Source organism: Symsagittifera roscoffensis, chromosome 10 (assembly GCF_963678635.1).
Source record: "Symsagittifera roscoffensis chromosome 10, txSymRosc1.1, whole genome shotgun sequence".
In the NCBI taxonomy this organism is placed as follows: domain Eukaryota; kingdom Metazoa; phylum Xenacoelomorpha; order Acoela; family Convolutidae; genus Symsagittifera; species Symsagittifera roscoffensis.
In genome coordinates, this window is record NC_087071.1 from 37,806,475 (window position 1) to 37,950,653 (window position 144,179).

Here is a 144,179-nt window from a genome sequence, read left to right on the forward strand (position 1 = left end):
TTCACCAACGCCTTTTAACTTAAATTTCCCAAATAACCTCGACGCTAGATATCGAGAACAATCATCAACAAATATTCCTTTAAGATTAGACTGGAATACATTCACAGCACCTCCACCATTATTTGGACAACACCCAGAAAGTAACCGACTCCACAACTGGGCACTCAATAGACTACAATATAGACAAGACATCCACGAAGACATTCGTGATCATAACATCCAAATACTCCAAAAATAGACAATAAAATAGTCTACAATTAAAATTTGAAATCACGGTTAAACTAAACAACATTGCTCAACATCCCTACCCATTAAACCCACCAAATATAACAGCTCAATCACTACCACCACCATTTATAACAACTGAAGTAATATACAAATACGACAGATATACCAAAAAGACAATTGGTTACATCACATTTTATAACCCATACTCAGGATTATCATACACATGTATATTCTAAAAATATTAATTTTTCTCCAACTCTTTTTTCTAGTAATCTCCAACCAGAACATAAATCCTTCCCCCCGCACAGGACCCCAAGATTTATTAGTAACACATTACGATTGTGAAGAAAATGAACAAAAAAACACTACACAAATATGCAATAAATCAAGTATCACAATGCGAAACAGAACCACGAGCTATAGAAACTACAAATGTAATAGCAATACTTGATTCAAAAGCCCGAGCAACAACAGTTATAGGATATAAATTCACAGCAACATTTTCTGAAAAGAAAGTACATTGTTCACAAGTCTCAAATGGAAATAAAAACCGACTTGACCACGAATCATTCTACCAGAGTAATATCGAACGTCTTTTACATCTCAATCCCGAAGATTGTAAATACGAGTTACTCAGACTAAATATCACAAGAAATAAAAACACAGATAGAAAGTTAGTATATTTCCAAGTTTTTGCAGATTCTGTACATCAAGCAGAACTTGAAAGATATCAAGGACATATAAAACTAGATGAAAAGTACCCATACAACGGCGCACACGGAAGATTAACTTATGACATACACTATAAACACTGGATACCACACATTGGTATAAATAACCCATCAAACTGCAAAGCAGACTAAAAAAATAAAGGATATCAAGAAATATTGTTTTTCGATTGGAAAATACAACTCGAAAAATACAGCTCACACGCGATTTATCTGACAACACAATGATCTATCAAGGAATTAGATTAACTTGTAAAAACGATCAAGGCTATTGTGACCCTACAACACGAACACAAGCAACAATTGTTTGGTTCCCCGAAGACACACGTACAACATTTCAAGTAGCAAAAATACACGCTCGAATGATAAAATTTCACGAAAAATATTTTATACAATCAATTCCATATGAACAAGTAAATCCATCACGAAAACAAAGTTCTAATTTTAGAAACATTCACAATATAGAAAATAAATTGACACGTTTTCAAATATATCAAGAAACAGAACTTGCATGTAAATACAGAAACCCACTTCACAAAACACAATACTCCGAAATATTAGTTGAATACGAAAAAGGATTCGACATGACCACTGGAAAAATAAAAATCGACCCATATGCCACAAGTCATCCTATAAACGAAGGAACATCATATATACCAGTTAATTTTCAAAAAAGTAAAGCTCAACCTGGTGGACATCTAAAGCCCCATGACAATAGAAGCACACTTTTACAAGAATTATCACTAATGAATAGTACATATTTCGGTAATATCCACTACGATATTCACTTAGATATGAAATTAGACTACACAATTAGCCGAATTTTTCAAGAAATGTCACTCTCTGAATAAGAAACACTTCACCAACTATGCGAATTAGAAAGAACACAAATCTAACAATCACTAGCACTAGCAGTACTAAAAATACCCTACGCAGGATATTTACTATCAGGAAATAGATCAAATTTTTTAGACTACGAAGGAAACATTTTATGGTTTTATACCTGTACCAAAAAAGTATCACCACTATATGTTTTTGAAGATAAACGATGTTATAAAAGTATCCCTACCTTTTATAAGAATAAAGTACATTTCATTGACACACTTTCAAGACGAACCTATTTCTGGGATACCGCAGTTCCATGTGGATCAGAAAATAGCCACAATGTAGTACAACTGAACCCTGATGAAGATAAATATTACCTTCTTACCCCATACCCCACATTAATGCAATCACTCAAAAAATTTTCACCAGAAAGCATTAGAGCTATCGCTCGAAACCCAAATATCGACTTACAATCAATTGGAATATATTCAAAATCCGATATCCAACATCACATTAGAACACAACAATTTCAAGTATTATTAACACAAATGGACACTATACAAAGACAATCAATTGACCAAAACTTACGCAAACTTGCAGAAACCGCAGGATTTGCAGATATTTATACACAAGATTATAGTGCATATTTTAAAGACATTAAAGACTATATATATCTAAACGGTGAAAAATACCGACCACAAGATATCTCACCTATAAATATTTTTAGCTTTGTTACACTAAAAAATGAAATTCTTGATTTCCTAGGATGGCCCTATTAGATCTTAGAAAAGTTGACTATTCTATACGCAATGTTTAACTTTATAGGATTTCTTTTTTCACTTTTAAAAGGAATCTATAACACATGTGCTATACACACACAAGTCAATAGACAAGCAAGTGTAGCACGCATACTATTTGCAGGATTCTTTGGAACTTTTTCATCATCAATAAACAAAATTCTTTTAGACGCACAAATAAAAGAATACAACACAAAAATAGCAACAAGACAGAACACATACGACGAAGAACATAACAATGTAGAAATAACGCCTACAGCACCACAGTTACCACCCCTACCACATAACCATCCATTATCCCTAGTCCCACAAAATTTTCGAAATTTAGCAATAACACATAATCCAAATTTCAGACCAACCATATCACAAAGTCCCATTCAACATATAATGACACATCATTCACAAGATGAAAATACATATGAACAAATTATAGAACAACCCCATACCACCGCTTTTCAGTCTCAAAATAATAATTTTTTTAGCCCACGATGAGCCGACAACTTGGATCCCTACACCGCTCAAATTCCCACCCAACCAACCTCAACACTCCAATTACAATAATTCCACTTTTTGCTTTACCGCCACCCGGTTTCCCAACCAGTAATATAACATCAGGCATGAATTCAGACACTAATTCACATATTTCAGTTTTATACTCCATTTCACAACTCAATAACCCTAATATTGAAACCCCTGATAAATTTGCAGACTCTGAACCATCTCCATCCAATAATTTTCAAACCAACTCCTCAATTTTTTCAACACCCCCTTTTCAACCAATCCCACCAAATAACCCACTCCCATACATTTCTACACCCTCTTACGCTTCCCAAGTCACCCCAACCTACTCTTCATTTCATTCAGACCGATCATCCAATTCTCCAGATACTCCCCAAATCTCCCAAGAACTAGATAATTTTATCACCCTACAACAACAACCCTTCCACCTTGACACCCCCACTATAAATCAGATTTCATCCACAATAGAATCATCAAACCCACCTACCCCTACACTCTCTTCAGCTTATACCGCATCATTAGCACCATCATCCACACCCACCGAATCATCAAATAGGACTAATAGAGCTTATCGCACTTTCAAAATAAAATTCCCAAACCATCCATTTCCAACAAAACCAGGAACAGCCCGTGAATATATTAATCATCCAAATCACACTAACACGAAAGATTTTTTAACAATCACCCTACCTTCATTTCCACAGTATACTTTAAACACCCCTCATGATACTAACGACACACGTAGCTTTGTAGACGAACATGTTTTAATGCCTACACTTCATTGGACATCATATTATCATTTTACTAATCCCCTTTGCCTACCATTATCTAATGCTCACATCGATATAGAAAGAAATCAAGATATGCTATACCGACTCACCACACCACTAACACATAGACAATTTACTTATATAGGATATAAAAAGTCACTAAAAACATACACTGCACCCCGAGCTAACGAATATACGCTAGAATATTACGATCATAACATCATCCGAGCTAACCAAGACCAATTTTTAGATGATGATTGCTTGGCTAACCCACAAATCACAGAATAATTCTTCATCAAAACACCATATGTATTTACACTCATTATATTTGATCGCAAATTCGACCACGTCATTTCTGAAGCACTAACCGACATGCAAGCTTACGAAAGTTTTAAAGAAAGATTTCAATTATTTTCACTAACCTTTAATTTCCTTGCACCACATGAACGCGATTTGCACTGCTCACACGACATTATGTTACGCACTAAACAAACCCACACATATACATACTATCGCTTCATACAAAATCATTTTGACCTGCACACTCCATCAAGACAACCACACCACCGTTTTCAGTTTATTAACTCTAAATACACTTCACCATTTTTTCTTAACTTCACATATTGCATCAAAGATACTAACCTTCACGGTATTCTTCGCAATTATGATCCCATAACCCAAATATATATTTTTTGTCCCATCACGAATACCCTTAACGCAGAAGAATCCAGACCCTTCCTTATCCCACATGAATTTATTCAACCTATAGAAATCCCAATATTAGAATTCATCCACAACACTAAATACAATCACAAATTATATAATCTCATCCAAAACACACCTTATGAGTTTGCAGTTGGCACTGAAGAACTAAAAACTATTAAATCACTTCAATTGCTTTGGCCACTGCTTCAAACTAAAAACATCATTCGCATACTAGCAAAATTACTAACAAATTCCGACATAATACACGACAACTTCCCCCACGGTTTTTTCCCCGACGACTAACAGGTAAGTATAATTTATACATATTCTTCACTAATAAATTCAAATTAAAAACTAACCATTCTTTATCCATGTCTCATTTAGATTTTTAGTTTTCATCCCACGATCATCTGCAAAATACACAAAAGAAAAATAAAAAATAGAAAACTTCTTCAAATTCTTCAAAACTCCATTAATATTTTGCACTAGATAATTTCAATAAAATTCATACCAATGTAGTAAATTAATTTATAAATTGTTTCCCCACAAGCAGTAAATTTAGTAGTGATGAAAATTTGTAACTTAATTTTTCCCCAAAACTAGCAGTAAAATTGAAATTCTATGTAGTAAATTGATAAGACGAAAATGCAGTACTAAGCTTTTGATATTTTCATTTACTCGCACAAGAATTCTATCCAAACTCGCACAGCTCGCCCACGAAGAATTGTTTAAATAATGAATTTCAGTTTCAAGTTTTCACACTCAACAACTCTAACACACGATAACAAGTTTCAAACTTTCCTTTAACCCGGTTGGAAAGGAATTATATACTAAACAAAACTAACCAACGCAGCTTACTAAACACCACAACACATAGAATAACAGCATGACTAAGAAAAGGAAACCAACGGTACCCAAACCGGATTAACCCAGTTTAAAATTGGATAATTTATTCTTTTGAAGACTATTATAAAGTCTAAGAAAGAAATAATAAAACACAAAAAATTCGAAAGACAAACCCATACCAAAAACAATTTGATTTTTGAAAAAAGGACACAACCAACGAAACATAAGAAAAATCACCACAAACCCGACATAAAACGTTATCACATAACAGGACCTCTCACAGAAACCGCACGAAATCATACTCCCACTCCTGGCCTAACCAACCAGAGAGGACGTCCTGAGCATGCTCTATAGCCGGCCTAACCCACCGCGCTACATCCACGCTTTGTGACCACACTTCTATTTTTAATAAGAGGTACTCAAGGGTGAGTAACTCTTCAAAATAACCGAACTAAAACAAAAAGCTTTTGTGAAAACAAATAACCAAAACCATAATTAAAACACTGAACTAATAAAAATTTTATAAAATGTAAATTATACCTTGCAGTATATAGATCAGCATACAACACCAAAGACGAACATCCAAAGACAAAATGACCCCACTACACTCGAAAAAGAATGGCCAACCACAATCAATATGCCGTCCACAATCACAACTCAAAGGATTTAGAGTACGACTTGACTTCGCAGAAAAGGACTTCATTGAACTAGACCAATGACCACCTCGATGTTCAAGTATACGTACAGATCCGAGTAACCAGGCATCCCCTCCACGCACCATCTCCACGCCATTCCCAGACAAGGTCAAACACAAAAGAAGTTCTCTACATGAAACAGAAAAACCTGTCATAGCCAACCATTCTGAAATCAGATTTGAGTTTGTTGAGAAAACCCAGTCGTTGTCATAAGAAGACACAACGATTGATCCTGGAACTTCTCTAACAAGAGAACCCAGAAGAAATATGATGTTCGCCAAACACCAACGTCCATCATCCATCCTTTGAATTGCAGAAAGACACTTCTAAAAAACTCTTCTAAACCCGGATGGGTGGAACCTGATCTAAACTACATTTTATGATTGGATAAATTAGATATTTTACCACTGTAAAGTATTTAATATTAACCAATCATGATCCATCTAACTAACAACCCACTTATTTGTAAGTGCTGAAATTACTTGTAATTTCAGCACCAGAGAGATTTGAATTTAACTTAGAAATTAGTTGCCTCTCCAAGAGAACTTCAGCAGCCGCAATAAACCAGTATACCCTAGATCTATTGAGCCTAGCAGAGACTAGTTAAACAACCTGAGACTAGATAGTATAAGAGTAAGATTAGGATCGGTATTAGACTAAGAAGTTGCACGAATCTATCCGGCCGAAAATCAGATAGCGTGACGAGCAGACGGTGTACCCTATCCGAAATTACTCTATGAGCTAACCACATCGGACCTAGCTCAGTAACAATACAAGGTATTAAGAAGAAATTTGTTCTCAATCCCTAATTTGTGTCACGTAAGCGTGTGCTAACTAATACACTTAATTTTGTATACGAAAACTTTTCGTATACAACTTTTTTTCGTTAGTTTTCAGCAAAAAAAACCTTTCCAAACCTAATTTAGCAGTAGCTTCGGTTTTTAAGCAAACATTTTTAGTAGCCAATTTCTTAGAGTTTTTTTTTATTCAGTCAATTTCTAACGTGTGTTTAGATTGATACCCCGATTTGATGAAATGATTCTCACTAAATTGTTGAAATTGTTCAAATGCCTACGAAATTGAGTTTGTGAAATAACAATGGATATCTGAAAAGAATTGAAAATCCCAAATTTATGGGTTAAAATTCACTAAGTCTTCTTATATCTAGTACCGCGACTCGTGAATCAAAATGCCGGCAAATTTTCATGAGGATAAAAAACTCCAGAGAGCCAGCAAATCTTTCAGTTGCGAGTTATGACTTTTTTATTTCAATTTTTCTTCAGTACTCATATACATATCTGCGTAACAACGTCTGTGAGCTGGAGAATAACATTGGGAGATGACAACAGTCCCATCAAATCGAATGGTTTTGCACCAAAGTTAGCTCAAATTGCCGCAAAAACAAGCTTCGACTTTTCCCATTCTCAAATGTGTTGCATGACATTTTTGCTTATTTCCATTGTTCAAGGTCAAGAGACGTCTCAAGACAGAAGTAGTTATCACGAAAACCAGATTGTGAGTTCGCACAAAGCCCTCGGCAATTAGATTGCGTCGAAGCCGACCCCAATCTCTAAACTTGGCTCTTTTTCCTTTTCCCCCCCACCTCACACGAGCTTCAATATATTAGTGTAACGAGTAGTTTAACGAGGTTGAGTATGAGGACCAAATATGTTTGTCGTGGCCTTTTTAGTCTGCATGTAAATTTTCATTACAATCGGTCAATGTCGTAAACAAATTTACATGGAAAAAATTGCAGGTGGGGGGGAAAAGGAAAAAGAGCCCTAAACTTTTGTTACTCTTACTTGATCAAAATTACCAAAAACCTAGAAAAAAACGCTAAAAGATTTTTACAATTAGTTTTTCAAAATTAAAATAAATTTTTTTGAAAACTCCCGAAAAAATTAAATCCTGAGATTGATTTTTTTTTGCCATTAACAAAATAAAACAACAGCAGTTTGAGTTTTCTTGTTGTCAAGATTTATAACAATTGCGTCCGCTCCGTCGCTTTTTTTTGTTGAGCGAACCAACTTGAGTGCATTTCTTATCTCAAGAAAGATCTCAGAGGTTATCTGGTGCTCAATTGTTGTTTGGCTTTTTGAATCAAGTTTTCAACCCGAAAAACGTGTCTCATACGAAGTCGTACCCCGACATCCTTATTGAGTTTTCTGCTTTGAGTTAATTTCTTTTTTCGGGAGTTCTTGCAGGGGTTGTCTGATACTCGAGTGAAAATATTCAAACCAATCATTTGCCGTTGCGATCCTTATTTTTCAAATAAGTAGCAGAAGGACTCCCTTTTAGCTCCATTTTGTTATTAACATACTTAAGTGTTGCTTTTCCTTGTCAAAATTTCCTTCAAGTCCGCTATATCTTGATTGTTTTTTTTCTTCACTCCATTACATCATGACGTATATCTAATAATTTTTCGAGGAAGGGTCCTAAGAGTCCTAAGTTTAGGAAGGGTCTTAATTTTTTTTTGCTTTAAGGTTACCTTTAAGTTTTGGTTTTCTAATTAATATTGAGCTTTTTGTTTCATGCTATAAAGTTTCATGCTACACAACCCCATAAAGTACAATAACGTTTACACACAGCTAAGTAGAAAAAAAAAATTAAGTTTTCAGCGCAAGGAAGACCATAAAATGGTTCAGTTGAAATTACCAATTCTCCTCATAACGTTTCTAACTGATGTAATTTTAAGGCACGGCTGGGTCAATTTCTTAAGAAATCGTCAATCAATTAAATAAAAAATATCAATATCTCTGTTCATCACAGTTATCTCGATGACTAAATAATTACCGGTACAAGAGTAAAACATTTATATGTTTTCAGAGTTAGGTAACTGACAAAGTTTTAAAACCTTTAACTAAGCCTTTAACAATCTCAAAAAAAAACAAGTTATATCGAAACTATTTTGCGAGGAAAGTATAATCGATTTCATCAAAAGCATGCACTCGTTGAAACTCAATCTTTATTGACAAATTTAGGTCATAATTAAACCTCAATAAAATTTTCATGCAAGCAATTGAAACAAAGTTTTTGGAAAAGCAAAGAAAACATTTCTGAACAAAATGATTCAAGAGAAATGTACACTAGCATTAAAACTAACCTCTCATTTTGATGCTGATTTTCTGCTTCAGCACTGAGTTTGAGGTTTCATTTTTGTCTCTCTAACCCAGCTTAAAAGTGATTTTTTTTTGTCATCCCGTATCGTAGTATTTTTTGCTTAGACCTTTATTTATGTCAATAAATTAATTTTTTTTTGCATTCCCCGTTTTTCGTAGTTTAATGTTGTTCTGTTAGGTTAAACGGAACTAATTATTTGGGAATGGATTAGCCTCTCCAGTGCTCTTTCATCAGTTTTCTTCTTTCTGAGACTTTGAAACAACGAACTGAGTTGTTTTCTTAACTCGGGAGATATCGCTCAGGGTTGTTTGACTCTCAGTTTCTTTGTCTGCGCCTAACTGGATTCCGCCTGAGCTCAAAACCAATCTTTTCCATCCTCAAGTGACAGGTTATTTTACCGAAAAAAAGTCGTCTCTGAATGACAAAAGCAAACTAAAGAAAGCATTCTAAGTCTTTCATGAGTGCATCCTTGAGGCTAAAAATCGATAAACAGATACAGGACTGCAAGCAATTTTTTCGAAGGGCCGTCTCGCAAAACGGAGAAAACTCTTAACTCAAAGATGAAGATCGTTTGAGTCTTTCCGCATGTGAGCACTGGCTCTAAGGAAATAAAAAAGAAGATTAAAAAAAATTGTCTAGGCACATTTAGACCCCGATGAAAAAAAAAGAAGCCGATGGAACAAATTTTGGACAATTAAAAGACCGATTGCAAGTTACATCGAATCTGATAGTCAACCCAGAAGTTTGTCAGCTCGAAATGTCTTCAATTACCAAGAGTTGAAAAATTCTAGACCTCAAAAAAACGAAGCTCTGCTGAGGAGAGTTAGGAAGTGTCAATTGAAGCAACAAAAACACCAGTTAGTGCTTCATTAACATCAATTAGAGCTAGAAAAATTCTTACAAGAAACCAGAGAGAAAATTACTCAAGCCACTCTACAAAAAAATGGGCTTTTGTTGACAATATTGATACTAAAGCGAACTTCTAAAAATCAAGTTTGTGCGATCTTGCTGTTGCTTGAAATAAAACTTTCTGTCTTAAACAGAGACTTGGGTAATGGAAACCACCAAAAAACATTTCAATACCAATATTCGGACTTTCTACGAATACTAATGTTTCGAACCGTACCGTCTTGACCCGATTTAAGTTTTGAGCATGGCAGGGTAAGGGTCAAAATATGTTCGTGTTTGAGCTATTATGGTCTGACGCCCTAGCGCAAACATTCCGTTCATAACTGTTGCTACCGTTCAGAATTGCGCATATGACGCTGCGCCAATGCAAGATTTAGCCAATCCTGTCGTATCTGCAACAACTAGCAAGCACACCATGGTTTCAGTCTAACCCTCCTTCCAATTCGTCCTGTACAAAAAACTTACAGTTTCCATGTTAGCCGCATATACCTTTCATAGTCATAATCGTCTTCAATCACCGCATGAAACATCAAGACCATGATAAAACACGTCCAAAACAATCTCCAACTGACCTTATTGTTTTATACTATGAACAACCACTTGAAGATAAAGAGGTTTCCTTCCAAAATGTGACTGAGCTACCGAACCTTAGTCGTGAGGACCAACACCGGCTCGCAGTGATGACGTTGAGGTAACGTATCTAATGACAATCGTTACCGGCAGAATTGAGTCAGCTATATCTGAGTTTGCCTTCATTGTGAGGATGTACAAAATGCACTGAACACCGTGAAGAGGAATTTGGTCAGCCTCGGCTTGTTTTAGTGCACATATGGACAAACTTGGTAACTTTCCGCTACTTAAGATGCATAAACCCGAAAGCATCATCAGCTTTACATCAACAGTTTCAAACAAGTAGGTGTTTACAAGACGTTGTCCTAATCTGCTGATCTTATAGATGTATTTTTGATAATCCAAGCTCTCTCTAAGCCACCTCCGATTGTGAAGGATTCTGGGATGATGCACATAATCAAAATAAGTTCTATCACACTCTTCTACTACGATCGAGCGGTTGGTTGAGCAAAAAGGCAGTTGCCAGGATCTTTTGCGTATAAGGGCCCCTAAAACTGCCAAACATAAAGATTCCCCGCTTTCCAATGGAAGAAAACGAAAAATCAGGTTTCAGACAGCAACACATCGATGAAGAAGCAAACAGCTCAATATCGTCCTTGTCAGCTTTGCATTTGGAATTGTATTTTTCTCTAGAAAAAAACAGCCTGCTAAGTTGGCAGCCTAACAGAAGTTGTGCCTTTCTTGCTTGAAACTTGATCAACCATTTGGAAAAATCCCTATAGCTATAAAAACAACAAAATTGAAATGATAGCATTGATAACGTTTCGCTGCACAAAGAGTGTCAAATTCAATGCACAATCAAATTCGATGCACGAATTCACCAATACGTATCAAATTCGATGCACGAACACACCAAAGCGTTTTCAAATCTACCAGCAAAAAATCTAATCGGATTCTTTTATAAACGTAAAAGAACTACTTCACCACTCAAATTAAGCGTTCCGATTGATACCATCAACGCAAACTGTCTAGTTTGCTTAGCGCATGTATTCAATCATGTTGTCTTCAAAACCCTCGTATCAGCTTCGTTTGTCTGAATAAGTGCTTGAGTTGACAGTGAAAGGAAATAACTCTCAGCAGACAATCACCACACGTAAGTCAAAGTAACGGTTATTTCACTATTGGAGAAATAATTGTTTAAATCACATTTATTTTTTGTTAAAGAAGATATCAATATGGGATTGGATGTTGTAATTTCAAATCGCTTCAACATTTGTACCCAATTTTTAAACATCTTGACCCAGTTGGCCAAAAAATACCGAGTTAGAATTGAAAAAGGTTATGTCTGCTTTCAAGCTAGAACTGCACTCGATTGTTTTTGAGGAAGAACGCAAATCGCTATTTTTGCAAAGATTGGGTGCTAAGTGGGCCTCTAGCAGCTTCCATCGAACTTGTTTTCTGGTAAATTTAAGTACTGTGTAGAGGACTCATCAGTGGTGTGACTTTGATTTGTACGGAACATAAAATTGGCCAATCCTCGCTCCATTGCAGATAAAGTTTGCTTCGATCAATCGAGTCGTCGACATATCAGGATAAAAGATCAATTTTTTGTAGGTATGCTCGGGCTGACGACGATACGCATCTGCAGTACAACTACAATTTGGCTCTCATTCAGTTAAAGCCATTCGAGAAAAGATTCAAGGAATGCGTAAATTTGAAACAGTGCTGTATTCAGACCATCAAAGGTGCTCTCAATCACTTTTTGCTTGTTCCTGTTGGTTCGAATGGTCCATTTAACTGCGCTGCTCGATGATGGTTTTTACCACATTATCCCGATACATCCCAACAAGCCTGAACAAAACGATACGGGTGTCAGTTAATGCATCACGAGGGTCAAGGAACGTCTTTGAGACTGTCATTTTTGGTGAGTCCTGATCAGCTAAAAAAAATTCTCTTCCATTTTTGACAGTATAAATATTTTGTTTAAGTTGAATTGGCAAAAGTGTTCTTGAAGGCGGGTGTGTTGCCACCCCATCAAGTTTTTTTGCTATTCTCTTTTTCCGGGAGAGCCCCAAATTGAAGATAAGCGTTCTTCAGTTCACAAGGCGCAATTTTGGTGTTCGAGGTTCTCAAATATGTGCCATTTTGCAACCCAGAAAAACCAACCGAGATGATCGTGAAACTTATTCCGCAGTCTCAAACGCTCACTATGAAAACTTTTTTGAAATGACTTCCTGGGTTCAGCCGACTCTAAGGATGCTAATTAGCTGAGTTCCGTCCTTGTGAAATTTTGAGTCTTCAGGAGGATTTGGAAATTTAAGAGCCTTTGGAGGATTTAAACTAACAAGCCTCGTCAGCACGGCTCCAGGATTAAAAGCTAGAAATAACTCCAATACCAGAACTAGTTAAAGAGAAGCGGCTAATCTTGAAAACCCTTTAAAACAGATATCGAGATTTCCTCGGTATCAAAAATTGATTCTACTTTCACCTGGACGGACAACACGATCGTTCTTCCATGGTTGAGATCAACAACCAAATCTCCAAATTTTGTTGCAAAACTCGTCTTCAAAGTTCTTAGAGCTACAAGTGTTGACGAGCAGTTTCATGAATCGTGCAATGATAACCCAGCTGATATTGCTACACCTGGTATTGCTGGGGAAGCATCTAAAGATAGCAACTGGGTCACAACCTTCCCAACCAGACTTATAGATTAACCTGAAAATTCGTCTAAGTAGAATTAATTACGATCTCAACGAATAATTGGAACACTCTTTAAATATCTCTTCGGCTACAAAAAGTAACAAGCCGGTATTCATTTGGCGAATTTATAGCTCCTTTCTAAAACTTCAGCGTGTAGCCGCCTATATGATGAGGTTGCTCCCGTGTCATGAAAATTTCGATACGATAGTGTAAAAGCCGATCCACTTGCATTACAAATTGCTCAGGAAAAGCTGTTGAGACCAGCTCAATCAGAGTAGTTTCCAGCCCAAAGCAAAGTTCTTAATAGCAACATGTCATTCGAGAAGTCTAGCCGATTAGATTTTCTCACGCCACTTATTGGCCCAGTTGGATCATACGTTGAACTGGCTGTAACCTCCGCATTCCCCTCTTCAACTTCGTATCGAATCATCTAATAACTTGAACAGTCGCCTTTTACTTGTCTTTTAATTTTTAACATTCCTTTAAATTCTGTATAATGGTTTAGGTATTGAATATCTTCAGTCATTTATACAAGTTTTTGTATGCTGTCTTTGGGCTCCGTGCTGCACTCCTTTCCATCGAACAACGTTGCGCGAAGTGTCAAAAACGGAATGTACAAGTAGCCTAGCCAAGCATACTTGATTTGAAATATGAACGTTTTAGCTATCGGCAACTTCCCTTCGCCTACTGTGGAGTGATTTGATTGGTTTAATTTTTTGTAAAGATCCTGCGAAGCTCGGAAAACCGTGGGGTTTTTTTTCTGTTTTTATGGATTACATTCCTCGCAGTCCATATCGACTTCGTTCTGTCTATGGACACTAGTTCCACCGTCATGGAGATTGAACGCTTTAATGAAAGAAGCGGAACGACTGCGGTTTTCTGGACCGATAACTGAAGTACTTTTGTCGGCTCGTCAATTAAACTTTTTTGTGCATCGAGAACTGGAATAAGCATGCACCAGCCTAACTAGTTCACAAAAGAAAAACAAGGAAGTTCAGTCCACTCAGTGCTCCACTTCACGCTGGCGTTTGGGAGAGATTAGTCCGTGGTGCAAAGAAAGTTGACTAATCAGTTTTAAGCTGTAGAAAACTAACAAACGAGGTCCGCCAAACCGCGTCATGCCATCTAGAGCAATCGCAGAACGCTAACCCGTTGAAACCTAAGTTCCGACGCTAACGATCCCCAAGTGTTGACACCGAACCATTCAACATGCTCTACATATCATAACTTTACGCATTTTTAGCGATAATAACAGGAAAAAATTGTGAATAAAAAATTTGAGATAGGGTTAAGAGCTGGGAAAAAAGAAAGCCCTTAATATTTTGCTCTAAAGCGAACGCTCCTAAATTTTGAACGCTTCGACTGATTAGAATTGAAAACGACCCTGAGTTCTCCCGAAAAATAATCACTGGAACTTTCCAAGTCTTGATTTTGACAGAAATCTGATTTCATAAGTTCTACTTAAAATATTCTTTGCTTTATTAAATTATAACAGCAAATTAATTTGAGCAATCCGATATCAGTATAATTTAAAAGAGAGGAAATCATACGGATTTTCTACTGTTTCTCTCTATTAAGAAAGACTTCGACGAGTAACCGTTGAATTTGTTATGTTTTCTTGGTCGCTGAAAACAAACTTGTAATTTGGTACCCGTACTTAGCATCGGTTCTTTTTCTATTAGATTATATAGAATATAGATTATTTCCACAGATATTCTCTTATTTTCAGTACAGAATTGATCTTTTTTGGAATTTACAATTTATTGAGTAGTAGTTCTAAGGGTTAAAAGAGTTCAAAAAATTCAGTTTGGTTTCTGTTAGGTAGGATAGTGTTGTTTTGTTCAGTTTCTTGGTATCTTTCTTTGTGATCATTTGAGGTCGATTCCAGGGACTTCTCGGATGAAGTCGTTGTGAGCAGCTGGTCCGACTGAAATGTAGTCCCACTCGCATTTGCCCTGATATGTTTCTCTGTCAAATTCAGTTTTCATTGGTTTGGTTTCCCAGTTTTTTACACATTTATACACTTATTTTTATACATTTTTTAAATCTTATGATTATTTTTGAATTGTAAATTAAAATGATTTAGTTTAGAGTTTCATAATCAACATGTATTGTACATTTCTTAATATTATACATTATTTAGAATAGAATTAAACCATTTCTATTCTGAAAAACGAAAAAAAAATCAAATTTTTGAGGTGAATTTCAAGTTTTATCATGTGTTCTTTTTGAATACGTTCTAGTGGCGAGCGAAGAAGCCCCCCCCCCCCCCCTAGGAGACTAGCCAAAATTACGCCCTGAGTAAAATGGTAATAGCTAGCTAGTTTATCGTACAAGCGAACTTGTTTTTTGTTTATCGTGCAAGCAAAAATATGTTATTTATTTCCGGTGAAACGCTCGAATAGTCAGTTTCTAGAAAAACATTAGGTCGTACAAAAAACTCGAATAGATCTTGTGAGGGGGGGGGGGGGTTGTAAAATTATAAGAAAAAGAAAAAAAACAAGAAAAAGTTCAGATTATCCCCGCATCTTGAAATCTCTTGTAACTTTCAAAGTTTTTGATGAACTCAGATTCTCTCGGTGAATTAGGTTCAGCCAATATTGTAGTTTGTTTTGATATACATGACGCAACCCGGAATAGATTGGTTGCAGATGGCAGGCATGTTTTTTGAAAACGAAGAAGACTTTGAGAATTTTTAAAAACAAACCAAATCGATTCCCCCAGTTATGGAAAATTGAATTACAGTGATTACAAAAATTCTTCTTTGTGGTTGACGCACATGCTGACAACTTGCCACCAATTAAACCCAAATAAAATGAAATAATTTTTTTCGAGAAATTAGTTTCATACTTCAGATAAAATAGTTTAACAAACCAAAATTAGTAATTTTACAATGAAATTTTTTAAATAATTTTGTTGCATATTTTTGAGCGCAAAAATTGATTTATATCGACCAATTTCTTGACTCGTAAGAGATATATTTGCGCAATTGCTGATTGACAATAATGACTTTTTAGCTATTGTCTTTTTCATTGCCTTTTTCGAGCTTAAAATTTTATGTTTGTGACCTTTTTTTTTTAAAATTCTATAACATCAATCCTTTTTTAATAAAAAATCGAAACATAAACTTTTCCTCATAGTTATCTCAGGATTTTTGTTTTGCAATAAAAACGAATTTAATTTCCAGATGTGACTATTTTTAGTTCTGTTGAATCCGACAACAATTTTTCCATGCACGGATTTCAATTAACATTTTTTTGATTTCAGAAGTGTGACAGACCTGTTGTTGAAGTGGTCTCCGAGTCTCCGACCATCCCTGGTTCACCCTCCAAAATAGAAATAGAGATCGTCGGCGACTTCGGTGCCCGTACCCAACGGAAGCTGTTTTTCTAGATAGAAATTCTATGTAGATTATCTATCCTAGTTTTCTCGTATTTTCCGTGCAGAATTGATCTATTTCTTTTCTAGTTTAGAAACAAACAGTTTCTGAAAAGAAATAACCAGAAATGAGTTCACTGCTCAACCGCAACGAGATAAACATGCTTCGAGTATAGAAAATAGCAGTAGCGAATACAATGCAAACTTACATTTGTTATGACATTGTTATTCTCCTAAGAAGGTCGGGGGTTCGAAACCCTCCAGTTTACGTTTTTCTAGCTAGAAATAGCCTAGGTTTAGCTAATTTCTGATCATTATTAGCATTAGAAATTAAGTATTCAAAGAAAATCCATGCTTTATCTAAACATTTCAAAAATAATTTCTGACCAGAAATTAGATTAGGTACAAAGCATTTCAGGTCAGAAATAAACAATTTTCTCTGTACGGGTGATCAACGCGAATAAGTACAAAACAATGCAGTGCAGAAATTATTGTGACTCGACAGTGAACATTCTTACTGGAAAACTTTAATATTTTTTGGTTATTCAAAATATTTCAGCCATTTTCAAATTGAATATATAAAAATCAATTGTTTTCAAGAGCCTAGATTTAAAAAATTTCTGAACAAATATTGGATGAAAAGAAAAATTTTTCTGATTAGAAATAATCCAGTTTTAGAAATATTTTGACCAGAATTTAGATAGGAAGAAAGCTTTTTCTGATTAGAAATAGCCTAGATTTATAAATTTGTGACCAGAAATGGGATTAGAACTTTTTTTTGTAGAAAATCCATGCTTTATTTAAACATTTCGCAATGAATTCCTGACCATAATTTGAGATCGGAAATTAAGTATTTTATGGCGGAATTAACGATTTTCTTAGGTACGGGTAAACAGGTTAACGGTAAATATCCTGACAATTGTGCCATAATAACAAAGATTGATCTTTTCCTGTTCCTAGCACACTCAACTTTGAAAAACTATTTTGTCGTTATTACAGTGCTAATTTGAATTTAAAAGAACAAAACAAGATATTAAAACAAATTTAATCAAATTGGGTGAAAATAAGACAAAAAAGCTCTGAGACAAAAGTTGCTTCAAACATCACTAGAAGCAGTATGATGCATTTTTCTTGCAAAAATTGCAAGAGAACTTTACCCAAAAAATGGATCTTTTTAGCGTTTTTTAGTTTATCAAGATTTACGTCTAAACTTCAAACTCAATTAATAAAAAAGTTATATCTGAAGAAGTCTCTTAAGCAGCACATCAATTTTTTAAAAGGGTTAAATCTCGAAAAATTTGCGAAAAGCGTTGGAAAATTTTTCTAAGCAAAGATTTTGTTTTAAATAGTAAAAAAAAAATTTTTTGTTTATACAGATTTTCGAAAACTTTACTCTGCTAGAAATTTGTTGGGTCATATTTGAGGCTTCTTGCCATGAATTTTTTTAATTAATTAACTAGAGTGTTTAAGCGTTACGCTTGATAAACTTAGAAAAGACAAATTGACAGATTGTTGAGGTGAAATTTTTATTGCGAGTTTCTTAAAATAGATTGATTCATAACAATTCCGGTGAATTTTGAGCAATTTTTTTTGTTTATGGAAAAATGCTACTCATACAATTTTTAAAAACGAAAAAATGTTACCATGGATATTTCATACAATTTTCTGTACATATGAAATTAAATGGTAAAAAGTTTTTCATATATGGAAATTGGATGATAAAAAAAAAATTTGGTCTAATTTTGGTCTAACCCGGTTTTTCAAATTCTTGGATCGATTTAAGTGTCTAAAAACTCGATTTATTTTGAATGGATTTTCTTTTTCCGCTAAAATCTATCCGATTTTTGCCAAAATCCATTTGAATGCATTTTGAAAGATTCCTGAGCAGATCAATTATAGTGTATAAATCATTTTAAGCAAAAAATACTTTAAAACAGTTTAAGCAAAAATCTATGTAAATTCAGGAAAACGGTCATTATAAATTAAATTTTGATCTCAAAATCATGCAATCAAATTGTAGAAATTCATCAGTCAAAAAAAATTTTGATTGAAAACCTATCTAACGAATCGAGGAAGTTGTCGATACAAATCAGATTTTAAGTTATCGTCTACAAAATTATCGAAAAAATCAATGTTAACTCAATCAATGTGCTGGTCGCTTCTTGACCTGTAAAGTCCGAAATGCAAAATTTTGTTTGCGGTGAGGTACAAAAACTTATTAAATAAATTCAAAATCTTTTACAACACTTTCTTAAATACTTTTAAACATTTACAACTCAACTGTTGTACAGATCAAGCATACTTTTAAAAATGTTGAGGAGCAAGTTTTTGCATCAAAAAATCATTAGAAAAAACTTTTGTTCCTAAATTTCGTTTGTCATAAGCACCTGTAATCGGTCTATTCAATTCTGCTTAACCTGTTCATATTCCTCACAAACGCAGTCTCCGTATCCACAAAATGTAGGTTCTCTGGTATTTCCACTGAATTCTGTTTCTAGTCAAGTCTTAAAAATCATTTCCAACATGATGCAAATAAGCCTTGAAATAATAAAATTTTGCTACGTATAGGCTTCGAATGTGCGACGTCCAGAAATGGAATCTCACGCCCTGCCCTCTCGGTCACGAACACTTAACATTCGACGATTACTAGTCACAAATAAGGCAGCTACATATGCCGATAAACTGCCAATGCGATGCAGCAAAAGTGGGATCATATACAATGAGACGCAGTTCTGCAAGTAATAATTTGGAATATCACATATTGAAGGCATTCACACGAGCTTTGCATGTAATAATTTGGAAAGCATAAAGTCACATTAAGTTTAGTTTTTTTATTTCGAAAAATTGCGAAACATCTTGAGTTAGAACCTTTCAGAAATAGAGTTTTTGTTGTTGTTATATTGTTTGGCTAGTGAAATTTTACAAAAACTTCTAATTTAATTGCTTGATAAGTGATTTACTAAAGATTCTATGCAAAAAAGATTGGCATTTTTCTTCTATGGACGCGAATCCGATTAATCTTATGTGAGAGAATGAGTCGTGTCTGTAGTTTCAAGGCACCTGTCAAAATTGGTACACATGATGATCAATTTTTTTTCTTTGTAGGGTTCTGAATGAGACCACAATTAGGAAATGCAACCTCCAAAATTTAAATCACTGACAAAGGGAGCTGAATCGTCAATTTTTTTTTTGCAAATGTAGGCATAATTTTTTCCCCCTTTTTCCAGTATGGGGCTGAATGAGCCCATTTTTCAAAAAAAGATAAATATGCTCAATGTTTTTCAAAATGAGTTTCATGAGCCCATTTTTCATCAAAATTAGCACAATTTTCGATCTCCGTTTTTCCAGTGTTAAGACCGTGTAAAATAGGAAAAAACTATCAGCAGGTGTGACCAGATATGATGTTTCGGCTCTCCAACTTGAGGTGATAGTATACCCGATGATTATATCCTCGCGAAAGACTGAATGAGCTTTTGGGAGGACTCATCAATCTCCTGGAATGTTAGGCAAACATTCTATGGATCCAATTGGATCTTTCATTTTTCTAAATTGGTTTCTTATGTTGAGTGATTTAGGAAATCAACTCAGGTAATTGAAGGATCTAACTGAATCTATAGATTGTTTTCCTGGCATCCCAGTAGATTGATGAGTGTCCAGGAGGTCCTTCAGTCTTTCGCGAGGATAAAATCATCGATTAAATCAAGCTCCTCAGATTGCTTAGATGTGTCAAGATTGAAATGGACCCAACGCCGTTGCAGATGGAACGAATCAAACCGCATTTTGCCTTTTTCTTTTCCATCCTGAAAAAAAAATTCAATTTTTGTCGAATATCTCCATCTCGATCATTTTTTTCGAATGCGGCAACTTCATCAGCTTCTTTCCAGTCCTCCTCCGTATTTGAACCGAACTTTGACACAATGGGCTTTAATTTTTTCTCATCCATGCTCTAGCGCACGTTTTTTTTGCGCTTGCCTCCTCTGTTACTTGGCAGAAAGGATCGGACATATACTTATCAAATTCTGCAAGTCCAGCTTTTCCAGAAAATAATTTTTTTCCGAGTTATTGTTTGTTTTTTTCCTCTGAGTTCAGTGCTGATTTAAATTATGCGGACGAAACGCATGTAAAAAAAATCAAACACATTTTTCTCAAATTGGTTTGATTATAGGTGACAACTGATGTACACAAAACGTGCTTAAAATGTTAGCAGATTTGATTTGCGTATTTTGTTTGGCGATATTCGAGTACAAATTTTTCTCCCAAAAACTAATATTTTTGGCTTTATTATGGTCAATAAAAACCTATGACAATTATATTTGTTCAATTCCTGACAGATCAATTTCAAGTTGAGCCACTCACATAGCTCAACAAAATTTAAGAAAGGTGTAATCTCAAAAACATAAAACTATTCATTTTTTCAAATTGAATTAGTTTTGTTTGATAACCAAGGAATGTCCTTTTCACTTTATATAACGCCAATTTTTATTAAACATTTCTTTAAACGTTTTGCGCCAATAATTGGAGATTAACCCTCCTCAATTTTTTTGAGCTGCAAAAGAGACTCATTTTGAAACTTTTCAGCATTTGACCCAGTAGTTTTGGCGTATTTTTGTTTGTATAAAAAAAGTTAAAAAAATGACACTTTTTGGTGGTAAAATTTTGTTCAAAGACCACGGTTACTCAGGGCTAGAGTCACCAAAAGTAGCCGTAACAGTTTTTCATGTACAATGCTTTGTAAGTGAAACAAAGCAGATGTTTTACAAAAAGGTTATAATGAAAGTAACTAATTTCTAAGTTTTAGCAAAACGTTTCAAAAACGTTTCATTAATTATGCATTGCCGTAAGCACACAAAATCACGCAATACAAAATAAATCTTTGAGAGTTTTTGAAAAATTTTATGAAGAGAAACGGAGAAGTAATTAAATTTTGTGTATCCAAGCCTAAGTTAAGCACAAACAAATTGACTTTTGCAATAAGAAAAAATTCAAAAAAAAGTTTTGTTTGAGTAAAAAAAATCGTTTTGCTCTAGAAAAGTACAAATAAAATTTTCGGGGAGTTTTTGTAATTTCGGTTTGTCGCCATCAAACAAATGCTTCCATTTGTGTAAATTGTATGACCAGAAACTTTTTGTCGAACATTTTTTTTTTCATATGTGACGAAACGCCATTTTTTTGCCAATCAAGAAAAAAATTCTTCTGACTTCGGTTGCAACATTTTTGCAAAAATGTATGGAATTTTAATGACTAGCATTTTTCTTTAGACTTAGTTTATGGATTTTTATGATTAGCTTTTTCCGTCTATGGAGGTCAATTCAGAAGCACTGTACCAGGTCTTAGATCAAAATCACAGATATAAGATGCAATTTTTCTCTTTAATGAAATAACATAAAATTATCATAACATAAAATTAACATAAAATTTTTTAACATAAAATAATAATAATTGATACTGCTAATGAAAAAAGAAACTTCAATGTAGATATAGGCCTGACTGGTACCAAATTTACCCCATTTATTCTGAACGAATTTCGGATGGCATATTCAACTAATCGGGAGCAGATAAAGCTTCTCGGTTGAATTGTTTCCTTCTTTCATCGTGAACTGTTTGTCAGAAAAACTATGAATTCGCCTCTGCCATTTTAATCTCCTTTATATTACAGTGTTGTCTTCAATTTTAGGCCTGCTCTTTTTGTTTGCTTGTCGTGCAGGATTGGTCATCTAATAATCAGCCTTTTCTCTGACCTTTTTCTCATGAGCTCCTGACAATTTGATTTTTTTACCCTGTCGACACCTGCGGCTTCTGATTACTCCTAAAAATAAATTACTATTTTATCTTGTTAACAACTGCACTCCTGGCTCCCGAAAAAAATCATTTTTAACCTATCGACTTTTGCTCAAGGATACTGACAACCTATTGCTATTTTACCATGACGAAACCCGGGCTCCTGACTCCTGAAACCTATTCCTATTTATTCCTATTTTTTCCTGTTGACTACTGGGCTCCATACTCCTGGCAATCTTTCCCTTCTTTATCCTGTCGACACCTGGGCTCCTGACTGCTGACAATCTATTCCTTTTTAAACTAGGAATAGTTGATAGAGATTGGGAACCGAAGTACACATTTTTTCTGTCTCGCCATTTTAACTGCACTCAGAAATGAAAATGAAAATGACAAAGCAATAGTTTAATATGTTTCAACGGGGTAGCTTATACTTTCAAACAATAAAATGAATGTTTCTTTTTTGAACCAATTAGTGTTTGTTAAACCAAAAAAAAATCTTCTAAATTATTTGCTCTATCTAATTGAAGGATAATTTAAATTAAAAATTTGGTCAATTTTGAATTACAAAAACGTTGTAAATGGCTTGAATAATTTGAAGGGGCAACTTCATCTAAAAACAATGCAAAACATTGTCCTCGTTAACCAGTAAATGACGCCAATTGATCAAAATAGAAAAAATCTCAAACTGGAAGCTTAACGAAACGCTTCGCAAAACAGTGACCGTAAAATGGGTAAAAGAGAAACAATAAAATATAATGACATAATTCATTTCAATTTTTGAACATATCCATGTATAAATGATTATCAGTTTAAAACTGTTTCTGCTTTTCAACAATTGGTGTTCAATTTTTTTTGATCATTTTTCATTGTGCTTTGTATATAGGTTTTTTGCTCACTTCAATATCAATGTATGAAAAAAGTTTTCTCATGGGGAAAAAAATAAGCACTGTTAATTTTAGTTAATATTATAAACTGTTAACAGTGATAATATCAATTCCAAATTTATGCTGATTATTTCAGATAATTGAGTTGTATGTAATTGAAAAATTACAAAAAAAAAACGTGTGTAGAAGTATTGGGAACTGGTACATCCATCTCGAAAAACCAATACTACAAACACTTGTAAAATGCGTAAACTTACTTTTGGTATATGTAAGCGCAAACTTGGAGATGGTATGAACAAGTGTAGCCAGTTATTTTGCAATTAGTACAGAAATTTCCAAGCATGAACTTAAAAAGAATTTCATATTTTTATGTCTTTTTTTCAGTGTGGTGTGAAGAAGGGAGCTAAATATTAAACAAAAGATTAGACATACTCGACAGTCATAGTAAAATAAGCAAAAACGAAAATACTTATTTAGCAAATTGACAAGAAAAAAAAATAAAATAAAAAAAATCAAAAAATTTTTCGCCACTTTTTTTAATTTTTTGGATTTTTTGATTCCAGTAAGGCTCTAAAATGCTCAAAAAAAAACTAATGTTACTCGAGTAAAACTTCTTTTTTATTTTTTAGTTGAGCTATTGTAAGCTTTTAAGCCATCAAAATAACTTTTAAAAGCCTGCTCGCTCGCTTCATCAGCTCAGGATTTTTTTCTCCAATTCATCAGCAACCAATTTTTCTCAACTCAGGAAAAAAATTTTGATAAATTTTAATGTCGTTCGAAACAGGACTGTAAGGGCTTTAAAATATTATTATTCAAATTCATTTAATTCGTTTTGATGATTTTTTATAGTTTTGCGTGGAAAAAAAAAGAACCAAAAAATAAACACACCAGAATACAAATTTCCTCCACATTCTTTAAATGGTCGGAACACCTCTAAATGGTCGGAACAAACTCTTTTTTGAGTTTATCCTGAAATTCCGAAATGAGTTTTTTGCTATTCTGGCTGTGGTCTGGTCAAAAGTTCCTGTGTCAAAGCTTTCGTCGTACAAAAAAAGAACGGTGAGACTCAACATTGGTATTCCAGACCGTTGATAATTTGAATAGGCCGTTCCAGACCATCAAGACTCATGAAAAGATTTTCATCTATGATCATATGAAACCGGTGTAGCCTTTCCTCTCATCTGAAAATCCTCGACGTTGTCAGAATTTTCAGGTCGCGACGTTGATACAAGAAAAGAATGGCGGCGCGAGTTAAGAAAAGGCTGAAGGCGCGAATGTTGCGCAACATCAATAGCGGATTAAGGAGGGGGGCGGATGCTTTTTTCAGGGATTCGACCCCTTGCCTACCCGAGTCGAGATTTTTCACCTAATTTGAAGCAAGATTTGAGCGGTTTGAGCGGTTTTTTTAGACAATTACGCTCAAAATCTTGCTTCAAAATGAGCGGTTTGAGCGGTTTTTGAACAGTTTAACTAAAAAAAACCGCTCAAAAACCGCGCAAGATTTGAACGGTTTTGAGCGGTTTATCTAAAAAAAAAACGCTCAAAAACCGCGCAAGATTTAATAATAAAAATTCGACCACAGTGGAATTCGAACCCGTTAGGCTATGCGGACTTGCTGGAAGTGTAATATTCGCTGTATTTGTTCTACTGACAAAGTAATCAAAACTGCTTGTAGCTCTTAAGCAGGCGAACTACAACGGTTAACAGTAAAAGAGCCACACAGCCAGTCGATCCAGAAACACCGGCATAGACTCAACTGCAGCCGCATTGGTCAGCAACAGAGTAACTAACAGAAGATTGTAACTAACTTTCTCGTCTAACTTTCTGTAACTAACTTTCTGAGTAACCAACTCTCTCGTCAGAGGAGCCACGAGATATCACTTGAAGGATCGTGGTGTCGAGAGATAAGAGACCCAAAGTGAGCCCAGAAGCGAGACCTCAAATTAAACCGATAAACGTGAGGGGGTTACGTCGTGGGTTGGGGGGGTACGTTGGGAGGGGGGGTACGTTGGTGGGGGGTTTGTTGGATGTTGGATACGTTGAGGGGGTACGTTGGGGGAGGGAGTACGTTCCAAAAAAACCGCCCAAACCGCTCAAACCGCTCAAATCTTGCTGGAAAACCGCTCAAACCGCTCAAATCTCGAGCGGTTTTTGAGCGGGATCTCGACCCGGGTACCCAAAGGGTCCCCCCTTTGTACTATTTTGAGATATCCATTTTTGGCTGATTGACCTTAAAACTTTTCTAAAGGCGCCTTAACAAAGTTCGATCCGGGTTCGAACATTCGCAGCGACCGGTTTGGCCTAGTTTTAATTAGTGAGTTAAAAGCATTTTTTTGGAATTAAATACAATAGTTTCTTAAACAACTATTTAAGACACGATTAGCCCAACGTTTTTTTTTTTGATCAACTAACAATAGACATTGAACGCAAAAATAGGAATTTTGTTTTTTAACTGCAATTTATATAAAAGTTTTTTTTTCGATTTTGTTACGAAAAAATGAGAAGCACCAATTCGAGGTTTACTTCCATTGCCGTTCCATTATGTGTTCACATTTAATATCCTTTGCTGTAATCGACAATCAGCGCTGGACTTTTTCCTTCTTTTATCAACTGAAGATTCTGAACAAAATTTTCCAAAGCTGGCACATAATACATTTCGTCAATGGAGCCATTTGAGCTGTGGGGAGTTATCGTTACACTGGGATGATCCCACAATTTGCTGGTTTGAGGCAGTGGCTCGGTCTCGAATACGTCTAGAATAGCTTGTCTGATCCAGCCCTTGTCCAGGGCTTCCAATATTGAATCCTCGTCTAGAAAAAAATGGTTTTACGAGGAGGAATTGAGGTGACCAATGGTAAATAGGGTGAATGTTTCCATTATTTTAGCAGTGGCTAGTTTCTTTGCAAAGAGCACAGGATGTTAAGACCTGCCAATAAGCCAAAAAGCGTTCAAATTAGACTAAATTTTTTTTTAAATTAGACTAGAACTTTTGACGCTTGTATACCTTTGACGCTTGTATAAAACCAGCCAAAGTGTAAACTAGCTACCATACAAACTAGCAATTGTTATATACGAACTGTTATATAATTATGAAACAAATTTGAAAGCAGGGGCGTATTTAAGGGGAGGTGCAGGCGGATTCGACCCCTCACCAACCACAGGGCCCCCACCCCTTGGTATTATTTTATGACATCCTTTGGCGCCAATATATAATGATTTTGAAGGGAAGCGCGCGCCGCAGAAACATGATTTTTTGGTCATAATTTTCCAAAAAGCGCCGAAAAAGCATTTTGACAAGTTTTCTTCCAAAGTTTTGCTTGCTGCGCAGCAAAAAATGTCAAATTACGGCCTATATAGTGGTCTGCTAAAGCACTCCGTGATCTAATTTTCCTTGACCTTAAAAAACATCGACAAAAATTTTTTATAGAAAAAAATATTAAGCCACCCTCCTTCGAGAAATTCTTTGAGATCCGCCCTGTTCGAAAGTTACGCAATTTAAGTTTGATTCATCTGACATATTTTTTCTGCTGGCCTAAATACTTTGCTCATTTTTGGTTAGTTTTTAATTCGGCTGGTTTTTATTTCGGCTGGTTTTTTTCGGCTGGTTTGTTTACACTCACCTATGACAGACCCCCTGCCTACATTGATGAATACTGGACTGTTCGCAGCAGCCACTTCCAGAGTGCCAGAGGACAGTAGGTCAACAGTGTGGGGGGTGTGTGGCAGGGAGTTCACTAGGAAGTCACTCTGACGCAACACAGACTCAACATCTCCAGTGTAAATTTGGGCGAAGTTCTGAAATTCAACAAAACAATTTAGCTTTCAATTTAAAAACTGTTTTCATAAAGTTCACTTTGAAATAAAAAAGTGAAAACGTTAAAACATAAAACACTATTTTTTTGTTAAAAGTAGGTAGACTTCTTTTTATCAAAGTCTTCCTTTTGTATAGCGGTGTACGGGGTAAAACTTCAATTTTTTTTATATTTTGTTTTGTTTATTTTTTATATAAAACTTACATGCGTATACTTGGACTACTTTATCCTAATTTGCTTTAGACAAATGAAAAAAATCTACACAAATTTCTCGAAGACACACATCTCCACAAATTTCTTGAGATCTACTAAACAATTCCCCCCCCCCTTCAAGAATGGTCAGCAATTGTTATAAGTAGAATAAGTTGTCGAGTTTCCACCAATCAGACTGCAGCAAAATTTGCTTTTTAAATAGAACGCTATGGAGGTAATTTACTGTTTTATTTGCATTGGTGGCAAATCACTAGTAGATACCAAAGGGAGGGCGACTATTAGGTAGATCCAAATCTCGAAAGCTAGAGATGTCGGCACAGCGGAAAATCCACAGGAGAAGTGGTTGAAGTTACTGGAAGGGAGGCGTTACCTTCATAATTTTCCTCCGACTTTCTCCAGGTTCAAAGACGTTTTTTGTCAGTCTCTTTTTGTCAAGTTTTTTCCAAGCTCTTTTTTTTATATTTTGTTTTTTTTTAGACTTTTAGTCTTTTTTCTTTATTTTGAGCCTGTTCATCTACATTTATTATTTCCAATATACAATGGGTTTCCGGGATCGTTTTGCCGGATCGTTCTTGTTTTTTTTCAGTTGTAAGATCAGGTACCGCGACAACTCGCAATTCAAGGAAACTCGCAAAATTTGATCATCGGGGAACCGAAAACTCGCCAACTTTGATGATTCACCTATAAGTTTCGGTAAATTTCGATTAAAGGCAGCCGGTGGTGACTGCGGTGTCATACAGTTTAATACCAGCCAATTTAACACCGTATATTTCAACACCTGGTCATTTCACTACTAAACATTTTAAACCCACAACAATTTGACTCCAACTTTTCATACTAACATCTTACACTTTAACACCGTACATTTCAACACCATTTCGCTACTAAAATTAATACTTGATGATTTCGTTATCTTAGCTCTTATCGCACCAAAGTTAGTTCTGCAATTAACGCCCGCATCATTCTGAAAAACTTGGTTTGTTTTAGTCATTCATGCTAAAATGAGGCTTCGTAAATCACTTAAGACTCTGATGGACAAGTTCATAGTTTATTTTCGATTAGAAGTTTTGCTAAACCATATGTATACTACAAAACCTGCTGGTGTTAATTCATAACAATTTGACACAATATCAAACACATAAATGTCGAGCATCTGCCGCTACAGAAAATAACGAATAGCAGCATAAGGAGACATTTCGCGTGGAGAGCATAATCATGACATTTCAGTGGAAAAATCAGATGCCCGAAATGTCAAGAAGCATTTAAAAGATCTCAGCGAGAGATTTACACCAACTGACGCAAATTTTAGTTAGATTTCGAGCAAGCTGCTCTTCGGTCCTTCCAAAAAACAAACAGCGAAGATCTTTTTTTGGATGTTTTGTCCATCACTCTCCAGAGTTTTTTTGAGAAAAATAGATGAGTTGAGCCTGAGGGTGAACTACGAACCAATTTACGACAATTTAGCGCTGGTCCTAAAAATGCTGTCTTGCCTTGCATTTGAAAAACAAGAAAAGATTGGCGATTCTTGATCGAAAACTCAGAATGTATGCGAAAGAAATTGTTACGAAACCGATGAAAAACAGAAAAAATGACGAGTTGTGTCTTTACTTCAACTATTCTTATATAAAAGGCGTGGTGCCAAACTGTGAAGTTTTATTCCCACCCTCCCGTTGACACCAGCAAGATGCGGCCGTAAATCAGGTTGCTAGAACAACATAGGATGGAATTTTGGCATCTATTCTTATTTCAGCGGAGCGCACCCAAAAATGTGAAAAGACGTGAGCAGTCTGCATAAAAACGCCTCCGTACAAAATCAAAACTTTGATGATGCATCGAGTGGCCATAAAATCAAAAAAAAAAGAAAAACTACCGCGTATTAAAAAAAACTGATTTTTGTTTCAGAGCGTTATCTAGTTTTTGTCGACTTTGTCTTGTTTTTGTTTATTCTTTTGTATTATTGAAATTCAAATTTCAATTAAATTTAAAATTTTGTCAGCTTTTTTGAAAAAAAAAAACAATTCCTTGCATACTCCCCAAGCGTAACTAAACGCAAGAACTTGAATCGCGCACTAGCATTTTAATCCCAGGACAACCGCACTTATTTTCTGGTCGCTAGGTTGGGACTAGGGACTGGCAAACCATCTATTTTTCGTTTATTTATCAACAGTTTGGAAAAAGCTGACAAAGCGATCAGATTCAGGGTTTAAGTTTGAGAATGGCTTTGGTATTGGTTAAACCTTTTTTAATTTCTTTACCGGATGAAACTGTCAGCAAATTGGGCCATACTAGTCAAAAGTTGTCTTACTGTTCACGGGCCTTTGAAGTTCATTTTAACTATTGCTTGTTTTTAGTTCAATTTGGAACAATTCAATGAAAATATTGGCAGGGCCATTTTGTTTTGTTTTGGAACGATTCATTGAAATTATGGCAAGGTCATTTCTGCTCAAAATTTATGCGAATTATGTAGTGCAAAATTATCTGGCTTTAAATAGCAAAATTTTCTCTCATTTTTTTTTGTTTCGTCAAGTCTCCTTTGAAGTAAGGTTTTTCTATTTAAAACGGTCTTAAGTTATTGCATTGACTTTAAAATGTAGCGATAGGAAATTGGTAAGGCAACAGAAGTAGGATGTGAAGTTGTATGGTGTTAAGTCGCTAGAAATAAAAAAAGGGGAACCTTCAAAAGGGGAGAAATTAAAAAAAAGTTTTAACCAACGCTAAAAACCTAAAAATCAAAAATTTCTACCAATAACTTAAACCAATAACCTGATCGTTTTGTCAATTTTTTTGAACTGTTGGCACAAAAACGCTAAACTAAAGGGTTTGCCAGCCCATTGCCCTAACCTAACAAGCGAAAATAAGGGCGATTGTCCTGTGATTAAATTACTAGTGCACGAGTCAAGTTCATCCAATTAGTTACCTTTCCGGGAGTCTATTGCGGCGATAGTATATTGCGAGTTGTCTTTTTGAACGAGTTGTCTTTTACACGTGTTGTCATTTAAAACAAGTTATTAATAACTCGAGTTATGTTTTAATGAGAGTTGTCTCATTAATTAAGTTGTCTTTTAAATTGTTATGTCTTTCAAATTGAGTTATCTATTAATGCGAGTTATCTTTTGTTGTGAGTTATCTTTTGTAGCGAGTTGTCGGATTACGACATCACACCTGTTTCGCTGTGGTTGAGGCCGAGTAACCGATGCAGCGCATGCCCAGTCGTTTACAGGCTGCAGCCACTTCACCGCCTATATCCCCCACTCCCAGAAAGCCCACAGTAACTTCCTCTATCGGCCTAAAAACTCAATATCATCATAATAAATTCGTTTTCAAGAAAGCAGCAGACTCGATTATTTTATTTACGCAAGTCATAGCAACGAATTTTAAAAAATGACATCTTGGAAGAGTACCAAAAAAATATTGAGTGGTATCAATCAAATTTCACCTTAAGTTTCTGTTTTGCCTTTCTGCATTTTAAGTATTATGTCAGCTTGTTTTTGAGCAGTTTTTGAAAGAATTGGCGGAACTCTTGGAAACTCGTGGAGATAATTACGTACCGAACGCTGATTTGCTGAATGAAATGGCGGCAAATAATAATCATGTGTTAAACGGTTGCTATTCAAAAGTAATACAGACTTTTTTGAACACTCGAAGAAGCAAAAATTTTGAGTTTTTTTTTGCTGATTTTGTTCTTCGGGATAACTTTTTCCATTTCTCTAGTATCGGGCTCTGCGATATAGTTGTAGTAGAAGTAGCGATATGAATTATTCCCAACCGAGCAATGACCATCATAGTCGCAATAATGTTAGAACATTAAGCAAACCTTTAAAATAGTCGAATTACCGTGTTTTTATTGTTTTCTCTCGAAAATTAAAGTTTTTATTTTTTGGGTCCCCTGTAATAAAAAAAAGTTTTGACGTCGAATATGGTTTTAGATGCCGCCACTTCCCTTCCACTCCTTTTCTCTTTGAAGTTGTGAGTATTGAGGGAGTCTATGATAATAAGAGAACATATGAGCGAGACAGTAGGCTGCCATAGGTCGGGCCAGGCTAGTTCTAGTCACCAGTGGCATGTCATCCCCTCGCATCCTCACAAACTCCTGGGAAAAGAATAGGGACCATTTAAACACATATTTACTCCCTCTATGCTACCGAGTAAAGAATCTGTAAAAATTTAATCCGATGATCCAGCAATGCAAATTCTAATAATAGTGACAAACGTCTCACCCCTCTGTAACAAGGAGGAAGATTTAGATTTAGACTGCGATGGAAAACTATAAGCAAAAGATTTGTTCGAATACTTACAACAGACATTTGAGTTTATATATAACTCTCATTTAGGTAGTGATAATTTGTATCCGATTTTTATTTCAAGAAAATGTTTTAAAATTTGTCAACGCTCAAATTTGATATTTTGCAGCTTGACATTTGGTTTCTTTACATTTTGTTTCTTAAAAGGAAGGCAAACTCCGCCATCGAAAGCAAAAGTGTAATTACCACGAAAAACATGATTAAGTTTTTGTTTCGAAAGTGAATTTTGAAAATATATTAAAATTATTCTGAGACTATGAGAGGAAATTTGAGAATATATTGAATTTATTCTGAAATCATGGGAGATGATTTTCAAAATGAAAGCAATTTTTAATATTTCGCAATTTTCATTGGAAGTGTCAATTTTTCCTTGAACCTAATTCTACTCAATAGCCGTTGGTCGTTAAAGGGCACTCGGAACATTCAGACCATCGCCCTGATACGGGCAGGCAGCTTTGTTTCTGTAGGAATCGAAAGAATGTTTTTTTTTGAAAAATTTGTCAATTCTTTCTGTTTCCTTGCGCTGAATTTTTTTTTTGTAACTTCTGTTTTTTTTTAATCTAATTTTCTTCAACGGAACGTTTAAATTTTAAGAAAAAGAGATGATCATAAATAAATATTCTAAAGAAGTAAAGCATTTCAACTTATTGAACTAGTATTTTTTTAAAAATTTTACTCGAAATCATTGACCCTTTTCAGCTGTTTATTGGTTATGTTCGCACAGGTTGACCATCCCACGAGTACCACCCTAACTCAAGATCTTTTTTAAAAACTCTGAAACAGGCGACTTACATAAAAAAAACAATGAACCTAATCCGAAGTGTCAAAAATTTTTTCAAAGTGTCTTTTTACCGTAGTTATTGTTTAAGTCAATTTTGGAAATAGCTTGTGGATTTTCAGATGTTTTATTCAAAAAATTTTAAAAAATAAATACAAAAACAAAAAAAAATCATTTTTTCTGAAAAAAAGTATTTTGTATTTGACCTATAAGGTTCTTGAATTGTTATCTGGGACAGCGTGAAATTTTTTCTTATTGTAAAGAACAATTAAAAAAAAGTTAAGACAAATTTTTGTTTAAAAAAATCTTGTCTTAGTTTTTTTTTTCGTAAAAAAGTTGCTATCTACAACCTTTTTTATACTAAGGTATCCACAGAGTAAACTTGTAACAACCTTAGAACCTAATTTTTTAAATCTAACCTAAATTTTAAAGTTCCTTCGCGCACTGACAAAAATGGTTTTGGAATAATTTCAAACCGATTGTACATCAATCCAAAATAAAAACGTACAATTTTGGGAACTGAAATGGTTTTCAAATCGATTTAAACCGATCTTATTGGAAATTTTTGGATCAGTTTGAGTGTCTAAAAACCTATTTAAGGGCGTTATAAATCAGATTTTGAGCTCAGATACATGCAATTAGTTCGTAGAAAATCATCAATGCAAAAACCTATGTAATGAATTTAAAAAATGGTCAAAATATATCAGTTTTTGAGCACAAAAACTTTCTATAAAATAATCAATGGCAGCCAGATTCAGCAAAATTTTATAATACAATTGATAAAAATGATCCACATAAAACAGATGGCACTTTGAATCATTCCAAACTGGAAAGAAACTTGAACATACAAAAACATTTGATCATTTTTCATGTTACAGACGTTGTGGATGAAAAAATAAAAATTGATTGGCAATGAATAAATGCAAAACAAACAAGAAATGGAAAATATGAAATGGAAAATATATATTGTTTTAAATCAAATGGAAAATATATGTTGTTTTAAATCAAATTAAATCGATATAAATTCCTTTAAATCCGCTAAAAACGAAATAAAAATAGAAAAAAGGATTTGAGTTGATTAAAAATTGATTTGGATCGATTTTTTTCTACAGGGACTTGTGATCAATTTAAATCAATTTTAATTGATCCAAATCAACTTTACTTTTAATTGATCCAAATCTATTTGATCTTCATATTTTTCATGCTAAAATTAATAACAATTGTAGTTCCTGTGAATCGCTGAGGAGCTATGAGTAGGCCTTAACAGTCCTGTCGAGGATAGGCCATTTGTATTATCTCCCCACATTCCAGACAGATTTATTTTGCTGAGCGTAGCTGTTTTTTGCGACTCAAGGCCGTTTTTTTGCGTCTAGAACTTTTTATGTGGTACCACTATTGCAGCCAAATTTGTCCACCTGAAGCTGGAGGTGAAGTGAGAGCTTGTCCTCACACACTATCATTGCCATGGCATGGGATCGAATACATGCTCTGACGATTTCAGAGCGAACGCCTTACCACTGTGCTAAGTGCCTCCAATTTAATATATATTCTTTTTTTCAAGCTAAAAACGATATTAATCCATTTTTGTCAGTGCGGTTTGCTTGATACTAGTTTGTTCATTTTTGCCGTTAAACATAAAGGCACGACGAATTTTGCTTAAAAGTTAGCATCAAGCTTATCTGATAAGAACTATATCCAGGAACATCCATCCCAACTCATATGTTATTTATCTAATGTTTGTTTTGTTGTGTGTCTGAAGTTTTCATCATGTCCAATTAAAAAAATATCAAGAAATACCTTGAAGTGCTCGTTTTCCATTAGTTTGTTCACTCCTGAAGTTGAGCTGTGTATCCATTGCACGTTACTTCCAATCAACTGCCCTGCAAACTCCGCAACTTCGGTGCCGTCCGCTACCAAAATCTCACTTGAAGCAAATGCACTGCGGACTAATGTAGAACCACCAGAGCTTAACATGCCGAAAAGGGAGATTTTTCCTTCTTAGTAAGTTGAATAAAGTTTTACAAATTTCGTTGAAATCGATAACGAGACATTGTTTTCCATTCATGTATACAAAAATCGGAATTTGAATCGGACGCATGAAAACGGACCTGTAGATTGTTCTACATCTTTCAGTCGGTGGTTGGAGATTTGAGATTTGAGATTCGAGATTAATTATGATCGATGCTCGGTGCCTGAGGCTGAAAAAAGATTTTCAATCCCAGAAAAATAATGTTTATCTTAAAATACCTTATTCCTGTTTAGTTAAATGCATTCCTAAATTTTTTTAGTAAAATTAAGGTTAAGTTAAGGTAAATTACCTTAATTCAGTTAAGGTAAATTTTACCCTAACAATTTTTTAAGGTAAAGTTAAGGTAATGTTAGGGTAAATTTTACCTTAATTTTTTTTTTACCTTAACTCATTTAGAGTAATTTTACCTTAACATTTTTTTGAGTGTAAGTTCTCAACCATATGGACTCAACGATATCTTTCAGCGTCGGGCTGAACATTTAGTATATTGGATTATAAAAGGTCTATTACATAAAATTGTGTCTATGTGATGTTAAGACGATTTAATTACAAGGGAAAGTAGCAACATACAAGCTGTTCAGCTCATCACGGCGAACGGCTGAAAGTGTTTCTTCGTCAAATCCTAATTTTATTGTTCTTAATTACTTTTTGATAACCTGAAGTAGAAAAAATCTCTGTGTAACCCGGGTTGTTTCAAGTCCAAAAACTGGATCTTATATTCTGGACAGACTCTGTCAAGTAATTTTTTTCTAGCTTGTGGGTAGTTGACAAAAGAATTGCACACACAAAGTATTGATCGGAGATTACGGAGCATGTTTATGTTAAGAACAATTTCTGCTTAACAATTTCTTGTCATAATTATAAGAAACTGGCTTTCCGTTAATCGCTGTTAAGAAAATCGAAAGGTTAATCGAAAGGTTATCTCTTGTTTGAATACTATTGAATCAAGGTTAAAGCTTTATGGTAAAATTTTCAGAATGAAGTCAGCGTCAAAATTAGGTTCTATTATCGAAATGACCCCATGAAATTAAATCGCAATTGATCAATCGAAACTCGATTTATGTGTTTCGATTATCAGTTTTGATTGGTATTACTGGTAAATATAACTAACTTGAATCGAATGAACAATCTGGTTTAATTTACAATTTCTATTTAAAATGCAAACTTATATATGTTCCGACTGCGTTTTAAGGCTTATGGAGCAGTAATTACAAAAATATTATTAACATATTAAATGTAATAAAATAAAACGAACGTTTTATGTGTGTTGTTTCTCTCGCTAGCTCTTTGGTAGTTGCATGAATCGATTGACTTTAATCTGAACACAGAGAAAAACGTTGACTTTCTTTATCTTACGTGCTGGCTATACCGCCTCATTAGACCAGCCTGAGAGCGTTTTAAAACTCAGCTTTGAGAGTTCCGCCTTGAGAAATACATACCATAGAGTAAAGTTTATTAGTAGTAAGTAGCTCGGTATTCACTAATCAAAACGATAGTAAAAAGGAAAGTAAACGGCCGAGACCATATGATAAGCTCGAATCTTTAAAAAGATTAGAAGTGAAATTTGTAAGACGGTACCAAAAATGATAACCCTGCCCTTATCCCCAATGGAAACAAAGGAAGCCAACTGTTCGTAACCAACTGTACGGATTGAACATAGATTTGATAGTTAAACTACTAATAGAAAATCAACAAGACTAAAGAAATCTAGTCCCGAAGGAAATCGGCAGTAATAAGAATGCGACGCGGAAACAACGTCTCCTGAAACGTGTGGTTGAACGGGACATTTACTTAGCTCCCCAGTGGTGTTTTTTGCTTTTTTTTGCAATCAGATAGCTGATAGATAAACTACGCGTCCCTGATAGCTAGAGGGAAGTGTTTGAAATTGAGTTAAAGTGAGAATTTCAAAAACTTGAAATGCGGTAGCTACATTTAGAAAAGACCTCTCTCAAGACTCAGGAGGCCGGAACGCTGACGCGATAATCAAATGAAGTCCTTGAGAAGTCGCTAAGATAAACATAACTTGGATTAGAGGTGAAATTGGACTTGATATTTGCACAACATAGTTAGAAAAACCTAAAACGAACTTGGCATTCTTAACTAGTGTTGCCAGGGGAAACATCCGACTAGGATTTTGCGCAAGGGTACCAGGACTTGTAGGGACGATCATAACTATAACTAAAGTTTAACTAGACAATAGCGAAAGGTGTTAAGGCTTGCATATCCTGAGGGAGAGCGATTAGAGCTGTGTTGAAGTATAGTCGGTTCTCAAAGTTAGTTAGAGAACAAGTTACGCTAAGAGAGCGAACAGTGTGGTTAGTTACAGAACAGCTCGACACTTATGAGGGCAGTGATTCTCCCAAGTGTATGAGAGTAATGTGTTAAGTTTTTGACTTCTCAAGAGTCAGAGATATTTGATTGAGCTATTGAGGATAGCAAAAATGTAGAGAGTTATTTAGTGTTAACGGGATGTTGAATTGTAATCACAGACTCTTTTGTTTTGCCTAATTATTCCATTATTTTTAGGCCACTTAGAGTTCTCAGTTTTTGGGCCTTCTTTTTTGAAATTAATTTCATTTGGAAATTTTTGCGAGCAATACAGCCAAAAGGGGTCAAACAACATAGTACAGTACAGAATAGGTGCCACCAAAATAACCCTCTCGTGATTGATTTTGGATTCCAAGGGACCGCTTTACGGTGCCGTTAAATAAGAGAGAGAACGGAACTAGAGAAGCAATCCCCTGAATATACATATTTTTTTGTATAAATAGCTTGTTTTACAATTTGGGTATCAACACGTTTCAATTTGATGTGCTTCTCTTACCAAAACTTCATGGGAATCGTACGCGGCACTATATATGGCGCTATACCAAATAGAAATTTTCTATCAAACAAATTTGTTATGACGTCCTTTGAAAAATATTCCCTAATAAAAAATGTGCAATCATATTTCGGACCATTTATGAAATTTGCGTCCATTTAACGATTTCATTTGTCTGCAACCGTTTTTTGCTTGTATGGAACCATATATGACTCGAGGTACCGGTTCACATTGTGGTCAAACCGGGTTCATAGAAGTATCGGAAAAACAATAGTAAGAAAACAATCCTGATGAAGCAAATTTTGCATTGCAGATGCTAATCAAAAAGTTGCATGTCATCTCTTTGCAACATAAAATGCGTTCGTTCTTCTGCCATCTCACTTTCATCGTGAGTTAGTTCATTAGCAGATGTTTATAAAAATCAAAGGTCAGCTCCGCGACATTTAAAACACAATCTAAGATAAAAAGTGAGTATAGGTTTTACATCAAACAGCTGTATTTATGTAAGACACTTTTTGTTCGATATTGGAAGAGATTTTTTTGGATGTTTTGTGTTCCAAATCAATACTGAGAGGGCTTCACTCTTTTGGCCAGATAATGTCTCCTAGTTTTTTTCTGCGTGACCTCTAAAACTGCTGGGAAATGTTGACTTCACTCCCAGCCTTACGCATTATCCATCATTTGGATCTTCTGACTTTTTAGTACATGACTTGTTTTTTCTTTTAAGTCGCAAAAAATTTATCCAGGAATCGGAAAATTTACCATACAAAACTGATAACCTTTGCCAAATGAAAAAATTGTGTACTCTTTGTTAACCTTGGCCATTTACTGACTTAAAACCAGAAGTAAACCAATCTAAGACTAATCCACCAAAAAAAATCTGTAAAATTTTAAAACATTTCCACATTTAGGTTTGGTTCATTGAATTTTCAGCTAAAAACTATACTATTTTAGTTTCACGTTTCAGAAAAAGGGAGAAGGAACGAAGAACACGAACCAATTGGCATGGAAGGCGGAAGTCCGAACCAGAACTTTCAGACCACTTACAATGCTGCCTACACGAATCCATCTCCGACTGGATCTCCAGGAACGACCTTTTTCAAAATATAGACACTATCGAACATACCCCTCCCCTGCCCATTACAACTAAACAAACACAGCGTTATCCGGTCGGATATAAATAACCGAACCGTGGGTATAACACACAGATACAGAATTTGCTTAACAAAAATTTTATACCGTCTCAGTTTTTTAATTTCTCTCTACGTTTTTAAACAAAACTTTTTTAACTCCCTCATGAAAAGATTATTAGTGACTTGAAACTCAATTTTTTTATGCTGCAGGTAGACCATCAGCTAAAATTTTTGCTTTAAACATTTTTATTTCTTAATTTTACTACCCGTGAACACCCGTAATTTAACTACACCTTATTGTCAACATTTCTATTTGGCCAAAAGGTTTCCATGTTGTCCTCAAAAACTAAAAAAATCTCATTTTTGCGTTTATACTGGAGAAAAAAAAGTAACTCAACTTGATAATTCAGAAACAGAAAAATTGTGAATTCAGAAAAAAATTTAAAAAACTCAAAAATTTGATCTTACTCCCAAAAGTACTCATTTTTCAAGCTGTCATTTGAAACTCAGTTGCTCATTTTTTGGATCATATGCTGAAAACAATAGTTTGATTTGACCTTAGTCCTTATTCTTGAAGTGCAAATTTTTGTTCACATACATGGTCCGATGTAAGTGAAAACCACTCGTTACACCACCACACCGCAAAATGGATAAATGGATGCTGAGTTCAGGTGGAAGGGGGGAGGGGAGGGAGTGAGTTTTTTTTGCTGTATACTTTTCAATCAGTTTTGACCTATCCCAAAGATTGTTCCAAAGCAGACCTTTACAAATACATAGTTCATGGGTGAAGCTCACATCTTTTCTTTTGAACAAAATATCCAAAACTGCCCAAAAACATACAATTGAGAATGAAGTCGGATCAAAGTTTCCGAAGTTAATTTGTTTTTCAAAACTGTAGGTCCATTTGCCCCTCCCCGACCGCCCAATAGTCCCAACAGGGTCCTACCGACAAGTGGGCAACCAAACAAGAGTGGGGCACTCTTTGAGCCTCCAAAAAACTCACCAAACAGAGCAGGGTTCAGCAATTGAATTCAAGCAGATTAAAGTAAAACAAAACTAGCCAATTGAAACGATCGAAGTAAAGATGAAAAAATTATGGGAAAAGCAACTAAGTTTGCTTCAAAATATTACGTTTTTGGTAGGATGGGGGATAAGGGTAAGATTATTTGACATACGACAACTACAAAAAGACTGCTTGCGAAAAATATAACTCGCAATTTTTAAGGAAAGCAACCCGCACTGTAGTTTCATGGAAAATATTCAACTAATGCATTTTTGTTGTCAGTGTCTATACAATTACAAAAAATAATTATAAACTATTAGAAATGAATTATAATGACGCTATTTTTCTGAGGAATAAAATCTTTTTAAATCGATTGTTGTCAATTGTAATAAATTTTTTTGGAAAAGAAAAAAGTTTAGGTAAAGTAATCGATTTTTTTGTTGTCGTTTTTTTCACGAAAATATCAGTCAATTTTAAATTTAATTTTTGAGTTCATTTTATTAAGTTTTGCTTTCGTTTTTGTGCCGCGCACCCCCATCCCACCGTTCAACGACATCCTTCCCACGCATATGCACAACCTCATCAACTCTACCTCCATTGTGTAATCTACTCTTTTCGACCATTTATCCACGAGGGAAAGGGCCAACATGCGAGCTGTAGAGCTCATCACGGCGAACCGCGGTTGTGCCCCTGCTTAAGAACTACATGCAATTTTTTTGGTTATTTTTCTGGACTGGGTAATGTTGCCGCAATCTCAAGCAACGAGCACTTGGTAAGATTAACTTTGTGAATAACGTGGGGCAAGATGGTTGTTTTGTCGAAAGAACAAAACTATTAGGTCCATTTATCCACGAAGGGAAGGACCAACATACGAGCTGTACAGCTCATCACGGCGAACCACTGTTGTGCACCTGCTTAAGAACTACATGCAATTTTTTTGGTTATTTTTCTGGACTGGGTAATGTTGCCTCAATCTCAAGCAACGAGCACTTGGTAAGATTAACTTTGTGAATAACGTGGGGCAAGATGGTTGTTTTGTCGAAAGAACAAAACTATTAGGTCCATTTGTCCACGAAGGGAAGGACCAACATACGAGCTGTACAGCTCATCACGGCGAACCACTGTTGTGCCCCTGCTTAAGAACTACATGCAATTTTTATGGTTATTTTCTGGACTGGGTAATGTTGCCTCAATCTCAAGCAACGAGCACTTGGTAAGATTAACTTTGTGAATAACGTGGGGCAAGATGGTTGTTTTGTCGAAAGAAAAATACTATTAGGTCCATTTATCCACGAAGGGAAGGACCAACATACGAGCTGTACAGCTCATCACGGCGAACCACTGTTGTGCACCTGCTTAAGAACTACATGCAATTTTTTTGGTTATTTTTCTGGACTGGGTAATGTTGCCTCAATCTCAAGCAACGAGCACTTGGTAAGCTTAACTTTGTTAATAACGTGGGGCAAGATGGTTGTTTTGCCGAAAGAACAAAACTATTAGGTCCATTTATCCACGAAGGGAAGGACCAACATACGAGCTGTACAGCTCATCACGGCGAATCACTGTTGTGCCCCTGCTTAAGAACTACATGCAATTTTTATGGTTATTTTCAGGACTGGGTAATGTTGCCTCAATCTCAAGCAACGAGCACTTGGTAAGATTAACTTTGTGAATAACGTGGGGCAAGATGGTTGTTTTGTCGAAAGAACAAAACTATTAGGTCCATTTATCCACGAAGGGAAGGACCAACATACGAGCTGTACAGCTCATCACGGCGAACCACTGTTGTGCACCTGCTTAAGAACTACATGCAATTTTTTTGGTTATTTTTCTGGACTGGGTAATGTTGCCTCAATCTCAAGCAACGAGCACTTGGTAAGATTAACTTTGTGAATAACGTGGGGCAAGATGGTTGTTTTGTCGAAAGAACAAAACTATTAGGTCCATTTATCCACGAAGGGAAGGACCAACATACGAGCTGTACAGCTCATCACGGCGAACCACTGTTGTGCACCTGCTTAAGAACTACATGCAATTTTTTTGGTTATTTTTCTGGACTGGGTAATGTTGCCTCAATCTCAAGCAACGAGCACTTGGTAAGATTAACTTTGTGAATAACGTGGGGCAAGATGGTTGTTTTGTCGAAAGAAAAATACTATTAGGTCCATTTATCCACGAAGGGAAGGACCAACATACGAGCTGTACAGCTCATCACGGCGAACCACTGTTGTGCACCTGCTTAAGAACTACATGCAATTTTTTTGGTTATTTTTCTGGACTGGGTAATGTTGCCTCAATCTCAAGCAACGAGCACTTGGTAAGACTAACTTTGTGAATAACGTGGGGCAAGATGGTTGTTTTGTCGAAAGAACAAAACTATTAGGTCCATTTATCCACGAAGGGAAGGACCAACATACGAGCTGTACAGCTCATCACGGCGAACCACTGTTGTGCCCCTGCTTAAGAACTACATGCAATTTTTATGGTTATTTTCTGGACTGGGTAATGTTGCCTCAATCTCAAGCAACGAGCACTTGGTAAGATTAACTTTGTGAATAACGTGGGGCAAGATGGTTGTTTTGTCGAAAGAACAAAACTATTAGGTCCATTTATCCACGAAGGGAAGGACCAACATACGAGCTGTACAGCTCATCACGGCGAACCACTGTTGTGCACCTGCTTAAGAACTACATGCAATTTTTTTGGTTATTTTTCTGGACTGGGTAAGTTGCCTCAATCTCAAGCAACGAGCACTTGGTAAGTCTAACTTTGTGAATAACGTGGGGCAAGATGGTTGTTTTGTCGAAAGAACAAAACTATTAGGTCCATTTATCCACGAAGGGAAGGACCAACATACGAGCTGTACAGCTCATCACGGCGAACCACTGTTGTGCACCTGCTTAAGAACTACATGCAATTTTTTGGTTATTTTTCTGGACTGGGTAATGTTGCCTCAATCTCAAGCAACGAGCACTTGGTAAGATTAACTTTGTGAATAACGTGGGGCAAGATGGTTGTTTTGTCGAAAGAACAAAACTATTAGGTCTATTTATCCACGAAGGGAAGGACCAACATACGAGCTGTACAGCTCATCACGGCGAATCACTGTTGTGCCCCTGCTTAAGAACTACATGCAATTTTTATGGTTATTTTCTGGACTGGGTAATGTTGCCTCAATCTCAAGCAACGAGCACTTGGTAAGATTAACTTTGTGAATAACGTGGGGCAAGATGGTTGTTTTGTCGAAAGAACAAAACTATTAGGTCCATTTATCCACGAAGGGAAGGATCAACATACGAGCTGTACAGCTCATCACGGCGAACCACTGTTGTGCACCTGCTTAAGAACTACATGCAATTTTTTTGGTTATTTTTCTGGACTGGGTAATGTTGCCTCAATCTCAAGCAACGAGCACTTGGTAAGATAAACTTTGTGAATAACGTGGGGCAAGATGGTTGTTTTGTCGAAAGAACAAAACTATTAGGTCCATTTGTCCACGAAGGGAAGGACCAACATACGAGCTGTACAGCTCATCACGGCGAACCACTGTTGTGCCCCTGCTTAAGAACTACATGCAATTTTTATGGTTATTTTCTGGACTGGGTAATGTTGCCTCAATCTCAAGCAACGAGCACTTGGTAAGATTAACTTTGTGAATAACGTGGGGCAAGATGGTTGTTTTGTCGAAAGAACAAAACTATTAGGTCTATTTATCCACGAAGGGAAGGACCAACATACGAGCTGTACAGCTCATCACGGCGAACCACTGTTGTGCCCCTGCTTAAGAACTACATGCAATTTTTATGGTTATTTTCTGGACTGGGTAATGTTGCCTCAATCTCAAGCAACGAGCACTTGGTAAGATTAACTTTGTGAATAACGTGGGGCAAGATGGTTGTTTTGTCGAAAGAACAAAACTATTAGGTCCATTTATCCACGAAGGGAAGGACCAACATACGAGTTGTACAGCTCATCACGGCGAACCACTGTTGTGCACCTGCTTAAGAACTACATGCAATTTTTTTGGTTATTTTTCTGGACTGGGTAATGTTGCCTCAATCTCAAGCAACGAGCACTTGGTAAGATTAACTTTGTGAACAACGTGGGGCAAGATGGTTGTTTTGTCGAAAGAACAAAACTATTAGGTCCATTTGTCCACGAAGGGAAGGACCAACATACGAGCTGTACAGCTCATCACGGCGAACCACTGTTGTGCCCCTGCTTAAGAACTACATGCAATTTTTATGGTTATTTTCTGGACTGGGTAATGTTGCCTCAATCTCAAGCAACGAGCACTTGGTGAGATTAACTTTGCGAATAACATGGGGCAAGATGGTTGTTTTGTCGAAAGAAAAATACTATTAGGTCCATTTATCCACGAAGGGAAGGACCAACATACGCGCTGTACAGCTCATCACGGCGAACCGCTGTTGTGCCCCTGCTTAAGAACTACATTCAATTTTTTTGGTTATTTTTCTGGGCTGGATAATGTTGCCTCACCCTCAAGCAAAAACGAGCACGGATCATGGTGGGCCTCGAACATCCGACCTTACGATTGATAGGTGGAGACGTAACCACTTCAAAACCGCTCCACTAACCTCAACCTACCATACTCACACACACCTGGGACGTTAGAGTTTTTTACTCCAACAATGTTTCCTCCTAATAACTTCCATGGCTCGCTTTCCTCCCCCCAAACTTGACTTAAACATGATTTTTACTCCCACCCTAACCGGAAATATTACACCATTACCTTATATACCCCATCTAACATGCGGGTGAACAGGAAGGGCGGTGAAAAATAGGCGTGAACAGTGGCAGAATGAGAACGTGGGGTGGAGGGGCGGGGGCGATTGGGGCTTGCGGAAGAGGGTGTGAGGCTGTTGAAGGGGGGTCAAAAAAGGTTTTGTAAGTATGGGTAGAAACCCAACGCTGGGGGAGCTGCGCACAAGGTCTCTAGCTTTTGTAGAAAACTGCAAATAGTAGAATGAACATTTTACATATACAAAAAAAAACAATAGACTATCATGAATTTTAAGAGCCAGAAAACAATTGAATTAAATGACAGCTAAAATGGATTATAATCAATTATAAAGAATTTTTGATTATAATAGATACTCGACTAAAATACACAAAAGGCCACTTCTAATGGTTGAATGGGTCATGACAATTGATTATATGGGCTAATAGTTTTACCGTTATATCTTTATTAAAATCGATTACTTAATCGGGTTAACCTCCACAGACCAAAAATGCTTATTATATTATTCCATAAATTAAGTCAATGAAAAATTACGAGTCAGACAAAGGTCATACGATTTGCTAAAATGGAGTAATCGAATTTTCAAACATTTTTTTTGTTTTGGTATACATTTCGGTGTATCGTCACAAATAAAAAAGGAAAATTTTGTCAATAAAAAAGCCGCTCATACAATTTCGATAAATGGAAATTCAATGATTAGCATTTTCTGATGGCGGCAGCAACAATTTTTTAAATTTTTGCATAATAACGTAGTCCTTAATACGCAAAATTTGATTTTTCTCCCATTTCGCAGGATAGTTTTTCAAAACCCTCAAACGTCTTTTTATTTTGAATGGCATGTTTTTGTATGCCTTGATCAAAGCATGATTATTTAAAAATTCAAAGTTAAAAAAATCATCTTTCAAATTTCTTGTTGAAATTTAACAAATAATACTATTCAGGCCATTTCCGGGGCATTGCAATTGCGACGCGATCAAACCTGTGGTGACTTTACTTTCAATTAACCAAGGTTTTTGCCTTATGCGTTCGGTTTCGAACACAAACAAAAAAACTTTGAGAAATTTTTTTTAAATCAAATTTTTTGGTTTATGGAAAAATGCTAGTCATACAGTTTCCATAAATGAAAAATCAAAAACCATAGACTTTTCATGCAATTTTCTGTTTTTATGGAATTACAGGAAAAGTGTATGATTAGCATTTTTCCATACATGAAAGATGCATGACTAGCATTTTTGGTCAACCCGGTTCCCATGAAATTTTAGTGCAGGGACATCACGTGACAAAAAAATTAGTAATTGGGGTACTATCTTCAGCAACAGTCTATATCAGTGGGGAAAGATGATTTACACGCGTTATAGCAGTTTTGCTAAGCAGCTTCAATGTAGCAGAGCAAGCGGTCGTTACTTACCAATAGCATTCGCTACTTGCAATAAGTCGAGTTGCAAGCTTTGCGAAAAGCCACCTTCCTTAAATTGTGCCAGTTGGCTTTTGCTTCGAAGTGTCACAGTAACAAATTGAATCAATCAGAAAATAAAAAAAAATTTAAGTACCTGAAATACTTTGTATGTAATCTAATTTCTGAACAGAATTTTTTTTTTGAAATGTTTAAATAAAGCAGAGGTTTTCCTTAACTTTTGTTTGTTTCTTATTCTAATTCTGATATGAAATTAGCTAATTCTAGGCTGTTTCTACCTAGAAAAAAGTCTCCTGGTGGTCCTCGAACCCCTGCCCCTCTGATTTCTAGACGATTGCTCTATCCACTAGGCTAGATTTCCTGATGAAGCTTCATAGTTTTAGCAAAATAATACTTGTTATAACAAGTGTAAGTTTGCATTGTATTGCTACTGTTATTATGTTTAGTCGAAGCATTTTTATCTCGTTGCGGTTGAGCAGTGAATTGATTTCAGTTTATTTTTTTCCAGAAAATGTTTATTTCTAAACTAGAAGAGAAAAAGATCACTTCTGCACGGAAAATACGAGAAAACTAGGCTAGATAATCTACACAAAACTTTATCTAGAAAAACAGCCTCCATTGGGTACGGGTAGTTGAAAACTGAATAAAGGTCCACTGTCCATTTACTCGCTGAACTTAGTCCGTTTAACAGAAAATGCGAGCAGGTTTTTTTGAAACTTCTTTTTCTTCAAACTGTTTTTTGTTTCTTTGAGATACTTTATAGCGACTGTAAGAAAATCCATAATTATTCAGTAGTAGTTCGTTAGTAGTTTTTTTTTCAGCATTAATTAGTTTCATTTAATTTTCTAGATAAATCAGTTTTTCCTTAAAATAAAAGCTTAAGCAAAATTTTGAATCACCTTAAAACACTAAAAGAGTCAGCCGTTCACATAATAAAATCAACGAAAAAAAAACCATTTAAAAAATGAAAACTAAGATGAGGGTAAAATGAGGACTGGGGGGTGTAAATCATAAATCATAAACCCCCTCCCCCAAAGTCTACCAATAATAATTTAAAGTCTACTAATAACCCCCCATTAAGGGTAAACAGGGAGGGGGAAACGGGGTATATAAGACAAAAAGTATATAAATTGAAAAGTGAATTGTAACATTTTATGAAACCTAATACGTAGCAACTGCACCAAACGGGAAACGCGATGAATTTCATGACTAACCTCTCGAAAAAATCCATTATGATTGACTATAACCGATTATAAGGGATTATATTGCCATAAAAAATATAAGATCTATAATCCATTTTTAATGGATTATAATTGATTATAATGGATTATATTGATATAAAAATACTAGGATTTTAATCTATTTTTGGTGGATTATAATCAATTATTTTTGTAATTTGATAGATACTGACTATAAAATGACAATCTAATCGACTATTATCTATGGAACTCCAGTGCGGGAAGGTCTTGAAACTAAACAAAGCTAGCTTCTTTGAGAGCCAAGGAGTTACCTGAAAGGAGTTGATAAATCATCCGTTAGTTTTCTAAATGTGTTTCGCAACCATGGGAGATGTTGCCGAAAAAAATGGCACACAGCTAAAATCATAACTGAAAAGGCTGTAATATGATATATCCCTCGGTCAGAGCTGGCGGTCAATTAAAATTTCCAGACATTCCTGAAATAAAACGCACCCAGTACAAAAACTGAACCCTACTCTGTGATCAGAGCAAAAAATTGATATTTCAAAAACCAAATTGGGTTGTCAACCTACTTTTTTGGACAAAACCTAAAAAAAACTGCTCCATTATATTAACAACCGCTAAAATCAGAAGTTACCTGACGGTGAGTATGATCAGGGGCGGATTTAGGGGGCGAGGGAAAGGGGGGTAGCAGACGAATTTCCAAAAAATGTCTAAAAACGTCTTTTTGGCCTGTTTTTTCAAAATATTGCTGGCGCCGCAGAAAATTTGACCAAAACAGGTTTTTTAGTGCTTTGGGAGAGCTAAAAAAAAGGTCCACACAATTTTTGAAATTTTTTTTTGAAAATGCGCCACCCCCCTTGAGAAAGCCCTAGATCCGCCCCTGAGTATGACTACATGATATAAAAATAAGATAACCCCGTCAATCAACAAATCGCTTAAAAGTGTATAACAACTTCTTTTGAGATTTTTTTGAAAACTATTTTTGTAGGTTCTATTCTCAGAGCTGAAACAAAAAAACTATAAAGTATTTGATTATTTGCTTGAATTATCAAACCAAAGGTCGCCCCATCTGGTCAATCGACCTCTCTCTCCAGCTAGTATCCCCTCCCCCCACATACAGTACACTGGAGTGATGGTGGTACAGGGAAAACCAGTGGGCCAGCCTGTAGGGGGCCACAAATCGCCAGATCGAGGACGAAGGTCGCCCCATAAACACGGGCGAGGATCTCCCAGGTAAATATAATCAGTATACAAGAAAAAAATTATACACTTTTTATAAGTTTCTTTTCCTGCAATTACAAGTCAGTTATAATCAACATTTGTAGAACAAGGTTTAAATATCGAATTTCTGCCAAAATGTAAATGTACATCAGAAAAAAGTGAGGACAGGCAAAAGCTAAAATGGTTTTATTAGTGTTTGTTTGGCTAGTTTTACGGTCAACGAAAATATGAGCAATTCATACAGTATTTCAACTTGATTCTATGAGCGATCAATTATCGTCCAAGGGAAGTTATGCCTAATTATTAGACAAAAAAACATAATTCGGTCTTAGTGATATCAATTAATGCCGTTGAAATGATTGCTGCGAATTAAACTACTTTTAGATCAGGCGGGAGGTCTCCTAGATCTCCAGGAGGAAGGGGGAGGTCCCCAAGGGACAGGAGAAGAAGAAATCGACATCATAGGAGCAAGAGTCCTCACAGTAGGTCAAGGTCTCCGGGGGCCAGTTCCAGATCCAGATCCAGGAGTCCAGGACCGAGGTATTTTGCAAAAGTTTTAGAAAAGCTGTTTTTAAGTTAAAAACTGGAAGTAATTTAGTTGTATATGACAAACTGTGCATTCCAGTTTAATTTGTTATAAGCAGTTAAAAGAGTTTTATGGGATACACCGTTTTCCTATGATAATTTTCTGAAATTAAAGCAGAAAATTGATAGAAAAATGACAAAACTAGAAAAAGTTGGGTCTATGTTGACCATGCTAAAAATTAAGTTGTATTTACCAACCAAATATTTTCTTTATTTAAGTAGCGCTGGAAGATACTACTAGAACGACGAATGTATATTTCGAAGACTCTTCGCCAAACTTCCTCAATTCATTCGCCAAAACAACTGAGAACTCTTTATATTTCAATGAAATGCTCTAACCTATGATAACTATGCCTAACCACGAAAATGAAGAACTAAAAAAATAAACTGTTCTGATGACTTTTCAATTAATCATGCAAAAAAATAGTGGGTCGCCCAAATTTTTTTAACATTGGGAAAATTTTAGCTATCATGTAAAAACAATTGCTAGTGCGATTCACTTTTTCTTTAGACAAACTGTCTTTCTATGCAAATGTATTTAGACTTAATGTCTCAGTATATAGCACCTGAATTCTTTTGATATTCCGACCCAGTTTAGAAAAAAGGCGCCTCAAGCTAATTGCCGTCACAAATATTCATCAGGTGATCTTACTTAAGCTTACCATTCCCCAAAAAGCACTTTTCCCCCTCAAATTCTACGTTTTTTTTTTAAAATTTTGCTCCTATTTTTATCCTTTATTTTCCACAGAAAACCAATTTTTCCAGTCTCAACTTAAAATTTAAGTTTTTTCCTGATTTTTTTCCTTCTTTTCTCAAATGATTTTTCCCAAATCAACTACAATTTTTTCTTTTTAAAACTGATTTCTCCTACAAATTCAATCTTTTCAAGGGCCATTCACGATAAAAATTCCCCATGTTTTACATTTTGCAACATAAATTTCACGCGGCTTAACCTTCCGTAATACCATCTCGTGTGTGCATCAATTTTATATATTTATTCACGCTTGGTAAGAAATAAAAAAGAAGAACTTAAGCTCAATTTATTATGCAATCCAACCGTGTAGTACGAGCATGTAGTTCTATAGTAATGTCCCCCATTTTTTAAATTTGATAATATCATCTCACGTTTCGAATTATTTCTCTTCAATTTCCCTAAAGAGTTTTTAATGAGTTTACCTGAATAAATTGGTTAAAAAATATAACGGAGTTATCAAACCGAGTGATATGTACACAAGCTATAATAATATCCGCTTTTGGCAGCGAATTTCATTGAATTCAGGCAATAATCCGTTTTGTGTCTGAAATTTGAATTGAGTTTCCCGCAGATTTATTTTTGCTTTTGTTCAAAATTACAATACCGAGGCGAATTATTATTTTTGAATCAACTTGAACAAAAAATTGCTTCGTAACCATTGAGCCATTTAAGGAATTTTAAACAGACTATAAAATGTATTTGGGTTGTTTATTACTTGAACCCAATTTGAGACTTGAATTATTTCCATCTTCACGCGCAGGTTTGAACAAATAGGTCAACTGGGACTAATAAATTACTTCCTTATTACTTTTTTGTTTACATTTTTGCCAGGTAAGAAAAGTAAACTAATTTTTATTTTACCCACGTAAAACCTAAAAATGTTTTCTTTGAAAATCTTCAGCATTTTGCTCAAATGGAACTAATTTCCGTTTTTGAGTATCTTCAACTAAACCATGAGTGATCATTTTGAAATCTTTTCCTCTTATATCAGATTCGGTTATAAGTTTTACAATCAAGTTTAGGCTCCATCTTGTTTCACTAATTTCTTTACTGATCTGCGTTTTTTCTACACGCACTGAAAATTGATGGATATTAATTCAATTAACTGGGTTTTTATAGTGTGTCTCTCTAAAATTCTAAGAAAAGTCAATAAAAAATCGATCAAGAATGGATTATCATGTTACTAATTTTCAGAGCAAAAATAAACGTATTCCTAATAAACTAAAATCAATTGTTTTCAGTTTCTCTTCATTTTTTTGTTGGAAGAAAATTATTTCGTTTTAATCGATTTTAATGGACTATAACTCAATTTTAGTCTTTTTTCGTGAGTTTTTTTGTTTCTTTACAATCATTTCAATCTTAACTTAGTTATTTTGTTGTCTCACTAATTTTCACATTTTTCTTGAAATCAATCACGTTTTTAAATGTGAACTGAGGTTAGGTTGGCCTTCCCATAGAGTAACTTCGGATAAGGTACACCGTCTGCTCGTCTGCTATCTTATTTTCGGCCGGATATATTCGTGAAACTTCTTAGTCTGGTAACAATCCTAATCTTACTCTTATATTTCCTAGTCTCAATAGGTCTAATGTATACTGGTATTCTTGCGAGGTTAGAGGAGAGAAGAAAGCAACTGATTTCAATCTGCATTATAATTTCTCTGGCTGTAACTATGAATAGTTTCAGCTTCACAATTTATCGTAAATTTGAATAATGGATCATGATTGGTTAGTTAAAATTATTTCACAGTGATAAATATCAAGGTATAAAAAATAAATGTTTTAAGCTGGTTCCAAGATATAGTTTTTTTCTATTCTTTTGCTTCAAATTTATTCCCCACAACGAACCCCACAACTTACACTTACCGCCACCCCTACTTTACCCCCACCTTTAACCCCTATCCCACAGTTACCTGTTCTCTCCCCGACTTCTAACCTCTTCTCCCTTTTAAATTTGAACGTGGGAGATTGAGGTAGTATGCGCGAGACAGGGAGGGAGAAGGCGGTAAGTGGGGGACGAGAGGGAAAGTGGAGGGGGTTCTGATGGGGATTTTCTCGTGGGCTAAGCGTAGTGAAGAGAAATGAAGGGTGGTCGTGCTGTACATCGGAATGCTGAACGGTTTTTTTTTTCTAATTCGACTTTTGCATAAAGTTACAAAAAATAACCAATTCTTAAAGAAATAAGAGAATTCTCACAGAAAATAATCGATTATGTTGCATCGTCTAAACTTGCCACGACAATAGATTATTAACGAAACATTTTAGTCAACGAAAATCCATTTGCATCCTTTTTTACCCATGAAACTTCGGAGCGGATGGAACTTTGTCTGTTTGAAAAAAAAGTTCAGCAGATGATTCTGCATTTTACTCAAGAAGTTTATCTAATTAATTATACTGATCTAGAAGAACTTCAATAAGACTTCCAAAAATGATTTCCTTTTTTTCCAACATTCAAAGCCAGATTTTTTTGGAACTTTTGATGTCAATTTGTACCAGGAAAACACTTCAACTGACAGCTAGAAATTACTGAAGTACATTTTCCATTAAAATATTTTCAAATAAAAACTCAACCACAAAAGCCGAACTTATTTTTTTGTTTGAGAAATTTATTTTTGTTTTTCTTTATCGGAAGAAAATTTGAGGGACAAAAAAGGAAAAATTACAACATCAAATAAAGTAAATCAAAATATTGAGGCAGCTTGTTAGCTTGTTATACATTTAACCTGATTAAACTCATCGGGGCAAATTTATTTTTTTCAATTTTTTTAGGTCGAGTTAGTGGTTGAATCGAGCTTCTGAAACGGTTGATGCCAAAAATTGGACGTAAATGTAGGGGCGGATTTATGGGGGGGGGATTAGGTCGGACGCGCTCCCTCAAGGATTCGACCCCCTGCCAACCCAAAGGGTCCCCGTTTGTACAATTTTGAAATATCAATTTTTGGTGACTGACTCTAGAAAACTTTCTAAAGGCGCTTTCGGAGCCAATGTATATTAGGGGGAGCATGCGCCGAAAAAGCGCAATTTTTTGGCCAAAGTTTTTCAAAAAGTGCCTAAAAACATCTTTGTGCTAAAAAAAGGTGGCTAATATTTGGCTGTCAAAATTGTTGAAATAATAAATTTAATTGTTATGAGTAAATTGTTTTTTTTTCGCTCGAACAAGTTTTTATCAAAGACATCCAAAATAAAATAAATCCAAACAAACAAGAATAAATGATTTGTGCTTTGGATTAATTTTTATTTAAAAAAAACTATAGTTTGTCTCATCAAACAAAAATTGGTAAAAAAATTTAGATGCTCTTTCAAGATGGTGTCAAAAGAAATAAGTCCGTTTTACATAATAAGATAAAAAGCGCTTAAAAACATTTGCCTCGCTTTTTCAAAATATTTGCCCCCACCTCCTCAACCTTCGGAAACATCTTATATCCGCACTTGCTAGTTTGCTAGTTTACCAATAATGGCTCTAAATTTTTTTCCAGAACAGTGACTCAACAATCTTGCTGAAAAATTTCCAGCATTCAGACACATGCGGGCAGGGCAATTTAGTGCACAGCTTTTGTCCAGTGTGACCAAATGTAGTTCCGATAAATAAAATTTTGCTAAGACTTAACATAAAACTGACCATGACTCGGAAATGCAATTTTGTTGCTCAATTGATCGTCTGAGACCTGAGTAATAACCTGTTTCAAAAACTTGAACAAATTGAAGTCAAGATGCACTCGTTTCTGATTAGCTCAGAGGTTGTTTCAGCGCAGAAAAATATTTGATTCATCTCGTGTTTTCAACAGTGCCAGAAATATTCAATACGCTAGTAATCAAAAATTGTTATCTAACATTTAGGACCTCAATTTCAAACTAAAATAAAAATTAGGAAATCTATGACCTCAAGAAAGTCGAGAGAACCTGAAAGGCATTAGATGTCAAAATTCTCGACAATTAACCGACAAAAGTTAATTTTTGATCATTTGCATAATTCTGTATGTGAGTTTTTGTTTGAAAAATGAAATTCACAGTTATCAATTGTTTACGAAACTTAGACATCGACATCTTTTATCATTTCTTATTAAAACTGCCTGTTTTTTCAGAAGTCTCTGTTTTTTCTTCGACTTTATAGCCTTGATTTAAACATACGGAACAAATAGAACACATTGATAATTTTACCTGCGTTTTTCTTAACTTGTGTTGAAATTACACAAAAAGTGATGGTAATAAAGTTGTTTTCTTACATGAATTAATTAATATGCTACAATTTTGCCGGCCCAAAATTTTTCTAAAGTAAGTTCAGGCCCAAAAACGTTACCTCAAAAATAAGACATTGTCGGTGTCTTTGGGTCAATCAAAATTACGGTAAAACTTCTCTAAGAAAAGCTGAAAAATTGAGTTCAACGAGCGCTTTTTGTCTTTCAACAAAGTTTAAAAAGCTTATATTCTTTAAAATATTTTATACTTAAATGGAAGTTAAACGTTTTTCTTGCAAAAAAAAATACTAATTTTTGTTTTATTTTTTTTTCTACTGCAAAACTTTGTTGTTTATATCCTTTTTAAATTTTGTTTGGCTAAATAGATCGATCACTCTGAAACTTTTTGTTGAATAAAATTTCTGGTAAAGTTAAACTGAGTTTTGATCGAATAAAACACGCCAAAACTGAGCAATTTTTAGATTAAAAAATTGTATTTGCAAAATATATAGCACCGTATTAATGTTAAGTGTTTTACCGATCATTTTTTGTCTATTACCAACACAATTGGAGAAAATGCGCTTAATTTTTTTAAATAAGATTAACACTTTCAATTTGAAAAGATTAACACTATCAGTATAAATTTTATTTAAAATAATAGGGTATAAAACACTTGCGATGAAGTTCTACATCTATCTGAACAGAAATTTTTCTATCTTTTATTTTTGATTTTTTATTTTTTAGATTTTTACAGCGATAAATCAGTTGCTTAAAATAAAATAACTACCAATATTACACTTTTCACAACAAAATTTCAAATATCAAGCAATATCTTTCAAGCAATATTTATATATAGCAAGCAACATTATTTTTAAAAAAGATTTTGAAATTCAAACATTCCGTAAACGGAATATAACAAATTTCACAGTCAAATGCACTCAAAACGTGAAAACTAAAAGGGGTGCGGTCGCATCGGTCTCCTCAAACTCAATTATCTTTCTGATAGAAGTTTTGATTTGCAAAAAGTTGGTCGAGTCTTGACGGAATTCTAATCCACTATCTTCGTAACTTTTCGTCAAATTTTTGCTTTGGATTTTTAATCTATATATGCAAACAACATCAGATGACCTACTAAAAAACCCGCACGCCGCACGAACATGCATTGAGAAGAAAGCTTTGCATAGAGCATTCATTCTGCATGGTAGATATTGCCTACTTTTATAAACATTATGTCACCGTACCGGAGTTTCATGGATAATAATTGATTATAATGGAAAAATGTTGTCAAAAATGTTTTCATTGTAATTCATTATTGTGGCAAGATTAGACCACGAATACGATTGTTTTGTCCTCATAATCGATTATTTTCGTAACAACACAATCCAATAAAATCCGTTATAATCCATTAAAACCCATTTTTTTCTCCAATATAATCGGTTATTTTGTCGAGAAAATCCATTATAATTCATTTTGTTTCGTTACTTAGGCTGTTCTATTTTTAGTTCTGATTATGTTTGGAAGAAAAAACAATTTTGAAGATGTAAAATTACAAAATTTTCTTGAAAACATGCACTCAAATGAAGACAAAATAATACATAGAATCAGCGTCATCGACATTCATTGCCATAATAGTTAAACTAGTGTTAAATCAATAAAACAAATGGAGTTGTTAAGTCAGTCGTTCCTTTTTAAATGTTAAATGCAGTTGTTCAGCGGGATTAGATTAAATCCTATAAAATTTAAAAAAATTCCGCTCTACAATTTGGTATGCAGCTGAAAACATCTTGGTCGGGATGGGCAGAACCAATGGTAAATGGTTTTAACAAACAAAGAAAGAATTTTTGAAAATTTTATAGGATGCATATTTCCAGCCCTCCAGTAAAGTAGAATTCAAATCTTATGATTTTAACAAGTCGTCTTTGTTTGGGAAAACCATTTACCATAATAGCTGCCAGCCAACGACCAAAAAATTCAAGTAATAATATCTGAAAAAGTCAATCGCCGATAACTAGAAGGATAAACTGGGTCAGTCACAATCACGAATTGGGTATAAACATTCCAGGTTCCTTTTCTAGGGTGAATTATAAAATTATGAAAAATGAAAACTCATATTTTGTCATGTTTAGGGCTAACTGCGTTCAAAAATGAATTTGAGGGCGCACAATTTCAAAAAAAAATCGAAAGTTTAAATAAAAAAAGGAATTTTCTCAAAAAATAATTTAATGAAAATATATTGAAGAGAATTTATTCCAAAATAAGCAACTGACGATGGTAAAATTTTTATGCGAAAATTTAAAAGAAAAAATTCGCATTTATAATCGATTATAATCGATTAAAAATGGATTATTTTGCTTCAAAAACAAGTTTCATTTTCTCTCAAAAAAAATCGATTATAATCGATTATATTCGGATTTTATTGCTCAGAAAAATCGTATCATTATAATCCAATTTTAATTGATTATAATCGATTATTATCTAAAATTATTGAGACAGACCATGAAAATTCAATATAATCGATTCTTATCCATGGAACTCCGGTGCGGGTACTTTAAGAGGACACTTTGCAACTCAAAAAATGATAAATGTTAACTGTTAACTACCTAAAGGAACAAGAAAAACTGTAAAACCAGGCATACCGAAATAAAAATGACAAAATCAACAAAGACCCGGTTGCTCTCGCAGAATTTACAAATGCGAAGGGCTGAAAAACATCCTCACAACTATGGCGATACCGTGAACTGTAAAACAATTTACAATCAGCAAAATTCTTCTTTTTTTTTCAAAACATTAAGTATCAACAAATTTAACGCAGTTTCTTAGCGTGCTTTTTGGACCCTTCAACTTGCCACCTTTCTTATTTGTAAAAATCCTATTTTCGTTTACTAACCTATATTGCTTACCTGTTGATCAGAAGCCAAAATCAAAAACAAAATAGATGAACCAAATTAACAACTTGTTATACACAAAGAAGGATATTCTCAAAATTTTTCTAATCTTTCTAAAGTTTAACCATAAGTTATTCGAAGTGTTTCTTATACTGTGAAAAATAAACGGTGTTTTTGGGAAGCTTTGTCATGTCTTTGCTCAATAATTCTCTATAAAACAATGTCGAAAATTTTTTTCTTTGATATCTTTAAAGATCTTGAATATTCTCTTTTGAGCTACCGGAGCCATCACACATCTTTTTGAGGTACCTAGGAAAAAAGCCAGAATTTTTTAAAAAGCTTCTTTGCTATCTTTGATACACCTTCAAGACTCTTATATTGGCAAGATTTTCAAGATAACTGGGACCTGGTAGTGCAATCGTAATTTTTTTTTGTCAAAAATGACCAAAAAGCAGACAACATTTATGGTTACAAAAATCAACTGATTCAGATCTGGAAAACGCTAAGTGTGATTAAAATTATCATATAAGAATTCAATACATGCAATAGAGAGTTCATAATTCCAATAGCCATCGGCGGAAAAAAAAGATCAAAGAAATAGTTCATTACTTACCCGGATTGACCTCCATACACCGAAAATGCTTATCATACAATTCCATACAACATAAATCATTATCATACAATTCCATACATCAAGTGCGTGGAGAAAATGTTTGTCATACAATTTTCATACATTTTCGAAAACAATTGAAAAAAAATAAACCATTTCTGCGGCTTTTTGAGAACAGTTGAAAAGACTGGTGACAAAAAAAAACTGATTTTAAATTTTTTTGAAAAAAATGCTTACCATACAATTTCCATATACGACACAAAAAATTTCCAAGTAATTTTGAAAACTTGCCCGAACATTTTTTTTTGTTTTTTTTTTCAAGCGCAAATCGATTTTTGTACAAACAAACATTTTCTGAAAAAAAAATTTTTTTGCATGCAAAATTTATTTTTTTTTGTGTGCATAACGTAGTCGTGGATATGATAATATTGGCTTTTCTTCTTTTCACTTAATTTTTTTTTGAAAAACAATGAAAATTCTTATTTTTTTTGTATGGCGTGTTTATTTATGCCTTGATCGATGTCTGATAATTTGAAAATTCACAAAGTTAAAATAATCATCATTGAAAAATTTTGCCAACAATTAAAAGTTTGTTACTTTTGTTATATCATTTGTGAAAGACAGCTTGAAGACAGTTGAGGTCTTGTACAGTACAGTTCATTGTAAATGCAAGACCGTCCAACCTTTGGTGCTTTGAGTAAGCAAGGTTGTTGTCACTTGTGTTCGGTTGCAAACACAACCCAAAATTTTTCCCAAAATAAATTTACCAACAAAAAACAACTTTTTGGTTTATGGAGAAAAAACCATACAGTTTCCATTTATGGGAAAATGCTTGTCATAGAGTTTTCATACAATTTTCTGTACGTATGGAATTGTTTGAAATTGTATGAAAAGAAACTTCCCATTTATGAGAATTGTATGATAAGCATTTTTGGTCAACCCGGGTACTCAGGAAAACTAACTTACTCAGGAAAAATATCGAAGTTGTTCATAACAAATGCCAAAAAATTTGAATTACAACTAGACACATTTTTAAAACAAACCCAAAGACGAAACTTTAACTCTCCTCATTAGAAGACTGTTTTCACTTCAATTAATCAAACCGTACTTAACGGTTTCTAATTTTTGGTACTGGAATTAAAAAGACCCCTTGATTATTTGGGTGCTCATGGGATATTTTGGCACGATAACCAGTTCTCGCCAAAAAGAACATCCGTACGTGCTTACGCTTCATATAATACTGATATAATGGTTTAAGTAGGAACCAAAACCGTTTTTCATTTCAAATCTTACAACAGTCTACAAAAATATGTTTTGATTAAACTCTTCCAACCCTTACTGCTTTGAAAAAAATTCTTTCAGCAAAAATTTTCTAGCATTTCGGGAGAAACAATTAGTTCAGTTTGGAAAAAAAACCTGTAAACTTTTCGACCGCTTTCCCCAATAAAACAGTTTTTTCCTACTTTTGTTTTCATGAAGATGCAGTAACGAACGAGTCAAAAAATTAAATTCAGCTGAAAATGTTATACACACGTATGGCTTTTTCCTCTACCGGGAGCCAATTTTTATTACCTGGCCTGTTTAACTGAATTGGGCACATGTAGTCATATACTTTTCCCGTTGATGGGAAAGGGCGGGGTCTTATTAGCTACCATTCCCTTTGTATCTATATCCCCTCAAATTTATGTGATCCCCCAGAGGGGTTAAACTGTTACATACTGCAGAACAGGTCGGTAAGCCGACTAATAAATTGGCCTAAATTTTAAATAGTTCTGTTTTAGATCTCTTTGACTAACCCCCCCCCCCCCCCCCTCCCCTCTCCCTAGCACACGGGGGAGCGGGATGCTTTCCGTCCCAAGGTATAATATTCGCAAAATGATGTAAACTATAATTAATTAATTAGTTAGGTGGATAGTCTTGACTATGTAGCATGAAACAATGATATCTAAGCGCTCTTAATGTTTTTTTTATACGCTGTAAATTTAAAATTTCAGTTATTATTTTGAGAAATTGAAGTTTGAAAAACAGATCATCACAAAATAACTCCCAAGTTTTGATTACCGAGAAGAGTTATTTTATGTTGTGTTCTGTTAGGCTATGTCGACGTTTTTTAATTTGCGAATTTAGACCTAATTTCCCCTATTTTTTTCGCCCTTGTCGATGTAAAAAAAAGGTAACATGGTATATTTTTACACCAACTTGGAGCTATATTTCGTCTCTTTTTTTCAATTCAATTGCAAGCCGCGTTGAATTTTCAGTTTACACAGCAATAAAGGCACTTACTTTTCATATTTTTATTGCAATGTGCTTTTTCTTTTGACTAAATAATTCATTCGATGTTACCTGTAAGGAGAAAAAACATTTATCAAATCAAAGCACGATTAATCTAGCGCAACAAACTACACTTTTCAGACCAAATTTTCTTATTACTCAGCGTGTCGTAATACTGAGTTTTATTTGTTAGTTCTTGTTTCGTTCGAGTGTGTTAAACGCACCATTTTTTGTTGTACGTCTCTATAGACTATAATTTCTCAGAAGTATAGATGGCTTTTGCATCAGAAACTTGAAAAATCGTGTTTTACTCTTATTCAGTAATTTATTCAACGAAGCTATGAGTCACGTTAAATCTACAACAGCGATCACCAGATAGCAAACGCAAATCACAAAACATATGAGTTAGTTATGCGACACACCTCTGCTTGTTACAGAAAACTTGTCTGATTATTTGCTCTGATTAACTATATCGCTCAAACTCTGACATACCTTAACTGTGCGCATTTTTTAAACAATACCAAGCGGTCCGCAAATAACAAAACACCGTCTTCGAAATAAAAGTGCGAGAAATCAATAGAACCAAAATCCTACTTTCAAACATTAAATCAAGTTTTATTATTAATTGAGTTATTTATATTGTCGCAATAATAACTTTTCCTATTCGCTTCATCATATTACGCTTTTCTGGAGCACTCAAAACCGATTTTGCCATTTTTGCTAAATAATGGCCGAAAAATCGAATTTTAAAGACGTTTTCTTGAGTCACTGCGTGCGAACTATGGGCGCCGAAGCTCGCAAACTATATGACTATCTTCAAGAACAGGAGATACCTACATTTCTGTGCGGCATGCTGGAAGTAGGCGACGACTTCCGCAAAGAAATCAACGGGAACGCTGCGAATTGTAAAGCGATGGTCGTGTTTCTAGACGAAGATTGGACGAAATCGGGAGAGTGTGACGCCGAGTTCAAGTCGGCAATTTCGCTGTACAATTCTAAAAACAGCCCGAAAATTTTGCCGATTGTGGTTGGAGGTTTTGATTGGATAAAACCTGAAATTCATTTTGACGTGCTTAACATCACTTCGAGGTTTCAGTGTCTGCCGCTGGATACAAAAGGTAAAATTTATCATTAAACTTCTCAGTATAATTTACGGGTCGCTCATGTAATCCTCTCAAATTTCATTTGTAGTATTTACCATTCTAGTGTTTTTTAAAGATTAGCCACTAAAATTCTGTTAATTAGACCCTTCTGCTTTTGAACCATTCTGCTTATTGCTCCGCCTCCATCAAAAATGCATATTTATCTACTATTCCCTCATTAGATTTTGTTTCGTTTTCTGATAATTTGGCGAGAAGTCGAGAAAAGACTTATAAGTCGATCAACGATGTTCTGAGCTCTCCAAACAAGCAAAAAAGCGTAATTTTGAGAAAAATTTTTGCTTGAATTCAAAAAAAAATGTGCCAAAGTGGGTTCCTTAAATGGTAACCAGAAGGAGAGAAGGTTGGATGGGTGAAAACCGTGTCTATTTCCCTCTCATGGTTTGACTGCTGTCATTGCCTCAATTTTGTTCGTTTTCTTCTTTCTCTGCATAAATTCAACATGGGCATCTTTTTTTCTATAAAAAATTGGCAATTAGAAGAGTTTTCTTTGTTTGTGCATCTTTCGGTCCAAAAACAATATTAGATTGAACTGTTCCAAACAGATCTAAAAGTTGAAAAAATCAAATGAATCTAAATAATTAACAAGTTTTGAATTGGAGAATTTTTCCAAGAAGCTGGTCAGATACAGCTGATATGCATATTTGAGGCCGAGATGCATGTTTGGTCTATCTCAAACTCTTATAAACTTTGATAAAAAAAAACACGCTTAACAAAGTTCTGACCAATTTCTGAACGTTTAGTGGACAGCAAAGTACCAGGAGTTTTCTGAAAGTCTTTTATAGCTCCCAATTTAGGGATTACAATGTTTGAACTGAGTTGTTTCGATTGAGAAAAAAGAGAAGAAAAGTTGGGTAGAAAACCAAAAGAGCCTATTAAAAATAGCTATATGAGTTTTGAGATGATTTTTAAAGGAAGGACCCACCATTAAGGACCCATACGCTAGAAAAAACAGGCATCAACAGCAAATCCGCTGCATTACTGCTGACGTCTCCTGTAGAAGTGATTTCCGTTTCCATGCTAGGTTTTCATGGCTTGAAGTGTATTTTATGCTTCTTGTGTGTTTCTTGTTGCAATAGAACTATTTTTATACTTCGTCGCAGCATTTTTTGTCGGAAGTCGTATCGCACAAATTCAAGACAATCTACCAAGTACCTCTGGGAAACTTAAACCTAATACATCCGATCCTGCCAATTCAGCTTCATTCGATGTACTAGCCGGCATGCTAGTCTCACCCAATGATTTCCATTTAAAAAAAATAAAAATTAAAATTAAAATTGTTTTTCTACAGAAAAACAATTTTGTTTTTCTACAGAAATGTTAAAATTTCTGTTTTTCTACAGAAATTTAAATTCTTCTTCACCTGTTTTTAGCAGTTTCTCTGCCAATTTTGCGAAAAGAGTTCCAAGGCAATTTTTTTGGCATTTCTAGCTGCTACAAAATATCATCAAATTTGTGATAGTTTTTTCCGCGGAACTGTGAAATGTGAACTTAATTATCATTAGTAAAATCTGTACTTTGGGTCGGATCGAATACCACCGGAGCAATTAATTTTTTTTTTCATTTTAAATTGTTCGATATAAGCTAAAAATTTTCATTTAACTTGAGTGGGCATATTGTGCGTATTGTGGGTATTTGTGCGTATTGATCTTGTCTCTTTGGTAATGGCTTCTAGTGATACATTTGGGGGCAATTCTTCGATTTCGTCGCTACTACTATTCAGACTTGGATGTTGTTTAAGGAATTTCTGCCATTTGCGCATGCTGCGGTCCATAGTGATATTTGCTTTTGAAATTTGAGGGCTGGATTTAAGTAAATTTTTATTTTGAGAGTTGGATTTAGATAATTTTGAACAACTGTGTTCTGATTGAATAATAGCCCCAACTAATCCAGTGCGTATATCGCGTAGCCGTCGGCATAAACCACGTGTTTGAATCTGATTGGTTGATTTCCGCTTACATATTTTTCCGCCCTCTACCGAGTCATTTTGTGACGAAACTTCCAGTCTATTTATAGAATGCTTATTATCCGCTGTACAAATTGGTCCCTTGGATGTATTTGGTCCCTTGGATGTATTAAAGCCAAGCGCTGTGCGAATTAGGTTGATCTTTGCCACCGTAAACATATTATCATACTTACTTATTGGTGTTGCTTCCCTACTTGGATGACGTGATAAGTAGTCCGCCAAACCAATTTTAACCCCTGGTTTATGCTCAATTTGAAAATCAAAAGGAATTAGTCGATCTAACCAGCGCGTTAAGCGACTAAACATCGTTTTATTTTTCTTGTTATTACCGTTCAAAGGGGATATTAAGGCTTTATGATCGGTAACGATCAAAAAACTTCGGCCCAGTATGTAATTTCTAAAGTATTCAGCCCCCCACACAACTGCCAACATTTCCAATTCGTTTGTTGAGTATTTCTTTTCCGCTTCGTTAAGATATCGCGACGCAAACGAGATTGGGTGCCATCCTTCTGGTCCTAACTGTTCCAACACCGCGCCGAGCCCGTTATGGCTTGCATCGCACACTATACGAATGTCTTTGTGGATATCAAAATGCCGTAATTCAACAATGTTAGAAACTTGTTTCTTAAGGTTTTCGAACGCGTTCTGGCATTCGGGTGTCCAAATGTATTCATTATTTTTGCTTAGTAGGGGTCGCAGCGGTGCCGATGATTCGGCCAATGCCGGCAGATACTTGTGCAAACTATGAATTGACCCCATAAACGATTTTAGTTGTGACAAAGTCCGTGGCGGCGTTAGCGCTTCTATTGGTTCTGTTTTTCTAACCAATGGAGTAATTCCAGTCGGGGTTATTTTATGGCCTAGCCATTCGCATTCTCGTTGGGCGAATTTACATTTTGTCAATTTTAGGGACATATTTTCACGATCCAGTTTCTTTAAAATTTTCTCTACCGTCGCTATGTGGTCTATCGCCGTTCCTTTGGTTCCGACCAAAATATCATCGATGAACGCATGCGCTTGCGGGTATTCAGCGAGTATAGAATCCATTGCGCACTGGAATTCCGCGGGCATTGTAGTGAGACCATAGAATCCGGTCTTGAACCGGTATGTACCCGTCGAGCGGCCTCCAATAAGAGAAAAATTGCACTGTATGCTCGTCTCAGCGTTTAGTGGCAGTTGGCCATAAGCATATGTTAAATCCATTGTTGTGAAATATATGTCTCCCTGTTTTTTTTCGCTAATCGTTTGTCCAACCGTGTCCATTAGTTCCTCGATATTCGGCATTTGGTATTTATTCTTATGCACTTATTTATTTAGTTCCCTCGACTCGAGTGCCAGTTACACGGACCCATCTTTTTTTACTGTTATTACTATTGGGGACACAAAATATTTGTCCGAGCATTCGGATAATTTTTCAATATGACCCTGTTTCAGTAATTTGTCAATTTCTGCATCCACTTTCTCTTGCAACGAAATCGGGACTCGACGCCCCTTCTGTTGAACTGGGGTGAGGTTTTCAAAAAATTCGGCTTGTACCTTGTAGTTTCTTATTTTCCCTACCCTATTAAAAAGGTTTGAAAACTGCTTACTGAAATATGTCTGCCATGAATCCAACTCCCCCTCCGGTTCCAGTGCGTCCTGGCTGCCTTCTTCAATGGACATTATGTGGTCCCCTGGTGATTGTTGCACCAACTGGAGTCCTAGTTGGGGCATCAGATCTCTTCCAATTATTGATGGTCGGTTCCCTCCGATTACTTTTATCCTTGCATGGATCTTCCAGCCGTTTGATTGTATTATTACTGCCATTGTTCCAATCATCTGTAGTGGATTGTTCCCATAATCCCGAAAAGCATTGTTCTCCTCCGTAAGATTGTCCAGTTTTACTCCTGATGTTCCCAAAGTTTTCCGCAATTATCCGATGGTGAAAATTGAAATTGGGGACCCGCTATCGATCCACACTCGAGTGGGTTTCCCATTGACTTTGATCGGCAATTGTGCCCCAGCAACTTTCAATTCTGTGACTCTTTTTCGTTTTATGGCCATAACCATATAGTCCCCGTCGGAGCTGCTTGAGTCCCACGAGTGCACCACTGGATTCTTATTAACCCATCCAATGGAACTTGCATGTTGTGATGCTTCTTCGTCCGCCGAATTTTCTAGGTGATGATCGTCGCCATTCTCCCGTATCATTCCTACGGCTCCCTGTCCCCGCTGGTTTCCACGTTTTCCCCTGCAGGTTCGTTCGAAGTGGCCAATTTTGTGGCAAAAATTGCATGTAACCCTCTTTGCTGGGCATCTGTCCAAGTGTTCCCTGGTGAAATTTTGTTGATCGCAGTTATAACATTTGTTGTTATTGGGTAGATTTCTGCCTCGATATGATCCTCGCCCTTGGTAAGAGCCCCGGCCCCTTGCACGATTGTTCCGATAACCTCCACGGATTATTCCGACTGGTTCCGATTTTATCTGGATTCCTCCGCCTCCTGATGATGATCCTGGGGCCCCCACTGGTCCCGTGGCAACATATGATGATGCATACTTGTTACCCCTCTCGTACGAGAGAGCTATCCGGTACACTTCCTCAGGTGTTTTCATCGACCTGCATAGTTCCTTTTGTGCATCCCGATTATTCATGTTAACAATGAATACGTCTCTTAGTATTCGGTCTTCTAGTGCTCCAAAATTGCACCGCGCTGCCAATCCGCTGAGTACGGAATGGAATTGTTCCAAGCTTTCATTGATAAATTGTTTACGAGAAAGGAGTTGGTATGTTTCATATGATTCATTTCTCTCTTTCTTAAATTCCGTTTCCAGCGCGTCTATCATCCGTGGGTAACGAATCGTCTGGAGATCCAGGTGTGGTCGTCTTTTGTGCAGTTCATCCTGCCCCTCTTCCCCAGACACAAATACAGGTTCGAAATCAACACTTGTTCTGATACCAGCCGATTTTTTCCGTCTACTTCCTCGGGCAAGTCAGTAATTTGGGCCTCTGTGAGTGTCGCGGCGAAGTTAAAGTTCATCGGGTTTAGTGAGTGCTTTGCGACCATTCCCCATTGGAATCTGTTGATCCAGAATTCCCATAACATTGGCGGTTCCGTGCATTTTGCTGGCCAAAAGCCCGTGATGCCCAGTGGATTCTTTTCCCCACCTGATCCTGCTGACTGCGCCATGTCGAGAAGGTAAAACTGTCGTTGTCCAATTGTTAATTCCGATATAAGAGAGTGTCAACTTAATCTCACAAAGTTAGCATAAAGAGTGGTTAGAAACAGTATCCAAGGGTGACAGACTGTTCCAAGGACAAACACCTGCTAATCAATTAGTCTAGCACCAAGAGTGAATATTTGATTGACAGCTTCCGAAATGAACTCAATTACTCTATACAACACATAATTTCTCATTTAAATACATTAAAGTTAAAATGAAAATTTAAATTAATTTAAATTGTTTTTTTTTAAACGAACATCACATTCAAATTAGTTGACTGGACTAAGTTGAATTCGGAAAAATCCTCTTAATCCGAACAAAAGCCTTTTCGCCAATATAGCTAGAATAAGAAAAACATTTGGATTAAGAGATACGCTTCAAGCCCGATTTTGAGCAACTAAAGACGTTGAGGAAATGAACAATCAATATTCCCATAATTATGCTCTTTTTCTAATTCCGACTAGCTTTTGTTCAAATTTGGTAGTAGACTTTCCCAGTCAATTTATGCTGTTGACAAAAAGTTTTCCACTCTTGTTTCGAAGAGATAAAAGTTAAGTCGCTTGTCATTTGACAAAAAAAAATAAAATTAATTTTCCTGGTGAGAGCAGTGGGTATTCAATATTATGCACGAAGGATTACCTGTCATCGGAGGCCGAGACCCGTTCGGAAGTTCGATTCAGGCTGAAAAAACTAGCAAGAGTAACAACCGTCAAGCTCTTAAATCATTGTGGAAGTGGTTTTACTGGCCTTTTCGAAATCGAATACTGTTAGCTTTGTATGACAAATAAAGCAATTCGTTAGGAAAAGCTTTCATGTCTGTAAGTTGCTATGTTTCTTTGTGTCGCAACCAAAGCAATTTGTGTGAAAAGGTCTGTATGCGCTCGCGGATGCGGGTCACAGCGAGTCACGGAATTTTGGAGAAAATATAAAAAGACAGTGGCAAAAATTTTATAGGCCATTGTAAAATTTATCAACATTAAAAAACTTGACAAAAATTGAACAGACTGTGGTACTCTGCGGTTGCAGTAATCTTGAACTTATTTGTAGTTTTGTATTGGTATTGTTTTGTCACGGTCATTTGCGCGATCTAAAAGAAGACTGTTCATAGAGTCACTGTTAACCACAGAGAGCTATGGACTAGGCCATTAGCTCTGAGCCTGAGAAAAGAAGAAAAAAAGTTTCTGAATTAACTTTTTAGAATCTGTATTATTTTAACACATCAACCAAGAGAATTTTCATAAAATATTGCGTTGCACAGTATAATTCTTGTCGTAGGACAATCGAACCGACATGGGAACTCCTATAATCTGGACAACAGCAAATTCGGACCCTCCATGGAACTTTAAGTTATGGTTCGATCAGTTCCTTATGGCCGTGACTGTCAAAGAGAATGTTAACCCAGAATAACAACTGGAGGACCCAAAACCAGTCATAGAAGAACGGGAGCCTCGACCACAAACACCTCAAGTAGGAAAAGATACCGTTGCTATCGCTTTTCGAGAAGCAAGGGACAGATTGAGAAAGGACAAGGTCGCGTTAAAGAACGAGGAAAGAAGAGAAAGAGGATCAAAAATAGGTCAAAACATATACTACAACGAAATCTTAATGGATTAGCATTAGAAACAGAAGGGAAAAAAGCTTCTACAGAGAAACCCTCACGTAAAAATTGCCAAATTAGAGTTTAAGGAATTTTCTCATTTGACAAAAGCCTCATTCGGAATGGCAAAAAGTGTTACTTATGAAAGATACAAATTTTTTCTTAGAAAACTAAATTCAGGATAATTTCTGAAAAGTTTCAAATTGCTTTAACTACAAAATCAGCAAGATCGCAACTGGGCGCTTTGGTAGATGAGTTCGTGATTTGTTCATTTCGGAGATGTCTAATGCGGTGTTGCCGGATACGCTGCTATTTGAGACACTGTCACCAGACCAGATGAGGTATTGAAAAGGTCTTTGAAGATCGAACAAAGTGAACAGAAAAATCAGGCATTCCAGAAATCTAACGCGGGTACGGCAAGCACAAGCCATTTCACTGGAGCACCGATGAAAAAATCGAGAACCAATCAAAGCGCAGTCTAGAAGAAAGCTAACCGAAATTAAGAACAACTTGATGATACATGATCGCCTAATCTGGAGTGAACTGTATCCAAATTTCGCGTGATCACATGTTCCAGCCATGTGAATTTTGTTTCTACCAATTTGTCTGTTTTGGTTTTGAATGTTGCTCGTTTTATTCTGTACGCTTTCAATGCAGCTTTGTTCAGGTCCATAATATCAGCATTAGAGCTGATTTCTTTTTCTGAGTGCGTAATGGTGTCTTCGAATCGTTATGGCCATTGATCTTCGTTCGCTCGGCCGCTGCCAGGTTCATAAGCTTCCGATAAGTCTCCCTGACTCGATTTTTCAGAAAATTCCAGATGCGTGTCTTGTCTCATTTTGCATCTCCGCTAGCTTGTGGACTTTTAAAGTATTTTGTGCCGTTTTTGAATACCTCGCGTTAAAACTTTGTCTGCGATTTCTTCCAACTCTTCTTGAGCCATTTTCTCTTTTCGAATTGTTTCTAAGATTTCTTCTTATGGGGTATTCCGATCGATTCTTTTAAGTTTTTTGCATTTGTTCAGTTTCTTTGGAGTCGAACTGCCTGATTCATCAATATTTTTCAGCTTTGTTTAGTTTCAGCCTTGGTTTTTTCGGCTCAGGCAAATTTTTTTCCATTGCTGCCTCTGCAGCTTCGATTGTACGAGCTTCTTGTGCTGTAATTTTTCTCTTTTTGTGTTTCAACAGCTCTTTCTTCTGCGTTCGCGGTTTTAGTTCTAGAGGTCCTGCTGTATTAGATTTTGCTGAATGCTGGAAAAGTTTAATCCACCCATGTCTCTGTTGACTTTGAATTGATCACTATTTGGCTGGTTTGATATTGCTCCTTGGCCAATACCTCTAACTTTTTCTGCTGTTATTATAGTGTCTCTCACTCTGAATCACTGTCTGACGTTGATCCGATAGCTTTCCTGCGGTGTTTTCTTTTTGGCTCTTCCGAAGGTCTTTTGTGTTTATCTTTTTGGCCTCCTTTTTTGCCACACTCTGCAGGCACCAGAATTTTCACTTCCGCGATAATGCCTTCTCGGTATAGGGAGCCTGTTGCTGTCTTTACAGTAGCTGCGGTTTCCCAGACCAGACGACTTTACCTTCAATGCGTCTGTAAGCGCTTTGCCTTTTTACGGCGTTCATCCTTTCGTAGAATACACTCAAACAGATCCTTTAGTTACGTAGCAGTATTTAGACAACCGCATATTTAGACTCGTCAGTATTTAGACAATTACTAATAATCATTCAAAATCGAGACAAGGAAGAAATGAATAACTAAAAACTTTTTATTTTGTAAACTTGCTTTCTCATCTTGATTCTGATTGGGTACTATGGTAATTGTCTGCTTACTGACGAGTTGAAACACGCGGTTGTCTGAATACAGACCGCACTCCGAACCTTTGTTGACCATTCTACTTTGTCTTTTATAAAACCCTTCTCCCATGAGTAGAGTAGCCCTTTTCTTGTTTCTGAGTTTATCGTGCTGGTTTCGTGTACGATCCGTCTGAAAACACTTGCCGCCGCATCCCGACGTTCGGCATTCCACCTGGCGTTGGCTTCCAGATGGTCTTTCAGCGCTCGTGCTCGCACTCCATCCCTTGCAGACGATACGTTCTGCTTGAACATCGGTTCTGCTCGTTCCTTACAGTCTTTACATTTTTGCCGGACTGATCGATCCTTCTTTTCATTTGCGTGGCTCTGAGGGCAGATCGCTCCAAATGTTGTTTATTTAATAAACCAGAGTTATGAAATAATTTATTCTTTATGATCTTAAGTTCGTTTTTTGGTAGTCGATTGAAGTGTGCCTCCAATGAAGATCGTTGAATATCTTTTTCCTTATGATTGTACTAAGCTCTCATATGATTGTACTGAGGCAGAGTTTTACAGATGAGAAATTTTTGTCCTGCAACATGGCACCGAGTCTTCTTTCAACCGTTTGTATTGTCCTTTCCATCATTCACCGATTCTTCTTTAAACCGATTCTTCTTTAATTTAATCTTCTTTAAACCGATTCTTCGTTTTTATTGTCTTTTCCACCGTGCCACATCCTCGGTCGTCGCCTTCTGGACAAAGATTTTGCTCGATTTTTTTGTTCCGTGCAAAATTATGTTTTAATTTTTTCATCGTTTTCCGTTGAATCCCCAAAATCACTCAGTTTTAGTAGACTCCCGTATTTTAGTCGACCCCCGTAAACGAGGGACGAATTTTTATTGACGAATTTCCACCAGTCGATTTTGTGACTTTTATAGACGGAACTTTTGTGTACCGATCGATTGCTACCAAGAAATTATATATATTTTTACTTTATGATCCTCTACTAGTCTTGCTAAATCTAACTTTACTTCCTGACCCAGCTGCGTCAGCAGCGGCTGGGGTTTGGTAGAGCTTTTTTGAATGATCTATTTAGCTATTTTACCTTATCTGGTGCAAATTCTGCACTCCGCGACACAATTAACGATGTCTTCATGCAGATGGCACTACAACAATTAATTTGAGATATTATCTATCTAGTCACTTGGCCTGGATGTCCGCGGTGAATTCTCTGTAATCCTTTCTGCCTAAGTTGTCCAGGAACAGCTAGTCAATTATCGACCATTACGCAGTCGTCAATGACCGCCATTCGGTGCCACAGTGGATTCGTATAGGGACTCTTTACTTGGGAGCCTCGCCGGTCGTTCCTTTCAAACGTCAATGAACCATTCAGACCATCCGCTTAGGCGATTCATCCGCTCATGCAATTCATTGAGACGTCAACCGATATAAGTTCGGTTAAAACATATATTTGAAAGGTCTGGACAAGTTGAACAACCCCTCTGCGCATCAAAAACTTGTTCTTCATTGTCAAGTGGCTGACTCTTCTGCTAGGCAGTGTCCTGCTCCATTCTTGACTGTATTCGTTTTTTGTCTAACGTATGCTCCGCTTCTTCTATTGGCATCGTTTCCTGCTTTTCTTTTTCTTCTTTCTCTTCTGTTTTTCTCGGGCTTAGCATTTCCTTATTCTTAGTTTCAAGGTACAGTTTATGAAAAAACATCCGAAGTCTGATTTTGAATGTGGTTTTTGTTAGAGTGTTCGCGACTATATTATTTTCTAGTACATTGTTCCAAATTGGTGGAGTTTCATAAAAACAAATTTTAAAAAACTTTTGTTTTCTTTTGCTGTTTGAAGATGTGTATTTTGTTCGATAATTTTAACTTATTTGATGATTTGGGAAATATACATTGATGCAGGCTGGTAAAAAAATTTTCATCGATTTTTCCAGAATTGGCATGAAATTTTCCAATCTAGGTAAAACCCAAGCGGTATTGTTTTTTATATTTTCTTTCAAATCTGAAGTTAAGCGCATATGAGCTACCAACACTATCCGAAGGCAAGCGGATTGTGTAGCTGGCTCAGGATAAGCGCATTCCTTAGCAGCAATCTGGTGTTTATTTGCAACGGCTTTTGATGGGTTGTAATGCTTCAAATCCACCATGCCATTTTTGTTAGGAATAATTTTTCTTCAATTTTGTCTTTTCCGATACGAATGGAACTTTTTTTAATTTTACTAAATTTTTGAGCTCTCTTTCAAATTAAATGAATGTGTTTTTGAAGTATCTTGATTGGTTTTGACAGCTGTTTTCAAATTCATTGATAGCTTTTTCTGGATTTTCGTTGTCAACAGAGAGCAGTTGAGATTGGTTCAGATAGTTTTTGCAAATTTAAAAAGAAATAGTGATCCAAGGCCTGCACCTTGCGGCACGCCTTGAAATAGATAGATCCAATCTGATTTGGTATGATTAATGTTTGTTTACTGCTGTCTATGGCTCACAAATTTTTCGTCAGATCAATTTGAGAAATCTGTGTTTTCAAGTTTAATATCAAATGCCTTGAAGATTTTATTGAAAGTTTTCTTGAAAATTTTAAGAAATCAAATGCCTTGAAGGACCAAGAAGGGAGGCAGGAACAGTTTCGTCATTATTAATTCAATTTCAAAAAAATCGGCGGTTTTTTAAAAGCTAGCGCAACAAATTTAGTTGACGATTTTCAAAATCAACATTTTTTTTTGTTATATAACCACTTTGAGAAAATTACACAATTACAATTAAAATTTCAAATTAACTTTTCAAGGTTTCGAAGTTTTATTTCAACACAGTAAATATGTAACTAGTTTACTTCCTTGAGGACAGGCGACTAAAGATTTCCAGTCCTGTATCTTGAGAATTTTCGTCGAAAAAAGCTGAGCATCTCTTTCAAAATGTAAATCCTCAAAACTCTTCTGGAATAAATCACAGTAGAGGCAGCTGACTGTACTTGATAAGTTCAGCTGGAATCTGCGTGCCTTGTCCAGAAAAACATTAAAAGTCAACTTGTGCAAAAAAATATTCTCCCACAACTCAAGTTTATGTAGACACCAAATGTTCAGAGTATATAATAGAATCAGAGTATAATGAATATACTGAAATCTATTGATTAAATTGAATATGAGTTTGTTGATTTAGATTACAGGCCTCGCAGCCCACTCTTTTTGACTAGTTTTAGACGTGTAACAAAGGGTAATTTCTGTATGTATCGTTCATCACAAATTTTTTTTTTTAAATACGTCTCTCGATTTTGTGTGATTTGAAATGACCAAATCCTAATTTGTACTGCGGGCTACCAAATAATTTGTTTCACTTCTTAATCATGCAAAAAAAACCAATTCTTTCTAATAAAGTTTGCAAATCGAGGAGTAATCGACTTATTGGCCAGGTCTGTCGAATCCAAATAATCTGTCTAATACCATTCCATTGTCTTCAAACAACTTTGTACCGTATGTGCGTTAAACCAATACCGCCGTTAAAACCACTGTGATTCGAATATCGAGTGTTCCACTCTGTGGTTCTTCAACTGATTTTTTACAAGTTCCTGACCTGAAAAAACAGTAATTAAATCTACATCTATGTAGCGCAACATGAAAAATTTTGGGTATTACATAAAGTGAGTGTATGAAAAATTTGCCTAAGAAAAGGACCCCCTCTCAGTTTTTGGTTGCTCCGTTAACAAATCTATTACATCGTCTCTTTGATCGAAAGCAAAATTTAACACCCATGTTTTTGGTTTGATCAACAATTTTGAATGTCTACACAAAAGATTTTCACTAATTGACACAGTAATTTCTAGCTGCGTTTGCTAGCGGTACTTTTGCAAGAAAGGGTAAACTTCTGTCAAATTTCTGAAAGGGTAAACTTCTTCGATTTCTATATGCATTTAATGTCATCGGCACGCAAAATTTTTTTGGAAGGAACTCACCAATAAATTCAAGTTTTTTACTTGGGCCTATTTTTGAAGAACTTTGCGGCTTTATGAACCTGATTTATAGACACGCAGATAGAGACATTTTTGCCTGTCACGGCGATAAGTTTCAAAGCTGGACTTCCGGAGCCGTTACTCCGTATTTTGCTTTTGTGTTCAGGTACAAAACTGTAAAGGCATAACTTGCAAAAAATCTAGATTTAAACTAACAAGAAGACTTACGAAAGCTATCTGTCGCCTCTGTCAAAAGCTTTCGAAAAAAACAAATTTAACTACATAATCTTTTTTTGTTAATTTTTCAGAGGTAAACGACTTTTTTAATTTTTTGTTTATTTGTATGCATCTGGCGGCCAGTTAAATAAGCATATTGGCTTCCTTTGATAATGCCGCACAAAACTGTTTCTAAGCGATCAATCAATTGAGTCAACTTATGAAAAGTCACTGTTGTTTCGAATTTCTCTTTTTTTAAAGAGAATTGAGAATGGATGCGGAAATTTTTGTCGAAGTCTTTTTAAAAGCGCTGAAATATCTGTCAATTTTTGAACTGAATTTTTGGTTTTTTTAGAAAAGTTAGAGAAACCATTGAAGTTTTAGATCAGTTTCACCCGTCGGAAAATCTCTGTGCCAGAAAGCTGCAAGTGTTGAGATTGTTCTGAATTTTTTCCCTCGATTGTTTCTCTAGATTGCTTCAAATTGACCGTGAGGGTAAGAATAACTTATTTCGATCAGAAACAACCGTGTCACACTAGGAGAGATTCTCATTTTTACTAGATACTGATATTAGATTTTGTATTCACGCAGACTTCTGTTTCTATCGTGTCGCTATGTTGAATTCAATAAACTGTGGGGCGCTGAACATCTTCAAAAAAAAATCAAAGAAATATGTTCGAGATGCCCATTGAGGGGTTTTTCTTTCGTTCAATCACCTACGAAACCACTGTCTGAACTCTGAAAAAAGAGTTTTTGTCTTTTTTAAAGAAACACCAATCCATGATGTCCTTTGGCTTGTTTTCCTTGTAATTTACATTTTGAAATTTCATAAAAAAAAGTGGAATATAAACAAAGAAAATTCACACCCTCCTTTAATCCGAGAGAATGCTTTCGCAAATTGTATGACCTATCTCGTAAAAGATTTTCTTGAGTTTATTTTTGGATAGTCATTCTAGTACAGCTCGCTCTTTGGATACCTTGTCACCAGATTTATTGATTATGCAGCTTTCTCGTGATATAACTGTGCTGTGATTAATTTCAAATGGTAGTTAGAGAAATTTCACTGCGTATAGATTTTCACAAACAAATAGCAGATTTGTGATTTTGATCTTTGATAGTTTCGGGTAGAAATCTTTCGGTCTTTTTCTAAGGAATCCTATCGGGACAACAGTTTTGCCCAATATTAGCAGCCAGTTACTCTTTATGCTTGAGGTAAAGTGGCAAAGTGTTCTGATTCTGTGGAAGCGACAACGATCAAAGTTTGAAGTTTTTTAATATATCTGTTGGTTGTAGACGTCTTGGAAATCGTGACTTTTCCTCTTGCTTGATTATTTCAAGCGCACATTCTGTAGATTTTTGCCATTTTAACATAAGTACCCAAGTCTCATTTGTGAATGGTGGAATCAATTTAGTACTTGGATTTTTCTAAATTTCTCACTCTGTGACCAATTGCTCATTGGTGCTGATTTGAAATCAGTTTTTTTGGTTGCCTTCAGGATTTGAGTCATCCAGAATTTAACGTTCTTTTGGGTTTTGTGAGTCACGTTGATCCGATAGCTTTCTTGCGGTATTTTCTTTTTGGCTCTTCCGAAGGTCTTTTTGTGTTTATCTTTTTGACCTCCTTTTTGGCTACACTCTGCAGGCACCAGAATTTTCACTTCCGCGATATTGCTTTCTCGGTATAGGGAGCCTGTTGCTGTCTTTACAGTAGCTGCGGTTTCCCAGACCAGACGACTTTACCTTCAATGCGTCTGTGAGCGGTTTCCTTTTTTACGGCGTTCATCCTTTTGTAGAATACCCTCAAATAGATCCTTTAGTTACGTAGCAGTATGTAGACAACCGCATATTTAGACTCGTCAGTATTTAGACAATTACTGTAATAACCATTCAAAATCGAGACAAGGAAGAAATGAATAACAAAAAACTATTTATTTTGTAAACTTGCTTTCTCATCTTGATTTTGATTGGGTAATATGGTAATTGTCTGCTTATTGACGAGTTTAAACACGCGGTTGTATGAATACAGACCGCACTCCGATCCTTTGTCGACCATTCTAGTTTGTCTTTTATAAAACCCTTCTCCCATGAGTAGAGTAGCCCTTTTCTTGTTTCTGAGTTTATCGTGCTGGTTTCGTGTACGATCCGTCTGAAAACACTTGCCGCCGCATCCCGACGTTCGGCATTCCACCTGGCGATGGCTACCAGATGGTGTTTCAGCGCTCGTGCTCGCACTCCATCCCTTGCAGACGATACATTTTGCTTGAACAGCTGTTCTGCTCGTTCCTTACAGTCTTTACATTTTTGCCGGACTGATCGATCCTTCTTTTCATTTTCGTGGCTCTGAGGGCAGGTCGCTCCAAATGTTGTTTATCTAATAAACCAGAGTTATGAAATAATTCATCCTTTATGATCTTAAGTTCGTTTTTTGGTAGTCGATTGAAGTGGGCCTCCAAAGAATCCTCAAAAGAAAATTGTTGAATATCTTTTTTCTTATGATTGTACTGTGGCATTTTTTAACGATGAGAAATTTTTGTCCAGCAACATAACACCGATTCTTCTTTAAACTGTTTTTATTGTCTTTTCCACCGTGCCACATCCTCGGTGGTCGCCTTCTGGACCAAGATTTTGCTCGATTTTTTTATTCCATGCAAAATTATGTTTTAATTTTTTCATCGTTTTCCGTTGAATCCCCAAAATCACTCAATTTTAGTAGATCCCGTATCCCAAATCTGTCGAAAAACGACGGACGAATTTTTATTGACGAATTTCCACCAGTCGATTTTGTGACTTTTACAGACGGAACTTTGGAGTACCGATCGATTGCTACCAAGAAATTATATATATTTTTCTTTATGATCCTCTACTGGTCTTTCTTAATCTAACTTCACTTCCTGACCCTGCTGCGGTTGGGGTTTGGTGGAGCTTTTTGATTGATCTATTTAGCAATTTTACCTTATCTGGTGCAAATTCTGCACTCCGCGACAAAATTAACGATGTCTTTATGCAGATGGGACTACAACAAGTAGTTTCAGATATCTATCATAGTCACTTGGCCTGGATGTCCGCGGTGAATTTTCTGTAAACCTTTCTGCCTAAGTTGTCCAGGAACAGCTAGTCAATTATCGACCATTATGCAGTCGTCAATGATCGCCATTCGGTGCCACAGTGGATTCGTATAGGGACTCTTTAGTTGGGAGCCTCGCCTGTCGTTCCTTTCAAACGTTAACGAACCATTCAGACCATCCGCTTAGGCGATTCATCCGCTCATGCAATTCATTGAGACGTCAACCGATATAAGTTCGGTTAAAAGATAGATTTGAAAGGTCTGGACAAGTTGAACAACTCCTCTGCGCATCAAAAACTTGTTCTTCATCGTCAAGTGGCTGACTCCTCTGCTAGGCAGTGTCATGCTCCTTTCTTGACTGTATTCGTTTTTTTTAACGTATGCTCCGCTTCTTCTATTGGCATCGTTTCCTGCTTTTCTTTTTCTTCTTTATCTTCTGTTTTTCTCGGGCTTAGCATTTCCTTATTCTTAGTTTCAAGGTACAGAATATGAAAAAACATCCGAAGTCTGATTTTTACTGTGTTTTTTGTTAGAGTGTTTGCAACTATATTATTTTCTAGTAGATTGTTCCAAATTGGTGGAGTTTCATAAAAACAAATTTTCAAAAACTTTAGTTTTTTTTTGCTGTTTGAAGATGTGTGTTTGTTCAATAATGTTAACTTATTTGATGATTTGGGAAATCTAACTTGATGCAGGCTGGTAAAAAGTTTTTCGTCGAATTTTCCAGAAATGGCATGAAATTTTCCAATCTAGGTAAAACGCAAGCGGTATTGTTTTTTATATTTTCATTCAAATCTGAAGTTAAGCGCATATGAGTTACCTACACTATCCAAAGGCAAGCGGATAGTGTAGCTAGCTCAGGACAAGTGCATTCCTTAGCAGCACTCTGGTGTTTATTTGCAACGGCTTTTGATGAGTTGTAATGTTTCAAAACCACCATGCGATTTTTGTTAGAAATAATTTTTCTTCAGTTTTTTCTTTTCCGATACGAATGGAACATTTTTTTTTATTCTTACTAAATTTTTGAGCTCTCTTTCAAATTAAATGGATATGTTTTTTAAATATCTTGATTGCTTTTGACAGCTATTTTCAAGTTGATTGATAGCTTTTTTTGGTATTTCGTTGTCAACAGAGAGCAGTTGAGATTGGTTCAGATAGTTTTTGCAAATTTTAAAAAATAGTGATCCAAGGCCTGCACCTTGCGGCACGCCTGAAATAGATAGATCCAATCTGAGTTGGTATGATTAATTTCTGTTAACTGCTGTCTGTGGCTCACAAATTTTTAGTCAGATCAATTTGAGAAACCTGTGTTTTCAAGTTTAATATCAAATGCCTTGAAGATTTTATTGAAAATTTTCTTGAAATATTTATGAAATCAAATGCCTTGAAGGATCAAGAAAGGAGCCAGGAACAGTTTCGTCATTAATAATTCTATTTCAAAAAAATCACTAACAGGCGATTATTTAAAAGCTAGCGCAACAAGTTTAATTGACGATTTTCAAAGTCAACATTTTTTTTTGTTATATAACCACTTTGAGAAAATTACACAATTACAATTAAAAATTCAAATTAACTTTCTAAGGTTTCGAAGTACTATTTCGACACAGTAAATTTGTAATTAGTTTTACTTCCTTGAGGACAGGAGACAAAAAAGCTAAGCATCTCTTCCAAAAAAGTAAATCCTCAAAATTCTTTTGGAATAAATCACAGTAGAGGCAGTTGCTTGTACTTGATAAGTTCAGCTGGAATCTGCGTGCCTTGTCCAGAAAAACATTAAAAGTCAACTTGTGCAAAAAAATGTTCTCCCACAACTCAAGTTTATGTAGACACCAAATGTTCAGAGTATATAATTGAATCAGAGTATAATGAATATACTGAAATCTATTGAATAAATTGAATATGAGTATTTTGATTTAGATTACAGGCCTCGCAGCCCACTCTTTTTGACTAGTTTTAGACGTGTAACAAAGGGTAATTTCTGCATGTATCGTTCATCACAAAAAGTTTTTTTTTAAATACGTCTCTCGATTTTGTGTGATTTGAAATGACCAAATCTTAATTTGTACTGCCGGCTACCAAATAAGTTTTTTCACACCTTAATCAAGCAAAAAAAAAACAGTTTTTTGTAATAAAGTTTGCAAATCGAGGAGTAATTGACTTTTTGGCCAGGTCTGTGGAATCCAAATACTCTGTCTAATACCATTCCACCGTCTTCAAAAATTTGTACAGTATGTGCGTTAAACCAATACCGCCGTTTAAACCACTCTGATTTGAATATCGAGTGTTCCACTCTGTGGTTCTTCAACTGATTTTTTACAAGTTCCTGACATGAAATAACAGTAATTAAATCTACATCTATGTCGCGCAACATGAAAAATTTTGGGTAGTACATAAAGTGAGTCTGTGAAAGATTTGCTTAAAGAAAGAGGCCGCTCTCAGTTTTTGGTTGCTCTGTTAACAAATCTATTACATTGTGTCTTTGATCGAAAGCAAAAAGTAACACCCAAGCTTTTGGTTTGATCAACAAATTTGAATGTCGATAGATCTACACAAAAGGTTTCACTATTTGACACAGTAATTTTTAGCTGCGTTTGCTAGCGGTACTTTGCTAAGCTTCTGTCAAAATCTTCAATTTTTTATATGCATGTAATGTCATTGGCACACAAATTTTCTTTGGAAGAAACTCACCAATGAATTTAAATTTTTTACTTGGGCCTATTTTTGAAGAACGTTGCGGCTTCATGAACGCGATTTATAAACACGCAGATAGAGACATTTTTGCCTATCACGGCGATAAGTTTCAAAGCTGGACGTCAGGAGCCGTTACTCCGTATTTTGCTTTTGTGTTCAGGTACAAAACTGTAAAGGCATAAGCTGCAAAAAATCTAGATTTAAACCAACAAGATGACTTACGAAAGCTATCTGTCGCCTCTGTCAAAAGCTTTCGAAAAAACAATTTTCACTACATAATCTTTTTTTTTGTTAATTTTTCAGGGGTAAACGACTTTTTTATATTTTGTTCATCTGTAGGCTTCTGGCGGCCAGTTAAATAAGCATATTGGCTTCCTTTGATAATGCCGCACAAAATTGTTTCTAAGCGTTCAATCAATTGAGTCAGCTTATGAAAAGTCACTGTTTTTTTCGAATTTCCCTTTTTTCTAAAGAGAATATAGAATGGATGCGGAGATTTTTGTCGAGGTGTTTTTAAAAGCGCAGAATTTTCTGTCAAATTTTGAACTGAATTTCTGGTTTAGTTTAGACAAGTTAAAGTAATCTTTGAAGTTTTAGACCAGATTGCGGACATCCATGTCTGTTGTTTTTTGTCGAACTGAACAACTGAGCTGAGTTTTACCCGTCGGACAATCTCTGTGCCAGAAAGCTTCAATTGCTGAGATTTTTCTGAATTTTTTCCCCAGATTGTTTCTCTAGATTGCTTCAAATTGACCGTGGGGGTAATAATAACTTATTTCGATCAGAAACAACCGTGTCACACTAGGCGAGATTCTCATTTTTACTAGGTACTGATATTAGATTTTGTATTCACGTAGACTTCTGATTCTATCGTGTCGTTATGTTGAATTAATAAACTGTAGGGCGCTGAACATCTTTAAAAAAACTCAAAGAAATATGTTCGAGATGCGCAGTGAGGGGTTTTTCTTTCGTTCAATCACCTACGAAACCACTGTCTGAACTCTGAAATAGGAGTATTTTGTCTTTTCTTAAGAAACACCAGTCCATGATGTCCTTTAGCTTGTTTTCCTTGTAATTTACATTTGAAAATTCATAAAAAAGTGGAATATAAACAAAGAAAATTCACACCATCCTTTAATCTGAAAGAATGCTTTCGCAAATTGTATGACCTATCTCGTAAAAGATTTATTTTTGGATAGTCACTTCTAGTACAGCTCGCTCTTTGAATGCCTTGTCACCAGATTTATTGATTATGCAGCTTTCTCATGATGTAACTGTTCTGTGATTAATTTCAAATGGTAGTTAGAGAAATTTCATTGCGTATAATTTTTCACGAACAAATAGCAGATTTGTGATTTTGACCTTTGACAGTTTCGATATATCTGTTGGTTGTAGACGTTTTGGAAATCGTGACTTTTCCTCTTGCTTGATTATTTCAAGCGCACGTTCTGTAGATTTTTGCCATTTTAACATAAGTACCCAAGTCTCATTTGTGAATGGCGGAATCAATTTAGTACCTGGATTTTTCTAAATTTCTCACTTTGTGACCAATTGCTCATTGGTGCTGATTTGAAATCAGTTTTTTTGATTGCCTTCATGATTTGAGTCATCCAGAATTTAACGTTCTATTGGGTTTTGTGAGTCACGTTGATCCGATAGCTTTCTTGCGGTATTTTCTTTTTGGCTCTTCCGAAGGTCTTTTTGTGTTTATCTTTTTGACCTCCTTTTTGGCAACACTCTGCAGGCACCAGAATTTTCACTTCCGCGATATTGCTTTCTCGGTATAGGGAGCCTGTTGCTGTCTTTACAGGAGCTGCGGTTTCCCAGACCAGACGACTTTACCTTCAATGCGTCTGTGAGCGCTTTCCTTTTTTACTGCGTTCATCTTTTTGTAGAATACACTCAAATAGATCCTTTAGTTACGTAGAAGTATGTAGACAACCGCATATTTAGACTCGTCAGTATTTAGACAATTACTGTAATAACCATTCAAACTCGAGACAAGGAAGAAATGAATAACGAAAAACTATTTATTTTGTAAACTTGCTTTCTCATCTTGATTTTGATTGGGTAATATGGTAATTGTCTGCTTATTGACGAGTTTAAACACGCGGTTGTGTGAATACAGACCGCACTCCGATCCTTTGTCGACCATTCTAGTTTGTCTTTTATAAAACCCTTCTCCCATGAGTAGAGTAGCTCTTTTCTTGTTTCTGAGTTTATCGTGCTGGTTTCGTGTACGATCCGTCTGAAAACACTTGCCGCCGCATCCCGACGTTCGGCATTCCACCTGGCGTTGGCTTCCAGATGGTCTTTCAGCGCTCGTGCTCGCACTCCATCCCTTGCAGACGATACGTTCTGCTTGAACATCGGTTCTGCTCGTTCCTTACAGTCTTTACATTTTTGCCGGACTGATCGATCCTTCTTTTCATTTGCGTGGCTCTGAGGGCAGATCGCTCCAAATGTTGTTTATTTAATAAACCAGAGTTATGAAATAATTTATTCTTTATGATCTTAAGTTCGTTTTTTGGTAGTCGATTGAAGTGTGCAAAAAAATGTTCTCCCACAACTCAAGTTTATGTAGACACCAAATGTTCAGAGTATATAATTGAATCAGAGTATAATGAATATACTGAAATCTATTGAATAAATTGAATATGAGTATTTTGATTTAGATTACAGGCCTCGCAGCCCACTCTTTTTGACTAGTTTTAGACGTGTAACAAAGGGTAATTTCTGCATGTATCGTTCATCACAAAAAGTTTTTTTTTTAAATACGTCTCTCGATTTTGTGTGATTTGAAATGACCAAATCTTAATTTGTACTGCCGGCTACCAAATAAGTTTTTTCACACCTTAATCAAGCAAAAAAAAAACAGTTTTTTGTAATAAAGTTTGCAAATCGAGGAGTAATTGACTTTTTGGCCAGGTCTGTGGAATCCAAATACTCTGTCTAATACCATTCCACCGTCTTCAAAAATTTGTACAGTATGTGCGTTAAACCAATACCGCCGTTTAAACCACTCTGATTTGAATATCGAGTGTTCCACTCTGTGGTTCTTCAACTGATTTTTTACAAGTTCCTGACATGAAATAACAGTAATTAAATCTACATCTATGTCGCGCAACATGAAAAATTTTGGGTAGTACATAAAGTGAGTCTGTGAAAGATTTGCTTAAAGAAAGAGGCCGCTCTCAGTTTTTGGTTGCTCTGTTAACAAATCTATTACATTGTGTCTTTGATCGAAAGCAAAAAGTAACACCCAAGCTTTTGGTTTGATCAACAAATTTGAATGTCGATAGATCTACACAAAAGGTTTCACTATTTGACACAGTAATTTTTAGCTGCGTTTGCTAGCGGTACTTTGCTAAGCTTCTGTCAAAATCTTCAATTTTTTATATGCATGTAATGTCATTGGCACACAAATTTTCTTTGGAAGAAACTCACCAATGAATTTAAATTTTTTACTTGGGCCTATTTTTGAAGAACTTTGCGGCTTCATGAACGCGATTTATAAACACGCAGATAGAGACATTTTTGCCTATCACGGCGATAAGTTTCAAAGCTGGACGTCAGGAGCCGTTACTCCGTATTTTGCTTTTGTGTTCAGGTACAAAACTGTAAAGGCATAAGCTGCAAAAAATCTAGATTTAAACCAACAAGATGACTTACGAAAGCTATCTGTCGCCTCTGTCAAAAGCTTTCGAAAAAACAATTTTCACTACATAATCTTTTTTTTTGTTAATTTTTCAGGGGTAAACGACTTTTTTTATATTTTGTTCATCTGTAGGCTTCTGGCGGCCAGTTAAATAAGCATATTGGCTTCCTTTGATAATGCCGCACAAAATTGTTTCTAAGCGTTCAATCAATTGAGTCAGCTTATGAAAAGTCACTGTTTTTTTTCGAATTTCCCTTTTTTCTAAAGAGAATATAGAATGGATGCGGAGATTTTTGTCGAGGTGTTTTTAAAAGCGCAGAATTTTCTGTCAAATTTTGAACTGAATTTCTGGTTTAGTTTAGACAAGTTAAAGTAATCTTTGAAGTTTTAGACCAGATTGCGGACATCCATGTCTGTTGTTTTTTGTCGAACTGAACAACTGAGCTGAGTTTTACCCGTCGGACAATCTCTGTGCCAGAAAGCTTCAATTGCTGAGATTTTTCTGAATTTTTTCCCCAGATTGTTTCTCTAGATTGCTTCAAATTGACCGTGGGGGTAATAATAACTTATTTCGATCAGAAACAACCGTGTCACACTAGGCGAGATTCTCATTTTTACTAGGTACTGATATTAGATTTTGTATTCACGTAGACTTCTGATTCTATCGTGTCGTTATGTTGAATTAATAAACTGTAGGGCGCTGAACATCTTTAAAAAAACTCAAAGAAATATGTTCGAGATGCGCAGTGAGGGGTTTTTCTTTCGTTCAATCACCTACGAAACCACTGTCTGAACTCTGAAATAGGAGTATTTTGTCTTTTCTTAAGAAACACCAGTCCATGATGTCCTTTAGCTTGTTTTCCTTGTAATTTACATTTGAAAATTCATAAAAAAGTGGAATATAAACAAAGAAAATTCACACCATCCTTTAATCTGAAAGAATGCTTTCGCAAATTGTATGACCTATCTCGTAAAAGATTTATTTTTGGATAGTCACTTCTAGTACAGCTCGCTCTTTGAATGCCTTGTCACCAGATTTATTGATTATGCAGCTTTCTCATGATGTAACTGTTCTGTGATTAATTTCAAATGGTAGTTAGAGAAATTTCATTGCGTATAATTTTTCACGAACAAATAGCAGATTTGTGATTTTGACCTTTGACAGTTTCGATATATCTGTTGGTTGTAGACGTTTTGGAAATCGTGACTTTTCCTCTTGCTTGATTATTTCAAGCGCACGTTCTGTAGATTTTTGCCATTTTAACATAAGTACCCAAGTCTCATTTGTGAATGGCGGAATCAATTTAGTACCTGGATTTTTCTAAATTTCTCACTTTGTGACCAATTGCTCATTGGTGCTGATTTGAAATCAGTTTTTTTGATTGCCTTCATGATTTGAGTCATCCAGAATTTAACGTTCTATTGGGTTTTGTGAGTCACGTTGATCCGATAGCTTTCTTGCGGTATTTTCTTTTTGGCTCTTCCGAAGGTCTTTTTGTGTTTATCTTTTTGACCTCCTTTTTGGCAACACTCTGCAGGCACCAGAATTTTCACTTCCGCGATATTGCTTTCTCGGTATAGGGAGCCTGTTGCTGTCTTTACAGGAGCTGCGGTTTCCCAGACCAGACGACTTTACCTTCAATGCGTCTGTGAGCGCTTTCCTTTTTTACTGCGTTCATCTTTTTGTAGAATACACTCAAATAGATCCTTTAGTTACGTAGCAGTATGTAGACAACCGCATATTTAGACTCGTCAGTATTTAGACAATTACTGTAATAACCATTCAAACTCGAGACAAGGAAGAAATGAATAACGAAAAACTATTTATTTTGTAAACTTGCTTTCTCATCTTGATTTTGATTGGGTAATATGGTAATTGTCTGCTTATTGACGAGTTTAAACACGCGGTTGTGTGAATACAGACCGCACTCCGATCCTTTGTCGACCATTCTAGTTTGTCTTTTATAAAACCCTTCTCCCATGAGTAGAGTAGCTCTTTTCTTGTTTCTGAGTTTATCGTGCTGGTTTCGTGTACGATCCGTCTGAAAACACTTGCCGCCGCATCCCGACGTTCGGCATTCCACCTGGCGTTGGCTTCCAGATGGTGTTTCAGCGCTCGTGCTCGCACTCCATCCCTTGCAGACGATACGTTCTGCTTGAACAGCTGTTCTGATCGTTCCTTACAGTCTTTACATTTTTGCCAGACTGATCGATCCTTCTTTTCATTTGCGTGGCTCTGAATTTTTGTCCAGCAACATAACACCGATTCTTCTTTAAACTGTTTTTATTGTCTTTTCCACCGTGCCACATCCTCGGTGGTCGCCTTCTGGACCAAGATTTTGCTCGATTTTTTTATTCCGTGCAAAATTATGTTTTAATTTTTTCATCGTTTTCCGTTGAATCCCCAAAATCACTCAATTTTAGTAGATCCCGTATCCCATATCTGTCGAAAAACGAGGGACGAATTTTTATTGACGAATTTCCACCAGTCGATTTTGTGACTTTTACAGACGGAACTTTGGAGTACCGATCGATTGCTACCAAGAAATTATATATATTTTTACTTTATGATCCTCTACTGGTCTTGCTTAATCTAACTATACTTCCTGACCCTGCTGCGGTTGGGGTTTGGTGGAGCTTTTTGATTGATCTATTTAGCAATTTTACCTTATCTGGTGCAAATTCTGCACTCCGCGACAAAATTAACGATGTCTTTATGCAGATGGGACTACAACAAGTAGTTTCAGATATCTATCATAGTCACTTGGCCTGGATGTCCGCGGTGAATTTTCTGTAAACCTTTCTGCCTAAGTTGTCCAGGAACAGCTAGTCAATTATCGACCATTATGCAGTCGTCAATGATCGCCATTCGGTGCCACAGTGGATTCGTAAAGGGACTCTTTAGTTGGGAGCCTCGCCTGTCGTTCCTTTCAAACGTTAACGAACCATTCAGACCATCCGCTTAGGCGATTCATCCGCTCATGCAATTCATTGAGACGTCAACCGATATAAGTTCGGTTAAAAGATATATTTGAAAGGTCTGGACAAGTTGAACAACTCCTCTGCGCATCAAAAACTTGTTCTTCATCGTCAAGTGGCTGACTCCTCTGCTAGGCAGTGTCATGCTCTTTTCTTGACTGTATTCGTTTTTTTTAACGTATGCTCCGCTTCTTCTATTGGCATCGTTTCCTGCTTTTCTTTTTCTTCTTTATCTTCTGTTTTTCTCGGGCTTAGCATTTTCTTATCCTTAGTTTCAAGTTACAGAATATGAAAAAACATCCGAAGTCTGATTTTGACTGTGTTTTTTGTTAGAGTGTTTGCAACTAAATTATTTTCTAGTAGATTGTTCCAAATTGGTGGAGTTTCATAAAAACAAATTTTCAAAATTTTTAGTTTTTTTTTGCTGTTTGAAGATGTGTGTTTGTTCAGTAATGTTAACTTATTTGATGATTTGGGTAATCTACCTTGATGCAGGCTGGTAAAAAGTTTTTCGTCGAATTTTCCAGAAATGGCATGAAATTTTCCAATCTAGGTAAAGCGCAAGCGGTATTGTTTTTTATATTTTCATTCAAATCTGAAGTTAAGCGCATATGAGCTACCTACACTATCCAAAGGCAAGCGGATAGTGTAGCTAGCTCAGGACAAGTGCATTCCTTAGCAGCACTCTGGTGTTTATTTGCAACGGCTTTTGATGAGTTGTAATGTTTCAAAACCACCATGCGATTTTTGTTAGAAATAATTTTTCTTCAGTTTTTTCTTTTCCGATACGAATGGAACATTTTTTTTTATTTTAACTAAATTTTTGAGCTCTCTTTCAAATTAAATGAATATAATTTTGAAATATCTTGATTGGTTTTGACAGCTATTTTCAAGTTGATTGATAGCTTTTTTTGGTATTTCGTTGTCAACAGAGAGCAGTTGAGATTGGTTCAGATAGTTTTTGCAATTTTTAAAAAATAGTGATCCAAGGCCTGCATCTTGCGGCACGCCTGAAATAGATAGATCCAATCTGAGTTGGTATGATTAATTTCTGTTTACTGCTGTCTGTGGCTCACAAATTTTTAGTCAGATCAATTTGGGAAACCTGTGTTTTCAAGTTTAATATCAAATGCCTTGAAGATTTTATTGAAAATTTTCTTGAAATATTTATGAAATCAAATGCCTTGAAGGATCAAGAAAGGAGCCAGGAACCGTTTCGTCATTATTAATTCTATTTCAAAAAAATCACCAACAGGCGATCATTTAAAAGCTAGCGCAACAAGTTGAATTCACGATTTTCAAAGTCAACATTTTTTTTTGTTATATAACCACTTTGAGAAAATTGCACAATTACAATTAAAAATTCAAATTAACTTTCCAAGGTTTCGAAGTACTTTTTCGACACAGTAAATTTGTAATTAGTTTTACTTCCTTGAGGACAGGAGGCAAAAGATTTCCAGTCCTGTATCTTGAGAATTTTCGTCCAAAAAAGCTAAGCATCTCTTCCAAAAAGTAAATCCTCAAAATTCTTCTGGAATAAATCACAGTAGAGGCAGCTGCTTGTACTTGATAAGTTCAGCTGGAATCTGCGTGCCTTGTCCAGAAAAACATTAAAAGTCAACTTGTGCAAAAAAATGTTCTACCTAAACTCAAGTTTATGTAGACACCAAATGTTCAGAGTATATAATTGAATCAGAGTATAATGAATATACTGAAATCTATTGAATAAATTGAATATGAGTATTTTGATTTAGATTACAGGCCTCGCAGCCCACTCTTTTTGAATAGTTTTAGACGTGTAACAAAGGGTAATTTCTGCATGTATCGTTCATCACAAAAAGTTTTTTTTTTAAATACATCTCTCGATTTTGTGTGATTTGAAATGACCAAATCTTAATTTGTACTGCCGGCTACCAAATAAGTTTTTTCACACCTTAATCAAGCAAAAAAAACAGTTTTTTGTAATAAAGTTTGCAAATCGAGGAGTAATTGACTTTTTGGCCAGGTCTGTGGAATCCAAATACTCTGTCTAATACCATTCCACCGTCTTCAAAAATTTGTACAGTATGTGCGTTAAACCAATACCGCCGTTTAAACCACTCTGATTTGAATATCGAGTGTTCCACTCTGTGGTTCTTCAACTGATTTTTTACAAATTCCTGCTATGAAATAACAGTAATTAAATCTACATCTATGTCGCGCAACATGAAAAATTTTGGGTAGTACATAAAGTGAGTCTGTGAAAGATTTGCTTAAAGAAAGAGGCCGCTCTCAGTTTTTGGTTGCTCTGTTAACAAATCTATTACATTGTGTCTTTGATCGAAAGCAAAAAGTAACACCCAAGCTTTTGGTTTGATCAACAAATTTGAATGTCGATAGATCTACACAAAAGGTTTCACTATTTGACACAGTAATTTTTAGCTGCGTTTGCTAGCGGTACTTTGCTAAGCTTCTGTCAAAATCTTCAATTTTTTATATGCATGTAATGTCATTGGCACACAAATTTTCTTTGGAAGAAACTCACCAATGAATTTAAATTTTTTACTTGGGCCTATTTTTGAAGAACTTTGCGGCTTCATGAACGCGATTTATAAACACGCAGATAGAGACATTTTTGCCTATCACGGCGATAAGTTTCAAAGCTGGACGTCAGGAGCCGTTACTCCGTATTTTGCTTTTGTGTTCAGGTACAAAACTGTAAAGGCATAAGCTGCAAAAAATCTAGATTTAAACCAACAAGATGACTTACGAAAGCTATCTGTCGCCTCTGTCAAAAGCTTTCGAAAAAACAATTTTCACTACATAATCTTTTTTTTTGTTAATTTTTCAGGGGTAAACGACTTTTTTATATTTTGTTCATCTGTAGGCTTCTGGCGGCCAGTTAAATAAGCATATTGGCTTCCTTTGATAATGCCGCACAAAATTGTTTCTAAGCGTTCAATCAATTGAGTCAGCTTATGAAAAGTCACTGTTTTTTTCGAATTTCCCTTTTTTCTAAAGAGAATATAGAATGGATGCGGAGATTTTTGTCGAGGTGTTTTTAAAAGCGCAGAATTTTCTGTCAAATTTTGAACTGAATTTCTGGTTTAGTTTAGACAAGTTAAAGTAATCTTTGAAGTTTTAGACCAGATTGCGGACATCCATGTCTGTTGTTTTTTGTCGAACTGAACAACTGAGCTGAGTTTTACCCGTCGGACAATCTCTGTGCCAGAAAGCTTCAATTGCTGAGATTTTTCTGAATTTTTTCCCCAGATTGTTTCTCTAGATTGCTTCAAATTGACCGTGGGGGTAATAATAACTTATTTCGATCAGAAACAACCGTGTCACACTAGGCGAGATTCTCATTTTTACTAGGTACTGATATTAGATTTTGTATTCACGTAGACTTCTGATTCTATCGTGTCGTTATGTTGAATTAATAAACTGTAGGGCGCTGAACATCTTTAAAAAAACTCAAAGAAATATGTTCGAGATGCGCAGTGAGGGGTTTTTCTTTCGTTCAATCACCTACGAAACCACTGTCTGAACTCTGAAATAGGAGTATTTTGTCTTTTCTTAAGAAACACCAGTCCATGATGTCCTTTAGCTTGTTTTCCTTGTAATTTACATTTGAAAATTCATAAAAAAGTGGAATATAAACAAACAAAATTCACACCATCCTTTAATCTGAAAGAATGCTTTCGCAAATTGTATGACCTATCTCGTAAAAGATTTATTTTTGGATAGTCACTTCTAGTACAGCTCGCTCTTTGAATGCCTTGTCCTCAGATTTATTGATTATGCAGCTTTCTCATGATGTAACTGTGCTGTGATTAATTTCAAATGGTAGTTAGAGTAATTTCATTGCGTATAGTTTTTCACGAACAAATAGCAGATTTGTGATTTTGACCTTTGACAGTTTCGATATATCTGTTGGTTGTAGACGTTTTGGAAATCGTGACTTTTCCTCTTGCTGGATTGTTTCAGAAGCGCACGTGCTGTAGATTTTTCCCATTTTAACATAAGTACCCAAGTCTTATTTTTGAATGGCGGAATCAATTTAGTACCTGGATTTTTCTAACTTTCTCTCTCTGTGACCGATTGCTCAACGGTGCTGATTTGAAATCAGTTTTTTGGTTGCCTTCAGGATTTGAGTCAGTCAGAATTTAACGTTCTATTGGGTTTTGTGAGTCACTAAACTGTTCATTCGACAAGGTTTCCTTTGAAGTCAAAGACCAAATCGTTAAGCTTCATCTGTTACGTCTGATGAAAATCGCTTTGTTTTTATTCGGTTTTTATAATTTCAATTAGGGTTCACCAATTTTGTACAAATTCTATTTCATTAAAAGTCAAACGGCGATAGTCAAGTTTTGCAACAGTCGATCACTCACATTACATATAAGTTCAAGAGAAACGTGCCCTATAACCAGTGGCTCAATGGTCAGGGACAACTATCTCTTGTGCTTTTATACCTCAATCAATCGGAGCCAATTTGCGGTTCGCTTTTGAAATGGAACTTTGAGATCGTTACAGCTCATAGTCCACAACCATAATATCCCCCATTCTAGATAAAACTACTACGCACCCATGGCTAGGTCTCTAGTTACCTAAAACACTCGAACGCCCTTTAAAACAGGGTTGGGATCTCAAGTAAACACCATTAGTTTATATTGAACAGTATACTTTTGATCCATTTCAGATGGATCAGTGAGCAAGTCGGTCATATTTGGAAGTTTGACTTTAAGCTGAACGTTTAAACTGGATTTTGGGGAGAAGCGCAATTTTTGAAAAAATTTAATCGAGCCTGTTATGCTCAAGTTTCTCGCGACAACTGAAAATACGAGAAAATAATCAGAAAAATCGAATCATAATGAAATATACGCAATTTTACTGAAATTATACGACGAGATTAGAGCTATCATGTTCCTGACGGGAAGATGAAATCGCTGGAAAAGAGAAAAAAAAGCAATCGATTGTATTGGAGTGAACCTTGAGTGGAAAGGTGGACAGCTGAAACTGCCCAATGGTTCAAATCGAAAACTTGTTTCTTGAGCTAAAACTTATTTATTTAAAACTTCCTGAGTCAAACTTAATTACCAAATCAATTCTAGAGTTGCTTTACAGTTTAGTTACTCAATTGTAGAGGTTGTGTCGGTATGTAAGTACCCAATTTAAATTTCTTGTGTGTTTTATATTTTTAAGTTGAGTTAGGGAGAGTTTTTAGGTTGATCCATCTGAAAGGGATCAAAGGTCCACTGTCCAATAAAACTAACGGTATACGTAAAGTTCTGACCCTTTTTTTAACGGTGCTCGTGTGTTTTGGGTATTTTGGCGACTGTTACCCAGCCTAGAACTCGTTTCACTTCAACATGGTTTTCTAAAATATGCTTAGTAGTTCAATTCAGTACTCACATTGAGACAACAACTCTGGAACTAATTCCAGACACGATCAAATACACTAATTGTATATAGGAAGTTTAAAATGTTAATTCAAACGTTTTCGCACATTTTGTGCATCATCAGGATTAAAATTTTTTACAATTTTTACAAAACCATCAAAGATCTGAAAAATGAAAAACATGTCTAGTAATGCTTTCAAACATTTTGACCCATCAAGTTTAAACAACTGTAATCACATAATAACTTAAGAAATCAATAATAACACTTTTCTGTAAATATCTGATATTTCGTTTTAGTCGGTCTGTCTGGCCAGCATAGGTGGAGTTACATTCACTACATGTAAGCTTATACACCTCTTTGGATCTCAGTTCACGAGCAAAGGAAGTTATAAAAGATGGCAGGCATGTTTTCAATTTTCTTGTTGTAAGAACTATTTGCGCCCCGGATACTTGCCAAACTTTTGCAGCTAACAGTTGAGATGGATTGCCTCGATATTGCATTGTGAAAAGGGGGATGAGTCTTTTAACCATTTATCATTTCTCGGTTCTGATGCCTTCACCTCTAAACTTTTGTTTCCTTCAAGGATCTTGCTGAGAGTTCCAAACACTACCCTGTTCGACCACTTTTTCGGATATTGATTTTCAATCCCTTGTTGCCGATTTTTTTTCCAATGCCTGATCAAAATTGTCCCATGTTGAGGTTTTTCTGAAATCTCTATGAAACGTTCTTCATAACGTTTCTCTTGTACTGCAAAGATGCGCAACCTCTGAAAATTAGATTTGTGCCGGTATTAGTGGGTTTTTGGTACCAACCACATTTGAGCTTTTTTCCTGAGTCCTCGTTGACATTTAAATCCAAAAAAGCCAAATTACCGTTACTATCAAGTTCTTCTATGGTGAACTGCAAGAGAACTAACCTAGGATCGCCCTTGACAGTTCTAACTATGTAGTCCATATATCTTAGAAAAACTTTAACACCATTCTCAGCCCGATTTGCTTCCTGTTGTTTTTTGCAAGCAATGCAATACCATACTGTTTCAGCGATGTCTGCGTATTCAGACTCCAATATGTTACCACACCCTAATTGCTACCAAATCGAACCAGCTTCGCATTCTACCCCTTTAGTCCGATATGTCACGTTTTTCTGACATCCAGGGCAGACCTCCTTGTTACCCTCATTTAGCACAGTCAATTCTTTTTTTAATGCAGGTTCGTATTCTTTGAGCCACAAATTGGCCAGTATTACTGCAAGGGAGGCGCCCATTCCTAAACCGTTTTTTTTGTACATACCAAAAACCCTTGCATTTAAAGTGTACCATATTCACTGCCAAATTCAGTAGTTTTTTCATAGTCTTGCGAGATGTTTCCTGAGGGTTGAGATGCTCATTTAATCTCCTCAGGGCTATTTCAACCGCTTCCTTGAGCGGGAAATTAGTGTACAAACTCTTTACATCAAGGGGATCATACTCTCATCAGAGTCTAGTTCAGTTTTCTCCAAGATCTTCCTGGCCATTTGAGTGTTAGTTTTTATGTTTGCCCCCTCAATTTCATCAAAATACTTTGCCAATGTTTTATTTAGGTTGTCATATGAGCTACCCGGTAAAGAAAGGATGGGACGAAGGGGTGTGCCTGGTTCATGTACTTTTGCTAATCCATACAGCCTAGACGGCTGTGCTCCCGTTGATCTCAACCTAGTATACAGCGCTTCGCTAATCTCGTCCTTCTTTTTCTTGGCGAGTAATTCCTTGTTTATGTCTTTATCAATTTTCATGATCACGCTGTCTGTCAGATTCTTCCTCTCTAAATTATTATGCCTGTAATAAATTTTTCAGTTTCTTCACATATGTCTCTTTTTTTCATTAGACAAAAACCCACGCCTTTATCAAATGGCACTGCCAGAAGACCGTTGTCCTTTAAATGTTTTCTGGCTTTTTCAAAACCTTTGCCAGAGGAGGTCTGTTTCACATTCTTAGCATATCTCTTTGCAACTGCTTCAATCTCACATAATTTTTCTCCGGGTAATCTATTTAACTTCAATTCAGACAAAAAACTGACAATGTCGGCAAGGAAGGAAATTTCATTGAATTTGTCTCGTACCGGATGTTTTGGTCCAAAACGTCAGACTTCCCGCACCCAAAGCGGCAAAACCACTTCATCTAAAATTCTAACTGATTTTTCATCCAAGTTTTTAAACGGTCTCTCCTGTCTTTCCGAAAGTTTTTCAAGCTTCATCTTGTGTCTGCCTATCAGGTTATTGACACTACACCTTGCTTTCAGGTTCAGATAGAATTTTAGCGAAGGCCACCACTTCTCATCTATACCGCTTCTCACTACCCCACAAGCTTTTGCTAGGCTATCCGATGCCTTGGCCTTTTCCAGATTTGCCTGGCTTAACTCAGATCTCAGGAGTCTCAATTGAAAGCTGTGCACCGCTTGATCCAAAAAAATTCCGTTGTCAGGCACGCGAAACCGTTAAAAATCTGGTATAATGTCGTCATCAAGACATTTTTTCAGAAATTTATTTCTTAGGAAACTGGTATTAAATTTTTTTTAAATGTTTTAAATCATCTAACACAAGTTTCCAAGTGAGTTTTCTCTTCCTGTCCAACCTAATGAGTGGTTGTGGCAGCAAAGTTGCGGTCATCTCTTCTTTGCAGGCCACTTGCACTTAAACTCATGTTGCACTCAGCAAAAAAAAACAGACTCAATAGTATCTTACCACTTATTGGTAGTTGGGCTCCGTCTGAAGGTCCCCCGCCAACACCTCCGCTTTCCGCGCTTTTGCCCTGCCGCGTCCCTGCGATGGCTTCTTGGTCTTGGCCCGTTTTTTGAGAAAATGCCTGGTAGCTGGTATCGATAGGACAGCACAACCCGTAGTGACTTCAGTTCCAACTCACTTGACTGAAGCAGTTGGAGATACTCTCTGAGGAACGCAGGATTCTGTCCCTTGCTGCTAGAGATAAGGTTACCGGTTGTCTTTATGACGATTATCTCTGTCTTCCGCAGATCCTCAAAAATATCGGGAATGCCCGTTCTCCTGCAATAGACAATGGCACTTGTTTGTCTTCGCTTCGATTGTAGATTCACCAGTAGTTCAGCAAGTAGGCAGGGCGTATAAATGTTAGTGCGATGGGAGGATATGCTGTTGTTCAGCACATCGTACCAGAGGATAATCTGCTTACTGGCCAGAGGTTGCCGTTCCAATAATACCCGTAAATTCTTCCCCCTGTTCAGGGTATTGGGGTTCTAACTTGAAACTTAATTGAAACTGTTCAGGGTAACTTGTATCTGCTCAGGGTATTAACTTGAAACTTAATTGTAAGTCTAGAAGTTTCAAGTTAAGATCGGAAGTAAAACTCCTGTAGTTTTAACAAGTTTTTTATATTGTTTTTGGAAAACTGGGTCACTTCAGCGGGGATCTTCCTGGTCAAGGTTCCTATTGCTTCAAGCTTAGCACTCACGTATCCACTATCTGAGCTGGTGCGTGTCACGGAGCCGATTGCCCGGATAGCCGAAAAATAAATTCGTTCCCGGATAGCCGAAAAATAAATTCGTTCTCGGATAACCGAAATTTTGGATCTACTTAACAATTACCCCCTCCCTTCTACCCCTCTTACCCATTTCTTAATGGGGGGGTATTCGTTACTAGGTACCATAGGAAGGGAATACTGAAGAGATCCTACAAACTTACTTAAAAACTTTGTTTTCTTATTTCGAGTACCCTTTTCTCTTTAGGTCGACCGAATTGATTTTTCGAGCTCTCCCTAAGCACGATTTAGTCCCGGTTCTGCCAAATTTTCTGCGCCGCAGTCAAATTTTCAAAAACAGTCCAAAAAAAGCGTTTTTAGACACTTTTTGGAAAATTTTGATAAATATATTGGCGCCAAATATGTCAAATCCCTGATCGAAAGGGGGTCGAATCCCTGAAAAGCAAACGCCACCACACCCCCCCTAAATCCGACTCTGCTTTGGTTCTGTAGCGGATTTAGGGAGGGTCGGATCCCTTTTGAAAATCCACCCTCGAGAAATTCCTCTGCTTCGGTTGTTGAAGTGGTCGAATCCCTGCAGTAGTCGGACTTTTGCTGTTAATTAATTCAATGAGAGTAAAAGTATTAGCCAATCAAATCTCTTAAAAATGTTCGGATTTTTTTTAGTTTTAACAGGCTGCAAAATTTTTTGTCCAATCAAAATGCGCCTCAATTTAGTGAACAGTTTTCTGATTTAATTTAAATAAAACAGGAGGTATTTAGTTTTTTCGGCTATCCGGGAATGCGGCTCCGTGGGTACGCACCTCTGAGCTCTCTATCAGGAACAAGGCAACTCTACTCAAGGCTGATATAATCGGGCTAATTGAGAATAGCAATTTGGCTCTCGTCTGATGTTCTGTCAGTTTTCCCGCTATGTCAATTCGCCTGTTCTGATATCTGGCTCTTTGTTTCAGTTATCGCGGGAAACTTGAGCATGACGATAGCAATTCAAAATTTGAAAAATTGTATTCGAACCAAAAATGAATATAATTTCTTTCGTATGACCCACTGGATCATTTTTTTCTGCGTCAACGAAAGTTATTTCTATATTTCAAAATTTTACCTTGTTTTGCTTTGCTGTTTTCCTAATGTTCGAACATTGGCAGATAATATGACAGACTTGGGAACAAAGCATGTATATATTTTTGCCTCTGGGATTTTGTTGTTTCAGATCCGCAACACGATGAAAAAGTGTTCGCAGAAATTGTCAGGAAATGCAAGGAATTGCTGTCATCGAATGATGCGAAAAAACAGTCTGCTTCATCGATCAATGAGAAGACGCAGAGCATTTTGTCTGATTTCGTAACCTGTCAGAAATGTAGCGGTACTTTCAGGGATCCACGGTTGATGCCATGTAGTCACACTTTCTGTAAAGAGTGTTTGGCTAACTGGGAAAAGTCACAGAGTGGCGCCCTGACCTGTCCTAAATGTTGGGTCAAATGCGATATCCCTGTAGACAAATTACCAGTTGATACCAGAGCAACGCAGCTTATTGAGGGAGGATTCCAGGCAGGCTCTGCTAGCTCCAGCCAAGCTACTGCAACTATCGAAACCGAAACAGTCGCAGTGGACCAAGAGCTCGCCAAATGGTTTGAAGATAACTCGATTCCGACGGAAGCACAAAAGGTGCTTATCGGTGAAGCATTCGATTCATTAGAAGTTGTGTTGGAATTGACCAAAGACAGTCTCGACAAATTAACTGAGCTGAAAGAGGGACACAGACTCAAAATCTTGAAATCAATCGAAAAATCAAAGCCTAATTTTGACGCTATTTCAAAGTCGGAGGAAATGAAGCTTGTGGAAAGCATTTTCGATGAAAGAATTTTAGAGTCTGGAACTCATCCTAAAGACGCATCGAAATTCTGGGCGGCGTTTGATGAAAAGCAGCGCGATGATGTCACCAGTCAATTTAAAAAATTGGGAGAAAAACTTATAAATTGTGACATTGACTCGCATGTGAGAAGTCTAAAAGCTGATAAACTTCACAAGGTAGCGATGGTTCTTTGCGAAGCAGGAAAATACGAAGATGCAGAGAAATTAGCACTCCAATCCATGGAAACTCGAGAGAATAAAGAAGATCAGTCATACTTTCGGTCGAATGTGTTAATGCTGCTGGCGATGTTGAATAGAATCAGAATCGGTGTAATGTTTATCGACAAGAAAGACACGAGCGTAACGGATTTGTACAAGTGTCATTTGGAACAATGCGATAGTTTATTGAAGAGAGGCGACAAAGTTCTCAGTGACCAAATGAAAATAAAGGTCACTGGTATGAAAATGTTTTCAATCCGATCAGTCAAAGCGAGAGACCCGTAAGTTTTTCTTCTACTAGACTGCCTTGTTTTTAATGTTCTAGGATGTTTTGTAATTTAAGTTTTTAGAATTAACAGGAGTAGCCAGCTGTAGCCAGAGTTACCACTTTCATCCAAGAAAAGAAATTTGAAAGTAAAGACAAAATTAAAAAATATATATATTTTTTTAATATATTTTTTATTAAGTGTGACTTTAATTAGCTGAAAAATCAATAAATTACGAAGTGACAGTAGCTAAGTAGTGTTATAATTGCTTTTGAGTTGAATGGAGGTCAGGCTCTTATTAAATTTCGTTCAAACTAGTCCGAGACCTGAAAATTCAGACAAGTTTTTTCAGAAATGTAAGTTTCCGTATGAAACTGGCAACTTTTTATTGTAATTTTTTAAACAGGAGATTTTTAAGCAAAGCAACTTGTCAAACAGAATCAACTCATCATTCAATGTTGCCTGCTTAAACAATGATAGCAAGTACAACTTGCTTTTGCTCTTTGGTGTAGAGGTAAAGAAAGCGACTTTGGAGCATAAGTTCGGATTCGATCCACAGCGGGACAGTTTTTATGATCTGTAAGTTATTGAACTTGCTTTTTTATGGAACCTAAAAATCCTTGAAGCCCCTCTCACTTGATAAGAAGTGAAACACACGCCTTCACAACAGAATATCTAGTGTTCGAGTCCCAACTGGAATTTGTTTGTTTTTTCGTTGCGCGGAAATTTTTAATATTTTTTGAAAACTGTAATTGTCGGACTATCGTTTGTCTGCTTATTTTTTGTCGGCTTACTGTCCCAAAGCGTGAGTTTTTTGTTCGAAGCATCAATATGTATTTTATTTAAGCAGCTGCAAGTACAATTGAAAGTCGTTCTGTAGTTGGTAACTTAACGCATTTCGATTTTGTATAATTAAATGCTCTTTTTGTGAGATTTTTTTTCTCATTTAAATGGGTCGGCTTTTGCTGTATCGACTCGTCTACCTCATTTTGTGTCGGTTAAAATACATATAGATGTTCTGTTTTTGCGTATTTCAGAGAATTGAACGTAAAACTTCGAATACGTGGAATCGAACGTAAACTTCGAAAATACTTATATAACGGCGGTGATTGTGTTATTGATATGTTTTCCTCAAAAATTGAAGATCGTTCGAGTAAGTTTACGGAGTTTTTTCAGCAATTGTTTCCGTCTCATTTTCTGTCTGCTCATTTACCAGGGCATGTTTGTGTTAGTCCCTTCCCAATCTTCGAGAGTGGTGGGAACAAAAAAATGAAGCTTGAGCATAATAATACGCAGTGTTGTTTTCATGCAAAAAATTTTCATGCAAAAACATTTTTGGGGGTTGTTTTTAAGCGCTGGGCATTTGAAAGCCAATTATCTATCGTGATTTTTGGATCACGACAAATTACTATACTATGGTAGCAAAATGTTTGGCTTTTAAGTCAATGTTTTTGTTTATATACGCACAAGAAAACAATTAGATCACATCTTGGATTTTTTTGTCATACTTGAACATGACTGGATTTTTCATTAAGTTATATAAATATAATTTTTTGTTCAGAAGCTTCAAATATGACGTGAAAACGTTGCTGAAAGTGACCACGAAACTTTGCAAGAATGTTGACGACAAAGGACTGTACGCAGAATTTCTGATGAACGAAGCTCTTCTCGACAACATGAACGAAAAACCGAGCATCGATAATCGAATCAAGAAATTGATCGAAGCGAGAAAAGTCTGCAACGAGGATCGAGATCTCGGAGAATTCACAACATTGATGTCGCGAATTTCTTACAATTTGGGAGGCGCGTTTGAAGAAATCTACAAAGATGAACTATCTTATGAGTGCTTCAGACGATCTTGGTTAATCGATTTACAGCTAAATGGAACCCATCATCCGGAAACTATAAAATCAGGACAGGTGCTGCTGGAAACGGAGCATTTGAAGAAGATTGGACTGGAGAAAAAAGACAATTTACCTGATGATCCAAGGATGAATAATGATGATTTGGAATTTGCAAAGAGGCTGGAACCTGTGTACGCATACAAAAAATAGTTCGAAGAAATAATACAAAAATTAAAGCGAGTATACAATTAACAAACTGAATTATGTCAAAGTTGATTACTAATTAATTCCTCAAACTCGAATATCCCGAGGAAAAAAGACTATTGGAAAATCTTAACGCAACTTTTTCTGTACAAAAAAAAACTTGCTTCTATTGTCATTAAAAATTGTAGATAAAATTTACAAAGGTGTATTTTATTTGTTTTTCTAGATGTAGTTTCAAAACACCGTTATACATTGAATTTTCTATTGTTACGTATCATCTATTGTTGCGTATCATCTATTGTTACGTATCATCTATTGTTACGTATCATCTATTGTTACGTATCATCTATTGTTACGTATCATCTATTGTTACGTATCATCTATTGTTACGTATCATCTATTGTTACGTATCATCTATTGTTACGTATCATCTATTGTTACGTATCAGTATTTAGACAGCCACATATTCATACTCGTCAGTAAGCAGACATACTACAATCAAAATCGAGACAAGGAAAAAATTAATAATTATTTATTTCATAAGTTTGCTTTATCATCTCGATTCTGATTAGGCAGTATAGTAATTTGTTTGCTTACGCGGTTATCTAAATAAAAAACACAGTCCTGTTTTAGGTAGAATAAAGTAATTCTGTAGAATTTAGATGTTTCCTGACAATTTGGGTGTCTCAAAATTTTCTAAGCACCGTTAGACATTCTAAATAACAAATAGCAGACAGTATTGAAATCAAGTGTTGAGATAATTTCAATACTGTTTGTTATCGGTGTGTTTTTGCCTATAATCATTGATGTGAATTTTTTGTCCCAAATTGTGAGTTTTTTGCCGAAGAATTGTAAAACGATCATCTTATTACATAAATCATTAACGTCTTTGGTGTCACCATAGCATTTTTTGTTTTACCAAATAATTAATTTTGTCAAGATAGTTTCAAAATTAAGAAACTATTTTCAAGAGTAATTCTTCTGATAATCGGGAGCGAGACATTTCTAGCGGACATTATTTCTTGCTGTCAATCCTTGCGATTAATGGATATCGAGAGCGACGGTATTCGCATCTTCCTCAAAAATTAGACGCCTGAGCAGCCTCATGGTCCCCCTTTTTATTCTGTTTTGCGGCATCCATTCATGATCAAACGACTCTATAAATTTTCTAAATACGCCTTCGGCAACAAAATGTACATTACAGGGGAGGGGCGGGAGTCCAAATAGCTTGCCTAAAACTAAAATTCACTTTCTGTTCACGCGAAAAAACGGGAGCTGCCCTGGGTATCATGGATTTTAATGCAACTTGGGTTTAAAAGAAACATTTAAAAAAAAAATTTTTGGACATTTTTTACGAAAACTATCCAATCCGTTCCTTTTCTTCGCAAATGGTTCCTTTATTTAAATCAATTTTCGCAATGTGTTTGTTCGAGAAAAGTATTTGCTCGTATAATAAAAATTTACAAAAATTGCTGCATTTTTTGGGAGCTTTGGCATATATAACTATATTGCAAGTGGTCCAAAAGTATTTCTTTTTGTAGTTAATACCAAATTTTTGACATTAACAATGACCTTCAGTTGATTGCATAGTAATCAATTTTTTTAAATCATCAATTGATTTGTTGACCTTTGTTAACGTGTAGAACACGTAAAAATGATTTCCTACGTCACAAGTAACTTTATTTGTGCCATAAAATTTTGCTCATTTTTTGACAATCGAGATTTTGTTTCAAAGCTTAAAACATAGTTCCGGTGCCTAAACTTTCCAAGTGCATAATTTTTAGTTTGATTTCGAACATTATTCTGGTTTCGTATTCAGCTGGTTGCTTAGCAGCTGTTTAATATAGTGTACTTTTTCGCGGTTTGACTTTTGATTTCTTTCTCAAATTGGTTCGTTGCTAAAAAAAGCTTAGTCCACTATCGAGCAGCGAAAAGGCAAAGGTCACAAAAACTTGATTGACTTCAGGTTCCGAAAATGGAATTTAATTTTAAGATATCCCAGCGAAATAAAAATTTTACTAATTGATCCAGTATTCTCAATTTGGGGTAGTTTTATCAAAAAAGCGTCAATCATAAAAATTCAAAGAGCATTGAGACCATTTTCTTTTTTTCTTCAAAATTCGCAAGTGAGTATTTTTTTTCTCTTAACTTGTCGTGTTCATTGACTCTTTTCTGACTGTCTGTTGGCACTGTTTAAATCAATTCAAATTCATTTGATAAATATCTGGAAAATTACGATCACGTTACAAAAGCATAAATGGCGGGTGAAAAAACAATGAATGGCTGTTTCGAACAAGGATGTTGATTTTGAGCATCAACATGGCGATTGAAAACATTGATCGAGTTTTCTCGAATTGGGTTGGAAGCGAGCTAGCGACCGTGTTCTTATAGTAAAACTCTACTTTTTCTGAGCAAATTCGCGAATAGAAAATCTCATTTGTGGCACCTATGCTATACTCACGATCTGAAACGTTGGAAATTTCTTTGCATCTTTTTCTGCTTGATTGCTGTCTAGTGTTTGCCAATCGTGAAGAGATAAGAGGATAGACTTGAACCCTAATCTATCGCACTTAGCTAAAATTATATTAATATGTAGTGGCATTTTATTGAGTAGCATCGGCATTTTATTAGCATCTATAGCTCTTTTCCAACGGCCCGTGGCGCTGATGCGAGGGAATGAGACTCCTAACTATTGAATGTGGCACATAGCAAAAGGTTAGGTTTTCAAAGCTCAGTTTTTTTTCTACTTTTTCGTACTTCACCTTTGCGAGCTGCTCTTTGTCTTTTTCTTGCTTGTGTTGGCGAAGTAAAGCTTAGCTTCTGTTTTTCAAAAAATAACAATTATTCTTCAAAAGGGTTGAACTTTCACGTGTATTTTGAAAAATGGCCATTTTTTCGGTTTCTTTGAGTTTATTGACACGTTTCCAGCTCGCTGTTTGGTTTGTCTTGATAGAATCAATTTATATGTGTTTTACTGCATGCAAAACTCAAATATTATACCCTCATGTGTGATGCCCAAAGCGTCAGCGCAACTTTGGACGGCACAATACTTCAAATCGCTCAAAATTTTATTCTGAATTGATTTGAAGCCACCTAGTCGGTCCCAGTGTGATCTCAAATGAGCTCAATTTATATTTGTCAGGTTTTTTTCTTTTTTTCAATAAATTTCTCTGTATTTTTAATACACTTCTTAAACCTACTTTTTTTTGCATAGTTGAGAAATTTTTATCATTTAGATACATTGTTTTCGCAAGCACGCCCTCAGTTTTTTTTTGCAAGAAACTAAAATTAATTGAGTTCTGAGTTTAAGTTTGAAAAGCTTTGAACTCGACTTTTTCGCAGTTTGAGCTTTTAAATCAATCAATTTAAATAGGTACATGCCAAACTACATAAACAAAGTTGCTTCTAATTTAAATGTAGAAATTGCAGATAGTTTTTTTCAAAAACTTGGTAAATGTTGGCAACCATTTGTGTTGACCATTTTCTCAAGGTGAGATCGAACTTAGCAATAGACTGGAAAAAAAACTCGACGTGTGTTTATACTGGTGCGCGAATTCGTTAAGCTTAATTGTTTGTGTCGAAAGTTCCGCATTTTCAGCATATTGTTAATTCAAAAAGCTAGCGTTTCAACCTCATATAAATTGGGTATATTGAACGTTACGAAATAAATTTTTAGACCTTCATTTATAGTGTTTGCGTCCATCAAAAATTTCGTGGCTGAACTTTTACACAATGAATTGTAGAGTGTCGACACATCACTGCGTCTCATTCAATAACTCAATGTGCTCCGACAAAGTCTCGGCGTCAATTGAAAAAACAAGGCTGTAGTCCTGTTTTCGTGATATAAGATTGCAAAAGTAGCCGTAAATTGGCTACCCCTTCACAATGATCGTCTTTGTGAACTCTGTTTTTTGTGCACTTTGTAAATATATCATAATAAATTGTTTTCAAGGACGATTAGTGACACTGAGAATTTAGTGTAATTTAACATTTAGCGCTGAAGGCCTTGCCGTCTGTTAGAAAGCGCTGTATGAAAACTTTCCTTAAAATTATCCTATCAGCAGTTTTTCATTGAATTTAACTAAGCTTTTTAAATTAACAAAAGGAAAAATTGTCAAAGATTTGAAAATGAAAAATTCCAAGAGAAGTATCGGTCAAAAGTATACAAAACAATTGAACGTTTTTTGGGCCTTTTAATAGCCAGGTTAATCTCGTAAAAATTTCAGAGTCTTTTAAATGATTATCTTATTCATTAAGAATACAATCATCACTTTCGATTTTTTAATGATGATTAAAAATTTTAATGTCGACAGAGCAAGTTTTGCGAACGTTTTGTCGGGTATTTTGACTCTAATTGATATGTTTAATGTGTTGCAGTTAAGCGTAGTTTACTTTTTCTAAACTTTTTTTTTGTAATTTTTCGCTTTTCACCTTTGCGAGCTGCTCTTTGTCTTTTTCTCGCTTGTGTTGGCGAAGTAAAGCTTAGCTTCTGTTTTTCAAAAAATAACAATTATCCTTCAAAATGGTAGAACTTTCACGTTTATTTTAAAATTTAAAATGGCCACTTTTTTCAATTTCTTTGAGTTTATTGAAACGTTTCCAGCTTGCTGTTTGGTTTGTCTTGATAGAATCAATTTATATGTGTTTTACTGCATGCAAAACTCAAATATTATACCCTCATGTGTGATGCCCAAAGCGTCAGCGCAACTTTCAAAAGCTAGCGTTTCGACCTCATGTAATTTGGGTATATTGAACGTTAACGAAATAAATTTTTAGACCTTCATTTATAGTGTTTGCTTCTATCAAAAATTTTGTGGCTGAACTCTTACACAATCAATTGTAGAGTTTCGATTGTGTTGCACTTAAGCGTAGTTTACTTGGTAAACTTTTTGTTGTTTTCCACCCTTTCTGTTTTCAAGAGATTTTGTTTCGGTTTTGAAGAAACTTTAATAGTTTTCGACCATACAATTAAAAAAAGAGCATTTTTTTCTAGCTGATTCAACCTCTGCACAGTTTCTCGATTTATGGACTATGCGCAAAACAGAAATTTGTTGTCTTGGCAACTCGAAGAGAACAGTTTTGTTAGCAATTCTGTAAATAAGGGTCCTTCATCAATAACGCGGTCGAGCAAAATTTCTTAATGCTGCTTCAACATTTTTTGGCTTATAAATTAATTGTGGGTTACAAAATAGAGATTATTTTTGTTCGGTAAAGCCTTGCAATGTTGCGCAAAAACTTTTATTTTCACTATTGACGCCTAATTTTTTTGGAAATGTTGGTGGGGTTATGTGTATTTCTATCCCCACTATATAGTAGGGAAGTCTAAAATTCTGCGTATTTTTTTAATTGAGTATTTATTGTGTTCAGTGTAATTTCATTAGCAAGTCCTTATCTGTTTATTTTTAACTAGATCCTTAATAAAATCTTTGATGTTCAGTTTGCCTCTTAAATATGTTTCATTTGCAAATATAATCAGATTAGTTATCTTAACTGTGTCTGTGAATCGTTAACATAAGGTAAAAAAAGGACAAGTTCTAAAACTGAACACCGGGAAATTCCGACCTTTCAATAATAAAATCTGAATTCTCAAAGACTAAAAATTGTTTTCGTACAGACAGATAAGATTTCAACAAGTTTTGCACTTTTACTTCGCAAGCCCTATTTCTATCAACTTTCTTAAAAGTCGGAAAAATAACACAAGCTTTTTTTAGTTACTCTTAAGAAACTAAGCTGATTAGACTGACTCAGTACGGAAATTTGACGCAAAAATTTGATGTTTGAAGCCAACGGATGCCTAACATAACCAGCAAATCTTGTGTTATGTTGCGAGTCCGCTTCCTCCAAATATAAAATTTCTTCGTCAATTTTACGTAAAGCGCTCAGTCTAATCAGCTTTGTTTTTAACAATAACTAAAACCGCTTGTGTTATTTTTCCGACTCGACTTCTACTGATTTTCTACTGCAGTCTAGAACTCATGTTATTTTGTAAAGATATTGGGGTTCAAATTATAGACGACTTATTTGTTAAGAATTTTTCTATCAAATCGTAGCAAGTGCGACTAAAACAATTGTCTCAAACTAATCTGAAGCAATTTAATGGCTCCAAAGAGTTTCCTACTAGATGAGAAAACTATCACACTTGTTTTTGACGTTGTGTGGAGGTACAATTTAACTAAAAAAAACTTTTGATTAATATATTTTTTTGAGTAATTTGAAAACATTTTAAAAAATTACTGCAGATACCTTAAAGTGTATTCGGCTCGTAGTTTCATTGCTGATTAAGTGCATTCACTGTTAGTTGGTTCATACCAATCATAGGTATCATGGCCAAGCGGTTGAAAGCAAAGGACAGCATGGGAGAAAAAATAGTGCTGATTTAAATTATCCGGTCAAAACGAAAACAACTCAAAATTTCATACGGTTTATTTTTTTTAAAATTGGGTCGAGATTAGACAAAGTGTGAAGAGAACAAAAGATGCTGAGAATTCCACTAGAATTATAATAGTTCATTTTGTTTTTCCGGCGAAACAGTTTACCCTAAAAATGGATTATTTTAAAGTAAATTTCACTTTTTTTTTAAATAAACGCTTTGCGCAAAATTTGCGCAGAGTATACTCTTCATAAACTTTGATGAGCTACCTAAGAGGTTCTTTTTGATATAGTTGTGGCAGTAAATTACCCGGTAGCTTAAGCGTAATTTTTTTTGACTGAAAAAATCAAAAAATGATCCATGTTTTGAGTAAGTTTTGGGGCCCGAAACTTGCAAACAATTGCACGATTTTGATTCTGCAAAAATTTAAGCGAGATTCGTCTTCATCATTTTTCATCCAAGTTTTTTGCTTATCGTTTAATTTCAATTGGCTAAATTGGAAATTTTTAAATCCCCGTAACTTTTAGGAAAATGATCCGAGGTGAATTTTTTTTTCAAATTAAAGCTCAGGACAACAATATCTTTTGAATGATATAAAAAACTCCGTCAAAATATGGCTAGTTAGGAAGTCGAAATTTATTTAACGAACAAAACCACCCCGAGCACAAAAATCTTGTTACTAAAGTTACGAAAGTCGGAACAACAAGGCTGCGTGTATATCAGGGCAAAGCCCTAAATGACTATCCCTTAATTCATATCGAATAAATTTTGGGAAAAGAAAACATGTAAACTTCGGACAATATCAAAGTGTGCAATGTTGATTCGCTTGAAATTAAAACGACCAATCCTATTAGCTAGCCTCAATTCAATTTGAAACGATTTTGATGTGCGGGAATATAAAGAGTTCGCGTTACGCTCTCAGCAATATGAGTATATCGAAGCGCGCTTAATTTAGCCCAGAATATGGCCATTTTGGCAATTATCAAAGACCCAGAAATTTATAAAAAATTATCAGAGAAAAGATATATTGTTAAATTTGATCTCAAGAAGTTGATATTTTCAATGAGCTATAAAATGCTGAAAATCAGAGAAAATCGACTGAATAAAAAAACCACACCGAGCATAAACAATTCGTTTTCTTCGAAAGTCTAAGCAAAAAAGATCAAAGAGAGCGTCCATTTGCGGAATCTAGCAAAAATAACAAAATACACAGTTTGGCTTCCTAATGTGCATATTTCTTGGTTTCTTTCAGTTCCACCAGCGCGGTTACCTACCCAGAACTCCGCCGTCATCTTTTCCATAGTAGAAAAACTTCTCATACTTTTTGAAACAATCAAAGGTTTTTTTTTTCAGCAGTTGCAGTAAAACTATGATAATCCAGATACATTTATCCAGAAAAATTCATCTTCCTGGATTGGAAACAGGGAGCTCAGGGCTTAGACTTTGTCTCTTGCTTTTCATATCAATTATTTGAGCACTTAGCGCGATAAAGAATAAATTATAATGAAAAGATTTTCATTTCAAAAATTAAATTTTGAAACTTCAAAACCTTCTCATGATTCTTAAAAATCTTTGTTTAATTCTTTGTTCTGATTAATCACTCCGATAGAAAAACTCAATTGTAACATCTAGTTTGTTTTTTTTTTTTCATGAAAATGGTATAAATCAATTGATTAATTGACTTTAATTTTAATTTTTTCAATTATATAGGCCAAAAGCAACAGAAAAATAATCAGAGTATACAGTAGCAGCCAACTGCGCTAAATATCAAAGAGCACCGTAATTTATGAAAATAAAATTATTTAAAATGTAATTTCGAGTAGCTCAGTGAAGAGACTTTGCAACACCCTGTCCCAAAAAGTTGGACACAGTGTGTCCTGTGAGAGAATTGCGCGCCAAAAAATTGTCGGTTTCTTGCTGGAACTTGCCAAAAAATTCCCAAACTCGGACTAAATTTGCAAAAACTTGCCTGCGGGATCAAAAATTCTTGCCTTAATTAGTTTTTTTTCCTGTCATTTAAGGAGAGCTAACAAAATTCGTTTGGTAATTTTCCAAAAAAAAAATCAGAATTTGGCTTCTTTCTTAAAACTTTTTCTTCGCAAAATCAGGTATCATAAAATGAAATTCTTCAGATTGGTTCAAGTGAAATAGCATACTTTATTTAACAAGATTTTTAAGTGGTTATTCGAACAAATTTTTTTAAAAAACTTTCTGAGTGTTGTGAAAAACCGGTTAGAAAATTTTGATTTTTTTCTGATATCAAGCATGTAACACTGGTTATTGAGTTAAAATTTGGTTATTTAAGCTGTGAAAAAAAAATGTTTTTATTTCTAGGAAATCACGTTGTTGAAGCATCAATTTTTAACGACTTTATTGGTTTTTAAAAATGTGCTATGTAATAGATCCTAACTGCCCAGAACGCAACAATTGATTTTTAGGCCAATTTTAGAGAAAACAAATTGTTTTTTTCAGTTATACCTGACAGTTTCATTGTCGCAATTCTAATTAAGCGTTACTTCATTTTCGTGTTACACATAGGCGTTTACGTGTAAATTTTGTTGATTGACATATCATCTGAGTTCAAATATTTTACGGTCGCTTAAATTGCTTGTCATCTAGTTTTCTTGGCCCCTTGTAAGCGTAGCCTTTAGGAAGACAAATTTAAAAGCGCTGATTCAATGATCGAAAACAGAACTTAAAAAAAAAAACATTTTTTTTTGTTTTCTCGTTTTATTGCCACACACGCTATATAAAATGCTAAGGGTGTGTTTAGCATCTCGTATTGTGATAATAAGATTATAGTGCTGGCCACAGTTCCATTTGGAACGCATTAATTTGCATTTTACGATTGGCCAAATCAGCAACGACGTAACGTTTCGAAAAATGATCACAGGTGAAACATCTTTTTAAATTTGAGCTTAAGATAACAATATCTCTCAGATGGTATTGAAAATTCCGCCAACACTGTTTAGTCAAAAATTTACTGAATAAAAAAGTACACCACGCATAAATATTCCTCACTTTATTCGAAAGTCGGAAGAATTAATCATATTAATCATATTTCATGAAAAGTTCATGTAATGTAAAATTTTACTTCCTATGAACAATTGCAAAGCTGCCTCTTTTTTTAAAAGAAAACTGAAGATAAAGATTGAAACTTCTTATTGGGGCACTCATTTTCTCAGCTTAATATCGAGATGAAACTTTATTGTTCCGACTTTTGTAACGAAAATTACAGAGTATTTGTGCTCGAGGTGATTTTTTTCTTCAGACAATATTCGACTTTTTTAACTGGCCATTTTTGACGGAATTGTTTTAATGTCACTTTAACGGCAATGTTGTTTTGAGCCAAAATATAAAAAGAAATTTCACCTGTGATTATTTTTCATAAAGTTTTGGGGGTTCAAAGATTCCCATTTTGGCCATTTTTGGACAATTAATGCGCGAGATATTTCGCGCTATTAACATGTAAGGGAAGATTTAAACAGTCTTAGAAATTGCTCCAAATTGGTTGAAGGACGCTTATTTGCCATAATTTATTTTTTCCTAGGAGCGAGCTTTATCATTTTGTAATTAATATGGCGTTTGAGGGGATGCTTTTTACAAAAACTCGCAAATAAAAAAAAAAACATTTTTTTTCATTACATATATTGTTTTCAAGTTATTACTGCTTCATAAACCCTTAAAAGCAGTCGGAGCATACAAGGCTTCGCCATAATACGAGCAGTTTTGTTCTGGTTAGTTTATAAATTTAAAACTAATCCTTGCCATACTTTGTGACCCGATTTCTTGGTATGGAAAATAAAGTGAAAAACACTAATGTAGTGTATGTTGGCATAAAGAAGAGTATCCCAAAGTAGACAGACATACAGTTGATGTATGGTAAACAACAGCTAGAACCTACATACTGCATCGAAAAAATTGTGAACAAATCGGGACACAGAATCTACTCCAAGAAGTGTTCCAATAATTGTTGTTTTTTTTTCAAATTTTGTTTTATATTTTTGAGTATAGCTCAAACTTACCAATTGCGATGTTGGTTTAGCGGTGTCGGTTTCACTCTAAGGAAAGAAACGCCGCTAAACCAATGTCGCAATTGGTAAATCTGAGCTAAAGACAAAAATTTAAAATTGAATTTGCGACCAAATGTTCGAAAACTTTCACTTGAGACGGGCTTGCATCAAAACTGAAGTATAGTTGCCATAATGTACACTTATCTTGCATATTTTAAGCTACCTTTTTCTCTATCTAATACATTGGTTTTTGCCCAATCTCTGATTTACATAGACAATTTTTAAATATTTGAATTGTTTATTTTTGAGCTCAAAATCTGATTCATATTGACCATTTTCTTCATTTCTTACATAAGTTTTGCCCAAAATTTAGTTTATGTTGATGAATTTCATGAAACTTAATGCATATTTTTGTGACCAAATCTTGTTTATATCGATGATTTTTTTGAATTTGTGTCACTTAGTTTGAATTCAACTTTTGTTTTGAGTCATCAAACAGCATGCTACTAAGAGTAAAAAAATCAATTTTTTAGACAATATAATCCATTTTTTAGACAATTTAATCAATTTTTTTGGGTCCTTGGAAAATGCATTACAATCGATTATAATCGATTTCATACAGATTCTATACAGATTTCATACCGCAAAAAAATCCATTTTCCAGACTAAAAAATCAATTTTTCTGAGTTGCATAAAATCACTATGTTATCCATCTTAATGTCTAATTGGGTTTCATACAATCGATTTTTTACTAGTAGAAAATCTGTATAAAAATCGATTATAATCGAATGCAATCTTATTTTTGCGAATTCGGGGTGTTATGAAACTATATATTGAATAAAATACCGTGCCTGATCAAACGTTTGTTGATCGTGTCTGAAACTAAAAATTACGCCCTTAAGTATAAAACGCGCCTGTGTTTTGAACAATTCCAAGTACTTACTTGCTGTTGCAGTAATCTAATGCTTGCCAGAAAGTTTCAAACTCAGTTTCACTTTTGTGTAGACATTTACGCGGAAAATGTAATGAGAAATGCAGGTTGATGGTTATACTGGGAAAAACCCTCATATTGTTCTATGCAATTGCTGAGATAATTCAAATCTTGCATTGGTATGCAATTTTGGTTGGCAACTTTTTCATTCGGGTATTTCCCACCCCCCAGGAAGTCATGAAACCACAAAAATCAATCCTCGGGGATTATGAGTTTTTTCTGTTACCTTCTGTTACCAGGCTGCGGGATATAATGGGAAAGACTATATTCATCATGCTTTCAGGTCGATTGAAAGCAATTTCGCAAGCGACTTGCGGCATTTTGTATTCTCATGACTGCGTAGCAATTTCACTCATGTTGAATAATGTGTACTTCGATTAAAAATTTGAATATATTGAAAATTTTGTTGGCAAAACACATTATTCAACATGAGTGAAATTGCTACGCAGTTATGAGAATACAGAACCTCGCAAGTCTCTGCAAAATTGTTTTCAATTGCCATGAAAGAATAAGGAATATTAGTAAAGATTGTAGTCTGAGCTACTGAACAGAACATTATTGAGGTCTTTCCCATTATAGCCCTCAGCCTGCTAACAGAAAAAAAAAAAAACCCCGAACATTATTTTCTGACTTAATGGGGGGAGGTGTAAGGGGAAGGACCCGAATAGAAAAGTAACCAACCAGGTTTGCATACCAATACAAGAAATGAATTGTTTTGCAGGTCCAAGTTGACCAAGCATATTCATCTTAAAATTAAATTTTTATACAAGTCATACAGTTTTCGAGAAAATCTATAAGTAAAAACTGCATGAAAAACCAATGATTTGTATGTTTTATGGACATTGTTTGAAAAGCATTTTATCATAAATGAAAAAAATGTGTTTTAGTTTTCTAATTGGATTAGTCAAATTTCTTTAATCGAACACAAGACAAATGAAAAAGACTCAGTTTATTCAAATTTTGAGGTAACAAAAGCTTAACGGAATTGCAAGTACAATGCATCGTTTCTAAATCATTGGCAGTTTTTCATAGACTTAGTTTATGAAAATGTATGATTGTCATTTTTGGTCTATGGTGGTCAACCCTAGATTCTCTAATAATTCTGGGCAATTTTTTTTTTTGATTTTTTTGGTGTAAAATTGTGTCATCTAGGCGTACTAGAAAGCTAACCCAGGGAATTAGAAAAAAACTTCATCGTACGGGAAGGTTTTATATATAAGTATTAATAAATTCCGAGTTCAACAGGTTTCTGTCTATCAAACTTTAGTTTGTTTTAGTAATTTTTCTTTGGAGAACTGTTTCCTAAAATAGGCATGGCCCTTGTGGGACGTTAAATCTGAAAACCTCTGATACAGCCAGACATATTTTCTATATAACTTTAGTTTTTCCCTATGCTGTTAATTTTCAACCAATGTGTTAATTCAACCCTATACTGGTAGAATTTTTTTTATTGAAATCTATTAGGAAACAAATCACTACAAAAACACTCATTGCAAAATAATAAAGATCGATACAGATCAATTTTTTTTTGGAAACGCTTCGGAAATTGTTTTGATATCCTAACGTACAGGACCGGTACCCATCAAATTTTATATGAGTGATCAGAACTTTTTTTTCATATATATAGTTTTTCAAGTCAGTCTGAAACCTTTTCTCTAAACCTGTGAATTAGATCTGAACTAGAAAATATCAGATCAGAAGTAACCATGAAAAAAAAATTATTCGAATTGAAAATTGACTTAAAAGAACGCAATTTCGGATTTCACAAAAATATTTACATACCATAGTATATACGTATATTAAATGCAATTGGCGTGAAGTTCCCAAATTTTTCTCAAAACTTTTTCCAACATAAAATTTCCAGAACAGAATTTTTGTTTAAAAAAAGTTTTTACCAAAAAAACAGTAAATTTATGCGCTCGTACAATTTACAATGATTCTCTCGTTTTGAGGCAAACATATGCTAGGAATTTTCTCTTTGGCTTTTTAATCCTGGACAAATTTACGTTTGAAATCATAATTCTAAATTAGGTCTGATTTTTTTCAGATCTGAAACTTACCTGAAATTATTGTTTTTGATCTGAAAGTAGATCTAAATTAACTTATTCATGAACTGTTCAAGCAATTTTTCATTATTTTACAACCACCCAAGTGTAAGTTAAGCAGTTTAGATCTAAAATTTCGTTCTGAATTTTAAGATCTGAAATAGATTTTTGCAAGATCTGAGAAAGAACTTTTACAAGACACTTATCTATATTTGAGTCTTCAATATCCTTTTTTAAAAGTAACGAAAACTTACGATGCAACCGCTAACAATTACATTCAAACACAAGATGGTAAAAATAAGATACTGAAGACTCAAATATGCATGTAAATATCATCGGTTGCATCGTAATTTTTTCGTTATAAATAGCAACAATAAAGGCTAAAAATTCCTTGCAATCCAAATTTCAACACTGATATTTTATGTTGGCTGTCGGGGTAAGAAAATAAATTAAGTTGAATTTTATTTGTCAAAAATTAATCAAGCGCAAATGATGGTGACCAAAACATTTAGGTCTTTGCCCTGATATACAAACAGTCTAGTTAACTTTAGCAGTTGTGTTAGTGCGTTGCATCTTTACTGTGTGCTAATCATGACAGACGTGTCAAAGAAGGTTCTGTTAGTTTTGTCATCTGTTTATCGATTATGTGTCTGTCAAAAAGGTATTTCAATCGTTTATTTTACCCCAAAGAGCTATCGGAGCTATAGGTCGCAGTATAAAACGGTACTGCCCAAGGATTTACAGCGATTTTCAGAGGAACAAATTTGTAACATAGCTCGAACAAAGACAAGAAGGGGCCATCTATATTCATAGATTTAAACGAGATTGAATTTTGTAGTACTTAATCACTGATTGTTAAGAGTGAATCATGGCTGTTTCACCGTGATAACGAAAAAAAACTAAAGACATTTTGCGTTTTATTTTAAATTTTTTCGTTTTCAGTTTTTTCTTATTTATGTTGTTAATCTGATCTGAAATTCCTTTTTCTTTTGTAAAACTACCCGGGTTGACCTCTATACACCGAAAATGCTTATCATACAATTCCATACAACAAAAATCATTATGCTTGTCATACAAATTTCATACATTTTCGAAAAACAATTTTAAAAAAATTAAATCATTTCTGCGGCTTTTTGTGAACAGTTGAAAAGACTGTTGACAAAAAAAACTGATTTTAAAAAAAAACTGATATATGGAAATTGTATGACTAGCATTTTTTGATGGCGACACAAAGTAATTTTAAAAATTTGCCCCAAAAATTTTTTTTGTTTTTTTTTTCAACCCCAAATTGAATTTTGTACGCAAACTAACATTTTCCGAATTTTTTTTTGCATGTAAAGTATAATTTTTTGTGTGATTAACGTAGTCCTGGATACGATAACGTTAGCTTTTTTTCTTTTCACTTAAATTTTTTTTTTAAACCGCTGAAAATTCCTTTTTTTTGTATGACGTGTTTATGTATGCCTTGATCAATGTCTGATAATTTTAAAATTCAAAATAATCATCATTGAAAAATTTTGCCAAAAATTAAAAGTTTGTTTCTTTTGTTATATCATTTGTGAAAGACAGTTCGAAGACAATTTAGGTCGTTTTCTATGCAATTGTAAATGCAAGACCGTCCGACCTTTGGTGCTTTGAGTAACCAAGGTCTTTGTCACTTGTGTTCGGTTGCAAACACAACCCAAAATTTTTCAGAAAATAAATTTACGAACAAAATTTTTTTTTTGGTTTATGGAGGAAACACCTATCATACAATTTCCATTTATGGGAAAATGCTTATTATAAAGTTTTCATAGAATTTTCTGTACATATGGAATTGTATGAAAATCTATGAAAAGAAATTCCCAATTATGAGAATTGTATGACAAGCATTTTTGGTCAACCCGGGTAAGATCTGAAATATAGAGTTTCAGATCTGAAATAACCATGAAAGTAAAAGGTCAGCCGCTCAATGAGATCTGAAAAAAAGTTCCGACTTTCAATGAAAAAGGAGAAGAAATTTAATTTTACTTTCGTTACTATATCCGTGTTGTATATGCATTTCGAACATTTGAATTATCTGAAATTTTCACGTTTTTTATACTAAATTTCTTCAGAGTGTTTTTCATGAATCACTTTTCATTCCTTTAACGGTTCAGCAATTGAAGACACTCATTTCCAAATAGCCAAGCAAATCTCCCTTATCTGATGATATATTTACTTAAAATGGATTGTTTTCGGCTTACGCAATTTTTCGCAGTTTTTGAATTTGAACTGCACAAGCTTATAAAGTGTTACTTTAAAAAATGAATAAAATCAACAAATTGAAAATTTAAGTCTTTTTTCTCAAATTGGTAAATTTACGCACAAATGATTTGTTTGAGGCTTAACCAGAATTCGTTTTTCTGATTTCAAGCAGAAATCAATTTTCCGATTTTTTTTCTGGTTACACGCGTACAACGGCTCGACACTTTTAGTTCGAAGTTAAGCAAAATTATAGAGTCAAGTGATTTTAACCTGACATCTATTGGCCCTTTATTATGTCTACTTTTGACCAAAACAAATTGACGCCTTTACCTTGTAAGAGTTGAGTTTTAAGCTCATGTTTTGCAAAACAAAAACGAGCGCTTAAAAAGTTGGGTATAAAAATTGTGGTTAAATTTCAAACAGTTTTTATTTACTATTCTTTTTGTTAGTTTCATCCTTTTAATAAAACCAATTTGAAGCACTCGCGTCATGTTCTATATTTCTCTCGCCCATAAACTTCCTATATATAGCAGAACTTCCTAGGTAATGAAAAATCTAAAAAAGCCAATTTTGCGTCAAATTAAGGATTTTGTCACATCTGCAATAACCAATTAAGACAAAAATTTAAAATCAAATTAGGATTGAAAATATATTTTTTCAGATCTGAAATATCCTTAAAAACAAATTTTTAGACCTAAAAAGCCCATTCTTAAAGTATTCAAGGGTCATCACAATTTTTCTCAGCCCATTCCACTTGCGAGTTTCAAGACTCAAATGTGATTTTTCTACATCTGAAATAGATTGTTTGCTGGGTACATGAAAACCTGTGATATTTATATTGTTCACGAGGTTTTGTCGGTAAGATAATTTCAGCAGCATATTTTATAAAATTGTTAAGTCTTCAGTCATTATAAAATTTTTTTTATTGATCTAACTAAACTAAGCCTAAAATAAAAAAGAAAATTAAGAATGGAGTTAAGTTAAAAGTGTGTTATTTCTATCCAATTGCACAAAAACTTACTGACTTGCTCGCTCCAAAGAAATTCGCAAAGAGTAAAGTCAAGCTCAGGCACGATCTATTATAAAAGTACTTAAATAAAAACAATCAAAAAAGTTAAATTTAAATTGAACCAATAATCCTTTTCTCCCTCTGGAGAAGAACGATGAAAGAAATAATTTGTGCACAAATCACAACATACGTATTACGGATTTTAATAAAACTGCACCAAGGTTTCAAAGTAAATGCTTGAACGGCATTAACTAAGATTAAAACTTATCCGACGGAATTGATGAATTAAAAAGTAAAGTTTTGAAATTCGATTAGGGCCAAGTGGTTTCGTCAGTTTGTTTCAAGACACGTATTGGAGACGTCAAGGATGAACCCCTCAAAATTTATCCGTTGGACGTGCACCTCAAAAAAAAACATTCGTTTGTGATTTGGTTTTCTAACAGTTTTGTCGAACAGAATTTACTATTGAAAATTCATATGCAGCTGAAAATTCAAAAAAATCAGTATTTAATTGCACTGATTGAGGACTATCGTTGAAGGATAGAATGAAAACTGTTTGAAAGAATCAAAAAAAGATCTGTCTTGTTTCCGTGGTTACAGGATAATGCAGAAAATCGTGCCTTGCGATTGGGATTTTTTTTTCAAATTCTCCTTCCTGATGGTAACTTTTGAAGCCTTGAACGGCCTAAACAACGCCCAATAATTCTAGAACGTTTAATAAGTACATTGCTTTGTGAGGGTTTAAAATCTGCTCGTGAATGAGACCGATCACCAATCACTCCCATGGTGATATTAAAGCGAACCACCTAACCCTTGTTTTTAACTTAACATCAAAGTTTGTATTTGTTTTCTGTCAGGTTAAATCTTTCGAATTTTAATTCTTTAAAGCGACAGTATATTCAATCGATAAGTTGAATATTGTTTTCATGATTATTAGTGGTCTTAAACAATTTCAAAACTACGCAAAATTTCAGACGATTTTTGTAAATTAGTTGGTCGATCAAAAGAATGAACAGAGTTCTTTTAGATTTCGAAAGGTTGGTAAAGATTTAATTGGAACAGTTTTCTCTTCTAACGAGATTACTTCTTAAATACTTAAAAATTGGATGCTTCTGTTACTAATTACCCTTCTCTCCACTATGTTTTATTTTGCGAAGTTTGCTCGTGAATTGATCTAAAGTTATCTCAAAATGTATATATATTTTTGAAATCTAAATATGTTAACCAACTTCTCTACTGGACTTTTGAGATTAATGAGATGCCACGCTGTCTGTCAGTTCGTAAATGTTCAGTATTTGGTGTTTCTTCCTGGAAAGTTAATGAATAATGAAATTTGAGTCTTGAGCTAGTTTTAATGACTTATCTAATCGGCAAGTAATGATCTTTGGGCTTATAAAGCTGTCTTAATCCCAGTTTTCTTATTTCTTAATATATCTTTTGGGTAACAACCCATCCAATTTTTGATTTACTGCTGGTAACAGGTGTTAAGATAACATTCTTTTTTTAAAAAAATGAATAGTTTTAGGGGCTGGTGAAAATGCGTAACAATCATTCGTGATGAAAATGCAACTTTGTCGAATGAGCACCTGTTGCATCTGATTGGGAATAAAACTTTTTTTATCGGGTCGTTTGTAAGATCGCAATAAAAATTTTTAGTTGCTCATTCTACTGGGTCAATTTTCATTTAAGGGCTAGTAACTTTATTTCGTGAAGTACGTTCTTATTTAAGAAAATCACCGGACTTGCCAAGTTAACTTGCATATTTAATCAAACAAAAAGTTCCTTTTCCAATCCGATGTTTAGCTATTTCTTTAAATCCTTTCCTTCGTCATCAAATGCTGTCGTTAAACTGAGCATTAAATAAATGTCGAAATTGAATCTTGAACAGAAAGCATCTCCTGCTGGACATACTGGTAGTTATCACTCAAAAAATTTTCGCCATAATTCATGCAATAATTCCCTCTGTCTAACGTGGGTTCTTTTTTGTTATAAAGTTCTGGTGGTAACTTACAGAAGTTTTATGCGCAGTACACAGGTTTGAAATTGGTGTTCATCATGAGATGTTTTGAAGTCGCGTTTTTGTATATTAAACCTATGTTTTGGGCTTCGTGGGATGGTAGGTTGTCCTTGTGCAGTTTCCTCTAAATCTCCTAGTTCTTCAAATTGTTAATTAGAAAAAGTCAAGTCCACTCTTCTTCTCCACTGTATATGTCTCATTTAATGGCCACCTCTGCTAACCTACCTTAAAACTGCTCTAGTCTTTCTCTTTTATATTGGCATCTGTACAAGTGTTTGTGGTGTTTAAATGTAACATTTGGCTTACTAATTAATGCTTGATATAGATATTCCCAGAACTCTGAGAAACTGATATCAAGGATTTTGTTTTTTGAAAGCTTTTGGAAAAAACTGCGTTTTCCTTTGTTTTTCAGTGCCAAATAGAATATTAAGCGGGTCTTTTGTCTGCTTCTTCCTTACGCATACCCTTGAAAGTCTTCGTCTCCAGTTCGATGCTAGCGTTTTCGCATTCGTCAAAACGTTTTTTTTGTCCTAATTTCTAGCCAACTGTTCGTTTTGTGCCTGGGAGGATTCGATTTGCTCTTTTTCTATCTGTAGAAAATATGTTTTCATCAATTCCAATGGATGTAATAGGTTTTCAATATCACTCCCACTTTCCTAAGGGATTGAGGTGCCAATAGTGTGAATTTATTAGAATGGGAAGTTCTTCTCATGCCAGATTAGTTTACAGATGACTGCGCAATATTAAAATGTTCTACTGATCCAGCTAAAATTGGCTTAAGTTGCAACAAGTGAGAATGGAGTTCAAATAAATGCGTGTTATTTCTATCTGAACTCAGAAAAACTGACTCACTCACTTACTTCGAAGGAGGTCGCTAATAACAAAATCGAGGCCACTCCCGTTATGTTTAAAGAAAAATTAAACGAAAAAGACCTAATGCAAAAGTTTTGTGGAAAAGAAAGGAAGAGGGTTAGAATGTGAGAAGCGTCTAGATTTGTGTAATTTGATAACAAATAACCATAGCTAAAGTTTCACTCATTTCGCTATAGTCAGAATGAAAAGGTCCAAAGACAGCACGATTTGCTTTCCAGTTTTCTTGTCTTAGATGATAGAGTCTACTACGGGTAAAATTAGGACTCGTTAAGCGTTTAATTGAAAACTTTTTCATGATTCATCATATAGTATTTGAGCCAACACAAAAATATCGTCTTCTCTCAAAATGTTTTCTAACTGAGATTTTTTTGTGCTGACAAAACCATTGAAGTAAAAAAAGACTAAATTTGCTAGCTAATGATAGTTAGAAGAAACTATCGCTAGCTCTAAAATGAAAAGAACTCGGCCATTTACTCTTTTAATAGTAAAACCAGTCTACAAATCACAGCATTTGATTTTGTTCATCTTAGCATTTGCAAAAAAAGGTTTTGTATCTCAGAAATTTAATAAGATTTCGTTTTCAACCATCTAAGTAATTTAAATTTTATGAATCATTTATGATCTAAGACCGCAGTACTTTCAGCGCGAAAGCAAAGAGTTGAGAGGTAGAAAAGACAATATTAACTTCAATATACTGAAGTTCGATCTTTCTTTGCTCAACCATTTCGCATTTTGTACCAATTTTGTTTCAAATTAATAGATGGAAATCTGTTTCGGTACCTCCGAATAAATGCCCAGAATTGATTAAGTAAACGGCACAGTAAATATGTCCCAATACAACATAATACCTTACTTCAGAAACTTGAGATTTTAAACACCTTTTATACCAGAATTTCCCGATTTTCTTCTTGGACTTTAATCTTTGTCATAATATTATAAACCGGCTAACTTGTATTCATAACCAGTCTTGCGCAGTCAGTTTTAGTGTTACCAGTCGCGAATTAAAATATTTTCTCTATTTAGAAAAGAAGGAAAGCTTTCGCCAACTTTGGACACCAACTTTAGGATTCGAAGTTTTGGATCTCGTGAAATTCCTACTCCAGTTCAAAGAATTTTGGAATACAAATTTCTAAAAAAAATTAATCACAAAATATCGCTGACTTCCACAATTATCGTCGAAATGAGCTTTTAATGACCGTCTAAATATTCCGTCGAAATGAGCTTCTAATTCGATCTCAAAAACAACATTTTAGCTATAGAAGACAAAAAAGCAGTGAAAAATTCAAAAAACCGATAAATTCTTTGTCAAATTTCTGTTTGACGAGGAATTAAATGACTCTGAAGTGAAAATCTAGAAAATTGAAGTTATGGAGTTCAAACAAGTGTTCTTGAGTCACTGTGTTCGGACTATGGGTTCGGCCGCGATGAAGTTAAACGAAATGCTTCGTGAAAAGGATTTCACGACCTTCATTTGCGTTTCACTCGAGCCCGGGGATGCCTTTCGCGACAGGGATCAAGTTCAAGTTAAATGTCTACAAAAACTGAAAAAATCTTTTGATGACTAATTTTTCCATAACATTATGCGTCCTTCATTTTTTAGTTTTTAGTTTTTTGGGTTAATTAATTCATCCTTAGTTCAACTTGGATGGCAAACACCTCAATGCACAAATTGATATTACAAAAAAAAAACCAAAAATGATTTTTTTGAAGTAATGGCGAATCAATATCTTGTTTATTTTTTATTTTTAGAAAAGAGTATAATCCAGAGCCTTTGAAAATACCTTTTTTCTCAAAATTTTTGAGCTTCAGTTAGAATCTCTGGAATTTGCTGGTCTTCATATTTTAACTTGATCCCAATATCCCAATACAGTATCATCGCCAACGCTTCGAATTGCAAAATTATGATTGTGTTCCTAGACGAGGGCTGGGCGAAAAGTGGCGAATGCAAAGCCGAGTTCAACTGCGCCTACTCGTGTTTCAACAGAAACGAAGCTCCCCTCATTATTCCTATAGTGGTCGGAGGATTCGAGTGGATAGATCCGGAAGTTTATTATCACGCTCATGCACTGAAAGCTAATTTCCAATGCCAATCTATTCGTTCAAGTAAGTTTTGATCTATTTAAGATTGCTGACTCATAATTATGCCGACAACAGAGGGATTCGAACCCTCAATGTTCTGATTTGAAGTCAAAAGTTAGGGGCATTGATCCCTTTGTGGTCGCCAGATTGCACAGACGATTGAAGTTTATCATCTTTAAAGATCTTTTCAAATGAGAGTTATATTAATCAGTTTTTAAAACTGTTATGGAATCATTAGTAAAAATAATTTGGGTGGTGACAGTTTTTTTGGCGATTACCGAGCCAATCCAGTCAATATTTAAAATATTTCTGATTGGATCAAAAAAGAGAATAAACATTTTGTAAAATCCGCAAAAAAAAACTTTTTTTATGCTTTGGATCGCTATAACAAACTTGTTCATAGAAAAACAACCACACTATCTTGCCTAGTAATCAGGGGCGGATTTAGGGGAGTCGTTATTTCTGTGGGGTGTAGGAAAAAATTCTAAACAGAAAACAAAATTGAGCAAAGTCGACAATCATAATAAAAACTGCTGATTGGAAAACATGTTTTCTCGAAAAAAAAAACAAAAAAAATCCTACAATAAGTTTTAATTTCACAAATTTTTTCTAATTTTTCCCAGTTTTTTTTTGAAGTTTGAATCTTTTCATTCCCAAACTGGCGCTGAAAACAAAATAAATTAACTTTGCTCGAGTGAAACTAAGTTTTCATGGTTTATAAACTTAAGTCAGCTATTAAAAGCCTGCATGCTGGCTTTACTAGCTGGAAGCTAGACCAAAAATCAAAAGAATGTCAAATCTATTTTTCTGAACACTGAGCTGAGAAAAATTTTTTGATGTTCAAATCAACACTGAAAGGCCTGTTTTTATATGATATATAACTCTACTCAGTCTAATGACTATTTGTGGTACATGGTTTTGCGTGAAAAACAAACAAAGAGGAAAAACTAAAACACATCCGAATACAAAGTTCCTCCGCATTTTTCAAACCGCGGAACAATAAATAGACAAATAAAAAACATGAATGAATTGATTGAAAACTAAATAAACGAATAATTAAGTAAAAAACCAATAAGTAGAAAATGAATGGTTAATTGAGTAAATATATAACTTTTTTGATAATTGATAAAAAACCGCAATCTATAAGTAAATAAATATAAAAATAAGCAAATAATCAATATATTTCAAAATAAACAAAACCTTTTGATGAGTAAGAGGTTTGCACATTCGAGATTTTTCGTAAAACATTTATTTTTTTTGACATGGTCGTTTAAAAGTTTAATTGAACAGATTTGACGAAACTTCGGCCTTTGCAGCTAATGTTTTACCTGGCTTACAGAAACTGACTTTAATGGGTTATAACAACATTGATGGCTATCAATCTCTTCCGTTAAAACATAATACGGTGAGCAAAAATTGAGCGGCCCAGCCAATAACATTAATTGTTTTGCAAACTCCCTTAAAAAACTCAAAACATGTTTTTTTCATCTCGAAATTTTACAACAGTTGCATTTGAGAGATGAATTGTAATTAGTGAGAACTTAACAAAAAAGCTTTCTGCAGTTCGTTTTTTTTATTAAACAATTTTAAATTGATTAGTTTACCATTTAAAAAAATAAAGTTTTTTATTGGAACTAAATGCTCAGTGACTGTTAGATGTTTTTGATTTTTTTTTACCTAGAATTAATGTCACTAGAAAAAAACAAATGTCTCTCTTGAATATTTCATGACATGAAAAAAATTATCCATAAAAAAGATAAACTTCATGAATAACCCCTAAGTAATTCAAATTATAATGAAAAAATGCGCAATTTCAATCAGAATAGTTCAACACTCCGAGCAAAAATTTTAAAAAAGCTACATAAAATAGATAAAACAATAGTAAAGTTTTTGCAATTAAAAAAATTTTAACATTAATTCCAACTTTAGGCTGAAAAAATTTTGTCTGTAATCTATAGTCTATAAACTTCAAGACAGGTTTTTTTCATCTGGAATCTTTACAACAGATTCATCTCAAATATCGAGATGGGTTTTAGTTAGTGAGGAACGTAACAAAGATGTTTTCTGCAATTCGTTTTTTTCCGATTAGATAATTTTAAATTGATTAGATTGCCATTTAAAAAAATTGAGTCTTCCATTTGATAGATATTGGTCTCTTTTTTCCGCTTTCAGACTCAGGCTCACAAAAATTACACGTAGAGAAAATTGTAGAATAGCTTAGCATTTATTTGCTTTTTTCTTCTTTCAACCGATTTCGATTGCTCTTTGAAAACCACTGATTAAGCATACAATTTTGTTTGATGAAAAAAATAAAGAATTTTTGACTTTTGTTTTTCAAAAAATAGATCCAAGAATGTTCAAATTTTTATCAAAAAAAATTATATTTATCGTTTTCTTCAATAAAGTGCAAAAATGCTGAGAAACGGGCGAATAATTGCCAAAATAATCTATAAACTGCGCTCTCTGTAGCTTTCGTGTAAATTATTCTAATAACGGCAAAGATGAGATCAAATTTTCTCATCACTTAGACAAAATTTTTGAATTATTTTGGAGTCCAAATCACAATTATTATATCTTATCTTAAATTCCGGGCAAAAGTTCGTCACGAAATGTTCAATTAAAGCAGGGCTTTTATCAAATTTATCAGGGATTTTAGCTCGGCCACATGACCTGCTACTTTCTAATAGTTTAGCAAACGAATTCAAAGCAAAACTTGTTAAAACAAGTGCTAATTTGCATTGTGTTGCTACGATTTTTGTGTATAATCGAAGCATGTTTATCTCGTTGCGATTGATCAGTGAGCTGATTTCTGGTTTTTTCTTTCCAGAAATGGTTTTTTTTCTACTAAAACGAGAAATATACCATTTCTGTACAGGAAATAGGAAAAAACTTAGGCAGATAATCTATATACCATTTCTATCTAGAAAACAGCCTTCGTTGGGTTCGGGTATCTAGAACTGGGATTATGTTTTAGGCGCCAAATAATTCATTTACTTTTTTAAGGAATTGTTGCCAGACCGCTCACAGAAGTAAAAAAAAAGTAATTGAGGTTTAAGTTGGTCTAATTTTTGTAGGTTTTGTCAGTTTTTTTTAAATTAAACATTTGTTTAGACGAAGTGGATGAAAACTGTTTGGAAGTATTCGGAACAATTGTCGCTAAATGCAAAAAAATGCTCCCTGCAAAAATGCCTAAAAGCGATCAAGATAATACTGACGGAAAATCAAGCAAACAAATTCGGTATAACGAATTAATAAACAGTTTCATTACATGTGAAATTTGCCAGGAAGTTTTCAAGGATCCTAAGATGCTGCCATGCAATCACACTTTCTGCAAAATTTGTCTGGAAAAGTGGAAAACATCACGAAATAATAGTGATTTTACCTGCCCAAAATGTAGAATTATCTGCAAAGACACGAGTATCGAAACTCTACCTTCAGACTTTAAAGCCAATCAGTTTATAGACGCTTTGAAAACAGAAGATTATGTACTAAGTAAGCCATCAACGAGCTGTTCAAATTTGGCTGAGTGGTTTAAAAATAACACAATTCCAGAAGATATCCAAAAAATTCTGGTCGACGAAGGATTTGACTCTCTGGAACTGATATCAGAACTTAAGCCAAAGGATTTGGAATCAATTCCAGGATTGAAATCTGGCCATAGATTGAAGCTGCAAAAAAGTATCGAGAAAAGTCAGCCAAAAGAAGATGACATTTTGGAAGAATGTGATGAACTTCATCTGGATAGTATTTATGATGACCGAACATTGACAACTGGCACAACTCCAGTTGATACTTTGAAATTTTGGTCTGGACTTTCGAGCTCCGAACGCGAAGAGTTTCTAATCAACCTAAAAAAGTTAGCAACAAAAATTAAGAAAGCAAACTATGTCTCGAAACAAGTGAAGGCTAATAAATTGCATAGAATAGCGATGGTTTTATGCGACGCAGGGTTGTTTTCAGATGCTGAAATTATAGCTATCGATTCTATGACATTTGCTAAACCCGACAGTACGGAGTACTATTCGACTAATGTCTTGTTGCTGTACGCGTTAATGAATCGAGTTAAACAAAATACAACTTGGATTGGCGCCGAGCAGCTGGAATCGTGGAAGAATCATTTGGCAAAATGTGACGACGTTTTGAAAAAAGGCGGGAAGTTTTTGAGTGATGCGATGAAATGTAAAGTGATGATTATGAAGTTGTTTGCGATGCGAGCAATCAAAGCAAGAGACAGGTGAGTTGATTTTTACGGGGGGGTAGGAATTTTAAGGTGGATTCGAAACTCCAGAACGAATTGAGAGATCAAAAAGGTGTGATAAAACAAAAGATTTTTTGTCTGCTGTGAGTATTTAAATTTTTCAAAGTACTGGTGAAAAAACAGGAATTGAGCTTTAGTTTTTTCATACAACTATTTCGTAAATACAGTTTGCATTTTTTTTACCGCTCAAACCATTTCGCTATTTGGGTTCAAAATTGTTGAAAATTCTCGCCGTGCGCAACCTCGAAGAACCAAAAACAAATCGCAATTATAAATTGAAAAATCAAAAAAATGTTTTTGATCAAGTAGTTGTAACCGAACGAATCTTTTCAGTGCCTACAAACCAGATATAACATCCGTAATGTCCTTCGCCTCTAAGGCGGCCAAAGCACAAGAGGACAAAGGACTCTATGCCGAATATGTCATGACCGAAGCCCTTCTGGACATAATGAATCCAAAACCGAGTCGCCAGAAGCGAATCCAGAAACTGCTGGAGGCGAGGAAACTGTGCGATTCGGCTTATGGGGAGTTCAGCATACTGATGTCCAGGATATATCACAATTTAGGTAATTTTCTTAGTAAACCGTAGAGAACCTCTTCAATTTCAGCTCCAGATTTTGTTGAAAAAAAAAGAGAAATGAAATGTAAGAAAAAGGATATCTGGTTGTAAATTAGGTGAAACAAGTAAAAACGAAGCGAGACAAGTGTAAATTAAAACAAAACAAAGAAATAAGGAAAAATCAAAAATTGGGAAAACACGAGAAACTAAAAAAATAACACGGAAAACACGTTTTTTTTCTGACAATTTTGGATTTTTTCCTTTATGCTTTCTCGCTCTGTCTTGCTGGGTATTGCGAGTGGTTTCAATTAGGTATTATTCTGCATAATTGGGTGATTCTGGCGAAACTAACTTTGATAGCACAGAAATAGAAAAAAAGGCATCATTTGTCTGAATCGCTCAATTATTTCAGTATTATCTAGAGTTCATTAAATGCAAATTAACCTTGGAAAATGTTTAACCTTGGATTAACTTTGGAAAATGTTGACCAAAAAATCGTGCTTTTTCTGCCTGTTCCCCAGTCAGCAGTAATTATTTAAAACTAATTAGGCGGCGCCTTTGAAGAAAAACGCAGATTAGACCTGGCCTACGAATGCTTCCGAAGATGCTGGCTGATACACATGCAGCTCTACGGAATCCACCATCCTGAAAGAAAAAAGTCAGCAGAAATTTTACTGGAAGACACATACAAAGAACTGGCTAAAAACAAAGGAGACTCGCTCCCTGGAGATGATAATTTGGGAACTATGGATCTGGACTTCACTATCAGACTTCAAGGAGTGATCGGATACTAGCGAAACACTACAAATTGATAAAAAAAATAAACAAGTAATGTCAGTGGGTTATGGGAAAGAATCCTATATTCTCATAACTGACTTTCATTTTTAAGCAAAATACAATAAAACATTGCTGCACGCTTATAACAATTATAATTAATCAATTTTCAGTACGAATCATTAGGCATGTATTTTGTTTAGTTTCTTCAAATTTAATTTGTTTTATTAGAATTATGACCTTAAACTTTTTATATGATTCTTATATTTTAGTTTCTATAACCTTTTTTTTGTGAATAAATTATCTTTTTTGAACACAAGTTTTTTGAAAAATTTGGTCTCTTCACAACCACCGCAAAACTTTTGCTTAATTCGCATTGTTTAGTAATTCCCACAATTCACCATTAACCCAATAATCTTGCAGCTAATTGTTGCATGCTACGAAATGACGTTTGGTTTGAATTTCTGCCTTTCAAATTTGCTGCGAAGCTTACTTATAGTTTCATGTAAAAAATTGTAAGCTGCTTGAATCGCCTAAATTGTTTTCTGATTGGAGCAGCTATTTTGCAATGCACCTGACCTGTAATCAAAATCACTGTACTTGCTCTGAACAATTGTTTCTTCTGATTTTTTGGTTCTGGATCGTTTTTCTGGTAGTTTTCTTTTTGTTTTTCACAGCAATTCGCAGCAATTTTTAAAAGCGACAATTCAAACAAAGGTTTATACAATTCAAATTATACGGTTTTTCTTAATAAATTTTGATCTCATTTTCACAGATTGTCTTTATTCTCCGCCTGTTTGCTCTGCGTTAAGACAACTGGTTTTATACTAACAACAAAAAATCTTTTTTGTTCCTTTGAATAACCTCAGAAAACTAATTTCAACAATTCGCAACGAAAATCATTTCACAATAAAAGATAAATCACCCTAAAAGACTACCCGCAAAATAATTGCGACATAGTTCTCAAAAACAAACTTACAAGAATAAAAGCCAGTTATAGCTGCAAAATGGCAACGTGAGCGTAGCGCGCCCATCGTTGACTTTAAGCTAATCACTCAAAGATTCAAAACACTTAGTATTTAAAATGTTGCAATTTTTTCGATTTGTCTTTTTCATTAGTTTTGGCTGCGGGTTGCCTTTGATACAAGTCTTTTATCCAAAATAAGGCAAATTAGCAATTTTTAAACCTCCATGTGTTTACAAACAAAAGACTGAAAATAAAGTTTTTTTTACATTTTGTTTGCTCGTACAAACTTAAGATTTTCGGCTAGGCCTAATCGTTAAATATTTTTTGTATGAGAAGCACATTTGATGCTAGGTTTTAAAAATGGTTGGCAGAATAGTTAACAAGATCCATTTTTTTTCAGATGATATAAGAAAAAAAAAGATCAATATGGCTACTTGACTCACTACAATTTGTGAGAACAAAAAATTACACCGAGCACGAAAATTTGAAAAAAGACATTATCAGTAAAGCAATTTGAAAACTTTCACATTTCAAAAACAATTTCGATTTTGCTATATAGTGACAACTCTTAGTACTTTTTGGTTCTGGGTACTTTGAACTGGTGCTTGCAATGAAAGATCTTAACTAAAAGAAATGATATTTCTTTGTTCCGAAAGTTCTAGTGATAACTTTCAATTTTCAATTTGTCCATCTTCTAGATTTTCACAAACCTCATAACGAAGAAAAAATAGAAGTATCAAAAATTATTATAAAAAATTGTGAAAGCTGGTTTGCAGCAAATAACTATTTTTCTCTGGTCGGAACTGATATCAGATGGAAAAAACTAGACGTCTGGACTAGCACGATATAGATGAAGTGATTTTGCGATTAAAAGATTCTCTTCAGTTAAGGAGTTGTTTTTTTCTGGATTTTTTGTAGCCATGTATAAAAGTTCATCCCACATTTATCATGCATGGAGTTTTTATGCTTCACATGTTTTCCGTAGACTCAACGCAATTTTTTCTACGCATTTTTTTCATGGAAATGTTTGATAAACCTTTTTTTTTGTCGATGGAGGTCAAACTGGGCAGCTAGAATATCGAAAATGTTCTGAACAAAACATCCACACTGAGCACAATTACTCCGTTACTTCTGTGAAAGTCAAAACATTAATTTGTTCGCGAGAAACAGAAATTAAACACAGAGGCGATGTTGCACTTCGCATACACAAGCAAAAATGTGACCGACAACGCTACTGGGACAAACTGAATGAGTGAAACTGAGTCTAAAAAATTTTTTAAGTGACGCACACCAATTTTGAGTCTACACAACTGCTAAGTGACGCAAGACAATTATGACGCATTAGCAGTACCAGTTAGGTTCGAACCCGCTTATTTTGCTGCTGGTATCCTTTCCTACCTCTACGCTACAGAATTATGATACTTTGAAGCTAAAGTGCAATTTAGCATTGGCCGTACTTAATAGCTGGATCAAAATGAACACTTTCAAAATGAACACATTTTGTCGCAACAATTGCATCGCAACAATATTTGCGACTTAGTTAGGGAAAAATAAGAAAGTTCATGCTATAACACACGCTATGCTTGTGTAATGATGGTTAAGTGATCGTATGATGCACGCAGGTAGAAAATTTACCAGTTTAGTATTCTTGCTGAAAACTGGCGACTTTTTTTTTTACCTCTGGACAGAATTCTATCACTCTACCGTCATGCTAAAAATGGATATATAGTTGCTAGCCTTGCGATTTGAATCAGCCTGTCGCCAGTTTAACAGATATATTTTTCTAAAAATAAGTAGTGAATAACGTTATTTTGCTTGGTTTTACCTGGACAAACACTTTTTATAGTCTCATATACAATGTCAAACAAAACTTTAAAAAAATAAATCATTAATCAAATACTCGATGCGAAATATGCAATTTCCTTTTTACGAAGAACTGAAAAATCCTTATGTGATAGGAGGAATCGTATTTGTTGTGCTTTTTGGTATCATCGTGCTTTTTGGTTTCATCTGCTGGTGTTGTGTCAAAAAATGTCAAACAGGCGAGAAGGATGAAGACAAAGAAGCCATCGTAAATGGCACGTCGTCGGAAAAAAAGACAGAAAGGAACAGCAGTGCCGTGTCAAATTCATACCAACTAGAACAAACCAAGATATCGCGACCGGCATATACATTCGACAGCTACCCCACCTTTGCAACAACGTCGTTTATTAATATAAACGAACAGCGAAAACCAATACCAGAACCAGAATCAGCATCAGAAGAATCAGAATATGAACAAGAATCAGAACCAGAAACAGAAGCAGATTTGAATGATGACCCTCGCGTTCACAATTTACACAGAATGACAAAGGGTCAAGCCTGTGGGGAGGTGAGAAAGCTATACATGCATTATTACTACGAAGGGGAGAGGGACTTTACAGTCATTACAGGGTGGGGGCGTCATTCGAAAAACGGTCAACCTCAAATCAAGCCTGCTGTTATGAACATGCTTCAGCAAAACAAATATGACTATGAAGAACATCCGGACAATCGGGGCCGGATTATTGTGTATGTAAACTGAAACAAAAACTTTCCGTAGAGTAGAATCAACTTTTGCTAACCAAAGCACGTAAATAACAATATTGCGTTGAATAATTCAAATACAATTGTATTTTTCGGGGTTTTCTCATGCAAGCGTTTCTCTCTCTCTCTCTCTCTCTCTCTCTCTCTCTTCTATATCTCTCCCTCTCTCCGTCCCTCTCTGCTCTCCCTTCTCTCTCTCTCTCTCTCTCTCTCTCTCTCTCTCTCTCTCTCTCTCCCTCTTCTCCCCCCCCCTCTCTCTCTCTCTCTCTCTCTCTCTCTCAGATGACCCTCTCAGAGAACCAGATATAGAAGCAGAATCAAATGATGACCCTCGCGTTCACAGTTTACACGGAATGACAAAAGATCAAGCCGGTGGGAAGGTGAGAAAGCTATATATCTGTTATTACTACAAAGGGGAGAGGAACTTTACAGTCATTACAGGGTGGGGGCGTCATTCGAGAAGCGATCAACCTCAAATCAAGCTTGCTGTTATGAACATGCTTGAGCAAAAAATATATGACTATGAAAAACATCCGGATAATCGGGGCAGGACTTTTGTATATTTGTTCAAGATTGAAACTAAAATGAAAGCATATCAAGACCAGCTAGTCTAGCGGTAACGTACTTGACCTGAAACCGAAAGGTCGCCGGTTCGAATCCCGGTCATTACAAGTATTTTACTACTAAAAAACTTGGAATACACTTGATTTGAACCGGATAAAAAATGTTCCTAAGTCAAACTGATGTTCCTAAATGATGTTCTGGACATGAAATTAATTAGACTTTGGCCAGAATTGACTTCTAACTTCTGGCAAGCGTGAAAATCCCCACTTATTGGCAAAAGTAGTGACAATAAAGTCGCTTTCGATTTCGATTTCGTTTAAAACTTGATAACTTTGTTCCGAAACAGATATTATTCCGTTGTTTCCTCTTAATGATTTTCGATAATTATTGAAGGAAAAACATATATATTGAACAATCGTGTTCTCAATCGAGATACATACAGCCAATCTACAGACCGACGATATACTCGACCGACCCACCACAGACCGAACACAGGTGGAAACATGGTCCGCCGACAATCGACGACAAACCAGACGAAACCCTTGACGACTGAGTTTTTTGTGAGTGAGAACTACCTCAGTGAAAGGTGATTGTGCAATTTCACGAAGGTGTATGCAGACAGCTACCTGCAAGTGAGACAGGAATCTCCCCAACCGTTTTTGATGGCCGAAGTTGACAAAAAAAACTATTGTAAGACCCATCAAATCCATAAAGTTTTTTTATTGTGACCCATCAAATCCATTCAGTGTGCTAAAATGTTGATTTCATTATGTTTACCGTGCTCTTGCCAATAGTCTAACCCGAATACCCCACCCAGAAAATCCGAAATTCAAAAAAAAATCGAAAATCGAAAAAATTTGACTAAAAGTTAAAATTTTGGTTTCATTTGCTAGTTTTTAGTTAGTAGTCGATAACTCAAACCCGAACCCACCGTTCCGACCCGTTAGAAAAAAAAATTTTGAAAATTTTGGAGAAAATTTTCGCAAAAAATTGAAAAATCCGAAATCGACCCCAAATCGTCTAATTTCGGTAGTAAACTGACGTAGACGATAAGAAGAAAAAAAAATTTTCGAAAAAAAAAAAATTTGTCATTTTTTTTGCGAAAAAAAAACAGCCCGGCAAACGTAAGCACTGGAAAATTACGCAGTGTACAGACCCCTTAGCACTATATCAAGTCAATCCCTTTGAGTTTTTGCAACTCCGGTTGTTTCTGAGCAGGTGTGAGATTCTCAAAATCCGGTTGACTTGATTCCCCCCAGATTTTTTTTTATCGTGCCGAATGCCGTCGTAAATGTAAATATTAGCCGCTAGCTCGCTCTCTCGTGCTCATAAAACGCTACGTATAGCCGAGCAAAACCGTATATCGCAATACTGTTATGCCCTTGGTGGTTTAAGTCTCAACCACAAGTACCAATCAAAACGTGCCCAAACCTTTTTAGACGGCGAATTAGCCCATAGAAATGATATAATAATCTGGCACGACCTGATCAACAATTCAATCAGCAAGCACAATAGTAACAACGATACAGCACTCACGGAATTCGAATTGCGCAACATTCTGCTTTATTACAAAAGTAATATTGCTGCAATTGTATATTGTCAACGAGTCGAAACTCCTAATATCTACGATTTGCTTTGCTCAACGGGCCTTTTAATTTTAAGCGTGACTGGCGACTTAATCTCTAAGCGTAAGCAGAAAGACACTCGCTTACTCCGTCAGTACTTCCAAACTCACCAAGAAACTGACCTTGAACTAAATTCTTTCTCGATAGTCAGAAGTAACAAGGCAAACTTAAGAAAAATAAAGAACAAAAAAAGCGACCCTCTCAAAAAAAGCGTCGTGCCGAACGCAACCGCCGCCTAGCTGTCGAATCAGCAGCAAAGAACCTTTGACATTCTTTGTAGTGTCAATGTATTTCAATTTGTAATTTAATTCTAAATTATTGTTTTCCTTTTTTTTTATTTCCGCTCGCTCTAAATCGTAAAGGTGAACTTCCCCACCCCCCTTTGTAAAGTAAAGTGTGACGATCTTTTTCGCAACTCCGGTTGTTTCTGAGCAGGTGTTAAGAGTGACATCACACTTGATTTTTTAATCCCCTTTTTTCGATAGTTCACAACCGCCCGCTTTTCCTTTATTTAAAGCTAAGTCATGACAGATAAGCAAGCTCAGAAGCTGTCTAGGTGTTTTGACGGACGTAGTAAATATGAGGAGGAATTTTATAGGCTCTATTCAGATCTGAAATACTCACTCTTAGCAAAGGTAAGGACAGTCAAAGTTGAAAGGTCTATCCAGCAGTGCCAAATAGCAATAGAAAACGCAATAAGGAAAAATGACGACCTTCGCATTCTTGCTCAAAAAACGCTAGAACCTAGCAGTGCTATCGCTGATCTTGACACTTGGTTGATCAGCATTACTTGCGCTCGAGATGAAATGCTGAAATTGTCAATTAAGCACTTGGAAATGGCGAAAACTTTGTTTCCAGAGACTGGAGATGCTGACCCGCAAGCATCGCGAGCTGCTTCAACTGTCAGCCGGTCCACCCGATATAGTTCCCTGCACTCTAGAGCGTCATCAATGACTTCCAGTCAGCGCAAACGCGAACTCGAAATAGCAAAATTGCGACGTCTTGAAATCGAGCGACAAAAGGAAACAGGTATCCGCCTAAAAGAAAAAGAAAACGAATTGGCTCTTGAGACACTTGTTGAGGAGAACAAACGAAAGCTCAATGAGGCCAAAATAGTTGAAACAGTTAATGGATGATGATTCGGACATTGATACTGACATCAAAAAAACCGCTCTGCCTTCGAGTAGAACACAACAAGTTGTCGCTGAAACCCGAACAAAAGATTGGGTAGATGAAGCACTCGATACACATTCGTCGGAACTTGCATCAACTATAACCATTGTTCCCCGACAAGAACCTCAACCTCCGGGCATCGCCAAATTGGTTTTTTCGTCTCTACCACCAAGCACGGTTGATCTAATAAACGTCCACCTTTTTCCATCCAGTAGCAACCCAAGCGTTTGCCTACCATTACAATCGGTGGTATCATCTACCGTTCATAATTTGAAGATTCCTTCTCATCCTCTCCCACCGCCGCCGCCATCACCCCCGCCCCCGCTTCCTTTTCATTCTGTCCCAATTAATACAACGCTTCTGTCCCCAATAATACAACAGTCAATACGGCAACCCAGCCGGTGAACCTGATTCCTATTACTGCTCCACCAGCGAGTATTAATAACTCAACTCGTGTTTCAACAAATCAACCATCCTTCAACCATCCACATCCAGTTCTTTATATACCCATTATGAATACCTGCAGAATGGCACGTCCAACCACCGCGCCATTTACCGCATCAGATTCTACAGTACCCCAGGCGTTAAATACCGTTCAAACTGTCACACCAATAGTGCAACCACCACTTTCACAATACCCGTGCACTGTTGGAGGGATAGTGTTTTACAATAACCAAGCGCAAATGTCAACACAGCAGTTTTCTCAAGTCCCCAGCCTTCCATATAGTGCCTTAGCTTATCCGACATCATTTGTTCCTCAGCCACACAATTTCGCTTCAACCTCAGTTCAACCACCACCTGATGCAGTAACCCTTGAAGATTTAAAGGAAATACTAACTTTCAACCGTAAGGATCCATTACCACCGTGGAACCTTAGGAAATACGGTGGCTGTCCACTTCAGTGGTTTGAATGGATTGGACAATTCCGAAGTGCTGTGGACTCTCAAAACTAGTCAGATGATGTTAAGCTGCACTACCTTAAATCATTAGTCAAAGATAAAGCTGAGACTGCTATAGCTGAGTTTGCCTATAGTGGTACGATGTACAAAGATGCTCTCATGAAACTTGAGAGAAAATTTGGCCAATCTCAAATAATAATACGTGCATATCTGGACAAACTTTATAGTTCACCGCCCGTTAAGATGCATAGTTCCGACAGCATCATAAGTTTTGCATCCATGATAGCAAGCATAGTTGGAGTGTTCAAATCTTTACATTACAACGCAGAACTTGAAAGTGCAACACTTCTCGATAAAGCAATAGAGAAGTTCCCACCTAATATGAAAGAGTCTTGGTCGTTCCACACCGTAAAACGGAGTTTGTATGCTCCGTCTTTAATTGATTTCAATCACTGGCTGGAGGATAAAGCTGAAGCGCATGAACGTATGCGTCCTTCATCAAATTACAATAAAAATCAGGATAAATCGGTTCGGACAAAAACCAAAGTTAAAATGTTTGCCGCAAACTCGCAAGCTAAGTTTGACGCAAATATTCAATATAGTCCATGTTTAGTTTGTAAAGGCAAGCATTCAATTTTTAAATGTAGCGTTTTTAAAGAAAAAACTCCAACACAGCGTGCTAAATTTTGCGCTGAAAATAAGCTTTGCTTTTCTTGTTTTCAAGGAAATCACATGTTTAGGAAATGTCCCAAGCCCAAAACTCTTCATAAACCACAGTGCAAGAGAGCTCATAATGTGTTACTGCATGGCGCAGAACGCGTTTTCCCTACAAATAACCAATCTGGTTATGCACCGCACACAACTGCAGCCAATCCCGCAGTTCAAACTCCATTTGGACCCACGACGCAAAACAATACTTGTGGGACATCCCTTATGAATCTAAAAGGACTGATGCCACTTATAAATCTCACATTATCATCAAATGACTCTGAAACCACCGCACTTGTGTTATGTGACACAGCTTGCAGTCACTCTTGTATTTCACCTGAACTCGCTCGCAGACTCAATCTGACAGGTAGGAAAATTGATTTGACTGTCAATGGCGCCAATTGTTCCGAAGATATTACTTCAGAACAAGTTGATTTGAACATTTCTTCTGGATTTGATCCAGATATTTCGTTCACCGTTTGTGCATATGTAAAAAACAACATTTACATAGGTTCAGATATAATTAACGTTCGTAGGTTGCAAGAGAAACACTCTCACTTGGAACCAATTGATTCAGTCGAATTTCGGTACGCTGATGTCGAAATGATTTTAGGTCAAGATGTTTATGAGTACATTTGTCCTCTGGAATACTGCCAGGATAAAACCAGAAATCACCTGTCGCCGTTCGCCTCCCAATTGGATGGGTCTTAAGTGGTCCACTCCCTGCCTCCACCGGCCTGATCTTGCATTGTAACATCGAAGATGTAAGTTTGGTAGAGCAGGTCAAATCTTGGTACGAACTTGAATCATACGGTACGTATAAACAAGTAGATGCCCGATCGTCAGACGATAAAAGGGCGAATAAAATTTTAGAAGCATCAACTATACATGATGGTGATAGATACGCCGTTGGGATGCTTTGGGCCGAAGACCACTCACAGTTGCCCAACAACTACTACTCCGCCTTAGCACAACTTAAATCTCTGGAAAAACGTTTAGACAAAGACACAAACCTCAGGGCTTTTTACGCAAAAAACATTCAAGAAGATTTTGACAAAGGTTACATCATCAAAGTGAATACACATGACTGCACAAATCGTTCCGCTAGGGAATGGTATCTTCCTCATCACCCCGTGATTAATCCAAATAAACCCGGAAAAGTCCGCCGCGTCCTAAATGGTGCAGCCAAATTTCATGGATCGTCACTTAATAAAGCTCTTTTGGTTGGCCCAGATTTGCTTCAGAATCTGCTGGCCGTCCTAATGAGATTCCGTCAACATCAACATGCAGTATCAGCTGATATTGAAGGCATGTTCCTTCAGGTTGGTGTTCTCCCAATCGACCAACTGTCACTTCGTTTTCTGTGGCGGGAGGATCCCACAGCCGATGTGGTAACGTATCAATACACGCGACACATTTTCGGAGCTCGTGACTCGCCCACGTGTGCTAATTTTGCTCTTCAAAAGACAGCTCGCGACAATCAAGTCTTGTTCCCCGACGCAGCGTCAGCCGTGATGCAAAAATTCTATATGGACGATTATCTTGATTCGTTTCCCGAACCTGAACAGGATTTAAAATTAAGTAAGGACCTTGTAGAACTACTTAAGTTAGGAGGATTTAAGTTGACAAAATTCATGAGCAATGTCAAAGAGATTCAGAAAGAGTTATGTACGTAAAGCGACAATTTATGTCAAGTTAAGGAGATTCTAAGTAGTGAAGGTCAAGAATTGCATGTTCTAGGTTTGAAATGGGATCACGTTCTCGATACATTGGTGGTTAGTCGAGGTGTAAACAGAGAACTGAAGGATACTGTTACCCAACGTACAGTTCTAAGTTTTGTCTCTTCAGTTTTCGACCCTATTGGGTTAGTCGCTCCGTACACTGTCAGAGCCCGACTACTTCTTAAAAAGATTTGGAGAATCAGTGGTCAACAATGGGATAACCCACTTCCTTTTGACTTGAATGCCAAATTCCTCGAATGGCGGTCTGGTCTACCCATCCTGGATCAACTGATCATACCGAGATGCTACTTTCCATCCGCAGTTGACAAAATTGAACCCCATATGTTTGGTGACAGTTCACAGGAAGTCTTCTGTGCAGTTGGATCTCTCCGTGCGCGCATTATTGATACACATGAGACAAAATTTGCCTTCATTTTGGGTAAAGCCCGCGTAGCACCAATGAAGGCTATTTCCATCCCAAAATTAGAGCTGCAAGCTTCTTTGCTTGCTACACACCTCAAAATTGATATCATGAAAGCACTTTCGATCCCTATAAATAATGTCTTTATGTGGACTGACAGCACCACTGTGCTACAATGGCTCCATTCGACTGCAAAGCAGTCAATATTTGTCGCTAATCGAGTAGGCGAAATACTGGAAGTTACCACTGTCGACGAATGGTATCACGTAGATACTGAGAACAACCCAGCTGATACTGGTACTCAAGGTCCCAGCTTCCTCAGAACCAGTGATTGGCCCTTTCGACCAAATGTCGATGTGATTACAAAAATAAAATTAAAAGGTCCTAGCGATGATGTCATCGATACTGCCACTAATTTTGTAATCAATCCGTCAGTCCCTGAACCCGTCATTAAGTGGAAACGTTACAGCTCGTTTCTCAAATTATTGCGCGTAGTAGCATTCATCCTCCAATTAAATCCTAAATTTAATCATTTCCGTGGAACAATCGCTAATATCGTTAAACCGTCTGAGATAGATAATTCTCAACGAATGTTGTTTCTTCTTTCTCAAAAAGAAGCATTCCCCTCAGAGTTCAAATTATTGAGTTCTGAGAAATATGTTAAGAATGTAAGCCCTATTGCAACTCTCTCCCCATTCATTGACCCCGATGGACTTCTTAGATCCATAGGACGCATTAGTCGTTTCTCTGAACTCGAATTTAAAAATAAATATCCCATCATACTTGATGGCCGTCATCCATTAGTCAAATTGTTTGTGGCTCATCAACACAACAAACATGAGCATCAGTCAATTGACTACCTACGATCTGTCATCCAGATAGAATATGCAATCTTAAAATTAAGATCATTGCTCCGTAACATTGAACTTAATTGTAAAAATTGCCGAAAGCGAAAGTTGAAAACCATCACCCCTTTCATGTCTGATCTGCCAATTGAGCGTCTTGGATACCGCCAAGCGCCCTTCAACAATTGCGGAGTGATTACTTCGGACCCTTTCACGTATCAATCCGTACGAGTTCGGAGAAACGTTGGGCGTTTTTGTTCACTTGTTTGACCACTAGAGCCATCCATATTGAAGTCGTACCATCGATGGATTCAAGCTCCTGTGTCATGGGAGTGGAACGATTCATCGCTAGACGAGGAACTCCATCGAAAATTTGGTCCGATAATGGTACAAACTTTGTCGGTGCAGAGAAAGAGCTTCTTCTGTGTACTCGAGCATGGAATGATCTTGCGTCCGCTCTCCTTGTCCACAAAGGCATCGAATGGAAGTATAACCCGCCATCTCATGGTGGCTCTTGGGAACGTCTTGTACGTAGTTGCAAGAGAGTTTTCTACTCCATCCTCACACCCCGTAAATTAACCGACGAGGTACTCCAGACCACATTTTGTCTGGTGGAACAGTCCCTCAATGCGCGTCCACTTACAGCGGTAAGCAGTGACCCGAATGAGATTGAGGATTTAACGCCAAATCACTTCTTGATAGGCCAGCGCTCAGTTAGTTTCCCGTCGATTGCGACGGACGAACATTTCGATCATTGAAAGCGTTATCTTCGCGCACAAGGATACGCTAACGCCATCTGGACTAGATGGCTACGCGAGTACGTTCCGACTCTCAACAAACGCCGTAAATGGCACACACCTAGCGAACAAAAACTCAAAGCCGGAGATCTTGTTTGGATCGTCGAGGATAGTAGCCCGCGTGGTTACTACCCTCTCGCTCGCGTTAAAACGCTTAACTATGGCAAAGACGCTACCGCCTGTTCCGCACTCCTTAAAACCGCAACAGGAGATTTAACCCGACCTCTTGTTAAACTCGCCCCAGTTCTCGCTCCGTTGGGGCCCGAGGATGTTCAAGACTGAAACTAAAATGAAAGCATATCAAGACCAGCTAGTCTAGCGGTAACGTACTTGACCTGAAACCGAAAAGTTGCCGGTTCGAATCCCGGTCATTCCAAGTATTTTACTACTAAAAAACTTGGAATACACTTGATTTGAACCGGATAAAAAATGTTCCTAAGTCAAACTTGTTTTTAAATGATGTTCTGGACATGAAATTAATTAGACTTTGGCCAGAATTGACATCTAACTTCTGGCAAGCGTGAAAATCCCCACTTATTGGCAAAAGTAGTGACAAGAAAGTCGCTTTCGATTTCGATTTCGATTTCGTTTAAAACTTGATAATTTTGTTCCGAAAATGATATTATTCCGTTGTTTCCTCTTAATGATTTTCGATAATTATTGAAGGAAAAATATATATATTGAACAATCGTGTTCTCAATCGAGATACATACAGCCAATCTACAGACCGACGATATACTCGACCGACCCACCACAGACCGAACACAAGTGGAAACAATATTTAACTGAAACTTATTTTTCTCGTAGAGTAGAATCAACTTTTGCTAACCAAGGTTGTCTCGCCAAAAACCAAAACACGTAAATGATAATAATGAGTTTAATAAAACAAGGACAATTGTTTTTTCGGGGTTTTCTCACGTAATCGTTTCTCTTTCATCTAAGCGTCTATCTCTCCTCTCTCTCCTCTCTCTCTCTCTCTCTCTCTCTCTCTCCTCTCTCTCTCCCTCTCTCTCTCTCTCTCTCTCTCTCTCTCTCTCTCTCGGATGATATGGAAAATTTGAACTCAAAACTGGCGCATTTCCAAGACGGAACACTACTCAGTATCATAAAATGGTAGATTGGTGGCAAGTTACTATGTATTTTATTATGTTGTGCGCCTTTTTTGTACTCTGTCGTTGGTCGTCGTTCCTCATTTGTTGAGCCTCAAAAGATTTTATAGAAAAAAATGGAAAAGGTTGAGAAATCAACTTTATTCTGGTTATTCTCAAAGAGGTATGACTATAAAACAGTCAGGTTTACAATAAGTGTTTTAGGGATTAGTTTTGACTAGAGGGGCTATAATGGAAAACATAAAAGTGGCATGATTTCATACCTTTTAGTTATTCGATATAGGCAAAAAACGACAAAAAATAGCATAGCAGCTGGCCCAAAAATACGACAGAAAAAGCATAGCAGCTAGCCCAACGAAGGACAAAAACATGAGTAAAAAAGAATGAAACAAAAAACATTTTTTTAAAAAATTGATCTTTTTTTACGTTTAAGTGGAATGCTGTTGAGTTTGAGGAAAAATACTGAGAAATAGAGCTGCCAGTTTTCAATAGAAATTAAAAACAAAATTGGTTTGTTTTTGATTGATACTGAGCAGACGATACTTGGGTAGACGGTTGCTGAGCCGAAAAAAAACTATTTGATCTATAAAACATTTTGAGCCACGAAAAACTCCCATATTCAACTCCCTCTCCGGAACCAAAATAAAATTTTAAAGTTTGATTGCTCAAACGACAAATTATGCGGCAACTAAACGGATACAACATCAACCAAAACCATTTAAGCTAAAAAGAACATTTAAAAAAATGAATAAACGAAAACTGAAGTTAAGCGTTGATTTGGAACCAAGAATCAAAATTCGAATGGAACGACCATTTCAAATGCAAACATGCTCGAAAATGTTTCTGCCAGACATTCTGTTATGCTGCTATCAGAACGGCTATGCTAACTGATTCATTTGATTGTGTTAAGCTAGTTGTTAACCATGCCAACTGATTCAATTGATTTTGGTTAAACTAGTTGTTAACCCAGAAAAAGTCTCTATTCCGATTTGATTACGCTTCCAAATCGCAAGCATAAGAAGAAATAGCTGATTTTGATCAATCAAGGCCAATGGATCTTAAACCAAAAAGACGATATGGTATTTTCTGTTCTAAATCTAGCTTCAACAATAGCTCAATATACATTTTCGTTTCATATCATTCACACAGGCGCAGCCAAGCTTCGCAAAACTTGCAACACAAAAAAAGTTTGTATTTGAGTGTTTTACAATTTTTGATTTCCACGCAAAATCAGGTATCGCAATTAATCATTGGAATGTGGTAAATAAAATATCATATTTAAATTTTTTCAGTCCCAATTCGAACGACGTTTACACAATATTCAAACATTTGTTCTAAATCGAGAAAAATTGGTTCGAAATTTTGAAAAATTATCGAAGGTTGAGAGAGCAACCCGATCGAGTAGAGTAGCGTTAGTTCTATGAAAAATGGTCATCTAGGCTAATTAGGATTGGTTTTGCTATAAAAGTTTAGTTTTGGAAGTTTCATTTAGCCTTTTCTTTCTTTTTTTTATGCACGAATTATATTGGCATATCTAAAGTAACTTTTAGACGCAAAAGATTTCATTTTTTTCTTCATAAAACTTAAGGGTGAAAAAATGAAGAAAAAATTTTTGTTACTGTGAAGTTTTGAAATTTTTTATTCAAAACAGTTTTTTAATTTAAGCAGCTGTCGGACTTTTAAAGGGCAGTCTGAACTCACATTTAAACAGCAGTCGGAAAACTCATGTCCTCGCCCTGTTTCAAGCAGATTTGTTTCATTTGGAGCAAAAAAAATAACAGGCTAAATTTCATGCACTTTCAGCAATTTAAACCCTAAAAAGATGATCAATTTTATTTTAATTTGTAAAAAAAAAGGTTAAAACATACATAAACATAGCTTGTCGTGAAAACGCATGAATTTGGTGAATTACTTCAAATTTTTTTAAAACACTTAAACTTTGCATTTTATTATGAATTTTTGGTTTCTTATTCTTTCAAAGTTCCTCCTGAATTTTCTTGCTTAAACCTTCCGCATAGCAAATCAACCTCAAATAAAAATTTCAAACATAACGAGGCCAATTTGTGCATTCTCTGCATTGTAAACGGATTCGGCAACAGGCCAAAATCCGCAGCATTGCTACTTTTCTGTGATATTCTCGGCTGTTTTGGATTCCACAAACAAACGCCGAAAACAATGTACTGCCCAAAATCGCTCCAAAAATAGGTGAATTCGCGGAATCCGCAACTGTATTTCGGAACCCAGAACAGTTTGTGGAATCTGCAAACAAATATACAGAGACGAAGTTGCACTTCGCATACACAAGCAAAAATAGGACCGATAACGCTACTGGGAAAAACTGAATTAGTATAACTTTGAGTCTACAAAATTTCTTAAGTGACATGCGTCAATTATGAGTCTACATAATTGCTAAGTGACGCAAACCAATTATGTCGCATTAGCAGTACCAGTCATTTTGAAAAAAAAAAGAAATTTACTAGTAGAGCGGACGCATTTTAACTGGTGTACGAAAAAGTTCATTAAAAACATCCGACTCTGTCCAGGTTCGAATCCTCTTATTTTGCTGCTGGTCTCCTTCCCCACCTCAACCCTACAGATTTATGATACCTTGAAGCTAAAGTGCTCTTTGTAATATAACAGTTAATGGTATGTACTTATTAGCTGGTTATTTTAGCATTTCATTTTTTGCCTATCAAACTCATTTGATTGTCTGTTCTCCATTTCATTGAAATATGAGTTTAATGGCGTGACTAGTGGTTTTGCGAATGATAAAGGACCAGTTATGTTTGAAATAGCATTTAAAGTTTAAGTATCATTTTTTCAATAATTGAGTAATTTTAACCAGATTTAAAAAGATAATTCGCAGCTGGGACAATGGGCGGAAAACCATGAGATGACAATATTTACTAAAACAAGCATTTTCACTGTCTTAGACGCTAATTACGCTGCTTGTATCTTTCAGCAGCTAGGCTTGACCTTTTTCTATATGCGTAAACAAAATTTCGCGAAAATAGCCACAAATTGTTGCGGTAGAGTGTTTCATGCCAGATAAAATTTCTAATAAGTTTGTCTATTAACACAAACAATCAAAATTGTTAGTCATCCAGTGATTTTTAAAAATCGGTCAAACTTCGTAGAATTATATAAAATGGGACTTGCTTTTCATTAGGAAAACTTTGCACTTTTCGTTAGAAAAATGTTTACAGCTTAGAGTAGCCCTATATTCTTGTACCCTCTCTTTATTTCATCTGCAGTACGCGTTTGATTGTACTTGGTTTGGCGTAGATTTTAGGTGACAATTCAAAAAATTCATCAAGCAAATTGATTTTGTAAGGGAAGTTCCACAACAATCTCTAGCACAAAAATTGTAAATTCACAAAAATTGAAAATTGGTAATAATCTGTCAGCACCAAGTTTTTCTAATGAAAAGGAAATCCCATTGCTGGAGATTGTTGTGGAATTTCCCTTACAAAATCAATTTACTTGATGGAATTTTTTGAATTGTTAGTTAAAACTTTTGAATTGTCACTTGAATTACTAAAGATTGTTATGGAACTTCCCTTGGAAAATCAAAATTTTTTTGAATAATGAGTTTTAATCTACGCCAAACCAAGTACAATCAAACGCGGACTGGAGATGAAATAAAGAGAGGATACAATAACATAGGGCTAATCTTAGCTGTAAAGCTACAAATTATAAAAAGCTGCGGATTTTTTAATCCCTAAAATGAGTTTTGTAATCCCTTCACATCAAAAGATAAATCTCACAAACCAGGAAAAATATAGACAATCGAAAACTTTTAAATGCAAAAATTTCAAAAAAAGTATAATTCAAAAAATGGGGTACCAAATTTATGAGCTGCTTTCTCACAGTCGAAACAAAAATACAACTGACAAGAGGAGCTTACATGAAAAAATTGTACAAAAAACAAGTCCGCAGTTATTTGAACGGATATAACTCAAGACTGATTATGAAACATGAGCTTGACTAGTTTTGAATAAGAATCATTTTTTTCGAAGATGTATGGAAGTTTCATAAAAAAGAGGTGAAGCTGAGCTTCGTAACACAGAGGCGAAGCTGAGCTTCGATACAGAAAGTCACAGAATCTTGAAAAAGAATGAAAAAACGCGAAACAACAACGCCCACAATGTTTAAAAGTTTGTCTCAAAAGGAAACTCATATTGACAAAAAGCTGTGGTGGAACACAACAACCAGCATTAAGCTAGCATGAAAAACTACCAAGCAGTAACTACGCACAAAACTGGCAGAAATGGTCCTAAAAATTCCACGCGTTGATTTTTTTGAAAGCAGAAACTCTTCAAAAAAGTTTCATTTTTTTGGTCGAAAACTCAAAGTGTCATCAATTTGAATCGAGTAGCAGTAAAAAATCTCACAAAATCACGAGGAATAAGATTAAAACTTTGCTATGAAAAAATTCCAAACAAACTAATATGAAAATTTTTTCCAAAAAAATACCGGCGAAAAAACTTGTTTTAATTTTGTTATAAGCAAAATTTCGCGAAAATAGCCACAAATTGTTGCGGTAGACTGTTTCATGTCAAGAAAATTTTAAATAAGTTTGTCTATTAGCAAAAACAATCAAAATTGTTAGTCATCAAG

At 35.5% G+C, this 144,179-nt stretch overlaps 3 protein-coding genes across 4 annotated transcripts; 2 read left to right on the top strand and 1 right to left on the bottom strand.

The window, feature by feature from the left end:
• Positions 1-25,841: 25,841 nt before the first annotated feature.
• On the bottom strand, positions 25,842-35,893 carry LOC134855294 (glyoxylate/hydroxypyruvate reductase A-like). 2 transcript variants are annotated; one of them, XM_063871778.1, is made up of 7 exons: positions 35,841-35,893; positions 34,354-34,754; positions 31,418-31,567; positions 31,026-31,039; positions 30,640-30,763; positions 27,073-27,247; positions 25,842-26,262 (listed from the first exon to the last, which is right to left on the bottom strand). In XM_063871778.1, the coding sequence occupies exons 2-7, from the start codon at positions 34,528-34,530 to the stop codon at positions 26,006-26,008; spliced, it is 897 nt and encodes a 298-aa protein (XP_063727848.1). In that variant the 5' UTR covers positions 34,531-34,754; positions 35,841-35,893; the 3' UTR covers positions 25,842-26,005. The 2 variants fall into 2 exon arrangements, with proteins under 2 accessions (XP_063727848.1, XP_063727847.1); XM_063871777.1 differs by having other exon boundaries at positions 34,354-34,522; positions 35,269-35,892.
• Positions 35,894-49,535: 13,642 nt separating this feature from the next.
• LOC134855325 (uncharacterized) lies at positions 49,536-99,178 on the top strand. Its single transcript, XM_063871822.1, has 4 exons — positions 49,536-50,311; positions 59,683-60,536; positions 95,778-96,918; positions 98,465-99,178. The coding sequence occupies exons 2-4, from the start codon at positions 60,146-60,148 to the stop codon at positions 98,955-98,957; spliced, it is 2,025 nt and encodes a 674-aa protein (XP_063727892.1). The 5' UTR covers positions 49,536-50,311; positions 59,683-60,145; the 3' UTR covers positions 98,958-99,178.
• A 21,189-nt stretch (positions 99,179-120,367) lies between these two features.
• LOC134855594 (uncharacterized) lies at positions 120,368-126,344 on the top strand. Its single transcript, XM_063872130.1, has 4 exons — positions 120,368-120,598; positions 123,686-124,808; positions 125,166-125,398; positions 125,941-126,344. Exons 1-4 carry the CDS (start codon positions 120,397-120,399, stop codon positions 126,183-126,185), a joined length of 1,803 nt encoding a protein of 600 aa, XP_063728200.1. The 5' UTR covers positions 120,368-120,396; the 3' UTR covers positions 126,186-126,344.
• Positions 126,345-144,179: the final 17,835 nt, after the last annotated feature.

Bases quoted from the DNA above. Each gene is read 5' to 3' on its own strand.
- LOC134855294 (XM_063871777.1), bottom strand. From the start codon at position 35,399: ATGCTCCGTAATCTCCGATCAATACTTTGTGTGTGCAATTCTTTTGTC. The intron at 34,523-35,268 runs GTTACACAGAGA...CGGCATGTTAAG, and splicing joins TTGGACTTGAAACAACCCGG to CTCTGGTGGTTCTACATTAG. The intron at 27,248-30,639 runs GTGTGATGTCGT...GTTGAATTTCAG, and splicing joins CCTCAACCACAGCGAAACAG to AACTTCGCCCAAATTTACAC.
- LOC134855325 (XM_063871822.1), top strand. From the start codon at position 60,146: ATGGCCGAAAAATCGAATTTTAAAGACGTTTTCTTGAGTCACTGCGTG. The intron at 60,537-95,777 runs GTAAAATTTATC...TTGTTGTTTCAG, and splicing joins TCTGCCGCTGGATACAAAAG to ATCCGCAACACGATGAAAAA. The intron at 96,919-98,464 runs GTAAGTTTTTCT...TTTTTTGTTCAG, and splicing joins TCAGTCAAAGCGAGAGACCC to AAGCTTCAAATATGACGTGA.
- LOC134855594 (XM_063872130.1), top strand. From the start codon at position 120,397: ATGATTGTGTTCCTAGACGAGGGCTGGGCGAAAAGTGGCGAATGCAAA. The intron at 120,599-123,685 runs GTAAGTTTTGAT...ACATTTGTTTAG, and splicing joins ATGCCAATCTATTCGTTCAA to ACGAAGTGGATGAAAACTGT. The intron at 124,809-125,165 runs GTGAGTTGATTT...GAATCTTTTCAG, and splicing joins GCAATCAAAGCAAGAGACAG to TGCCTACAAACCAGATATAA.